Below are 127,001 nucleotides of genomic sequence, written 5' to 3'. Positions count from 1 at the left end.
CAAGGGGGAAATGGCTAGGAAGGAAAAGATGAGGCAGGAAGTGATGGAGGGATGGAAAAGGGAGGAGAGAGTTAGTGAGGGAGGAAGAGAGGTGAAAAGGAAGGAGGGAGAGCTTCAATAGGGCTTTTCCTCCAAACACCAATACAATGAAGTAGTGCGTAATTTCCCATGTACCCCCGCCTCACCCCCCAAAACATACACACATACACATACAAATACACACAACGTTTCTCAAAGGTGATGAAGCTTTCGTCTCCGTCTTCAAGTGTTATACTTTTCTCTGTCATGCTTCGTGGGTCTTTGTTTCGCAGGCTTCATCTGTCTTTCTGTGGTCTGTGTGTGGTCTGACACTACGGGATGCACAAGCAATGGAGATATATAGGAATTAGGAATTACGAGGATAAAATGAGCAAAACAAAGTGATAAAGATAAGGGAGGAGATGCAGAGGAAGAGGATGTCTGAGCAGTGAGAGAGGAAAAACAATTGCACAGCAAGAAAATACCAGAGGAGAGAAAATGGCTCAAAATGCCATTTGGGTGTATGTTTTGTATGTGGTACATTTCCCTGTGAAAATGTGGACGTGCATAAATCACTTAACATGTACTTTTGTGTGTATGTGTGCGAGCGTTTGTGTGTGTGAGGGGCTTTGACGTGGCAGAGCAGTGCATTCCTGCTGGGTGGTGATGTCATGAGAACTAGCTCTCCACTTGCAGACAGACAGCCCTGTTTATGTTCCCCACCAGAGGAGAAACCACACTGTGTGTGTGTGTGCGTGTGTGTGTGTGTGTGTGTCTGTCTGACTGCGTTATTGGCTCATGGGGGAGGTGGGGAAGCCAAGAGGCACTCGAGAGGGTCTACTTTCCCCTGCCGCTCAGGGAGAGGGAACCACTTACTGATGCCTTCCTCTGAAACATACACAGAGAAAGAGGAAGTTTCTCATGTTTTGCAGAGCACAGTAGCTGCACAGCCAGACTGTGCTGCTGTGAGTGATTGCCCTCTGCTTCTAAATAGTCTCCTAAGGGACAGAGAATTCTTTGCACTATAATAACAAACCTTAGGTCAGCTAATGACCACAATACCACACAGGGAATGGACCTTTCATCATTAAAATCACATTTTAATACACTGTTATATAACACAAAATGTGTTTTCTTAAGGGTTAAAAGTCAGGCTGCAAGTATAATTGGTGCTTGAGAGAAACCAGTTGCAAAAGTAGGTCAAAGATTTATTGATAATACCTTTTAAAAGAAAAAAAAAAGTTGTTTCTCCATAAATGACACGTGCCCATGCATTTGTCTTCCTTGGGTCTCCTTAACTATTACCCACATACTTTTCTTTGATCAATAAAAGTTAAGTCCCACCGGTAACTGTAGAAAAATGTTATGAGAACTTGCGCTAACAATTGCACTTTCCTTTCCCAGATACTGCTGGTGTGATTGTCTCTCTGTCTGTGGTCATGGTTTAATGGTTTCCCTTGCGATAGTGAAATGTGATCTTTGGTCTTCGCAGCTTAGTGAATCATAAATCATTCTCCCACACTCTACATGCACCATAACATAGCAAGCCATCCAAGCTTATTCTGCCTGCGCTGCACCCAACCACGGTGATAAAGAACTCTTGTCAGCCACGCTAATGCCTGCCAGTGAGAAATAGCTGAGAGGGTTAAGGTTGTTATTATCATATCTCTGTGGCACACAAGCCCACTTCGGGAGCTTTAGGTGACTCCTACATGTGCAGTCATGCTTTTAAGGCAACCTTGTTTCCTGACATGCAATTTGACATATGACCTACTTCTGCTCATCATTTTAAAACTACAGCTTCTTTTGCACTGCGATCTGATTGCTGTGAATTAAGAGGGAGGCTTGATGCTTAAGCCAATAATATAAGGATTACTTAGGACAAATAACTTAATCGTAAACATGGAGGCTGTGCTTTTTTCTTTTATAGATTTAAGACTACTTAACCCCATGCACTTGTCAGTGTTACCCAATTTTCAAGTTGGAAGGCTTGTAGGCTTGAGAACATTTTACTATATCATATCACCATCTGTGTTCTCTGCAAATGCATTGTTTCCACATATATAGGTCACCAATTCTGGTTGATAAAAAACAATATCTGAAATAAAGAGATACCTTGACTGTGGCGCCTTTGTGCTCACAGTTACAACAACCCCTATGACATGCAGGAATTCTTGGAAGCAATTTATGTGTATCCTTCCCTGTTATATTTTCCTAATGTTAGGTTACTAACTGCATAATTTTAGTTGCTGTTCAGCTCATGATTGCTGTCTCTCTGCATGATGAATGTGTGTGGTCTGTTGTCTGTGCTTAGTGTCACATAAGGGTGGGGGTACTGAAATTCTCTAGTTGCATGTGTCTTCCTGTCTCCTGTTTATAGAGTTTTGTGACAGTTAAGACAAAAAACCCCATAAAAATCTTTACCAGAATTCTACAAATTAATCAAAAATTACAATTTCTGATTGTGTGCTCTCTGATGCAAGAGCTTCAGAACTTCTTTCACAAGAGCTGCTTTTAATTTTATCAGTCATGAATTCTTTTGCACTTTCAGTGTGGTTGACTTAGCTGATAGCACAGAAAACCAGCAGGAATGGGAACCACTGGCCTATATATCTTCACAACAATAACCTCATCTATCCTGTACATGTGTGGACATTGTGTGTTAGTCCAAGCTTGTGCGTGTGCATGAATGCTGTTTCCGAGAATGAGTTGTGTCAACACTTGAATTTAAACCTCATGGAGACAGAGATAATGGATGGTAACCCCCCACTGTCTGTGGCTTGTGAACTAAACCACGGTATTCTGTGTGTGTGTGTGTGTTTCAAAGTTGGCGCTCCGGTGATGTATTGCTGTTTTGTTTCTACTTGATTCTCATGGGCAGAACTGTGAATACAATCACAGTGGAGGCCTGTATATACTGTGAACGTTTTTTAAATGTCTGAGCTGTGTTCCTGTTCACTCCTTGTGTGTGCGTGTGTTATTGTGTTATGTCTTTGGAATGCGAGGCCGACTCGGCCTCAAAACCTCAAACTATGCCTTGCAGTGGTTCTTCCCAAAGCATGCAGTTTGCGTGATGCGATGCTGTCAGGAAGTTAGACTCTGTTTGCTTTGGGACATACACACATTCTCTTTGTTTTGTTCTGTCTCCTCCGTTACACACACAGTCAGATTAAAAGTGAAAGTACTAGTCAGATGGGAATGGTCAGAGGCACACACCCCCTCACTCCTGGGAGCAAAGAGGTAGAAGGCTGGAGAGGTCAGGCTACTTGGCCTGGGAAAGGCAAAGGGGGAGGCACTCTGGATAGATTAGATAGATCAGTAGAAATCGGAAAAGAGCGGAGAGATTGAAAGAAGAAGAAAGGGGATATGTGTGGTGAGTGGAATAAGGAAAGAAGGAAAAGGAGAAATCAGGCAGAGATAGACAGAAATTTAGGGAGATGAGTGTAGAAGTCAAGACTTGAATGTCAGGGCTGCTGAGAAAGATGCAGGATATAAATGGAGTGGAAAATTAAGCCCACATTAGGTAAAAAAAAAAATATGATGATGATGATGATGATGATGCGCCACTTGCGTCTTTTCCCCATTTCCTTCTCTTGGAGGCCAAGGAAAACCAGCATCTAATGTTTCTCATCGGAACTGCATCCCAGCATTTTAGTTAAAGCCATAAAGACAGAGGAGTGTGTGTGTGCATGCATTTGTACTTAATGGAGACCACGAGCAATGCATGTGGACCAAATACAACTAAATAGCAAACACAAAATATGAGCTGTGGTAGTTTTGTGCTTGCTTATAAGTGTGCTATGCTGTGGTTACCTGCCCCTGCCACACAAAATTAAAATTAAATGAATTAAATCTGTAAACTATAATGGTAGCCTTACTTATCCTGGCTATTCACATTAACTGAGACTGTAATTAGACTTGTGTGCCTTTGTTTATGTACTTTCATTTTAGTTCACAAACTTGTTTCAGTATTTGAATGCCAACCATTCCAACAATCTCATTCATTCATTAGACCGATTGCACGTGTTCCTTTAGAGGTGCATGGTTGTGGGTGTGACTGGGTGTGTGATGGTGTAATAATACTGTGCTGTTTGGGTGTGGGTGTTTGTGGTTAGGGCGTTGCCTTTTTGTGTGCAACACAGCTATCTAGTAGTTGTAGGACCGTTAAAATTATGAGGAGAACAAGCATCTCAGCATGTCCCACCATCTCAAACCGAAGCCGTGTATCTGTGAATAAATGTAACAGCTCAAGCCACCCAGTGTCCCCATTGTTCCTGGTGAAAACCAGAGGTGAGTGGAGTGCCTGAGTACCTGTCTGTCTGAATGATCCCATGGACCTCCTATGCCACACACACATACGAGACGTGCACACAGAAATGCACACTCACGGGCCTCCTTGGACGCAGGGAGCCCTTTCTTTCTTTCTTTCCCTCCATTTTCCTGCTGTCTATTTTGGTCAACTGGTGGCCCGTTCCCACAGTGCTGCTGTTCCCATGGTTATCGCCGTGGAGATAGCGAATGGGGGTTGGAGGGGGTGGTGAGCTTGATGGAGAGCGGGAGAGACAGCGTTGCTCTGTTCGAAGAGATAGGGGACTATGTGACTGTAGAGGAGGCGGGGGTGAAACGGGGTGGGGTGGGAGGGGGGATGAATGGTATGGGTTTGAGTGTGTGAGTGTGTGTGATGCGACGCTCCCATCAAGATCACAGGTGGCAAGTGTCAATCAGTGCTTTAAATTTTTTTTAATAAATACAAATAAAATGGTCTAACATTAGCATATGTAAAGTTGTCGTATTTATAAGTTGTACGTAATTTAAGGTATCTGTCATATTAGATGCATATGATAATGACTATAACCCATATGAGAGCTCTTTCTTTAGGTAGATGCTATTTCCTGAGATCGAGAGCTTGAGTTGAGGTGCAAAAATTGAGGTTCCCCAGGTGGGAACTGGGAGCTGGTAAGGGGGTGTGGGGGGTGAGGGCCAGCGAAAGGAGAGAGCAAGCGATCATTGGGGGGTGGTGAGGGGTGCGGGAGCTCAGAGTGAGGGACGGATTCAGTTCCCACACTTCTAATTACTGTGTCACTGGAGACTGAAAGGGGACTGCCCCTGGCCCTAGGGAATTTGCCGGGGCCGGTCGCAGAGAGGGTGCAGCAGTGGAGGGAGGGAAGGGGACAGAGGGCCAGAGGGGAAGAAGGGAAGGAAGGGTGGAAATAAAGAGGGTGTATGACACAGGAACTCTCTCCATAGTCCTTTCTTTTGGTTTTACCTCATCACATTCACACTAGAGGTGAACCCCTTCACCGTGAGTCCCCTCCCTCTCACCTACCCAGATACCCCAACCTCTCACCTCCAACCCACTTATGCTTAACCCTTCCTTGCCCTCCTCCACCTCAGTCCTCTCTTTCTCTTCAGCCTTTGTTTGCAACCATGTTCTGCTTCCTTTCTACCCAAACCCTCCTTTTTCAACCTCCCCCTCTACCTCCCTGCCTTTCTAATGCCCTGGGCCTCTCCTATGTCTCCTGTTGATATGAACAAGGCTCCAAGAGACACTTTGAAGTGAGTTTGAATTCACACATACACATATTCTCCTGTCTTATCCTCATTATTGCCACTTAACCCTGAGCCCTTTTCCTCTTTCATTTCCCTTTATCTCAGCCTCCCATATTCTGTCCACTGTGAGTTATGTCTGTCCTGATAACATTTATGATGACACAGATAGACGCGTAACCAAGTTGTCCTTTCTCACATGTTGCCCAAAACAGGATATAGTCCGCTTCAGACTACTGGAAATAGTCTGTGTAGTTTAACTGAGCTTGCTGTCTGGATCGAGTATGCAGGACCCAACCTCAGCAATCAACTAGTCAGAGAAGCAGTAATGACATGACATATTTGTCAGCATCTCAGTCATAGTATCTCATTACGAACCAGTTGGCCCTTTTGAATCCCAGTAAAGTCCTTCCTAAGGACAGTTTTCTTTTCTTTCATTTCTTTCCCGAGTCACCAGATTTTGCGTTTCCATCGTCTTTCTTTCCTTTTTCATTTCTCTCAAACCATTTCCTGGGTTCCTGATGTGTTCATCAGAATTAAATGTAGTTGGTTGTAGAACATGAGCAGTTACATTTTTTGGACTAAAGACTTTTAAGTTTAAATTGAATCATCAACTTTTTTTCCAGTTAAAATAAGAGCAAAAGCACTTAGTTGGTAGTGCAGTTATGTTTTGATCCCAAAATAAATAAAGTCACAGTAGTCACTTAGCTGCCATATAATGGCAATTTTATGCCAGCTGCGCAGTACCTCGAGGATGGCACTGGACGACAAAGTTGATCTTAGTCATCTGCTGTCGCTATCCGCCATTTCTGCATGTTGTGTACCACTTGTTTTTTGTAACCTATCCCATTGAGCCACTTTTGCCAAAGCTGGGGGTCACGAGTATCCATTCATGTCAGTTTTACCACTATTTTAAAATGATTTCAGTGCAGAAGATTCATAGATTATGCAGAGGGAGATATAACAGCATTTGAAAAGATAAGACTTTTTTTGGGGGGGAAAAATAATCCACAGAATAATAAATCCCCGTGTTCCCTTGACTCCCGTGTCGTGTCTTCCACCCAGAAGTCCGTGCTCTTCCGCTCCTTAGGACACTCAACCACTGCGGGCATTCACTCGTTTAACTTGGCTCACAAAGAACACTGACGTGGAATCTCACGCAATATATCACTCCGCGAGGCTCCTGCCTACGATAGCCGTAATGCTCCGACAATCCATCAAGCGGTGCGGCTTCGTAGCTTAGCAAAGTTGTACTAAAACGTCTGACAGATTTTCGAGCGCCGTGTACATAAAATCGTTTCGAGGTCAGTAAACACAACCAGAATTCAAACATAAGGCGCACGGAATTATAAGGGGCACTGTCGATTTTCAGAAAAATCAAAGGATTGATTTTAAGTGTGCCGTATTTTCCAAAAAACACGGTAATAACGACGGCCCGCTAGCATGCTCTACCAAAAATAGTGCTTTGTTGTGTACGGACGAAAGCTAAACCAGTTCCACACCACTGAAGTTGCAGCATTTTTACAAACCAGTTCTGGTTCATCTGTTTCATTCAATGATCCACTTTCGCTCTTCTCATTCTCCGTCGCCGGCACGCTTTTTCCTCCATGTGCATACGAAAACAAAGGCACTGCGCATGCGCGTTTTACCCATATTCTATTGCGATATTTCATTTTCTTATCATTGCCCAACATTATACCGGTATTACCATGAATGGTATGATATGGCCCAGCCCTAGCTGCAGGTGTGGCTAGCACACACCCACTTGCCTATACATACAAGCATGGAGAACACAAGGACAGCAGCACAGTGCAGCAAACATACATAATGTAAAACAAGTCTACAACTACTCATGGGTCCTGGGTCTGAGCGACCACATTATGCAACAAGTGTTCACACAGAACAATAACTTAAACTGATTTTGTCTAAAAGGACTGACATCATAGTGGGATGGTACTACCTAGAGTCTGCACTCAGCTTTGCAGATCGCTATCTATATGTTGTACTTGTTTACTGTTATCTGAGTGCACTATCAAGAATACTTGGAACAGCTGTTCTCCAAGCAAGAAGTCGTAACGTACGAATAACTTCTTTGTAATTGTGTAAAACAAATGTAAAAACTGGTCTTTTGTTTTGTTTTGTTTTGTGGTTTTTTTTCATGCTTCTCCCCTTCGCCATGATTTCCGCTGTCACTTCATTTCCTATTTAGACCTGCTCTTTCACAAATCAGCATTAGATCTGTTAGCATCACCACAGGACTATATACTGTTGTTTTTTTTGGAGAACTGCTTTTGAGCCTCCAGTCCTCCACGCTGTAAAGCCTAATACCTTTGTAAACAAACACACAGTACCTTTAATTCTCTTAAGACTGTTAAGGGCAGCCTTTACAGTGGTGCTAATAAAGTAAGTTTTATCTTGCTAATTTGAAGGCTGTATATCAGATTGCAAGGGAAATCAGTTTACTGACTACTCTGTCTCAGGCAGTATGCAAGTCTCCACCACCAATGATCTGTGTAATATTTCACAGTCCTTTAAGATGGTGTGAGATGACACTTAAAGTTAGATAACTCTGTAGAGCTTTTCTTAAATCCTGTTGTGACAGGACATAATGCACCACTATTGGTTTTTTGATAAGGAACTCTCATGTCTGATTATGTAACCATTTGAATTCCAAATTTGATTATCGCCTTGACTGTCCAAAAGCACATGGGAGAATCTTTTCTTCTTCATTTCCTCAAATCAGTTCAAAGGACAACAGACCAGACCAGCAGCAGCAGCCACCACTGCTGACAGTATTTACAGTCCTGGATGAATCACTCTGCATTATAATAACATTCCCCGCGTTCTTCTACATCAAGAACAGCTTAGGAAAAAAGTAAAAGTGAGAGGAGGGGTGAGGAGGAACGCTGGAGGGTGAAGTATGTACCGGCAACACTAGATGTTGTGCAAAGGAGTCTGTTGTTGGCTCTCCCATGACGAGACTGTGTATGTGTATGCGCACGCAGATATAGTTCAGGTTGGTTGATTCAGTGGGTGGAATTTCAGTTTGAGTTTGTGGGTGTAGTGACAGTTTGAGAACTGTCAGCGCATGTCGAGGAAAGCTGTGGATGTCGTAACATCAGCGTGAATGGGTGCAGTGAAGGCATGGGAAAAATGAGTGCATTGAGATGGTTTTAGTGTATAAGCACATGTAAACATAAAGCCGCCTAAGCAGATGGCGGGAAAACATTTGGAGCACCACTTTTGTCTCAAAAGAACAAATGTCAGCTAACAGTGGCATGGATACTCTGCACTGTGGAGAACCAGTTGTCTTTAATTGCCCATGTGACAGCACCACAAAACCCACCATTTGTCTCCTCGGCAACAGCGCAAGAACAAAAGAAAGATGGGAGGAAGAGGAAAGTGCTTACCGTAACATAAAAAGTATCTTATAGCATAGCTATGATAATCACATGCACATCTACGATCTATACAGTTCTGTGCTTTCAGTAACATTAATATATCCATGCAGAAAAATTGCTTGAAGTGTCATGTATGTGATTGTGCTCCAACTATCCAGTATTCCCTTTACTAATATTCATATTCATATCACAGGATAATTAAAAAACACAGCGCCAGTGAATTTCTACTTTTTCCCCTTTTATTCAAATAATTAACTATCAGAACTGTTTGCAGGATAATTTCCTATTGATTAATTAAGCTTTTAGCTGTAGTTTGGAAACAGATTGCCAACAATGATATAATAATTAACCAATTAACTTAGTAGGCCAATTGTTTTATCTAATGCATCATTTGATGTGTAGCCCATCTAACATTAAAATAACAGGATTTAAAGTTAAATTAAAATTAAGTCCCATTTAAAAAATGGGACTTAATATATATATATATATATATTATAAATAATACACACCAGCCTATCAAGCTTAAAGGTTTGATCCATTTAAATACATGTGCTTTTTATGTTTTTAAAATAAGCTGTTTTTATCCCTCCATCAAAGCCAACTACCCAACACTGTCAAGGGACCCTTTTAGCTGGTTGTTTTCCTGAGCTGTTTGGCTTAGACTGCCCCCAGCTATCTGGCATCTGAGAAGAAAAAAGGAGTACTTAGGGAAGAAAAGAAAGGAAGGGGTTAGAGGTGCGAAGCAACCAGAGAAGTAGAGGGAAATTGAAAAAAACACTGTAAGAGGGTATATGGAGCATCAATGAAGACATTCAAGAGATAGAAGAGAGAAGACATATGTTCAGTGGGAGACATAGAGGTAGAGGTTGAAGGTTGAATGCGGGTTTTTTTTAAAGAAGAAGAACAGAACAAGCTGACTGTGCAGTGCCAAGAGAAAGCATGTGCTGTTTGTGTGATAGACTGTTATCTGCAAGACTGCATTACCTCGTTTAAAAGAACTAATGAAGATGGACTAAGAGTGTAAAAGAGGGAAGGAAGTAAAAGGTAAATTGTTGAGACCAAGTGGAAAGTGATAAAATGGTCAAATGTAGGAAAACAAAGTTGACATGAGATTGAAACAGGAACTAAGAAGAATGACGGAGATTGACTAAACAAGCAGTAGAGAAAACCTGCTTTACATATTGTCAAGAAAAGTACAAAAAAAAAGTACATTAATGCAAACTTTATCATGATGCAATAAAACAGAAAGAAAAACTATTAAATGGTACACAAGGACTACAAAAAAAAAGGTAATTTAACACATTGGCAGCCAGTGGTAGGAATTGTGGACGAACTGTATGTACATTATAGTAAGATGTATTGTATAGATCCTCCCAGTGAACGGCCAAAAGAAGAATAATAGTTGAGATCGGAACATGTGGCACACCTGTTTTGAAAGATTTAAAAACAAGCTAAGTAGATAGGGAGTATCCCCTTTGTGTTTGTCATTATAATTGAGATACAGAGCATACAGCATCTAAAATGAATTTTTTAACTGTCAGTAATTAAATTAAAATCTGAATTAAAGAAGTCATGTCATCAAAATTGTGCAAACTGTTTGCTGTTACCAGCTGTGATCAAAAAGTTTACATGCTTGATCTCCTCCGCTGTTGTAAAAAAGGGGTTTCTTTAACTTGAGTTTCATTTTGAGAAGATGACAAACTCTCATGGGGACTAGAGCTGGTGAGGCAAAAACATTTTGTTGGTGTGGTCGAAAAGTCCTGCATGACAGGCTAGCAAGTACCACAGAGAAGTGCAGGTGCTTTGAAGATTACACTAAAACTCCCTTAGTTTTCGCTGACGGATGAATTCACAATAATGCAATTGTAAATAATAATAATAATAATAATAATACTAACAACCCTGATGAGCACACTTCTGTTTGCATGATGTGCTTTTTCTGGACTTGAAAAATTCAGACTCTTCCGTTGAAAACTGGAGATGCGTCTCACGTCACCATCATCCTCCACAGAAAATTTGGGCCCGTTTACTGTAGTGAAGTCACGGAGCACACAGTCAGCAGCAGTGACCTTCGAAGTGCCTGAGAAGATAATCTTACAGGGGAAATTTTTAAATTCTATTATTATTTTATGGGCTGGTTAATAAACTCGATCACATCTTGTTAAATACAGAACAAACTGCCACTATAGTGAACGACCTTTTTCCACTTGGCAGCTGTTGAGCTCTGACTCTGCTCAAGATGCAGTTAAGAGCACAATTACCACAGTCATGTCATATTCATGTCATATTTTGTAATTTGTATTCTTGGGAACATTAAGAAAGACTTCTATAATTTGTGCGTCATGCAGGTGAAGTGAGTGGGTGCAAGATGACTCAGGGAAGGTCTATGACTTCCATGTGAGTTTTTACATCTTCTCCATGCCTGTGCGGCGTATATAAATTTGTGTGTGTGTGTGAGAGAGAGAGAGGGGTGAGGTGAGTCAGAGGAAGGTGTGTGTGATGTCAAGCCCGGGCAGGCTCTGCTGTGGTCCAAGTTCAAGTTGCTGTCAGGTGGTAGTGGTTAGTTAGGAGAGCTGGTAATTACCTCAGGCTGTCAGACTGAGATACTGGCCAGACACCCGCAGGATACTGTGGGAAAGTAAAGTTAACGGGTCACTGCAGTATCTCCCTCATGCTGCAGCAGTGGAGAAACAATCCTTAGAGGTTTAGATAATGTAGTATACAGGAAGAGTTTTTGGGCATCTGTCTACGAAAGTGAAATTAAGTAATAGGTGTGTTTTAAGGAACAATAGCAATGTAACAAATATGCATTATACCTACATATAAATTCAAAGATGTGCTTTGCTCTGTTTTTAATTCAGATGGACTTATTATTTGTTGTTTACTGCTTGTTTTCAGACATTTTTGCTCTCTCTCCATGTAATTAAGCACTTTATTCTCTTCATTTTAAGTAATTTATGCCCATGTTCTGATTAACAGGCTGTGTACAAACCATCTTAATTCACTAATATTTATCAGTTTCCCTTCATATTAATCAGGTGTATTGTGGTAACACACACAAAAATTAAAGTCCAGAGCAACTTGTTCTCTTTGTGAGTACATTTTTTAAATAAAGCCTTCACTAATTATTTGATCATTTAATAGAAATCATATTGTCAGAGTGTATGTTTTTTTTCTCAGCACCTAAGTAAATGGCGTTACAGTGCCTCAGGCTTTATTTTACCCTCAATGATAAGATTTTCATTTAATGATTAACACTAAAATTCTGCTGGTCTTTTCTCAGCTTAATGAAAGTGTTTCCACTCTTTTCTTCTGTCACGAACTTGTGCAAACTCTCTGACGACATTCATAAACAGAATGTGTAGATAAAGGACAATTTTTGTTGGCAAAACTTTCTGGTTTTCTTTTTGTCTGTTTGTAGTCCTAGTGCCATTGATAAATCATGTTTCAGCAGGTTTTGGTTGATTGCAGATAAACAGTGGAAAGCAAATGAGGGGTGAAGTGCATTAGATCCCTTTTAGCTGTGTTCAGGTGATGATTTAGCTTTTTTAAATTTGTATTTATTTGTTTATTTATTGTCATTTGCAGACAATTACCAACTGACTGCTTATGCTAGACAGTCAGAAAATAGACTGTTGCCTTTGGAAGCTAAATCAAGAGACTGTCTGATGGGTTCCCATTGCATAGCATGACCTTGGGACTATGGTCTGTTAGCTTTTGCTTGCTCATCAATCTCACGTTTCTACAGCAGTCTGAGTCAGATTGTTTCCAAGATTAGCATAAAATCCAACTTAAAATAAATCTACATAATCTTACAGGAGTAACAACATTTTATGTCTGCTCAAGGAAATGACAGGGGATTCAAACAGAGCAGAACTTCCCAGATGTGGGAACAATGAATCTCTGGTCATCAATGTTTTCTTTTGCTTTCCTTGGGAAGAGTTTTTAAGTTTCTTGAAAAAAAGGAGAGGAAAAAAAGTTCCTTTCTTACATACAGCGTATATGCTTTAGACCACAGCAACCTCTGACAGTGGAATCTTAAGTATTTTTTAACCTTTACTCAGATTTGAAGTTTACATAAAGACTTCAGTGAGAACCTTTCCAAAGGGAGATGATGATGCAGTTTGTGCTCCCCTTTCACTCCTCTCCTCTCCAGTTCCCACGCTGTCCTTTACCTGACTTACCACAATTTGAATCAAATCACTAGTGTCCAATTGGCTGCTGTGATCATGTGACCGGCATCAGCCCTAAAAGCACCGCCTATTGAGATTGGTCTAGGATTTTCCCATGGGAGCTGCATACAGAGCCAGTGCTGTGTGTGTGTTTGAGCACGTTAGGGGAAAAAGTCCCACCACCACCTCCACCCAACCTCCTCTCTGCTGTCCTCACTTTCTTAACTCTTTTCTTTTTTTTCCCACCACATCCCGTCCTTTAAAACACAGTATCAGACTTTAGATGGCCTTTGTTGTCACAGTAAGGGACGTTCAGAGTGTGAGAGTGCCTTAGATTCCCTGAAAAAACATGGAACAAAGGCCGGAGCAGCTCAGTGTAGTACCTGCCTAAAACTTTCTAGAGCTTTCAATTTAAAAAAATCTAAATTGTTTTAAAAAAAAATTATGAATTGCCAATTTCACTTTTGGTGGTCCTTTGATCATTAGTCACTCGTCTGGGTTTTAAGTAGAAGAGCCTAGTGGCATGCTAAAGCTAGTATTGAAATATTATTAGACATTGTACCAAAAAGCCCCCCCCCCCCAAAAAATTTCCTCATTGCAGTTTAGTACAGCCAGTATTGTAGGGAGATTCTGATGATTTGCAGTAAGTGTCGAGCTTTTGCATCTTCACACCTTTTGTTTAAAAACCAAACAAGAAAATAAAGTCATGGTGTCTGACTAACCTGCAGAATGCCATGTCCAAACGAGCAGAGTCAACTTTGTATGTTTTTGGTACCTTCTAAGGTTTCTTTATTGTGCATGCTTATTTGCTGTGTGTCTGTCTGTGTTTTAAATACTGTCTGGCTTTAAGAATTTCGTTGTGTGACCGCATAGTGATAATAAAGAACCTTTTGAATTTTGTACTTGAAATGGTTTGATGAAGCCTATTCCCTGTGTGACAGCTGCATACCTGAAAATTCTGCTAGTTAAGTAATGATGTAGGATAAAGAAACACCAGCTGTCGGAGAGTCATTTTTCTTATCAGCACATCTGCTAATGTGACAAATTGAAAAAAGAAAATACTTCGTACTTAGCTCATTTGTCTAACAGAGCTCTGCAGGATCTCTGATTAATTATAGAATCATTTTCATCCAGGTTGCGTGTGTGTGAGACGATGTGCGTGTGTGCCTGCCCGTCCGTGGCTTAGCTTTGAGAGTTCAGAGCAGGTTCTGGCTTGCTCAACTCTGGGAAACTTTGAGCTGAGCAAATAGCTCGGTCTGTTTTCCTGGCTGCCGCCACAGTCGTATGTGTCAACCATGTGTATGTGCTGTTAGCATCTGTGTGCATGCGGTTTGTATGCTCAGTGTAGTGTAGCCTGTGCAAATTGTGAAATATTTTATCTGTGCGGTTAATTTTTGTCTGTCTGTCTGTGTGTGTGTGTGTGTTTTTGCATGTTACGTGGTTTTGTGTATGCGTGTAATTCAGCATACAAAGAGGAGTTCATGCATGCAGCCAGGGAGAAGTAAGCTTCATTCGCACAGACAAGACAGATGGTTACACCTCTACTATTCCCACACCTCCAGTGTTTCTTCCCCTCTTTTCCCTGCATGTCCTCTGTCACCACAAAGGCTAACATTGCTCTACATGTGCACACAAATGAGATGACTTGCTATTGTTTTGAGTGGATGTATGGTCCTGAATTTTCCCAGGTGAAGAGAGGCAAACCTTAAGTGAACTAGTCAAGGATCACTCTTGTGCGAGTGGTTTGATTTACAGCCCACTTCTAAGTAGAATGCTGTTTACTGGGCGGAGACCTGAAGTATTGACAAGGCTTTTAGCGCTGACATGCTGTCAGGATGTTTTACAGACAAATGTGTGCATGTGTCTGTCTTTGAGTTGGGGGCCGGCACACAAGAGGCCACTAATGTCTCTCCATTTATCAGGGAAGGACGTTATAATGCGAACATGTGAATGCTACTGAGGTGTTAACACTGTCTATACACACAAAGATCTGATCATTCTGTAACACTTATGGCCTTTCACACCAAAGCAAGAACCTGAGAAAAATGTGTCTTTGCTAGTGTGCGAGTAGATCAACGCAAGTTATCAAGCGTCTCAGACCTGTATTTTTCCCGTGTTTTAACATAGGTCTGCAACTTTGTGTTTTAAAGCCGGTTTGTTAAGGTTAGCCATTTATGAATTTACTGTGTACTCTGGTGGGTTTTTATTACTTAAGGTAAGGTGATGTTTTAAGTATTTTGGGTCATTACAATGTGAAGCAAACCTAGGTTGTAGTCTGTAATCATTATCCTGTGTCATATACTGGGTTAGGAGTGACTCGGTACTGCACTGTACTTTTAGATTATTTTTATGTCATCTGTCTGTATATTAAATGTATATCAACGTGTTAAGGCAAAAAAAAAAAAAAGAGAGTGAGGGGAGTAGATGTCTGTTATGTCTGTCATTTTTCTGTCATAAATTGGCTCCACTTCTCTCAAAGGGAATAATCACTGTCACTGTCAATAAAAAAAGTTGTCTTTATTCAACCAGTTAATCAGATCTGTCAAGCTTCATTTACAAAGTATTTCTCACGCAGTGTAGTGCAGTTCCAGGTGTTTCTCAGATCACTGAGAAGCTGATTACAAGGCAATAACCATTAGTAATAAAGATGAATTCATATGGATAATGAGCCATTTTAAATACTTAAAGACAAAACAGCAAGAAATAAATAAAAAATATAAATAGCTTATAATTGGAATAAAGATGCAAATAACATTAAAGAAAAAATACACAGATAGAAAATTTTTAAATAGAGATAAGAAGATAAATAATTATAAAATAGAATCAAATGTACAATTTGAGGAAAAAAAAAAAAACAGTCAGTGAATAAAAATAAAGTAATGTGATGGAAAGTAAACATCCAAAATGATAAAATGGTAAGAGAAAAAAAAGTTTTTGACATCAGTAGCACATGCTCAGTTAAAAGCCAGGCCTTTCTAGATAGGTAGGTCTATGTTTAAAGATTTCATGACTTCCAGCTGCTCTCAGCTCCTCTGGCAGACTTTTCAGGTTGTGGAGGACCTGAAACCCTGTGCTGGTTCATATACACGAGGGAATCCATCAAGTAAAAGAAAATAATTTTGGAAATTGAGAGGCAGCCAGTGGATAGACTTCAGAACTGGTGTAATGTGCTTTGAATATTTCTCAATCAATTATAGGTGATGCAAAACATTTTTCTATCAGAGCATTACTGTAATCGAGCCTGCTACATAGCAAAGCATTTGTTTTTCTGCGTCACTCAGAGAGCCTATGGCTATAATTTTAGTTGCGTCCTGATTGTTGTCAACACATGTACATCTAAACTGCTCAGTGATCCCTGGTTAGATGAGTGTGAGTCATACTGTGTCCTTAATCGCCACTACATTTTTTCTTTTTTTAACTGACATGTTGGTCAGAGCTCTCCTCCACCATCATAAAAATGTCAAATCCCTACAGCAGACACATTGTTCTCTATTTTATTTATTATGCGTGTTATTGTGTTGTTTTTGGAGATGGCCATGGAAATGGTAATGTCGTTTGTGGCGGCCGTTGCACTTTCTGACACATTTGCTCAGCCTACATTACACCCACCAAAATAACAGCAAAATGACAGCCACCAGTCAGCTATCATGAAAATGAATATGAAAGTTTTTTTGTGATATTGTGCTAGTAAGGAGTTTTTTTGTCACGTCATCCATCAAGAATAAAGCTCAAATCAATAAAGATTTTTAATGGTGTCAGCATTTAGAGTACAAATGGCCACATTTGCGACAAGCTTGTAAACGGGGGAGAATATTTTCTTTTTTCCACATTTTTAAATTTTTATATCTGCTGCTGGTGACTGTTTCTTTGTTTCTCCAGGCATGTAACAGTGATCAGTATGTAGCAGTGCCACGAGACGATATGGTCGGGATGCTTAAAAAGAAAGGTTTGTCAAACTCACACAGTATTATAGGAAAGGCTATACTTCCTAAAGCATTTAAGGATAAATCTACATGTCTGCAGCTGTTTGTCTCACCATTGATAACCTTACTTTCTTTTCCCTTTAAGAATAAAGAAATCATTTTTTTTGTAGGACTCCTATCAGACCAGGACAACACTGACCTAATGCACCAGGAAGAGGAGAAGCACGATGACATTTTGACCCCAAAGCTCCCCAGGTATGCTCTTCAGTGTCGCTGGGCCTCCCTTTCAGGGCTGGACCCTGACACCCTGACCTTTCCCGGGGGCGCGCCTATTCAGCTTCACACCGTGCCCCCTACCCTCCTGCCAAGGATCCCTCTCTTCTACGTCTGCACCAGATGTGGCAAGGTGTTCTGGGAGGGCTCTCATTTTGGCCGTGTCCTCTCAATGTTTCAGGAGGTCTTGCACATTTCAGACAAGGACAATGAATCTGCTGCAGTGCCCATTACAGCTGCTCAGCAGAATTGACTGTTGTAGAGTCAGTTTACATGAAGATTTTGGCATTCAGCTGTCTTATCCCGTAAGAACCCATGCCCCTCTGCACATTGAGGAAAGTTCCTGTTCAAGTTTCAATACCGACTCTTCCATAGTTTTCCTGAAAGTAAAGTTGGGTCTGGGCTCTTAAAATACAGTAACATTTACCCACATGTAATTAACTTTAAATAAATTAGTCAAAGTCAAACGGGAAACAATTCTTCTTATTATTATTTTTTTTACACCTGGATCAACAGATTGCCTCTCAGTGAGCATTGAATGAAGGCTTTATTTTTGTTTTTAAGCCACCAATTTTTCTTCAGATGGGAATATTTTGAAAATGTTTAAATATTTTGTGTTTATAACAGTTTAAAAAATCATTTACATTTCAGACAGGCAATAGAGTGATCGCATTTAGACCTGACCATATTTGTTATAAACTGTATTATACCTAAGAAATGGTTTGCATTGTGATACTTTGAAATCGAAAGAGTTAATTCTTTAAGAAAGTAAACATGTGCATCAATCCTAAGTTTGTTCCATTCAGCAGTTTATGAGGTCACATCCTGTGGAAACTGGTTTTTATTGTTTTGACTTGAACGCCCTGGTAGGTGGCGATAAGGTCAGTTCCTTGGCCGTTTTAGTACCCAGTGGTACGATACATTTTTATGATTACATTCTTGTAATATTTAAATGTTTAAATGTGTGTTTTAATAAAGAGAGGTTTTTTTCCTCTCCTTTCTTAATGTGTAAGAATTTGCAGTTGTTTACTTTCACCAGATGTTTTTGTTTTCAGTATGTTTCTAAATTCACAAAGCAGATGGTAAAGGAGTGAGGGTGGACAGATTGATGGGATTATCCGAGCTTCAGCCGTGTCTGTCAGGTGTAGCACGTGTGTTGGGTTTTTTGTTTTGTTTTGTTTTTTAGTGGGGTCACAGAGTAACCCAGCACATACCAGCAGAATCCCCTCACATTTTCTCATACTCCTTCCCACTGTGAATTTGTGTGATTCCAGACAATTAGATTTCCCAAAATGTTCAAATAGGTTTTGGAAGCTCTGCAATTAAAGATTTTCTGATGTTTTTTTGCTGAGGAAAGTACATGAAGCTACACCAGAAGGCTTAGTTAGTCTTTTTACAGTCATAAAATCTAAGAATCCCTAACTATAGCCAGATGTGCTCTTAATTTTACTGACAGTAATTTTCAAAGACGGACCATACTGTGAATCACTGAGGTAAATGTGTTTTCAGGAACAACGACAGCTGCAGAAGAAAAGTTGGAGGTTGGTATCTCAGGATGAAACTTGATGCTCCAGAACATGCACGCTATAGCTTGGTTTATCATGCCATGAGTAACCATGCTGAGCTTTCAGATGTAAAGTGTTAAATTTGTGTTAGCTGAAACTCCTAGGACTTGACATGCTGGGAGTTTTCAGAGAGCTCAGCAACCTAAATTTAACTGCAACAAATGCTGGAAATATACTCATGAGACACTTTATTAGGTACACCTTTCTAGTTTTGGATTGGACCCCTTTTGACTTTCAGAACTGTCTTAATTGTTTGTGACATGGATTCTACAAGGTGCTGGAATTCCTTTGAGATTTTGCTCTATGCGAAAGCATCACATCCTAAAGGTACTTGAATTGAGGATCTGGTGACTCTGGAGGCCATCTGAATACAGTGAACTCATTGTCATGTTCAAGAGACCAGTGTGAGGTTATTAGAGCGTTTGGACATGTTAATGTGCTAGAAAAAGTGCACAAGATGATGAGTACACTGTGATCATAAAAGGATGAACATGGTCAACAGCAATACTCAGATGTGGCATTTAAACCATGGTCAGTTGGTACTAATGGGCCCAAAGTGTGACAGAAATACCCCCTGAACATTACCAGTTCATACAAGGCGGGATGGACCCGTGCTTTCATGCTGTTTACACCAAATTCTGACCCTACCATCCGAATACCTCAGCAGAAATTGAAACTCATCAGCCAAAGTTTTTCCAGTCTTCTGTTGTCCATATTTGGTGAGAACATACAAATTGTACCCTCAATTTCCTGCATTTAGCTACAGAGTGGCACCCATTCTGGTCTTGTGCTGCTGTAGACCATCTGCTTCAAGGTTGGATATTTTCATGTGGAGATGTTCTTCTGCATACTTTGGATGTGCCTTTCTATCAGCTCAATGCAGTTTGGTCATTCTCCTCCTGACTTCTCTGGAAATCCTAGAGATGGTTGTGTGGGAAAATCCAAGTAGGTCAGCATTTTTCTGAAATACTCAGGCTAACCCGTCTGGCACTAACAAAACCACATTCAGAGCTTAAATTGCTTTTCTTCCCCATTCTGATGCTTGGTTTGACCTTCAGTGTGTCATCTTGATCGTCTCCATCCCTAAATGCACTGAGTTGCTGCCATGTGATTGGCTGATTAGATAGTTTCAGTTTAACAGGTATACTTAAAAAAAATTGCTGATGGTTTCTTTGGAAGCCTCGACCAGATGTCCCTTAACAGTCCTCTCTCAGATCTCCTAATTTCAGTTTTTTGGGGATTTAGTTTAGCTCACCTGGTTGAGCAGGTGACCATATGCTGCAAGGCTCAATGCACAAGTGCAGGTTTGATTCTGACCTAGGCACCTTTGCTACATATCTTCCACCATATTTCCTATTTGAAAAATCTTCACTGTCCAATCAGATAAAGGCGAAAAGATTCACATAATTTAGAGAAAATTGACACTTTAGCTTTTCATGTGTGAATAACAGGCCAGCTACACGACTTTAAAGGCCTGTGCAAAAATGTAGGCTTAGGGCTTTTGTTGCAGCAAGTAATCCTACACCATCCCTAATGCAGTCATCTGTAGGGACATTATAAGTGCCGTCACTTCTGAAGAATGTTAAAGTGGGTGTCTATGGCAGTGAGTGGGAAGTTAACCATTCGTTGTTGTGAGTGCTGGGTGAGATGCTGGTCCACATCAGAATCTCCCGCCTCTGTGTCCTATGGGTAAATCTTATGGAAGAAAGTTAATATAGTTAACTAAAACTAAACCAAAAACTACATGAAAGAAATCATTTTAGACTGAAGATAAAACTAGACTTAATTTGTTAATTTGGTCACATTTCTCAAAACAAGAAGCCTGTGCACCTTTTAGTGCATGTGTTACTAAATCTGGGACGTCTAAGAAGGGACTTTGTTTCAAGTATTTGTTGTCACTGTTAATTTATTCTATTTTTCTGAGCATCGTAACGCAAATTATCCACAAGGTAAAGTCAAAAGTGAAATTGAATTTTTAAAAAGTAAGCTTAAAAATACTCTGTGGAAGCTACCTGAAACTAAACTGAAGGTAAAAACCTCCAAAAGTTGATTCTATTCATCTGGACGTAGCGTTTTGTGGGAGAAACGTTTCATCACTCATCCAAGTGGCTTCTTCAGTCTCAGCTGACTGCAGGTTTCCCCAATCTTATAAACAGTACATTTGCATAATGACTGAAACCAGCCCACTGAAGGAACAATGGGCTGTGGGGTCAGAGGAAGGTAAAAACACGTTGACACATTGTCAAACAGCATAGTGGAATTTAATAGGTACGTTTGAAAGAGATGTTTTTATCAGTTTTTGTACTGCTTTCTCATAGAGGTTTTATTGGTGGTGTATATAGGGGAAGGTCTAGACCTGTTCAAGCTACAGAAAAATTGCAACATGAAAATTAATTTGAAAGTCTAGTTCCCAAGAACAGTGCAATACTGATGAAAAGCTAAATGAAAATATTATCTGAGCATTTTATGCGTTTTCACATATGGAAACCAGCTCTAATAAATCATGTAAAACTACACTTTAAGGTGTGTGTGTGTGTGTGGGGGGGGGGGGGGGGGGGGGGGGGGGACTCATGATAAACGCATAGCTGATGCTGCGTGAGACCTTCTCCAGAGGAAGCTGGATTAATCCACCTCTGTGACGTGTTAACAGTTTCGAAAAAGATCCACAATCAAGTGCTGCTGAACGAGACCGCTACGCTGGCAATGGTGTAGTTTAATACGATAATAATATGACCTCTTCTTCTCGAGCCTCCTGGAGTCCAAGCATTTGTTGGCTTGTCGCCAAGCAGCCTGTGCAATAACTACAGTAACATTAAGCTTCCCCGGGGTGTATTTTATTGGTATGACTGAAGCAGACACCCTAACTTCCAAATAAACCCGGTGTGTGCTGTCCCGTCCTTGTCCGGGTGGTCGCAGCCCCTGCCTCTGCAGAGCGCGAGGTTTCTGCTGCAGCACCGTGTTATTTGATCCTTGCTCTTTCTTTGCTGGGAAGAAAAGCTCGCCTCTTTCCCACGCTCTGAGGACACGTGGTGCCCGGAATGAATTGGATGCAGAAGGCCCTCCCCTCCCGGTTAAACGTCATCGCTCTCGCTCTCTCTGTCTCTCTCTCTCTATTCTCATAAACTCAAGCACGCATGTTTTCAGGTATGAATGTAAAAACAGGTTTAAAAAAGAAAATGTGTTTAAAAAATAATAATAATAAATTTAGATTTATGTTCCCTCCTGTTGTGTGATTTCCCCGTTTGGGCTCTTCTGCAACATGGAACCCAGAGGAGAGACTCCTCCCGGCTCGTCTGGCCCATTGCTGCCCCGGCGTCGGCGCCAAACTCGGGCACCGAGCAGCTACGAGGTCTTTGTTGCTCCTTTTGCGGTGCAGCACTTAAGCCTCTCTGTATTTCGGGGAGTGGGGTGTTATCTTGTTTCTCAACGCACGAAAGCAGAGCAAAGACATGGCTGCACAAACAAAACCAGAACAGGCTTGCATTATCTCAATGCAACCGTTTTCCATTTAGGAGTTCTAGGAAAGCTGGCCTCATTGCACCCTCCGTGCCCAGCCGACCGCTCTTCATAGCTGTGCCCCCGCCCCCCAAAAAAACAAACTAACAAAAGTTTTCACATTTTTATTTATTTATTTAGTTGTTTTACCTGACGTCATATTAACTGAACGCGAGAAACTGTGGGGGGAAAAAATCACAAGTATTTTATCTCAACTTACTCTGGCAACTTCCCAGGCACACATTACCACGAAAGATTCAAGAGAGAAGTGCATGTGTTGGGGAGGGTCTTCGGGGAGAAACTCATCCATTGGAAAACGTTTGGCTCCTGTAGTCTCTGCAAATGTTTTCCAAGTGTCCAGACGCATTGCAGCAAAAGCTCTGATAGCGGACAGATGTTCTTGATTTTCCAGAAATTGTTTTGCACCCTTCAGTAATCTGAGAAAAAAAAATGCACACATGTACAGTACTGTGCAAACATTTTGCGCAATAAATGTAAAATGAGGGAAAAAAACAAATACATAAATTCTTCACAATTCAGGAATTATGCAATAGAGAGTTTTCCAAGGTATAATTATACCTTTGCAAGTGACGGACAACTTTATCCAAACGTTCTGGTTAATTGGCACAAGCCTTTTGTAGTTTGGGTTAAGTCTTTGCACAACAAAAACACAAATAGGAAACAATTAAACCAAAACTTGTATTTTTCTTAAATTATAATTTGAAAAACAACCCACAATCTAAATTTCCCCTCAATCTGATGGGATAGATTTGCTCTGCAAACGGCCATATGTACCCTCACTGACTAATTCTGTCCTATACGGAGACAGCGAAGGGGAACACACGTCTGTTATTGCAGCCTACACCATCGACTTGACTTGGTTATTCACCACGTTTGAATACACCACATATGGGTGACTCAGAGCTGCTGGCTTTGTTTTGGAGCATTTGCAGCTGTGGACCACTTGTAGGAGGTAAAAAACAAAAGGCGCACAAATAGTCACCTGCACATGTCCCCAAAGACATCCAGAGTAGATGAAATTAGCTCGTTTTTGCTGTCATTTGAGCATGTCTGAAAGTCAGGTATCTCCATATCCATAAACATAGAAGAGAGTGGCCTAGAACTCCTTTCTGAGTTGCTTCCAGAATATGCTGCAAAGTCAGCTTTACCTATATTGATAACAAGGGACACATTCTTACATGTTCAGTGCAAGAATGTTCTCTTGTGCCTAACTACACGATCCCTTAATCGTGTAACTAAACCCAATAAAATATTAGCCTGTTTCATATCCATACTGTGCATCATGCCGGCGTTAAAAGCCGGTTTGCACTAATGGAACCAGTTAATGTGGTATGTGCAGCCGTGTAGGCTAACTGAAAGCACTACTCTGTGGTTATCTGTGGCTACTAAACTGTGACCCTCAGGTGCCTCATTCATGATTTTAAAGGACACCCTCTGGTCAGCTTAAAAGGGAGAGGGACGTCTGTATGCACCTAATAATCAGCCTCCTTTCCCAAGAATCGCTGTGTCGTCTTATCCTTTAGATTAAACTGAGCACGTCTGGGGCTTCATCTGTGGGACCTCTGTTGCTGTCTCTCCCACGGACTGCCGCTCCGACCCACAATAACACGCTCATGCATACAGATAGAGCCACAGACGTGCGCCAAATGTACAGTTCTGACTGTGGGAAAACCTGATAGTGCGAAAGCCGCCAAACCATCCGAGCGGAAAGCGGCTTGTAAAGTGTTACACAGATGACACGGAGAACGGGTCGCCAAACGGAGCAAACGGTCAGAGAAGGAGGCTGAGCTGCAGGTAGCCTACCTGGTGCGGTTTCTACATAACCCATTTTCTCCGTCTCTGCGTTTATCTAACCATCTGTGTCACCGTAACGCTTATTTATTTGTGCCTAGCCGTGTTTCTGTCAGTTAGTGGGATATCTATCGACACCTTTTTCTCTGCGCCACACACACACTCACACACACAGGCGCCCAGTTCCCACGGTGGTGGGGGTAGCTGAGCGGCGGTGTCAGTCTGTGCAAAGCGTCACCTCTTTTCACTTGCAAAAAGGAAGTAGCGCGGGGCTTTTGTTATCTGAACTCTCACAGTCTAGTCATTTAAAAACAAGTGGACTATATCCGCCGTTTATGATTTAAACAGCCACCTATAATCTCCTCCTTTGAGGTGTTTTTATGCCGGTAGGTATGACGGCGACAATCCACCCGTTTGGGATTTGTATTTAACTCTATGCCATTTGGTTTGGACGTAATATAGCCTACTTGTGTCGGCTTCTGGTAGAACGGTGTGTACAAATGTCTCCCTTGTGCCTCAGTCTAGCATTTGGACGAATCTCATCTTCTTTCTTTGTTGTATTTCACATTTATCCACAAATTAACTGAGGCGTTTGTGTGGAGTCCCACACTCCGGAGAAAGTTGGAACACCAAAATCAACACATAGCTGTAATCCACTCCCTCTACGGAATAATTGTCATTATTTGGACGCTTAAAATCCCCAAATTCACAAGAAGTGATGCCAGTTTTTTTTCCAGATTCAATATAGAATCACTTAACTGAGATTAAAAAAACAAAAACAAAAAAACCCCATTTAACTTATACAATCCTCGATCCATGGTAAGAAGTGAAATTCTATCGCCTTTCGAGAGATTTCACCTCCTTTGAAATTGGAAAGAAAATTAATATGAAGGTAAATTTGAGTAATAGACACTCCATTCTTTGAGATATTTTATTGCGATTAAGACTTTCATTTAATTTTGTTTCTTAGTAACAATTTTCATCGAGCAGCGATTAATGATCAACTTTCACCGAGCAACACTTGTCAATTCCCTTCAGTGCCCAACACGCTCTCACTGACACCTGACTGACTTTTTGTCGCAAGTTCCTGTCGACGACAATCCAGTGGTGGACCTTTTACAGCGTGCCCGATTTCTCAGCAGTTTACAGCGCTGGCAGCACCGTGTCTGTGACTTTCAGTCCGCTTCACGGGGTGGGCTGCAGGAGATCGGATATAGAGATCACCGTAGGATTGCTGCGGGCGCCTTGTTTAATACTTTGCAGCAACATTTGGCTCCCCCTCGGAATACCACGCCCCCTCCCCACAGATTCACAGGACCCTGATCCCTCCCTCAAACCGAATCGGCAGCCTATAACCTCCCCGGATCTCCACCCATTCCTCCACAGTTGATTCTTTGGGAAGGTATTGTCATGCAAATAAAGGACGCGTAAAATATTCTCTCAGAGCGCAGCGGAGGGCAGAGACTCACACGGACCGCAAGGAGGACACAGATCGCGCCACTCGGTGGATTTCTATCGTTTGCGTCGCTAGGGACCCGTCTATCTGTCACAGGTAAGTCCCAAATCTGCAGCGGATTACAGTTCTCACATGTTTAGCGGTAAAATTCAACCAGTGTACCCGTGCGTAAACGTCTGCGCACGGTGGTTCCGCGCACTCATTCTTGGATGTGGCGGAATGTAGGGTCTCTCGCACTCTGTTGGTGAGGATTCTGGATTCATGCGGGCTCCTCTTGTCCTTTTTTTGTCTTTCCCAGACACCCTGGCCACATGAGAAGCGACATATAGCCAGGGAACAGATCGAACCGTTCAAGGAAAACCGACGGGGATCCAACACGCAGGAGGCTGCTCTGTGGAGATAGTGGCCATACTTCCAGTTTTCCCAAGTAAAGTCGGAGGTGTCTCTCTTCTCCATCCCCCTGTGCAGGCTACCTGCTGCTGCTACTGCTGCTACAGAAGGGGAACTATATTCTAAAGTCCCCTGGATCACTTGAGAGCACCCTTCTATTTTCTAGGGGATTTATGATCTCTCAAATATTTACACACCAAGTGTGCCATTTTCTCTCTTGTCCTTTTTGGGATATATGTACACACATATATATAAAGTGACCTTTTTCCGTTTTAGTGGGCTACTTTAAAGTGCCTTAACTGGTTATAATCCAGTGTAACTGTGGCATTGCTACCAGACCAGAGACGCTCAACAGGGAGAAGACGATCATTATCAGCTTTAGAGTCCAGGCAGGATTACTTGTTCCCACCCTCCAGCGAGTTGCAACCATGAGCCAAGCGGATGTGTCAACTTGCTCCGCGCCGCAAAGGGTTTTCCAGGAGGCGGTGAAGAAGGGCAACACCAAGGAGCTGCACTCTTTGCTGCAGAACATGACAAACTGCGAGTTCAACGTCAACTCCTTCGGGCCGGAAGGACAGACGGCCCTCCATCAGTCAGTAATTGACGGAAACCTGGAGCTGGTAAAACTGCTGGTGAAATTTGGTGCAGATATCAGACTGGCCAACCGGGAAGGGTGGAGCGCTTTACACATCGCCGCTTTCGGGGGCCACCAAGACATTGTGCTATACCTCATCACCAAGGCCAAGTATTCCTCTGGCGCCCGGTGATCAGACTCTGCTGTCAGGTAAAAAAAAAAAAGAAAAAAGAAAAAGTAGAAAAATTAAAACAAACAAGCAAACAAATCAACTACAATTTAAATATAAAACTGCAACACAACACACGGGAAAGCCAGGCTCTTGTAAAAGCAAAAATAAATAAATAAATAAAACAAAAAAACCAATAAAACAAACAAAAAAACAACAACAAAAAAACAAAAACTGCCATTATTTACATAGTTGTGCCAAATCATATAAAAAAGGAGATAAAAAACAATAGGCCTGCACAATAATCTTTCCTCACTGTAAACCAAACGGGGTCCTCTCTGCACTCCCGAGTGAAGCACCGCATGGTTCATACACAGCGCCTCAACACGAATCTTTTAACAAAAGAAACCCATTCCGTGAGTTTGTTGGTACTAAAGCTTTCCTCTTGAATGTTCGTATTAGATCGTGTCGTCCACTATAAAAGAAATCAAGTCTCTGTGTATCGCATGTGTGTGTTTGGACTCCAGAGAGCAGATGGCCCAGTTTTTTCCCCTATCCCTTGAATAGTTTCTTTGTGGGAGCGCAGATTTGACCTGTTGCTCCTCATTGTTCTGTAAAACCCCCTTTTTTTAAGTTATTTTATATGAAACAGGCACTTGATGCTTTATGGCTGCATGCTGGAATATCTGAAAGGGAAGACACATGAACAAGAGAAGAAGGGTTGCCCTCTGTTGGTTACCAGAGGTCTTATTTTCTTTAATAAATTTTAGTGATTCTTCTTCATTCTTTTTTTTTTTTTTTTTTTAACTCAAAGAGCGGCATTATGGCTATCCAACACATTTTCAGATGTGTAATCATTATGTAACAACAACTGACTTCATAATTGTTGTGAAGTACTGTACACAATAGCTTTACTTTGTTTCTGTTTCTTTCTTTCTTTCTTTCTTTTTTTTTTAAAGGAAAAGAGCGATGAGAGCGCTCTGCAAGCAGATCTTGCCATGCTGGCGTCCAATTTTTCAGGCCAGTGCGACCACTTTGCCAATGGTCATTGTGTTACTAAAAACCGCTGCTTTCGCTTTGTATAAAAAAAAAAAAAGACGCATTTAATTTCACTTTATAATCTCCTTTCAGTATTTTATTAACATCCTAGTCATCACTGTGAAAGCAGGCTGGGTTTTTTTTTTTTAATTTATGAAGGTACATTGAGAAGATGCATTTTTAAATATTTTGTGGTTCTTCTTAAAAACGATCTGTATTGTGTAAGGATATAATGGGTGACTCAAGCTGCTTCAGACTTTTCTGTGTAAACTGTCCCGTGTGGAGGTAAGACCTGCCACCCTCATCCTACTGGCCACAGTTCTAGATTCCCCCACCGCCCAGTTATAGGCTGTCGACCCCCTCGGAGAGGACTTTCTCATCCTCCCATTAAAGTGACTCTGTTTGGTTGCCTTTTCCCAGCTACCTCGTCTGTAAAGTATTCTCAAGTCGTTCTGTTTTTCCTCACCACCGCCTTGTTTGGAGTCTGTGATAATCCGCATGCCGATGGGCTGTTTGTGTCTGCTAAAGTAACCTCACAGCCAGATGGACTTCAGTAAAGAAGATGCAATGAACCCAATTTTGCATCCTCCTTCGGGACAGTTTTCACACTACAACCAAACCAGTGCTGACAAGCAAAACATCATTTTGCCCTTTCTGCAAGAGAGTCTTTGGTTCTGTCTTTCTTCACACACACACACACACACACACACACACACACACACACACACACACACACACACACACACACACACACACACACACACACACACAGAGCCATTGTTGCATGTCTCCCCTATAATACTCCACTTTGCTCTCTCTCCCTGTGTCCTTATCAGCCTGTATGGTTGTTTTAGTTCCATTTATTTTCTCTCTTTTTTTTTAGTCATACAAAAATGGAATTGTATCGCATGACTTATAAATGCAGGGAGTTTTATTGCACAAAATCGGAGTCTTGAGCGCCCCCAGTGTTCGTATGGGGTAACTGCAAGAGCCAAGGCTTTGGAATAGTTACTACTACTGAGCAGGACCCTAATACTGTTGGACGATGAAGACTTAAAAATGATCAACAACACATGACTATTGCAGGATTTCACAGAAAAGGAAAATTAGGTCTCATAAATTTACCTGCTGCATTTTGAAAGTCATGGCACCCTAACATTTGTAACGATGCTGCTTGTATGTTTCTTTTCTTGTTAATGTTGATGTTGTTATTTTATTATTATTATTTTTTGTTTGTTTTTAGAAAAAAAATGCCTACTGCTCAAATGGCCAACAGAATTTTCACAGCAGCACTGGCTGACCTCATGAGAAGCTCTTGAGAAGGTGTGCACGAATGTGTTTTCCCGTTAAGGTGTATGTGTTTATGTTTGTGTGTGTGCGTGTTGTGTGTGTCTTCTCATGAGGCACGTGTCCCATTTTCAACCTGGAACAACCGATAATTAACCGAAACAATAGTTCTACTACATTAAGGTATAGATTGGTATCAGGCAACAAATGAAATATGCATCGCTTGTCTTAAACTTGATTTTTTTTTCTCTTTTGTTTGAATATTGCACTGATGACTGTTGTTGAAAAGTTGGCTTTTATGTGTCAACATTTAATTTTTTTTTTTCTGAATAGAAAAAAAAAGCAGACACAACAAAATACTATTGTATAAATATATGCTCCAGGTGATGATGTCCTAATGTGTGTATTACTTTGTGGAAAAAACATGATGTTTTTCAACAAAGACGTGTGTATCTCTGTGATTGGGTGTATGTATATATACATATGGATATATATATCGATGCTGAAGATGATGATATCTTGGGGCACTTTCTTTTCTGAAGTGCTGTCTTCCTGATTTTGTTTGAAAAGGGGAATAATACATTTGATGGTAAGATCATTGTAACATAATAAAGAATTGCACGGTTGTGCAGTTATTTGGCTCGCTATGGTCATAACATTTATGACGTAAGGAGCCTGCTGCCGGATTGGTGTACACGTTGAGATGATTTTTTTTCTATAAAAAAACAAAAAGAAAAAAAAAAGGAGAAAAAAGAATGAAAGAGTGCTGACTTCTTTGGGCCAACTTGTGTTTCTGGTCTTGCTTCATTTCAAGCAGGAGGAAACAGTTGATTTTTCATGTGTGATGCAGATGTTCCATCATCATGTCTGATTTTGGATTTTTTTCGTGTGTTTGTTTGTATTCTTTTATTTTTGAACATTTGTAACACTGTGATGATGACATCATGTCATGTGGAGATGAGTGCTGTATTATTTTTGTACGTTTGTGTACAAGCCAGTAAAGAAATCATTAAACTTAAAATCCGCTGTGTATGCATATATTTCTTCCTTATGTCCCAAGCAAAAGCTACCCCTGCCCCCCTCCCTTCACATTTTTCATTGAAAAGGTTGGTTTGGGAAACACCCCCCTCACCCCCACACTGCTCTCTCTCTCTCTCTCTCTCTCCCTCTTTCCCTCCTGTCTTCCAAGCAGGGCCCAACCCAGATCCCCATTCTCTCTTTTTGTCATTCATCTGGCCTCATCCTTTCACTGCCGGGATAAAGGAGCCCAGTGCATTGTGGGTAGGCTCAGTTTAAAGAAGGGTCCCCTCCCCTGTGTGTGTTGTGGGAGAGATGGTTTTATGTTACCCCCACACACAAAAACTTTTCCAACACACTCTTCTCGTATGCTCTCTTCCTAATGATTAAGACCCAGGCTTTGCACCACACTTCAGCTCTCTGCTAACAACCAGGACTTTTGTGTGTGTTTGTTTTACCTTACTTAACTGTCTCTTACTCACTATTTATACTCACTATCAAATTATCTTCTTCAAAGCAAAACTAATTGTGGAGTTAGACTTCTAAGAAGTAAGAAGACTTCCAAGAAGTCCGACTTGCTTCAAAATCATCCACTTTGTTGAGGCATTTTGCATCTTTTTTGTGATTTTCTTGCAGCTTGTGTTCAATATAATGTTGCATGAAATGGGCTTAAAAATGGATTGGCCATAAGTGTAAAAGGGGGAACTGTGCTATTCTGATATGTTGACTCTTTTACAAGCAAAATGGTTATGAAAGAGTGTATTAGTGTGTGCATTATGCTCTGATTTCTATTTCAGTTTTTCTTTTTCTTTTTTGCATGTGTGCTTACTTTCATGTCAGCATTGGTTAAAATGCAAAATCAGTTTTTTCTCCTGCTCATTTGAGTGTTTGAGTGAGTCACATCAACATCAACATCCTTCTTAGAAATGATGACTCGCAACTGATATTGCATAGCTGTATAGCGGTTGGTGGGAAAACAGAGGCAACAATACGTTTTTCAACATGTCAGACCTGTTCGCATTGCAACATTTTCTGGGTGTTGACCAGCTTCAACTGTGAACGTTTGAGTAAAAAGGGTTTCCCATGTGTTCGAAATAACGGTTGTGGTCTTAGAGTTGCAATTGTGAGAGAAAAAAAAGCAGTAGTATTATGAGGTTTTTACTGACAACTTTGTGCCATAGTTGAAGCAGCTGTTAAAATCGGTGTCTGCACCGCAGCTGAACCATAAATGACCTCAGCTCAAAGTTTCAGCACTGATCTGATGTATTTGAGTTCCTCTAGACACCAGCCCTTCTCTGTTTTGATCCCATGGCAGGCAGAGTGTGTTATCTCGCCTGCTGCTCGCTTGCACATTTCTCCCCAAGTCCCTGCCTCCCTCCCTCTCAGTCTCTCACTTCTGCAGGATGTTTTTGTTGAGCTGCGTTCCCATTGTTCACACACTGAGTTGGCTGGCCTCCCAGCGTTGATGCTGGCTGCTAGGCCCCCTAATAGGTTCTTCATGTGCCTTGGCTTTCCTTGCTCATCTTGGTCATTGCATGGAGAAGCTTGCATTAGTGAGCCAGACAACAGATTTTTGGAGGAATTTTTGCAGAGAAGGCAGAGAGGGAAATTGTGATGGATATTTGTCGAGGGAATAACTGGAAATCCAGAAAACATAGGGGAATCACATTAAAATTGCTTCACTAAAAAAACAAACAGGCCACACTGGTAAAGAAAAAAAAGGACAGCCTTGTGTCCTTTTGCTTGTATAGTTTTTGTATGAAACACATAGAGGAGACAGTGTTAAAAGCTGGTGGGGTGATGTTATAGCAGCTGCAATCAAGTGCATCTGGGTGATTATTTGCCATCGCTATTCAAAAGCCCATTGTTCAGAGGCTCATAAAATATTCATATCCATGCTTCCACCCCTCATTTGAAGGGATGCACTTAATCTGAAACACGCAAGATTAACTGAACATCTTGTGATACATGTAAAATGCCATTTGACTGGTTTTGCAATGATAAATTCCTCTTTTTTTGTTTTGTTTAATCAGCACATGTTCAACATGTGTACAGTGCACACGAGAACTTCTGACTTCCTCAGAATACGCTGATACAGGCTTGATTGCTCTCTGATTGGGTGGTAATGTACAACAAAGGGCTTCTCTGAATGAAACCTGTTGTATAATTAGGTTGAGAACACATATGAGGAACTTTTAAGAGTTACTGCTGGAGCTCAATAACTCAGCCCTGTGTGACTGTCGAGTGATGACAGCCACACAAAGACGAACGCATTGAAATGTTTAATAGTGTTTCCACCATGTTGAATCAGACAACACAACATGTTGCAACTTAATTTCTTGTTGTCTACCCTGTGACAGCAAATTGACTTCTTGCTCTATGCATAGTCAGCATCACTTTTACTTGGCCAAGTTTGTGCACGCAAACAAGGAATGTGACTCTCTGCACACAAAAGGAAACTTTTTAAACAGACAATTTTAAATGGACAGTTTATAAATAGGCAGCTCGACCCAGAAATAGCTGGAGACCTGATGGCTGAGGAACCATTACTGTTATGCTTCTTTGATATCTTCCTCTTACTGTGATGTACTTGGTGCCTTGGTGCACCATAGTCTTAAGTTCTGCATAGACAAGTACGCGAGGTCAAAAAAAAAGAAAAAGAAAAAGATGAAATTTGGCATCACTGAAACCAGAGTGGATCCCAGTGAACTTGCGGATAAAGAAATTATACCCAAGCCTTTACCCTTGCATCCAAATATTATCACCCCAGGCTCCAAAAACCTGCACAACAGCCATAATGCTAGAGTGGATGCCTAAAAATGGGACAAAGTCATGTTTATATCCATCTTTTATATACAGATTGATGATGTAAAAAACTGATTCACCCTCCCGTTTGCTCTATTTTTTGTCTGTCAGACAGCTTTTTTGGGCTGTACCTGCATGCTAAATCAGGACTAGGACTCCAGGGGAAGCTACAAAAATGTCTTTTAAAGATAGATTCTAGATATTCAGAATCTATCTTTCAGAGGAAGGACCCAGCATACAGAGCTACTCTGTAGACACTGTATTCAGCCTGGATGGGTATTTCTCTAACAAGTAGGCTGCGCTTGGTGATAAGATTGCTTATTGATCGCTTCCATCTCAGCTATTCTTCTTGTAACCATTATCATATTTTCATCCACTGTAAAACTATTATTGTGATATTTTTAATGTTTATATATATATATATATAGAGAGAGAGGGAGAGAGAATATCTTTTATAGCACACAATTCTTTGAACCACGGCCCACATGCAAGGAAATCAGCGCAGAGTCACAGATGACAGTGAGCTTTAAATCCTGCTGATACCGCACTTTCTTTCTCAAAACAAAAACACGCCTGTCGCTAAACTCAACCAGTGGACTCCCCCACCCTCGCCAAAGTCTGCCTGTGAGTAAGAAGTGGAGTAAAAGAAGTGAGAGAGAGTGAGGGAGAGAGACAGGTGGTCAGGCTGGTCTTTTCCTTGCCCTCCGCTCCTTTTTGAACTTTTCTTTCATTCTTCCAGTTCATTCTGTGCTTCTTTCCATAGCTCCAGTGACAAGGCTCTCCATTCACCGCCTCATTCTTCCACCCCTCCCTCCTCCACCCCTCCCTCCTCCCTCCATCTCCCTCACACACCCCTCCCTTCTTACTTCTTTGTCTAACTCGTGGGGGCCTGCTTTAGCTACTATTCACCAGCCAGACGGGCCGCCATTGACTGGGCTCCCCCCACCCAATTCGACCCCCCGCCCCTCTGCAAAACACCCTCACACACATATGCACACAGCAACCTGGCCATTCTCCACCCTACGCCCTGTATCAGGCAGCTGCTATGCTAATAGGGAGGAAGGGATGGAGGGAGGGAGAGATGAGGAGGAGAGACAGAGCAGCCAGCCTATAGTAAAAGGACAGAGGGAGGGAGAGCAGGGAGATTGACCCCGCTCCACCATCTCCATAGCCATGCCAGAGCAGCAGCAGACCTCCTGTTACACAAAGGGAGTCCTCCCACCCTCCACCCCTCTGCCTTCACCCCTCTGTTCCCCTCTTTCTCATTTAAATCCATTTTATACCCCAGTGGTAAAGGGAGCTGTAAGTGCAGTATGTAAAGTAACCTTACTCCTGCCCTGCGGGCGTAACCATTCAGCACTCAAAACAGAGAGAACAGCCTCTGTGTGTGCTTGTGTGTGTGCGTGAGAGAGTGTGTGTCCATTCCCCTGCTTTGTTTAGGACTACAGCCCATACCTCCACACTGTGCTCACACACACACATGCACACGCTACCACCTGTCCTTTTAGTCTGGTTGCATCTCCCATTATAGTCAAGTAGTTGTAGACACATTAGAAACATGCATGCACTGGACTCACAAGAACAGAACGATTCCTATTTAGTGTAATTTATAGTCAGGTTGGCAACTGCTACTCCAGTCTGATATACCGACAAAGTTTCATGGCTATAATTTAACCTTATTTGAATTTTTGAGGGGCTGCTCAGATTTTAATCCACACACGGCTGAAACTACTATTTTTTTTCAATATTAAGTTTGTCATGTATGACAAAGAAAATAAAAAGGGATATAATATCACACTCCAATTTTTGTAAAAAGAAAACAGGAAAAATGAAGACATTGTTAAAGTCTCTGAGACACAGGCAATGCCCATTTTTCACTGTTTCTGAATATTCAATACACAAACAAGTGATTGCTCATGTTGGGAAATAATTAGCACATTGATTGCTAAAGATAGCTGGAAGCAGAGAGTGTCTGAAAAGATCCTGAAAATGATTTTAAAAAATAGATTTATCTGCTAATTGATGCAATTCTAAATGAAATACACTAAGAGTGTTTTCTGACATTCTGCCTGCCACATTTACATCAGTGTGGTGGAACATGTTGTAGTTATATAGCCACACTGAACAGAACAAAACACAGGGAGTCAAGTTCATGAAATCTTGACGAAAGTTTACCAACTATGAATAATGCACAGGTATTGTTTTCTAAAAAACATATATTACATTTGAAAATATAATTAAAATTAATTAAATAATGCTTCTCATATTTATTTTTTGAGGAAACAAATGTAAATGTTGCTTAATCCGTGAGTTTTGTTTGTCACAGTGGTTGTAATGTTATGCAGCGGCCCTCCGCCTGTGTTGGCATGTTTGTGTGAGCTCAGCTTTTTTTCCTGGTAGCATGTGCATGTCTTATTTGTTGTGTTTTGGTGGAGGGGGAAAAGGGGGGGGGGGGTGTTGGCAAGAAGGCATTTCTCTCCCTCTCTGTACCTCCTGTTCTGTTATTTGCCCCTGTGCAGTGTGACCCTGTGCCCCATCACGGAGGCACGTCCCATTTGACATCTGCCTGTTTGCAGGAGGTGGGGTGGGGGGTGCCAGGGGTGGGTTGCCCATATGGAGCTTCAACCCACCACCCCCCAAACTAGCCACACAGACACACACGCACACACACACATACTTGCACTCCACCTCCAGCATCCTGTCTCCTGCTGCCTGCCCCATTTATCCCACCATGTACAGTTGAAGGTTTCTGTGTATAAAACCCCTATACCATAGTTTTGTTGTTGTTTTTTCCCCCTGTGCATAAATAGTTGCTTGTTGCTTTTTTTCATGATCTTACTGAAACAATAATTGCTATTGGTCCAAAAGTTAATGCACGTTGCTTATTGGACTTCCATCAAAACGATTGACTTAACCAGATGCATCTTACCTTTATAAATATTACCTTTACCAGCTTCATTGTAAATCCTCAGTTAGTTACTTAGAGGATCCCATGCTTGTATCACCTCTGGAGTTGTCATCAGCTGACTCTTATTGACTTGCCAAGGATCAGTTAATGACTATTGAGCATGGAAGGATGGATGGATAGTCCACATGTGTTTCATGAACAAGTGTACCAATTATCCTGTATGGATTACCCTCCTACACACTGATTCAGTTTGATGGATACACAATGAGGAGGCTGGTCACAGGACCAACTCTAGGCTAACGAGCTCGGTGGAGTTTAAATGGTCCTGTGTAACACTGTCAAAAACTGGCGCTGATATTGCACTCTGTGACAGCACTTGTTCTGTCAAGGCCTGCTGCCTTTGTTTAACTGGCCGTTTAAGATAATACCTCTTGTTATGGGCTTACAGTGAATTAGGCTGGTAACACATATTGTGACGCAGCTGGTGCAGCATTTTTTGCTATTACAGCACAGTAAATGAGAATTAAATGGTTTTGGAAATTAATCTCTATATACATTGGGCGAATTGTTACTTTCTAGGCTGATTGGGTGAATCCCATCCCATTTGAAAGCCACACAGATGGTGGATAAATCCAGTGTGGAAAAATGCATGGACTGTAGTTTTTATTCTGGGAACCAGTTAGCAAGTTCAGTAGTTAGCATGGGAAAGACAAAAATGTCGATGATAGTTCTTAAGCCATGCCTCATTTAAAAATTAATTTTGTCAGAAAAATGACAAATGACAAGTGATTCATTGACATATGTGCAAACATACACGGAAATACAGTACATAAGGCAAAAACAGAGTTTGTACAATGCTACCAAGCTTGAAAGTCAATATTTGCTATGACCACCTTCATTCTCCAGCACATTTTGAACTCTCTTAGGCAGCTTTTTCTCAGTTTTTATTTAGTAGTCTTCAGGAATAGTTCTTCTTTAAGGACATTCAAAGTTCTTCTTTGGATATTGGCTGACTGTTGCTCCATTCTTTGTCAAGATGGTCCCACACTACTCCAAAAATGTTGAGTTCTGGCTCTGGGGAGGTCAAGCCATGGCTGAGTGTTCCACTGCATGTTTTCTTATATAGGTATGTTTTTACTGGCACTGTGTCATGGTAAAAAATGAAGTTTCCTACAGCTTGCTCCAATTTAGTAGTCCCTATACATCATGCAGAGATATGGCAAGTTTCTTACTCCAATTGCTAATTTGGAATCACCTTGTTGGGACAAAAATACTTTTTTTTTATGTCTGTCGAAATGTGTTGAATGTGTCCCATTCAAGAAATAGGATCAAAGTATGTATTTTTGTGACAGGCTGCTAACCTCTGTGCCACGTCTGAAGAACTTTTTCTGTTTTTCAGCGTACTGTCAGTAGACGAGGATCTTTGATTTGTCCACTACTGCAACTGTATAGCTCCTGTTTTTTGTCAGTCACTAATGTTCCTGTATTTTTTTTTTTTTTAATCTTTGTAAAATCTTGCAATCACATTTTCAGTTTCCTTTATCAACTGTCAAGAAGCTGGAATACAGACATCATCGTCGACAGAACCCATAGGTACGTATTTCATCTCCAGCTCCTTTCATATGGGCAAAATACAGAATCACCAAAATCTGGGACTCTCCACCAGTTGCTCTTAGAACTGAAGCAGCTTCTCGGATGTGAGGTGAAATGTCTTCAAGGACGCTTTTCTTTCCAAGCTCCTTAGACTACGATGACCTGGATGACTGAGAACCTTCACAGACAATTACCAAAACTACTCCCAGTGCATTCATTGTTATATGCATGTGTGAATGGGTGAACGAGGTTTGTAGAAATGACTAGAAAAGAGCTATGAAAACTGAAGAATATTTAGCATAGATATATAAATTTGTACATAAATCCGGTGTTCACAGGTCAGTTTTTAACCATGGTCATGCAGCTGTTTTACTTTTGTTGCACTGATTCTGTCACGGCGAGTGAGATGAGCCGTGTGGAAAATAAAGGAGGATCCAAATGCAGGCACTTGTAAAGGTGTGATGGTGGTTTATTAAACACAAACTAAAAAATGGACAAAAGGCGAACCGAACAAAGACTAAACTATACTGGGAACAAACTGAATACAGAACACGAACCTGAACATGAACGAGAGCGAGCAGAAACGGATTGACAGCAGGGAAACACACAGATGAAGCAGGGTGGGAACGCAGACGGACCAGCAACTACAATGACAGAGCACACGACTTAAATACACACAGAGAAACACGGGAATTACACACAGGTGGTGGACACAGCTGGAAATAATCAACAAGACGAGACAGAGGGAAAACTGAACACACTCACATGAGACTCAAACCTTCACAATAAAACAGGAAATGAGAACACTACAGGAAGACGCAGACCTGACACTGAGAGACAGACGGAGAATGACACATGGAACCTGAACTAAACTAAACGTGAGATACAACCGAGAACAAATCCTTAACATGAATAAACAGAAACAGAATTCTAATAATAATAATAAACCTCATAGTGCCCAAAACCATGACAATTGTCCAAAAATAAACTAACAATCCAAAACTTCAAAACACTGGGTCGAAACTGACCCAGAACCGTGACAGATTCTCTACAACCCCAACTGCAAAAAAGTCGTGTCATTGTGTCAACGATTTGCAGATCTCTTAAACTCATATTTTATTCGCAATAGAACACAGAAAACACATTAGATATTTAAACTGAGACATTTTTACTGTTTCATGAAATTTTTTTAGCATGTTTTGAATTTGATTCAATTCAATTCAATTCAATTCAATTTTATTTATATAGCGCCAAATCACAACAAAAGTCGCCTCAAGGCGCTTCATAGATACAGAGAAAAACCCAACAATCATATGACCCCCTATGAGCAAGCACTTTGGCGACAGTGGGAAGGAAAAACTCCCTTTTAACAGGAAGAAACCTCCGGCAGAACCAGGCTCAGGGAGGGGCGGCCATCTGCTGCGACCGGTTGGGGTGAGAGAAGGAAGACAGGATAAAAGACATGCTGTGGAAGAGAGACAGAGGTTAATAACAGATATGATTCAACACAGAGAGGTCTGTTAATACATAGTGAGCGAGAAAGGTGACTGGAAAGGAAAAACTCAATGCATCATGGGAATCCCCCGGCAGCCTACATCTATTGCAGCATAACTAAGGGAGGATTCAGGGTCACCTGGTCCAGCCCTAACTATATGCTTTAGCAAAAAGGAAAGTTTTAAGCCTAATCTTAAAAGTAGAGATTGTGTCTGTCTCCCGAATCCAAACTGGAAGCTGGTTCCACAGAAGAGGGGCCTGAAAACTGAAGGCTCTCCCTCCCATTCTACTTTTAAATACTCTAAGAACAACAAGTAGGCCTGCAGAGCGGGAGCGAAGTGCTCTAATAGGGTGATATGGTACTACAAGGTCATTAAGATAAGATGGAGCCTGATTATTTAAGACCTTGTATGTGAGGAGCAGGATTTTGAATTCAATTCTGGATTTAACAGGAAGCCAATGAAGGGAAGCCAAAACAGGAGAAATATGCTCTCTCTTTCTAGTCCCTGTCAGTACTCTTGCTGCAGCATTTTGGATTAGCTGAAGGCTTTTCAGTGAGTTTTTTGGACATCCTGATAATAATGAATTGCAGTAGTCCAGCCTGGAAGTAATAAATGCATGAACTAGTTTTTCAGCGTCACTCTGAGACAGGATATTTCTAATTTTAGAGATGTTGCGCAAATGGAAGAACGCAGTCTTACATATTTGTTTAATATGTGCGTTGAAGGACACATCCTGGTCAAAAATGACTCCAAGGTTCCTCACAGTGTTACTGGAGGCCAAGGTAATGCCATCCAGAGTAAGATAGATACCATGGTTAGATACCATATTTCTAAGCTTTTCAGCGCCGAGTACAATGACCTCAGTTTTATCTGAGTTAAGAAGCAGAAAGTTAGCGGCCATCCAAGTCTTTATGTCTTTAAGACATTCCTGCAGTTTAACTAATTGGTGTGTGTTATCTGGCTTCATGGACAGATAGAGCTGGGTGTCATCTGCATAGCAGTGAAAATGTATGCTATGTCTTTTAATGATGCTGCCTAGGGGAAGCATGTATAATGTAAACAGAATTGGTCCTAGCACTGAACCCTGTGGAACTCCATAATTAACCTCAGTGTGTGAAGAAGACTCTCCATTTACATGCACAAATTGGAGTCTATTAGATAGATATGATACAAACCACTGCAGTGCAATACCTGTAATACCTACAGCATGTTCTAATCGCTCTAATAGGATATTATGGTCAACAGTATCAAATGCTGCACTAAGGTCAAGAAGGACAAGCACAGATATGAGTCCACTGTCAGAGGCCATAAGAAGATCATTTGTAACCTTCACTAAAGCTGTTTCTGTGCTGTGATGAACTCTGAAACCTGACTGAAACTCTTCAAATAAACCATTCCTCTGAAGATGATCTGTTAGCTGTTTGACAACTACTCTTTCAAGGATTTTTGATATGAAAGGAAGGTTGGAGATTGGCCTATAATTAGCTAAGACTGCTGGGTCTAGAGATGGCTTTTTGAGTAAAGGTTTAACTGCAGCCACCTTGAAGGCCTGTGGTACATAGCCGATTATTAGAGATAGGTTGATCATATATAAGATCGAAGAATTAATTTGATGGCAACATGTCTCAAATGGAAACAAAAGCGACAATGGAAACAAAAGCCTGGAAAAATAAGTAGCACTAAGCATAAACAGTTGGAGGAACATTTCGCAACTAATTAGGTTAATTAGTAACAGGTCAGCAGTGTTGGGAAGGTTACTTTTAAAATGTATTGCACTGCAGATTACATGCCCCAAAATGTATTTTGTAACGTATTCCGTTACGTTACTCAATGACAGTAACGTATTCTGAATACTTTGGATTACCTATTATATTAGCGTGCTTTTTACAACTACATGAATGTACTATTGTTGTGTGAATTATTACTATTACTGAAGGTTACTCGCCATACCAATACCGACTAGATTTTTAAATCTTAGTAACAGTAGGGTGGACATTAGGTAAGGCTGCAGTTTTTGCAGCGATCTGGTATAGAAAATTATTTCGCACGTATATAAAACAGGTCCGCGGCTCCGAACCGTAGTAAAGGGACCTCTGGCTAATACGTCGGGTTCCGTGTCGGGCTCCGTGTCGGGCTCGTAGCCGAAAACTAGCTTTACTTTGTTGTCTGGGTCAACTTTGCTTGCCAGAGACAGAGAGGCGTTGAAAGGCTGCTCCAATAGATTAGAGCCTCTTAATGTGTGTTTTGTTTGGGGCGTGGAAACCAAAAATAGAGAGGGCATAGCCGAACATATGAAACAGGAAAATACCGCCGTGTAATCCCTTTATTTTAGCAAAGTAACTGTATTCTGAATACCACCTTTTTAAACGGTACCTGTAACGGAATACAGTTACTCATATTTTGTATTTTAAATACGTAACGGCGGTACATGTATTCCGTTACTCCCCAACACTGCAGGTCAGTAACATGATTGGGTATAAAAAGAGCTTATTAGAGAGGCAGAGTTTCTTAGAAGTTAAGATGGGCAAAAATTCAACAGGCTGGGAAAAAGGAAAAAAGCCCACCTCTGTTCACACACTGTGGAACAGTTCCAGTCATGTTCATTAACTTAAAATTGTGAAGATTATACATACTGTGTCATCTGCTACACATAATATCGTTCCAAAAATCTGGAGCAATTTCTGTGTGCGAGGGATGATGGCAAATAAATCAGTAACTAGATCAGGAAATTTGGGGCCTGATGTGGCACTGCATTAAAAACAAGGCATGATTCTGTCATGGAAATTACTGCCTGAGCTCAGGAACACTTCTAGAATTCACTGTCTGCTCCATCACGCAAAGAAGAAGTCTTATGTGGACATAAGCCAGAAATGTCACCATCGTCTCTGCTCATTTAAAATGGACTGAGACAAAGAGGAAAACTGTTCTGTGGTTAGACAAATTGAAATTTGAAATTCTTTTTAGAAAATGTAGAAGCCATGAATGGCTTTTTGTCAGAGCTTAGTTCAAAAACATGCATCTCTGATGGTATAGGAGTGCATTAGTGTCTGTGGAATTGGCAGCTTACAGATATGGAAAGGCTCCATTGATGTTTTATAGTGACATTTGCACCCATCATAAAGACGTTTTTTCAGGGGACGCCTTGCATATTTTAGCACAACAATGCTAAACTGCACACTGCATCTATCAACACAACATGGCTTCATAGTAGATGAGTATGGGTGCTGAAGTGGCCTGCCTGCAGTCCAGACCTTTGGCCAACTGAAAATATTCAGTGCAACATGAAAAGAAAACCCAGGACTGCTGATGAGCTACAATCCTCAATCAGACAGGAATGGGAAAACATTCCTCTCCCAGATTCCAGCAACTAGCCTCTTCAGTTCCCAGATGTTTACGAGCTGATCTTTAAGGAAGAGCGGATGCTGCACAGTGGTAAACATGGCCCAAATTTCTGAAGACGTGTAGCTGCCTTCAGATTCAAAATGACCTTAGTTTTCTTAAATTTCACATTTCAGAATAACATTCAGGGGAGTCATTCGAACTACTTGCTTCTTGACAATTTAATATGTCAGACTCCATCCAGAGTCCATATATATATTTCTGTATCTGTGTGTGTTTGTAAGCCTGTATGTATGCATCTATATGCATGTGTGCCTATGTATGTATATGTGTATCAGGGAGTAATTATGGAGAATAAAGGCCTACTTGTACGGAGTGAAACTGTGGGTTTTGAAGTGAGATGGGAGATGATTTTCTGTTTGGCTGAGCAGGCTCAATGGTCCTATTCAACTAGCCCCCTTACTGCCCATTGTCCTACCACCACCAGCCCTTCACACACACACACACACACACACACACACACACACACACACACACACACACACGCACACACACACACACACACACGCACACACACACACACAGGGCTGTAGTGGAATTGGAGAGGAGCCCGGGGGAGAAAGAGCGGTGAAGAGTTGGGGGATGAGGGAGGTCCAGCTGAAGCAGTGAGTGAAGTGAGTAAGAAGAGGTGCAAAGGAAGATTTCTGAATGAGGTACAGAAGTAGAAATAGTCTCATGATGCTTAAATTGTATCTCTGTAACACTCGCAAACTGTTATATATCAGTTGCTCTTGGATTTTATCCTTGTTTACACAATTTACCCTAGTCAGCTGTCCTGACGCATGGCTGCGAGCTGTCATCATTTGTTGTCACATTGGTATGTGGTCAGTTCTATCAATGTGTATATTTTAAAGACACAATTTGGAGCATGTTAATATCCACTTTTCTGAGGTTAAGATTACATACACAATGACCACGTCATACTCTAAGTTAGACCTCTTATCCAGTGGTTAACCAGTACTACATGACCCCTCCCAAAAAAGGCCCTCAGACAATACAAACACACGGTGGTCAGACAATAGTCTGGCAAGGAGAGAGAGGAACTCACACCCGTCAGGGGTTAATAATCGTCTGTCACTGGTTTGGAGCCTATTAGGACATTGATCTGACTGTGTCTTTTATGCCACCTGGGGAAAAGGAATGTGTCGGGTCTCCTATTGTGTCTGACTGTGTCTGGGAGAGCATCGAGTGGTCATACCCTCTGTGTGTGTGCATGAGAGTCAAAGAGAGGTCAGTCAAAGTGGAATGGGTCGGAGCGTCACACTGTGCAGTGACAGTGGAGGGTTGGATATTCTTGAGGTCAGCTGGTCAAAGGTCATTCAGCCCTTATGTTGATTTCAAAACAGAAATCACTGCATGTGGAAAATTGCATTTAAACATGTATGAATACAATGCTATCATAGCCAGGATCGACACTGCAACTGACCAAGCAGGTTCTCTCATTTAGTTAGCAATAGCCAGGAAGTTAGCTAATGCTATTAAAAACTATTTTAAACCACCATTAGCAACCTGCATTTGGCTAACAGCGAACCTAATTGGATAATATATTTCTTATATTGCAAAAATTAATAATGACTTACACTGACCAGCACATAAACACATGCATAAGCCCATTCAGTATAACGCTCAATCTAGCATCGAAGACATACAGCTTGAGCAGTTAAGTGATAATAAAGACATGAGCACCTTTTGCAACAGCTTAACTTTTACACAAACAAATAACATCCACAAACTGAGTTTCAGTCATAGCTTCTCCTGCTTGTTAGATAAATTCATCTCCTCCTCTTTTTGAAACATTATTTCATAATAAAATGTCTCAGTCAAACTCATTCCTTAATTCAGTTAAGCAACATTTTGTTTACTTATTATAAGCAACTGTCTGAGTAACCTGTAAACTTAGGAACAGTCACAATTTATTAGGAGTAGAGCCTTTAACACATAGTCTTTGTGGAGGATTGTGAAAACCAGGTGAGGAAGGAGAAAAGTGTTAGTTGGAGGCAGTATAAAAATGCCACTGTCATTGTAAAATGACTGCATGTTAAAGTAAGCTGTGATAAATGCAAAATCCAAAATATTAAAGCATATGAATTAAAGCAAAGTTCTTACATGTTCAGTCAGCATTAAAACTTTCACCAGACAGGCATATAGGCATGTGGTAATTATGTTGAGGATAGTTTTCTGTGTTTCTATGAGGCATTTGTCATACTGCTAAATAACATCTGGGAGATTGCACTGTGTTTTGGTTATGTTATATGAAATAAAAGAGATAAATAAATGAGATATGCCGGGCAATGTTTATAACTCTGTGAGTTAATATAGGTTTGGGGGACTGTAGGAAGACAAGCAAACCCTTTCCCCCCCAGTTCTGTCTTTTTGGACAACCATCTGTTAGACCTCAGACTTAGTGAAAACACTCAGATGACACAGCTGGGGTTTAGAGGAGGGGAAGAGGAGGGCATTTAAATGTTTGTGGCTGCCTGTTGGTTGGCCATGTAGTCAGAGTTGAACTTGAAGATGGAAAAAAAGGTGGTGAGGTTTTGGTTATAGGATAAGGGGAAGGCAAATATTGGTTATAGTTTGGATAAGATGTCATCTGAAATGAAAATTAGGCAGTTTTGCATCCTCTGAAGTGAGAGAACGGCCGCTACGTGTGTGTATGTGTGGAGGGGGTCATGTTGGTAGGACAATGAGACAGTGGGAGCTGCAGCAGTTTGCTGAAAGATGACTCATCCTTTGCCGTCTTCCAAAATCACATTTCCTCCCACATCTGTCCTTCTTTTTGTCTCCTCATCCAAGTGCTTTCTCTTTTGGGCATCTTCTAACCTCCTTCTCTTCTTCTGCCGTCCCTCTTAATTGTGTGTTTCTCTTAGCAAACATGAGCTCATTTTAAGGTTTTAGCATAGGTTTTATTATTTTTGGGGTAAAAAATTTTAAATCTAGAATTCATGAGGACAGTTGGGTAGTACTGTGGGGCTCACTGTAACATAATCAGTGAGATTGAATCAATTTTTTGGTAATTAAAAATGACATTAGGCAAGAAAATCCCCCCAGCAGACTAGTAACTAGAAACTCAGAAAGGCTTTCAGTTAATATGAGGAACCAGCTGAATTGTAGTGGAAATTTCCTACCAAATTAGGGGTTAGCTCAGACAGTCTAACAGAAAGATTCCTGCATAATGAATTGAAGTTACTCCTATCTCTTCATGGGAACCTTTGTCTCTCCCATACTTCTGGAAGATAAACTGAAGCACAAAAATGTGTGATAAGCACTCTGAAATTATATTTGTTAATGCTCAAAAACAAAGTATTTGCCTCTTGGCAGGCTTATTTATGTTTGTGCTTATTTGGTAACTCTGGTCCAGGGAACACCAGGTGATCTGGCTTGGTACGGAAGGTCAGTTCTGTGATGTCACTTCCCCTTCCTCTCCGGATATTCCCAGCATTCTACTGCCAGCAGCCAGGAACTCTGGGAACTGAGAGCAGGAAGCCTGGCTCCTTTGGAAGAGTGAAAATTAAAAGAGGGCAAATAGCCTAGGATTAGTTGAGATATTACGAGATATTTCTGCAGCAGTGAATGACTCATCATTTTCTGCGAAATGTATTCAAATCTGTGTGAATCTAATTGAGATTGTGTGTGATACCCTGTGAAACACCAACAGAGAAATATTGCCCCCTCCTGGCTTTTCTTCATGTCTTTTTTCTCTGGATTATTTTGTCCTCCTTTTGAATGAGAGAGCACACCAAACCTTCTCACCTTTAACTCCATCTAGTACATTAATCAAAGCCCACTATAGGCTATCTCAAAATACAGTGTAATAACAATGAAAGCATTAGAGGTTAAAATACGCTATAATACAGCTTAAGAATAAGAATAACTTTGCTGATCCCAAAGGGAAATTCATATGTTTGACATAGCTCGTCTGCTATTAACATGAGAGTTTAAAAAGCCTGCTGGCTGTGGGTACGAATGATCTCTCTGTTTTACAATGGTGAGAGAGGAGTCTTCCATTTTGATGTTTTTTGTTCCATCAAGATGCTGTAAAGTGTGTTATCAGAGTTATTAAAGATGGCATACACCCTGATAATGCTGCGCAATTACAATGCAAGAAGTATATTGGGATACTCTGTAATACAGTTTGCACCCCTGATAATAAAGAAGTGGAGGTTAGGATTCTCTATAACAGAGCCTGCACATGGATAATAATGTGTAATTACAATTGAATAAAAATTTCATGGTGATAAAAATTAGACTGAAATAATTACATGATAAATGCCAGGAAATAGCCACTTAGGTCTGGGTCTATATCATGAAGTGCTAATACACTATTCTTATCAAGGTCTAAGAAGAGATCCTTTTATTACTGTAAGTATGCAAAACATCTATGTGACATGAAAATATCACATTCATATAAACTAGCACAGCCATGGCTATAATTATTAGCACATTATGGGATTAACAATGTAGGATCATACAACATAATTTATGGCCAGGATATTCTGAGGTCCATGCAATAAATAACAGAAGAATTTATTGATGATTGTTGTATGGTGATCCTAATAGCATTTTCACCCTTACATGTCTCAAACAGTTTGTTTACTTATAATATTAGGAAACCTTTCTTATTTAGATTTGTTGATAGAGTCCCCGAGCACCGGAAAGTATACCATAAACATGCATACTGTGTCATTTTTGATACTGTCACCAAGGAGAAGTATATTCTTTCAGCTGTAATCATTAGTGTATGCAATTCACGTGTGTATGGTTGCATGTTGGTACTTTTTCTATGATGTTCACCGCAAAACACATTAAAGACTGTACACAGTATTTGTTCTGTGAACCAGAAAGACTGCAACATCCGGAAGGAGGGAGGGGAACATGAGCGTTTGGCTCTAAACCTTAAATGATGGGGACCTCTGCTGGTAACATTTCACATGATATTCTTTTGAGTAGGAAATACCACAAAGGCGTTATATTTTAGCACACAAAATTGTTTATAATGGTATTCATCCACCTGGTCTGTTCATTTTCACACATTGAGTTAGGGAAGCTGATTCAGTCTAAACTCTTAAGTGCTATAAAATTTTTGATCCAAGCAAAAATTCAAAACCACACAGAAAACACAGGTGTTGCTCATAATGTGATGTTATAACTGGTATTGCAAGAAGTAACAGTAACAAGCAAGAAGCAACTGAAAAACATAGTATTGATTTTTTTTTTTATTGGTGACAACACTGCTGAGACAAAGCCATATTTTGTTACTGTGGTGGTTTGTGTCGTATCCCTTTATGTTGACTGAGCAGCAGTGGTTCCTCATCTCAGTCAGTTTGCCTTGAGGAGCCCTTCATCTGTTAAAAAAAAGCAGAAATACATTGTTTGGACCAGCATGTATGGGGAACTTGATGCATTTGCAGGAATTGATTCAAACTGAGCTGTAACCTTTACTTGTATTTATCATGCATCAACAGTTTTTCCAGTGAGCAGAAGTGTTTCCTTTATAGGTTTGCAAACTGGGATCATGGCTCTGTTGCATGACCCAATTTGGGCTATTAGTTGTTGAACAAATGACCTAAGAGCATATTTTTCTGGAAACCTTTGTGAAATCTCAATTTTTCTTTGGAAGCAGTAAGGGTGTAATTAGTTTTTTCACAGGTCTGCACAGAGTCCTGTGAAAAACCTTACTCACTCGATTGTAATTTGTCCCTCCATAAAAATATCTTTAAATATATAAATTAAAACTCTTCACACTTCTTGCTAATGATGTCATGTAAGTAACATTAGTCAATCAGTCAATCGTCACACAATGGCACTGGTTGAGTTGAAGCTCAATATCAACAAACAATCAGAGAGCGATAGAGAAGGGCTGTTTATAAGAGGAGGAGGAGTAAGCTCATGCCTAACAACAGTAATTCCAAATGACATTTGAGCAGCTGTGACAGACTGTGTTCTTGCTCATGGAATGGCAACCAGATTGAAAAATGCCCCTTTCTGCAATAAATGTTTATGTTTTCCAGCACAAACACCCATTAAAGTGGCCCCTTTCACATTTTTTCTCATACAACATAATGTTCCCATTTAATCATTATAATTACACTGCATGAGAAACATGTGAAAGAAGCCACTTCCATGAGTAAATCCTAAGATGCAAGACGACCAGAGCTACGTGTTGTTAACATTGTTGTTTTTCTTTTTCTTTTTCTTTTCTTTTCTTTTCTTTTCTCTTTTTCTTTTTCTTTTTTTTTTGATGTAGTAGCATAATGAACTCTCAGTAACGTTTTCTTTTTTTCGACTGGCTGTGTGTGTGTGTGTACGATCACTGGTTAAAACTGTTTTGATGTGATGATGTGGTTTAGCCATAAGGGTTAGAGGGTTTTTTTTTTAAATAATATGTTGTTTGAAAATTGGGTTTTGTGTTTACATATGAAGAAAAAACAAGGCTGGGAGATTTTTTTTAAATGCCTTAGCCATGGACTTGGAATCTGTGGGATTTCTATGAGATAAATGTGTCTTTGTTTTTATTTGCATCCTGCCACAGTTCTGCTCTGTTATACTTGTTTTATTTTCGCACCATCTTTCATCACCCCGCAGTACTCCTCACACTCTGCCTTGCTGTAGAACTTGTTGCCGTTGGCCTGGCAGAAGCCGCTTTTGTAGGCCACACACAGACCAGCGGTGGAGTCAAAAGCCCAGATGGGAGGCTTCCCTGTGCAGGGCTGAGCATCCATAGGCAGACGGCACACAGCTGAAATGACAAAAGAGATACACACAATATAATATAGGTAATATTCATTCGTGGTGTGCCACAAGAGTCTCAAGTAGAACATGAATTGCACTTTGTAAAACAGTTGCAGTCCCTTTCTCTGTGGCTGTTATAAGAAGCCTCATTGAAAACAAACACAGTAGCTTCTCATAGAAAATAAGTGTTCTTCTGTTTACGTGTGATTTGGAAACCCCAGCTGAATCCATAATGTTGGACCAAACCCCCCAAAACCTAAATTTGCACGTGTGTTGCACAGACATCTATGCACATTAGCAAATGTGTTTGTTTTTTCTTACCTTCGGTGCGGCAACTCTGCAAACAGTCCCTTTCACTTTCAAAGTTGTTCTGATTGCCCAAACATCCTCCATACTTGAAGAGCTCGCAGTTCATTGAAGAGGAGTTGTAGTAGTAACGCAGGTGGATCCCGAAACACGGTCCTGTGTCTGGTGCTGCTTTACAGGCCTCTGTGGGAACAGCGAGGGAATGCATATATGCATAAGAAAATATACAACATCAGAATCAGAACTTGATCATTAGCATACGCTGATATCCTACCAGTCCCATTGAACATAGCTGTATCATCACCAGAGCCCTCCACATCTGGAGCCAAAGAAGGCACTGCATTTCTCCTCACACGCTGTTTAACACAGACACACAGACTCAGAGATACAAAAATGACTCAACCACAAATAATCTGCATTATACCGATAAAATGATCTCCTATAATGTAACCTCTCACATGGATTATATGATGGCCTTGTAATTCATTTATGATGAATTCTACCATAAAACTCAAACTCCTGAGTACAAAGGACAACAGCTACTCTTTCATGCATTTTAAAGGAAATACAATTAAAGCATATGCATAAAATATGCATATATATTAAATACAGATTGTAATACCTGAGGCTTAGGCTGAGCTGTGGCTGTTGCCACCTCCTCTCCAGGAACACAGTCACCTGCAGATCAAGTGAAGTAATGTAATTTGTTCATATACTTCATCTATAGCCTAAAATGTCGTGTTAAGATGTTATGAATAACAGTTCCATTCTTCAAGTTTATGTGTTTATGTTTTTTATTTTATGTGTGTGTGTGTATGTGTGTGTGTGTGAGCCTGGATTTTCATGTCTTTTGTAAAGAGGTAGAACATACACAAGGAAAGAACCCATGAAGATAGAGTGTAGATCTGGGCTGATTCCTTTAAAATGTAAGAACTAGAGTACTGATCTCGGAGGAGGACTGTACACTTATCACTCCATTTTAGAAGAGTGTTAGCGTGTGTGATAATCTGTGTATGTGTGTGTCTGTATGTGTGGGCTGTACCTTTGTTCTGTTTAATGATAATATTGGCATCACTCATTCCCTGGTCTTTAACCAGTCTTTTAAAGTCATCCAGGACAGTGTTTCTCACAGTCATAGTTCGACCTGAAGAACACAATCACACAATTTGAAAAATAAAAACCTTAAGGTGGCATGAAGACTTCAGGATAGGGGGGTGTTCTTTACTTCACCTGATAATCACTATAACAACAATCAAGTGTATAGTTAAGGACTGTCAAATGAATCCATTTTGGTTTACATTTTTAGGAAGTGTTTACTCACTGTAAAGCTTAACTGAGGTGGTCTTATTGCCTGATAACTTCTGCTTGCTCATTATTACTATGGCGTACTCATTGTAGTTTGTGTGAACCACGTATGCATCCACGTCTGCCCCCCACTCTGTGAGAGGGAGAGTACAGGGAGAGTCATAATATCGAAAAATCCGCTGTACAAAAGCTCACGAACAGCATTATTTAAACAGATTAAAGACATACTTGCAACATGATAGAAGAATCGCCCTGGTGTGGTGGTCAGCTCATAATCCTCAATCCTCTCCATACATGTTCCTCGTCTTAACACACACACACACACACACACACACACACACACGCATGCACACACGCGTGCGCACACACACACACACACACACACACACACACAAAAGAGGGGGGTATAGAATATACTGGAGTTAAAAGCAGTTAATGTGTAGAGAGACTCATTTGAGAAAACATGTTTAATACATCAGTGAGCAGATCGCATTACTCTTACAGCTGCTACTGGTATTTTACAGCTTGATAGCTTCTTTTACAGCAGATTCTCAGAATTTGGTAGCTTTCACAAATAAAATTCATCCAACAAAATTAAATATTATATTTGTTTTTTTTTGCCAGATTTCTCTTAAATTTTGGTTAATCCAGTTTCCCTCAATATGTCTGATAAAATGTTTAGAATGAGTACATTAGCAAAAACAAACAACAAAAAACTATTTTTTGTAAAAACCCACCCAGCTTAAAGGGAACACAATAGTGGACAGTGTGTTTTGCTGTCAGAAATACATGCTTGCTGTACATTACTGTTTGTGTCCGCACACCCATGCGTTTTTTACTAACCTCAGTGAAGTTCGAGTCACCTTGAGTTTGCCTTCATTATCACCTCTCTGAAGTACCAGTTTTCCGATTGCTGCACCTGACTTATGACGTTGCATATAGGGACATGTGGATGCAATGGCAATATCATGCCATGTTCCCAAATACTGTCAGGAGAAGTAAACAAAAAGAAGATTTTCACAAATTAATATAAAACTCACAGACTGCTTAACCAAACATCTGGTATAAAAATAAAGATGTTACAAATATAGATGATTAAAAAATATATAGTTAAATGTTGTTTTAACGCTGGATTTAATACAAAAAGTCAACTTTAACTAAACTATTTTAAATTTGTTTTAAAAATACAAGTTTGGAGAGGTCCTTGTGTTCTACATCTAAAGGAAACGTTTACTTTGGACCTTAGTCCTGAGAATACAAGTGATTTGAAGCAGTCATTTGACTGAATCATAAAGGATGTTTTGCAATGAGAAATAAAGATAAATATTACCTTAGGCTTGCTCTGTCATAGTTATCTATGTGCACTCAATGGATTCATACCCGACCTTTGCACTGTGCAACTAACAGCTGTAGTTTCCATTATAAAAGCCCTCAGCATATAATCCTTATATTTTTAGGTTTCCTCTGCTTGAGATTAAGGCTTTAAGAAATGTTCAGTAAACACTAAAAGAAATAAAATGTTAGAATTTAAATACACAGGAAAAGGGCATACCAGCATCTCCTGCTTTTAACTTTTTGCATTTAACACTTCTCAGAATTATGCAATATGCACAATGTTATAGAATATTAACAAGAGCGCAGAACTCAAGCACTTACCTGGGTTAAATCAAAGTTTTCCTGTGTGGGGTAAAGCGGGTCTGTGAGTACAGGGAGCCCCTCGAGGCTCCAGGTCCATCCCAGGACCAGCAGAGTAATCACAGTCGCTGCTTTCTGCATCTCGCCAGCTTGTCTGTCCACGCGTTGGTAACAATGTCCCCTAAGTATGAAACATCAAAACAGCCCCCTCTCACCTCTTGAATAGGAGACAGTGCACTGAACTGTTATGGGCTATGTTTGCCGGGCCCCCCCTCATGTACTCAGCCCCCCCACAGCTGAGTAAAAAACAAACAAGTAAAAGAGCAAAGTTCAGATTTTGTGTATCTCACCTGATCACTGCAATGCAAACAAATCAATATTTGTCATGATTGGAGGGACTAATGAGTAACAATAGCATACTAGTTCATCCTAATGTGTAAGTGAGAGAAATTATCTTTTCTGAACTACAGAGCCCATAATGCTTTGGGGGCATATACAAAAAGTTACGTATCTTGGCGAGTGAGTTGCCATCTACAGCTCCACCCTTGTAATACCTAAATAACTATTGGTAGCTCAAGCTTGCACTTTGTGCCATTGGATGTACAGACCAGGACCCCAGCTCACGATCACACTTACAATATTATTCACAGATAGGTTAGAGAGCAAAGAGGACCAGATATGACTGGATAGTAGGTTAGCCAGAATCACATTTTTGAGGGCTTGGATTGGACTGATGTATGATTCCAGACATGTGTAAATTGTAACTTTATAATGTGAAACCATGATGTTGGAGTAAATTTACAAGGTATCCACATGTATGCACGATTCTGTTTCAGCTCTCTCCCTCCATGTCCCGTTGGGGAGCTGTGCAGCGCATTTTAGAAAATGATTCCTTGGGGCAGTGAAACATACAGGAAACATTTGTACATGAGATATTTTATTACACTTGCCATATGTTTGGTGCTTTTTTTTCTCAAATAGCATGGTCACTTTATTTGAAATAATATTGACAATAAAATATTATCTTTAAATAAATATTTGTCACATCTCTTAAACTTGCACATCCAAATGCATATGATAAATAATTGTAGAAAGTATTAGCACACCATGCCATATATAGCAGGTGGTTAAAAGTTAAAGTCCTTTTTTTGTATGTAAACTTGTTTCACACATTAAAATTTGCATTTTGAACTATGTTTTGATTTTATATACTGTTTTGTTTGTTTGTTAATTAGTTAGTTTGTTTGCTTGTTTTAATCAATTTTAAATCATGCTTTTTATTTGTTTTTGTTTCTAATGTCTCTGTAAAGCACTTTGAATCACCTTGTTGTTGAATTGTGCTATACAAATAAACTTGCCTTGCCTTGCCTTGCCTATGTACCAGCTGTATATTAAATCTTTGCAATATGATATAAGAACTTGAAATTCCTTTATGTAGTCTGAAAATCCAAATTAATTTAGATAAACTTTAGATTTGCAAAGTGCTTATACACATCAAAATTTCATTTTGACACAGAAAGTATTTCATGTATAAAAGTAGATCATTGTGGTGTAGTATTCACTGTGGGAGCCTGGCACTATCAAAACAGTCTAAATAAATATACTTAGTGAATCTGGTTTTCTTGTGATGATCATATTCTTCAGGTTTTACACTTGATCCTGTAGCAAATATATATTTATTAAAACGCTCAAATTTGACAGAAACACAACATCTTTATTGCATTTTTTTACATTTACATATTTTTATTTATATCAACAGTTAACAAGGGAATGGAGGCAAAGTCGAGTGGGTGATTTGTGACAGATGGATAGCAGCAAGAGTAAAAGGAAGGTTTAAACGCTGGTAGTCATACCCGGTATGATGTTTGGTTTGGAGACAGTGGCACTGACAAAAAAACCTCGAGGTCTGCCACCTCGAGGTTGAGCTCAAGGTGGTAGAGCTGAAGATGCTCAGGTTTTTATTGGGATTGACCAGAATAGACAGGATTAGAAACGTGTACCACAGAGGGACAGTGGTAAGGCTGAGACGGTTTAGATAGAAGCAAAGGAAGTATAGTGGATATACTTGGCAAAGGATGTTGATTGTGTAGCTGCCAGGCAGGAGGGAAAGAGGAGATCCATGGATATAGTGAAGGAGGACATGCAGAGGATTTATCTGACAGAGGAGGATGGTAAGGATAGGGTCAGATGGTAACAGTGAACTCTTCTTGGGGATGTGTCGTACGTGGAACCGCGTTTCTATTTAACCCTTTGGGAACAATAACCTGAAATAATGACATACAAGGTATTAAAATGCATTAAAGACTCATCACTTTAACATAGTTATAAAACTTGGGTTTTACAGTGTTATATGTTAGTGTGTTAGTGTGAAGCATGCACCTGAGTAGGTGTCTCTGTCATCTTTTCACCTGGAACACACTCACCTGTAAAGGCAGAAGGATTAGAGTTGATGACTTTCTAAAATGCATTTAATAATAGAAAACACTAAACATGCAAAACACAACCATGAAGATAATATCCAATAACAGGAGGGAAAAATCAATAACAGTAAGGGTGTCAAACATGGCTATCCCAGCAGGCGAATCTGTTCTGCTTGGCGGGGGGAAGGGGGGGGGGGACTATATTAAAAATCAGAGGGTTAGCTCAGGTTGAACAGCATGCAAAGATGATTTGGACATGTGCAGAGGATAGTGAATATACTGGGCAAAAAATGCTAAAGATGGAGATGACGAGTGTAAGACATATCATCAATAGTTCTCAGGGAATGTGTGCACCTTTGTCCTGATTCATGATGACAGCATCGTCTCTCATTCCATGCTCTCTGACCAGTGTTTTAAAGTGATCCAGCACAGCGGGGCCTGCTTCCACAGTCCGACCTGAAGAGGACAGATTTTCTTTAGTGTTTTATAACACTGACTGTTCATACTCTGTTAAATACTGGAAGGAAACAGAAAGGAAGTGTTAGAATCAGCACATTTAAAGTTCATAAAATCTCTGTGAGAACAACAAATTTCTATGTTTTTATAATTTTATATTGAAAAGCATTAAATAGTTTCAAATTAAAAGGCTAAATGTGAGATCTCATGATTTGAACAAGATTACAGTCATGTATAGAGACAATTAGATTTTATACAATAGCCTCAGAAGCTTTGCAAGTTTTACCTGCTTTAAGTACACTAGATTAGGTGTTGGGAATATGAAGTCTATTATTAGCTTACTCATAATTAATATTGATTGATAAATTAAAGTACCTGACCCTTGTTTTAATTTGGACACAAAGAAATGCACTGCTAAAAAAAATCAACACAGATATCTTGATAAATCAAAGGTAAAATGGCTGATGATCCAACAGTGGTCACTCACTGTAAAGTTTGGCTATGGTGGTTTTATTTCCTGATGGTTTCTCTGTGCTCAGCAGAAGCATCACAGCACACTCATCATAGGTGGTATGAACCACAAAGGCATCAACATCAGCCCCTAGCCCTGTAGAAAATAAAGTGTTAACGCATCAGGTTTTCTGAGTATTATTTTAGCATCATGAGAATGTTTTTATTGTACACATGTCACAGAAAGGATGTACTATATATGCAGGAAAGCAGAAAACATACTTGCAGTGTGGTAGAAGAATCGCCCTGGAGTGTCCGTCAGACTGTAATCTGTTGAAGTCTCCGTACACAAGCTGTTCCTATATGCAGACACAAACACATGAAAGGTTATATTGAGTGTAGCATACTCATCCACTGCATGAGAAACAGCATGTGGGTGAATCTGACCTGAAAGTAGTGGCTGTCATGGTGAAGTTCTCCTCAGATGCAACATGTTTCAGCTCAAGTGCAACAATGACAGGGTTTCCCCTCTTACGCTGCATATAATGAGGGCAGGTAGACACCACTGCCACCTCATACCACTTTCCCATAAACTGCGAGGAACACGCCATAACATAAAACAGAACAGATACTAATATTATAAAATGGACCAGTCAAAACAAAACAGAACAGCTTAAAAATGTCATGAACGCAGTTTTGAATTCTGTCAAGGAGTGTGCAGATGTGCGGGAGTAAAGTTTAGGTATTGCATAAGAGAAGGACCTGGCTCCCAGAGTTCTAAGGTTAATGAAAAGTAGTCCTGCTGATGAAGACTGCAGGGAGCAGATGGAAGTTTAAGTTTGGAGGAGATCAGTGAAATATGCAGGGCAGAGCCTGCGAAGAACTTCAAATGTTAATAGTCATGTGTTTAGGGTGAATTCATGGCAGTACAGGGAGCCAGTGTACTGTGGATGAATCAGCAGGGGTGTGACATGTTTAGCTGACTTCTGGATAAGCTGATGTTTGTCAGGAATTTGTGCCAAGATTGCTGAAGTCAAGGCGTGGTGTGACAAGACTCATAATTACTGCACATTAAAACATGTGGATTGACGTGCGGCAATAAAAACAACCTCAGATATTATTGAATGAAAAGAAGTGATAAACTTTGCCGTTGGGTGGAGTGGGAAATAACTAAAGAAATTTCATTTTTTAGTATTTTATCCACTCACCTGCTCCAGATCAAAGTTCTCCTGGGTCAGGGTAAGATTTTTTGGCTCCACGGGAGATACCTGGAAGGTCACGAGGGCCCACCCCATGACCAGTACAGACACAGGCCTGACCGCTCCCTGCATTTTGTTAGCCTGCCTGTCCAACCTGTCTCTTTCTGTCACCTCCCAGAAACTTTTGTCTGCTGCCTTTCTGGATCAAACGGACACCCTGCGTATGTGGCTTTTGTGAATCCCCTCTCAAAACAGGACCAAAAAAAGCAAGAAAAGACACAACTTAAAGAGCAGTTCTGACGATCAGTGTGTCTGTGCACAGAGGTGTGTGCATGTCACTGTGTGTCCTTTGGTCCAAATAATCAGAAATGAATTGCTGGACTTCAGAGTTTGAAGCTAAAACAAACAACTGATCAATACATGTTAGTAATTAACAGATTGTGGGGAAATGTAGCATTAGTATCAGGTACAGAGACTTTTTGATGTTACCACAGACAGAAGTGTCCCTTCAACACACAGCTCATTTAATCTCATTTCTCATGGTATCATGATATCTGCATCATAAACTGTATGTCACATACTGGTGTGTATGTGCCACCTGGTGTTCACTGAGGGAAAAAACTTCCTTTCAGCGACCTTTAGACCAATTGTTTTGTGCCACAAATGCAGTAGAAACTGTAGATAATCTACTCAGAGATTTATTTATTATGTCCAGGCTGAATATTTATTTAATTATGTCAACAGTGTGAAAGAGCACAGCTGATATGGCTCAGGGCAGTCGATGAAGCAGCCAACTTTTATTTACATTTGTCTTTTCAGTGTGAACCTCTGCAGCAACACTTTATGCAAGAGAAAGTGTTTGTGCATATGCAGGTAAAATTAAATTTCTTATTTCAAGGAAAATGCAGCTGATCAGAAATATATTTATTGATATATGATGACTATATCGCCTGGTAGAGGTAACTGTCAGGCGATGAACATATAGATCACAGTAAAACACAGAATTACATACTAACATATTTTACATGTAACCATAATAAGACAAAAAAACAACAACCTCAAATTAGATTAATAAAAGTCTGGAGGTCAATGTTTATTTAACTATGTGAACTGTGAAAATAATGGAAAACACTACATAATCAAGGTTGATCTATAGGATAAATGTAATCAGCAATATCTGCTTCTTGTGCCATTTGCAGTCAGCATCATGTTTGCTGAAGTTTTTTTTAATAATAGTTTATAATACATAAATGCTGTCAGAAACTGGACACAGACACAGAGCTGGAACAGCACGAAGAACACATGATGCCACCCTCATCTCAGGCACAGCAGGGAACCTAGAAGGGGGAACAGAAATGATTTTATACTAGCTGGACAGAAATCACTCGCACACGCAGATTTAAAATAACCGCCTGTGGTTTTTATTTTTTTTTTCTTTAAAAAAAGAAAAAGAAAAAAAAAGAAATTGCCTTACCTAACGCCCAGACACTGATGGCGGGCAATTTTCTGTTCACCAGAAAACATACAGACCAAAATTATGACATTTTTTCTTCAACATGCGCGCAGATGTGTATATACTATCTGTATATATGGAGGTGTGTTCCCCCTTGCTTCACCTGCTGGAGGTGGAATCACAATAGACTCTCTTGGTAAACCGCGAGACAAGGCAAAGGTTTTAAACTTCTGTACGACCTCAGGCCTGACGCTCAGAGTGCGAGCTGCAGACAAGTACAGAAACACACATGTGGTGTAAAGAAGACAGAATTGCAGTGGCCTGCATGTTCAGACGCATCTGTGAGCGTGTCTCACCATAAAGTGCCACCTGTGTGTACTCTCTGTTGAAAACCTTGTGCTTAAGGACCATGGCGTAGTCAGTGTAGTTTGTTTCCACCACAGTGATGTCCTTCACCATGTTATGGCCTGAGAGAAATCGTGACACAGAAGCGAGATTTTAGCACCCCTGCTAGTTGAACATTTAAAAGCAAATTGATAGGCAGATTAAATAAATGAATAAATGGACCAATACATTAAATCTGGATGAAACAGAATTGCCTGCACTAAACCAAAATGGGATGTATATGATTTTTCTATTAGGCCTGTATAGGTTACTTAAAATGCAAAAAGCTAAAAAAAAAAAAAAAAGAAAAAAAAAAGAAGAAGAAAAAAACATGAACGTAAAAACCCCCGATTACATTTGGTAGAAGAGAAAATTAATTTACAAGATATGTAATTTTTGTATTGACTTACTGGATGTTAATGAATCTTAATTCAATTCAGAATTAATTCTAAATTATTAAATTTAATAATATACATTTTGTTATCTAGACAGCAGACCTATATAAATAATAAAAATACTTAAGTGTCGCATGAAAACTTAAACCTACTTAAAATATTCTCAGAATTTTAATAAAAATTTTATACATTATTGAACAATTTACATTCAATTACATTAAATGTTCATTACAATACAATTCTAACATAATCATAATTATACCACTGTAAAAATTATGCATTTTAAATGACTACATTTAATAACATACATTTTGTTATTTAGACAGCATGCTATATAAACAATAAAAAATACTTACATGTCACATGAAAACCGTAACTGTAAAAAATAATAAAAGTAAAAAAGAAAAATCCCCCAAATATATTTGGGTGTGTATTCTGCTCTTATTTCCTGTTCTCAGTTTTATGTCATTACTTTGTCACACGTGCCTGGACTGCACAGCTTTATCCTTGTGATCACTGTGTTTTTTTTGCTCATAACATGTTGCTGATCCTGAATGTCAACTCATGCTGTGAGCACCACTCAAGTTTTTATTCTATCATAGAAAAAGTCAGTTCTCTTTAGAAAAAGACTCACGTGCACTGAAGTAGGTGAACTGTCCAGGTACACTCGCCCTCTCATACTGGTACTTTTTGATCACACAACTAAAGGGTCTGAAAAAAGCAAAGAAAAATGAGTGTTTATCCACAAGTGTCACTTTCTTACTCCTCTCTGTTTAACTCTTTTCCTTGACTAGCACACATATGATAGCTTTGATGTTATTAATTCAATAAAGCCCAATACAGTCCTCTTGTATGCAAGTTTGCCACTCAACAGCCATCTTAAATGACTCTGAGAGCATATTGTGTAAATTACAAAGGTTACTGGAGCACATAAAGGGCGTGGACACAATAACAAGTCAAATTTAATTAAAAGATCTTAAAAAGTGTCCTGACTTTGCCCCATAATAGAGTTTAAAAAAGCTCTGCCACCGTCTTTTCTCACACAGACTGAGCGGCGTGTCCCTGCGTGTCCACATATGTCAACAGTGATCAAATGTGTCACCCCTGCAAAAACAGACTCACGATGCCTCCCACATTGTGAGATTAGCATTGCCGTTTGGCAGCGGCGTGATGGTGCCCATGGATGCCTTAATCATTCTTCGGAATGGGACGAAACGCGGAGAGTCATAGGCGACCCCCACGCGATACCATTTTCCTGCAAACTAAACACACACAAAACAAACAAAAACAGGACACAGTTTATTGGAACTTCTGAGCAGTCATGCACAGGCTACATGTGACCTGTCTGTCACAGTCCCAGACGCACTGGGTGATATAAACCAAATGGTTAAATGCACATAGTGTCATTATTTTAATAAAGAGGAAGAAGTATTTCCCTGAAAAAATGAGGTTCTGTATTTTAAGGCACAAATAATGTGTTGGGAGTATTTTTAGTCGGGTAATTGGTGCACTAAGTATTTAAGGAAGCAAGGTGGGGTATGTGGGATTCACTCAAAATAAACTACAGTGCTTGTGTTGATCGGAATGAAAGAGCACATCTTGAAGTGAAATGGTGTGGCTCACATATTTATTTTATCATAGGCTGTAATGTGTACCCTGTTGCAATTGTGTAAAGCAGGGCATCCTTACCTACCTCAAATGTTCGATGTACATCAAAACCGATAAGCCACTTTCATTTTTCCTCATGTAAAACGGTGTTTACTTGACTTAATGTTAATGATTATAATTATATTGGGAAAGTGTTAACTTTTACTCTTATATAACAGACAATAGCCTATATTTAAAAAATCCTGGCGGGGAAAATGTATGAAAATCAGCACTACTTTGTGTCAAATAAACATTTTACTTTTAAAATAAAGAATAAAACTTTTAAGGCTTTCTTCATAAAGGACAGACATAATATGGCTAAGAAGAAGTAAGTGTGGGACAATCCCACTTCATAGCCAGTCAAACACATTTCTTATGGCACATATGCCAAAGAAAGTTAACCTCACACAGTCCATCAAACCAGCAAACGATTTACTTGTGCATTAATCTTGTGTATTGTAAGGTAGCAACTCATCGCAAACTGTGCGCACATATAAAACCATCAGCAGACAGTAGGTGGCGTCATGTAACAAACAAAGAACAGCTGTTCTCCTTTTAAAGAAACCCCGTTCTTAACAAAACGAATAAACGTGGTTTGAAACATAAAATAATATATAAAAAGAAAAAAGCTTAAAAATCAAACACCCTCCATCCTACCTTCTGCAGGCTAAAATCTTTCTGCGGCTTCACATTTGCATGTACCGTCATCATGCACAGCATCACCATGGCAACAGTCATCGTCATGGCTGAAGAAGAGAAGCGGCGAGGTGAGCGGGTGTCTGACCTGAGCCAAAAGTGAACTGTGCAGCCAAAGAGAGGTACAGAGTGGCAAAGCCTGGGGTGATGTTTACTTTTTTCCCCTGCTGATCCACCCACCTGGTTGTCAGCCAATCACCGCCAAGGTTCAAGGAACAGTAGCCAAGTGTTGGAAATGTGCAAGTCTGAAAACATCCACGGACTTAAACGCTTTATAGGTTCAGCTTGTGGTTTACCAGAATCAGCTGCGATTCATGAGCTGTCCTCAAAAGCAAAGACTTCACATGATTTCACAACTCCCTGTCCCGCACTGAAAGACACATGAGGAAAAACAACCGGTTTCTCAGCTCTGATAGTTCATTTTTCCATGGAGTACCGCTGTGTTGGCTGCTGCCTCCAGCTTAACTGATATTCGCATTTAAAAGGACAAGTTTGCGCAACAGCAGGGTCAGTCATAAGTATCACGCATGTTCCTACAAGAAAGTTGTTCATACCTTTCTGTTAGAGGAGTTTCTCAGATTTTGAAACACCTTTACCAGCCGGCTTGTACAATTTGGGTCTTAAGATGTCCTTAAGGAAATAGGAACAGAAAGCAGTTTCTCCCGAAGAGCCTCCGCTTTAGAGATTTACTGGTGTCACCTTATTTTTCCATATATCTTTGAAAAACAGAGGTTACCAAAAACAAACAAATTTCAACAGCTAAAATAACATGGAAAATGGAAAGTATGAGTTGTGGATTTAAATGTTAAATGTAGGACACAATTACACCAGGTGTGTTTGTGGTGCACGCTCAACAGGTGACAGGTCACATCTAAAAAGATTTGTCCTGGGTCTAAATTAGTGCACGTTTCCTGTACAAATCTTAATCTTAAAAACAAACAAACAAAACAAGACAAAATTCAGCAAAATCTGCAGGGACCAAGACATTCATTTGAATCAGCATCGTGAAGCTTTAGTAAACAAGGCGCACCTCTCTAGAAAATATCAACATGTACAAGTTTTTGCAGTGCTTTGATGAATACATGCATGTGAAAATTAATTATTTTGCTTAAAATCTCTCTTTGAAATCAGTTTAATTGTTTATTTCATTAAAGTTACCTTCACATTCCCTTTTAAGGACACACCTTGATCTAAAATGACCTGCTTAGCCCGATATTTGGTACAGCCATTAAGAGGACCCTGTCTCACTATCAGAATTCAAACTCGACAGTCTGCATCATCATCATCAGAAAAAAAAAAGTGTCATTGCAATCAGAGTCCAAGTGAAGAGTTTAAATATTTTTTATTAATAATGATGATTTTTCCATTTGCAGCTCTGCTTTTATCTCATTTTCTTGAGATGCGTGATGTATACAACGAGCCTTCAGTGGACAAGGGGACATCAGTGTGTCACACACACAGCACACCTCACAGACCTCCTCTACGCACTCTGTTCAGAACTGCTGTCTATGGAGTGAGACAATAAAATTATATATACCGAATTAAAACAAACAAACAACTAATCCTTTTCCACACATGTAGGCAGACATGTTTGAACCACGACAGGGAGGAACAAAGAAAAGTGCAACACAAAAAGATGTGTTATACATAAAATAGCCAGGCTGCGTAATCACCACTCAGTTCAACTTAACTGTGCCTTAAGAGGTGACTCGTCACTTGCATTTGAAGCGACATACATTGACCGATCTCATTATGAACTGGGAAGACTGGTGACAGCTTGAAGCCTTTGAGGCTTTCCTCACCAAATTTGACCATTTCAGAAGTTTTCAGTTGATTTCTTAGTATGAGAGAAGCTGAATGGTCACACCGATCTCCATGTGTGAGTGTGTTAGGGACTCGTGTTAAATCCAAACTGTACAACAGTAATGTAAATGTATTCAGATGGTATGGGAACTTGGTTCCTCAGAGTCATTTTAATGACATGCTAAATGAAAGATTTGAATCAGTTTTAAACTTCTTAAAGAAATTATTATCATGCGTGATCATGACCATGCCTAGTTTGTATAGTGTAGTTTCTGACTCAATATTTATTCTCTCAGACATCACAAAACAAAGAGCTCTGAGTAGACGCAAAAAAATCAGTGTTTCCCTGACCCCCCCCCCCCCCCCATCCTGCTAAGAGAAAAAACAAAAAGCCATTCGATTGTCTTTCAAAATGCATGAATCCTCTTTTCTTATACCAAAACCACAAAAAAGCTATGATTTCACACAAACAACACAAAAGCAAACAGATGTAGCAGTAAAACAATCAAAGTTCAATTAACAATTGTTCAAAAATAATAATTTAACTCATTAAGAATAATGGAAACATCCTCTTCAGAGTGCTCTTTGTGGGACTGTTTAATCACACGCCCCCTGGTGGTCAGGGTCGACGAATGCAACCCCTCAGGTAGAAGCATCATAACAGCCAAACCGAGTTCCCTTTGGATATACAAATCAGACTTTACCGAACATGATCATCATCACCACTCACTTATTTTCTTTTTCATACATTCATGAGAACATTTCACACTCATCATTAAAGAATAAATACAAGTTAATGCGAGAGACGGAGGAAGCAGAAACAAATCTGTCGAACGGCTTTGTTTTTGTTGTTTTATTCCCCCAAAACAGGGAAATCACACTTGAGAGCAACTTTGACGGTCACTGTCAGCAGACTGCAGCCATCAAAGTCAACTGCATCAATCAGTGCAATGCATAAATCAAGAAAAGATGTTTAAACATAAACTGCTGAAAAAAAGATAACTTGCTGTAATGTAGGCAACTTAGGATGTGATCAGTTGCAATGTAAGAAGAAAAACAAAAACACACACACACACACACACAAACAGGGTAATGGCAGACTACAAACAACACACTTTGGTAAACAATATTTGAAAAAGGTTTTGAGCATTTGTTTGGAACGTCATGTTATGAGACCTTCTGAACCATCTTAAAAGTCAACTAAATAAAACCATCAAGTTGCAATTTGGAACTTAGGAAATATGTGAGATGTATTCAGATTTTCTGTTTTGAACAAATGTCTGAATCAGTAATAACATGAAGCAGGAAATGAGTACCCGAGAGAAACGGTTGGGATTGGAGGGAGAGGAGAACGGGGAAGAGATGAAGGGAAAGGAATGGGCCGGTTGGCAGAAAGTACAATAAAGGCTTAAAATAAAAGTGCTGAGCAAACAGAAACTCGGGTAAAATACTATATGACAACCCAAGAAAGAAATACAAAGCAAATAAAACTGTTAGCAGACATGTTAAAGTTACAATTAGGACTAAAAGAACAGAAGAGTTTAAAAACAAGAAGTATAGGTTGGTCATTGGAATTGCTATCACGGCAGCCTTGGGAAATTGGACCCCTGCCCAATGACAAAAACAAACCCTTCCTGCACCTGGCAGGATAAAGATGCCAGTCCAGTGGCTGCCGTGAATAGTTATCAGACAAATTTCAGGAAACTATTCGGAGCTCCTGTGATCCGCGCCAGATTTGCATGACTAGTATGTCGGGTAATTCGGAGGCAGACAAAATTAGATCATGGAAGACGGACACCAACAGAGAGTGAAAGATGAAGTCCAACAAAAGGAAGCGTGTGGGCCAGGGCCTGTGAACCTGGGAGGTGAACTCACAGTAAGGCACAGTGCTCTGCTTGTGGTTGATGATGCTCATTCATGCTGCTACAACCTCAGAGAACATCTACTGCAAACAACAGACAATAACATTGATGACAAAGCATGTTGTCTTCTCTTCTTCTACTGCTCCATGTTGATGCACTCCTTCCAGTTCAAATGTTCCTGCTCCCGCCTTTGAATCTTTGGATCATTCAGCATTCCCTCAACTGGTAGAACATCCCTTTTAGCACCAGATGAACTCCTCACTGATCAGGTGCTTTTGCCACTTCACTCAAATTTATATAATTTAAAAGAATATACACACCCTAATATAGGCAAAGTCTACCTTTCAGGACAAAACCTGCACAAAACAGCCACACAGCAATACTGGACTCGTGCTCAGTATGTGAACAAGTCCTGTTTATGGAAATAGCTCCATGTATTTAGTCCAGGGTTGAAACAGTCTGATCACATGACTGTGTTTTAACAGCTGATATAAGGAGGACTCCCCAAGCCATTGAAGCACAGATTTGGATACACACAAAGCAGAAAAAAGACAACAGAAAGACTTTAACAAAATAAATTAATGTCTGTATTTTCTTAAATATGTAGAAACTACAACTTAAATATATTTGGTGTATCTCAGACATTTAAATAAAAAGCTTTGTTTTTCTTCATTTCCGATGTGGATAATTATTGCACTGCAATTGCCAGAGCCCTATTTACACCTTCAACCACTGGACTTTGTTTTTACTTCTGTTACAGGTCAAATATGTTGGTCTTTAAAAAGCAAAGAAAGAAAGAAAGCCTTTGGAATTGCTGTAATACAACAGGAATGGAAAAGAAAAGACAAAGAGCTGAGAGTTAAAGGAAATACTTTGATACATTTGACCTAAAACAGGACGTATGTAGCTATTCCACATGTTTGTCACTACTGGCTAATTGTGCAGGTTAAGTCGACAGCAGTAGCTTCAGTCTGTCACAAAACAATCTCACTAACAGAACAATGAACAGAGAGATAGTTTAGGTCCAAGTAGGTCCCTCTGTTATCTCACATATTTAATGTACTTAATCCATGTTCTTCATCAGCATCCTTTAAGTCTGTGTTTATCTGGAGTGTCAAGTTTTTGCATCCTGGATGCTAGGCAGCCTATCCCTCTCCTCTTGCTCCTCCTTCATGCCAGCAATAACCTGTGGTTTAATGGACCAGCGTTTACAGGTGGGAGTGTATGAGATCTGTTGGTGGGCGAGGGAGTGCGTGGTTATGAAGGGTGGCTTCAAGTCACCAAGCAGACCTGCTTTCTAGGTTTGTGCCTCTCTCTTTGTTTGCTGAGGTAGCGAGAGAAGTTGTTGAGGAGTATTCAGGAGCGACGGGCAGAGTGGAGTGTGTGTTTTTGGGCGTTACGTGCATCAGTCTGTTATTAAGGATGTTAAAGAGCAAAGTGGTTTTGAGAATACGTGTGTGTGTTGGCCTGTATATGGCTATTCTCTTCTTTATTGTAATGTATTATTTTTGTGACTAAGGGGACAAAATCTTCTAATTTGGTCACACATATTGTCTTCTGTATTTGTGTGTGAAAGTGTGTGTGTGCGCAAGTATGTGTGTGTGTGTTAATGTAGTGGTCAGCCTGGTCATCACAATTTGCATTTCCCTGACAGAATGGAGCGGTACAGCTCCTCGTCCAGCTGCACGTAGCGCCCTTTGCTGGAATCCAGGAAGTACAGTCTGCCTGACACTGCGCTGGGATCAAAGCTGTCCCGACGCAACTCTGTCTTCTGAAACTTAAAAGTACCTAAGAGAGATACACAGAAAGAGAATGTGTAGAGAGATTTGCTTGCCAAACAATGCCCTTTAATCGAAGTACTGCCATCAATGCTAGTTTTTCTCTTATGAAATCTGCTGTATTTGTAAAATACATCAAATGTATGTTTTATGAAACTATAATACTATCTAAAGTTCTGAAAGTACTGAAACACACAGTTTTGTGATGATTAAAAAAAAAAGTGTCAACAAAGCAAAATATAATTTGTTGCATGGACTCAAAGTGATCAAAAACTTGCTGTAAGGTAGAAATTAGATTACAATATACAATTTCCCCATTGAAGACTAAGAGGGAGCAGAAAAAAAACTTCTAGTTAACTGAAAAAACTATGGAAGTGGCTGAGAAAGTTTAAGACTCAGACGGCACTTGAAAAGCAATTGAAGCATTCTGTAAAGTAAACAAAGAAATGCGCTTCCTTTCTTATGAAAAATATCAATATTTGGTTGAAGTCATTTTTACCTGTCTTGTTGACCTCTGGGAGGAAACGGAGGAAGACAGGTCTGGCATATGGAGGGAGAGCCTTCTCCATGTCTTTCACAAACTTCTCCAGGTTAGTGGAGTGAGATGGATCGGCAATGGCTGCCATTCCAGCCTTTCCCTCTGCTCCTGTGCACACAGATGCAGACAGGTCAGAGGAGGAATTCTAGTGCCAGCTGAGGTTGAAGTTCAGGTCATGTTTGTGCACTGAGACCAAAAGCCTTGTGGAGAACCTTTGTTTACACAGTATCCCACTTGTATTTCTCCCTTTCATATAGCACCAGAGCATCACAGAAGCTTCAGCTTTGTACGGTAGATGAGGCCCGTCTGGCAGTCAACATTCAGCTTTTATTATATTGACACCACTAACTGACTTTATACATTGTCTTCCTGCACAAAAGTAACATCTCTTTGAAAAATAGCATGCTTATACGTTTGTGTTTTTACTGCTGTGCCAGTATAGCCTTCATATACCTTCTTTGTCACTGTGCAACAGGAACCAAACACATTTTGACTTTGGGGAAATATAACTGTATTAGAGTGAGTGGAAATTGGAGCCTCAGACTTGTTCAAAACACCGAATATATACATATACGTGTGTGTGTGTGTGTGTGTGTGTGTATATTTTTTATATATATATATATATATATATATATATATATATATATATATATATATATATATATGTGTGTATGTGTGTTTATACGTATGTATATGCATATCTATCTATCTATCTATAATTTTAGGCCAAGAGCAAGCCAAGACATTACATCTGTGACAACTATAGAGCTAAGCACAGTGTGGTTCTTGTATGAAGAAAAAAACTAAACAAAAAACCTCACGGTGTTGCTCGGTATACTTAATTCATATACGCTGCACTTGTCCATTTCATTTACACATTTACTAATGAATTGAGACTTCATTTAAAATGTGAGATAATACTTATTAATAAGAAATTGTGCACAAAAAACATGTTTTATTCTAAGAAATAAACTCAAAATGTTTACCATCCTGGGTTTGCTGGGCATTAAATTAAAAAAAAAAATCATCCTTGAATATCAAATATCAATATCAAAACCATCTGCTCTGCTGTAATTCATCTGCAATATGTAGTCCAGACGGTCCTGCGAATTCTGGAAACAACGGAATCAGTTTATCCAGCAAGCGTAGCTCCAAGCAAAGATTTCTAAATTACCCTAAGCTTCCTTTTCGGTTAAAATTAAGGTATATCATATAATATATCATATAAAAAGCCAGTGTGTCTGATTAGCCAACATTTATGTATTACCCAGGATGTTAATGACAAGTATAAAAAAAACAAAAAACAAAAACAGAAATTCCAAGATATTACCTGGTACTTCCACTCCATACACAACGACATCCTTCATATCTAGGAGTCTGCTTAGAGTTCCTTCCACCTCGGTCGTTGAGACATTCTCTCCTTTCCAGCGGAAAGTGTCTCCTGTTCGGTCTTTGAAGTACATGTGGCCATACTTATCCATGATCAGCACATCACCTAGTGAGAAAGCAATGATTCAGTATTCAGTTCATTCAGTCATAATGGCATACGGTAAACTACTCAATATGTGTGTGTGGCTAAGTGCACCAACCTGACAGATAGGCACTATCTCCCTTCTTAAACACACTATGAGCAATCTTCTTGTCAGTTGCTGTTTGGCTGACGTAGCCGTCAAACCTACGTAGAGGGTCATTCTGAATGATTCTGCCAACAAGCTGTCCAGGCTCACCTTGAATGAGAAAGAGATAAGGAACATTAGTCTTTTTGGAGCCCCCAAGGATCTTAAATAAAACAGCTTATGCATATTATGTATTCTGGAAAGTTTAACACACAGATTATAAACACAGTGCCATACTATAATTCTGAGCGGTCACAGCCTTTCTGATGAGTAAACTACTCTAGCTTTGTTTTAACACTATCAATCAGTCAGCTGACCCTTAGTGTTTAGAAACCTACAAAGTATTACTGCTAAAAATACAGATGACATGTTCATCTTTAGTTAATAAAGAAACATGGACCATTTTTATGGGAATGTATGAGCTGTGTATCTACACAAGGTGTTTATTGCTACTTAAAAATAACATTGTAAACTTATTTTGAGCTTGTTAGGGTTAAAAGAGATGTTTGGTACAAGTAGGCTGTAAACCCACCAGGTTTACAAGGAATACAGACACCATCAGGTCCCCTAATTAGCTCCATGGTCTCTTCATCAACCCTCACCAGTCTGATGGGGTAGATGAAGGGTAGAATCTGACTGTTGAAGCCGCACGCTCCCATCTGATGCAAAGACAAAGAGCAGCAACCATAAATCTATCAGTATGGTGAGGACAATGAAAGGCACACATACAGTTAGGTCCATAAATATTTTTCTCATTTTGGTTCTGTACGTTGACACAATGAATTTAAATGAAACAACTCAGATGCAGTTGAACTTCAGACATTCAGCTTTAATTCTGTGGGCTGAATATAAATATTGCATAAAAGAAATGTGAGGAACTAAAGCATTTTAACCCCCCTTCATTTAAGGGGCTCAAAAGTAATTAAACAAATAAATAACTGAAAATAAAATGTTCATTTCCAGTACTTGGTTAAAAACCCTTTGCTGGCAATGACAGCCTGAAATCTTGAAGTCACGGATATCACCAGATGCTGGGTTTCCTCCTCTTTAGTGCTCTGCCAGGCCTTTACTGTCATTTGTTTGTGGACCTTTCTGTCCAAAGTTTAGTCTTCTACAAGTGAATTGCATGCTCAACTAGATTAAGATCAGAATTGGCCATCCAAAAATATTCCACTTCTTTGGGTTGATTTAGCTGTATGTTTTGGGTCACTGTCCATCTCTATTATGAAACACCACCCAATCAATTTTAGTGCATTTAGTGGGATTTGAACAGACAGTATGCCTCTGAACGCCTCAAAATTCATTTGGCTGCTTCTGTCCTCTGTCACATCATCACTAGTGTCCCAGTGCCACTGGCAGCCATGCACGCCCAAGCCATCACACTGCCTCCGCTGTGTTTTACAGATAATGTGGTTGCTTTGGGTCATGAGCTGTTCCACACCTTCTCCATACTAATTCTTGCCATCGTTCTGGTAGAGGTTGATCTTGGTTTCATCCTTCCAAAGAATGTTTTTCCAGAACTCCGCTAGTTTTTAAAAAATGATTTTTTATTGACTTTTTTAGCAAAGTCCTATCTATTCTTGAGGTTTAAGAGTGGCTTGCACCTTGTAGTGAATCCTCTGTATTTACTTTCATGCAGTCTTTCGTTTATGACTTGGATATTGATATGCCTACCTCCTGGAGAGTGTTGTTCACTTGGTTTGCTGTTGTGAAGGGATTTCTTTTCACCATGGAAATGATTCTGTCTTGTGTGTGTGTCCAGGTCTTTTTGCATTGTTGAATTCACCATTGATTTCTTTCTCAGGATGTATCAAACTGTAGATTTTGCTATTTCTAATATTGCAGCAATTTCTCCGATGTGTTTTTTCTGTTTTTGCCACTTACAGATGGCTTGCATGGAGAGCACCTTTGACCACATGTTGTATGTTCACAGCAAAATCTCCCTAATGGAATCACCACACCTCAAATCAACTCCAGGCGTTTTATCTGCTTAATTGATAATAACATGACAAAGGCTATTTCACTGGCCCACACCTGCCAATGAACTAGCCTTTCAGTCAATTGTCCAATTACTTTTGGTCCCTTTAAAAAGACAGTGGCTATGTAGAAATGTGGATACCCTCAAATGAAAGCTGGGAGTCTATAACTATAACTAACTATAATTGGAATATCTATTAGTAAACAGATAAAAATAACAAAGCTTGCGTCAGTGTCCAAATATATATAGACCTAACTGTATTACAGCAGCTTACAAGGTGCTGTTATGTTTAATATTGTGACCTTAGAGCATTAATGAAAACAAAAAACCTCTGAATTCTTTTTTTAAATTTATGCAACTTGATTAATTAAGCAGACTTTGGGATTCTAAAAGACAATACTTTACCACAGTGATGCCATTTTAAACATTTGGATTCATAATGAAATTAAATTTTGCCAGTTCAACATCACCAGTTTTTTTTGGGAGACATGTTCCTACCTTGTTATCAAAGTTGCCCAGACTGCAATTGCACTCTGTGGCTCCATAAAACTCTGCAATCTGTGAAATGTTGAAGCGGTTCATGAATTCCTCCCATATGGACTGACGCAGGCCGTTGCCCAGTGCCATGCGCACATGGTGCTGTCGCTCTGTGTCACGAACTGGCTGGTTCAGTAGATACCGGCAGATTTCTCCAATGTACTGCACAATCTGGAGGACAGTGGGAATAAAACCAATCAGTAATGAGACAAAAGTTAAAAATAAAAAGACTGCTTAATGGCTTTACAGCAAACATACAATGGTTGGACAAAGAATTGAAATCTTTAAAGGATTTTTACTGAAAATGACATGATATAAAGACATATTCTCAAAAAGGGTAGGATGTGTAATGTGCTACTGTGTTGTACCTAATAAATCAAATCTGGGACAGGGACACACTGTTTCAGTTTTAAGGCTTCATGTAGCAGGAGATAACAATAGAAAATCTTCTTGTCCTCAGCAAATCTTCCTATTAGCTTCATTTATTAAATAAAACATCAGATGGTCAGTGTTGGGAAGGTTACTTTTAAAATGTATTCCATTACAGAATACATGCCCCAAAATGTATTGTGTAATGTATTCCGTTACGTTACTCAATGAGAGTAATGTATTCTGAATACTTTGGATTACTTAATATATTATCATGCTGTTTACAACTACATGAATGTACTATTGCTGTGATTTATTACTGTTACTGAAGGTCCGCGGCACCGAACCGTAGTAAAGGGACCTCTGGCTAATACGGTGGGTTCTGTGTCGGGCTCGTAGCCGAAAAATAGCTTTACTTTGTTGTCTGGGTCAACTTTGCTTGCGAGACATAGAGGCGTTGAAAGGCTGCTCCAACGGAACTTATTGTTTCGGAGGAAAACACGAACACGGTGTACAGTCGAGTCTTAATAGCGTACTTACAACTGGGCTCGTCAGGCTCTCTTCTTGGCTGCAGTGGTTATTATTATATTTACATGCTTCCAGCTCCCGTTTTTGCTCGATGACAGCTCGTACTTTTCCTTTTTCTCCCTCCCTCGCTCACAGACACATAACGTGTATGGCAGTCCATTCTCCCTGCAGCACGGACTACACTGCCTATGATGCTACATTCTTTAGAGCTATACCTGTAGCATTCTGCCTGTTAGCTTAGCACAACAACAACAAAAAGGCCTCTCTCACCCAGGAAACACGCAGAGAGAGAGCGTCACCCTGTAACCATGGCAACCATAACGCTGCCGCCTGGAACAACAGAACGTAGCTGTCAAACAAAACCCAAACAGTCCTGACCCGCGACAATATGAAACAGGAACAGGAAACTACCGCCGTGTAATCCATTTATTTCAACAAAGTAACTATATTCTAAATACCACCTTTTTAAACGGTAACTGTAACGGAATACAGTTACTCATATTTTGTATTTTAAATACGTAACGGCGGCACATGTATTCCGTTACTCCCCAACACTGCAGATGGTCATCAACTCATTACCGTTTAACTTTATGTAACAAAAAACTAAGCAGTGCTGTGAAAAACTCAGTATGCCCTTAAGTAAGAAGCAGCAGAGTGCTGCTAATCAAATGCAATTGATGAATTGGTCATCACCAAGTTTGAGCACCTCTATAAAAGTAGAAGTTTTAATAGTTTCCTGGTCTGGAACATTCAGGCATGTCTTAACACAAAGTCAAGGAGGAAAGACATGAACAATGATCTTAGAGAAGCAATTGTTACCCACATATCAACCTGGGAATGGTTATAAGGCTATTTCTAAATAGTTTTCAGTCCGTCATTATAAAGTAAGAAAGATTATAGTGGAAGACATTCATGACATTTGCCAATCTTTCCAGGAGTGGATGTTCCAGCAAATTTACTCAAAGGTCAGACTGTGAATGCTTAAAGTAACTGCAAAAATCCAAAGAGCTACATCTCAGACTCTACAAGCCTTGGTTAGCATGTGAAATATTAAAGGTCATGACAGTGCATTTCGAAAAAGACTGCGCAGTATGGCTTGTTTGGAAACATTGCCAGGAAAAAGTCTTTTCTCCCTATAAAGAATATAGCAGCACGGTTTAGTTTTGCAATGTTGCTTCTGAAAAATCATCAAAACTTCCTGACCAGTGTGCTTTAAACAGATGAGACCGTCATGTCTCCAGTGTTTGGCCATAATGCCACAGCGACAAACACCTCACATTAATTTTTAAGGGATGACGATGTTGGCTTGTTTTGCAGCCACGGGACCTGAGCACCTTGCAGTCACTGACTCAGTCATGAACTCTTCTGTAAAGCAAAGTATTTTAGAGTCAAATATGAGACTAAATGTCTGAAAGCTAATGCTTGGCCAAAACTGGTTCAACCTCACTGAAATGCTGTGGTACGACCATAACAGAGCCGCACACAAATGCCTGCAAACCTCAATGAACTAAAGTAACGCTGTGAACAAGAGTGAGCCAAAATTCTTTCAGAACAATGTGAGACACTGATAAAGTCATACAGAAAACGATTACTTTAAAGTTATTGCTGTTAAAGGTGGTTCTACAAGCTAGTGAATCATGGTTAGTTTTTAAACTAACCTTTTGCATTTTGGCTAAGTTTCTGTTAAATAAATAATGACATGGTGATGTGTCAATGTGTCTTGCGTTGTGTCATCTCAGGTTGCATCTACATAATGATAAGACTTGGAAAGGAACAGATTTTTAAAAATTATTTCATGGTATATGAAACTTTAGAAGTGAAAGAGGGTGCAGTTTGTTTTTCACCTGACTGTGCAACATGCTTACCGTGCAGTTATATTTGACACAGTCATCCCAGAACCGTGAGGCAGAGAACTTCTTTCTGATGACTACAGTCATGCCGTGTATTAGGCACTGGCCAACTCCCACAATGTTTCCTTTAAACAAACAAACAAACAAAAAAAAAGCATAAGCAAAAACTGTTTAAACCAAAGCAATTATCAGATGAACGTAGATATCGCTATCTACATTCCAGAAAACTGAACAATGATAGCTAACAGTTAGTGACGGTTGACATATTAGCATTTGCAAACTGGCCTTTTATAACTAATCTTTCTATCTGCAAAAATTACAACACAACATTGTAGTAAGAAAACATGAACTAGTGAAGTCTCTCCAAGTTTGAAGAGTTATAATTAGTATCTTACTGTAATAGACAAAATTTACATCTATGTTTGTTTTTATTATCCACCAACTCCTCCCACACAATCACAGGGTGATGAACCAAACTTGAAACTTGGCACATCTTACCGCCTGATGGTTCTTATCAGATTTTATTTCATTAAGATGTTGTCATGTTGCCTAGCAACCACCTAGCAACAGGTTAAAATGACCTCCTTATACATGATATTACAATCATTATAGTCATGTTGTTTTGCAATCACCTAGCAATTTGCTGAAATTACCTTTTTTTAAAACTTTAACACCTTATAAAAGCATCGTAACATTTTGATTTTGTGGTCAAGAGCACAAACAGCGCAAATAATACTGTGAAGTGGGTGCTTGCTATTAAGAAGTATCCCACTAACAACTGATGGAAACATTACATACAAAATATTTTCCACTTTTAATGTACTTAAAAGCAAATAAACAGAGATGCAGCATAGTGTTTGGCATTGACTCCTCTCACATTTTCCGCTGGATTACAGCAAAACTATTTTGATCAAACACCTCAGTCCTCAAACTAGCAGTAATATTATTGGCTGTTAAATTTAGTTTTGCTCACATTTGTTCATTTAGTGGCTGCCTTTTGTAGAACACCAATTTCTTACATTTATTTATATTTCATTATTTTGGGGTGATTAAATGAAAATATTTGTTGGGGTTTGTTCTCTTTTATATGTTTATGGTCTTAAAACATTCCTTTTATCAGATGTTTTAAACGATTACAGGTGGTGAATGAGTATCTTCCCTTTTGGAGGTCTTTACTGACACAGTTTTGTTTAAACCAAGAAAAAAGCAACGGTTTTCTGAATAATATATTAATCAAACTTTGGAGGAAACACTCCAACTCATTTGTAGATTAAAACACCTCCTACCCTTTTATGTTCTTTTAACAGACATACCTGCAGAGTGGTAAAGTGGAAGGCAATCATACAATACATCGTCTGATGTCATCCTAAAGCCATAATACACCAAAGCTGCCATGCGATAGTACCTGAACACCAGGGCAGGGTGATGAACAAAAAGAGAAAAAAGTCAAATGAGCAAATACAAAAGCATTTAGTTTTATTTATTCCTCTCACTTTTTAACAACACTGCTTGTTCTTTACATGAAAGCTACATGGATTAACAAAGAGAACAGCTGCATTCCTGTGTGTCTGTTTGCCTCCTTCCTACCTGCTGTGCACAACAATAGCTGCTTTAGGCATCCCAGTGGTTCCTGATGTGTAGATGTAGAACAGGCGATCTGAAAACAGCACAGTGAGAGTACGACAATAGCAGAATCTGGTATGAGTGGGTTTATCATGTGCTTGAGTGCTTATACTTATACATTTATGCTTAGTTTAAATGTTTACTTTTAATTTACTGCTGAGTCCTCACTTTTGATTAGTTTGGCAGGAGGGTAAATACTCACCTTTCATCTCTATTTACAGGAATATTCACAGTTTTAATTATAAAGTCCTTTTTGAAGTTACAGAACTGAAGCATGGAGACAGAAAAAAGCAGTGTGACATGACTTGATTGTGAACATTGTGGATTCCATTTGTTTTCCCTTTTGCACTGTCTTAAAAAGGCAATACTTTTAGTTGCCTCGTGACAAGTCATCAGTAAATCCCTAAATCTATCAAAATAAAACAAAGGAAGATGATTAATGATAGGTATAACTCTTACTTGCCTGTGCCCATTGTATCATTAATTACACAAATTTTTAATTTAATGAACATATAGTGCATTATGTGAAGAAATAGTTAAAAGGGTCTGTCTTTTTTGTGGTAAGAAATATATCAAACAGAACAAAAGTGACATTCTTGACAATTCGCTTCAGTGGAAGTTGTTTTTTTTTTGTCAATATAAGTTTAGAAATTTGATTTCACATGACTGTGAGTCATTCCTTGGACCCAAAAATATTACTCGACACCTGCCAAGTAGTCAGTGCAGCTAGAGAGACAAAAATGCAAACAAATAGCTTTCTGAAATTGGTATGTTGTTTTAGTTAGAGTTGGTGCTAGGATTTTTTCATAATTTTATGACTGCTAACCAGAAAAATCATTATTCAGCATTGTTCAGTGACATTTTTCTTGACCTGCAGGAAGATATCACTTTAAACCAAAAAAAGAAAATTTCAGATCCTGAATGGTTGTGAGATCTCATGGACACGGTGCTTTTACCTATGAAACTGCGATCTGGCCGAGGGGGTAGATGAGAAGAGGCACCAGCCACCAGGGGCTCGAGGCACTCTGTTCCCTGTGGGACTCGTTTGGGATCCCAGTCTCCAGAGCAAAACATCTGCACTGCTTTCCCCATTGAACTATGGACTTCAGACACAGCTGTGAGTAACAGAAACAAATTCAAATACATCAAATACATTTCACATATCCTTATCACAAGACAGCTGCACATTGTTCAACATTTAAATACAAGACAGCTTGCATCATTTGCAAACTTTAATCAATGACAAAACAAAGTATAGAGAGTGGTGTAAAATACAATATATACGAATGGTTAAAGGATAAAATAACTTGAAATGTTTACAGAGAAAGCATATTGAGGTACAGTGTCACAAAAAATGTGAAAGGAAGTGAATCAGGCAAAAAAAGGGAAACAACAAATTGAAACGGCTCTCGTATTTCACCTGAGGGGAAAAAAGATCCAAAAGCCTTATGTCATGCCTAGGCACTAAAACTAGTAGCTTGAATTTTGACCTATTCTGTAAAAGAGCTGTGTTTCCAATTACTTAAAGGCATAAAACACACTAAAAATCCATTACCCAGTACAGAGACTATTCCCTTGATCTCAGAGTGACCAGCTCAAAAATCATTCACTCTTTATAGCTGTTGAGATCAGGGCTTTCCATATTGGGCAGGGACCCAAGAAGGCACCAAGAAGAGAGTGAATTACATTTACAAATAATACTTGACCATCCTACCGAGCTGTGGCAGTTTTAGATAATGAGAGTTCAAGCTCAGGTAATACAAAGGCATGTCTGCAGGTTTGTAGAGTGAGCAAAATGAGAGTTAATTCACGCAATGTCAAACATACAAAACACACAAATATGATGATATGGCATTTAATTTAATACTCACTACAATCCTAATCTTACTGGCAAGTGAAAATGACTTTTTCATTTGTTTTATCTATTTGACAGTATTTCAGATATAATGTCAAGGCTGGTGTAACCTAGGAGAGATATGCACAATTTATTTTTTTGGGTGCTGTAATTAATTTAATTGAAACAATATATTTGTTTCAATGATGTTTGATGATGTATAAAAACCAACATGATTTTAAAACAGTGTGTAATGGTTTGATCTAGCCCCTAACAAAAACCATAACCCTCAGTTGATTTGACCTGAACACTGTACTATCAGATGTGTCTATGTCACAGTGATTCTGCCTTTTATCTGCCTCCTATCATGCAACACATTTCTCTGCAGAGCTCAGACCTTGGACACTGCAGACTAGTGGCAGTCCCTCCTCATTACCTTATCCCTTCTTTGTGTTTATCAGTCATTTAAAGCTTTACTGGCTGATACTGAAGAAACACCTCCTCCAAAACCCATTTGTCTTTATGACCTCTGTGGCTGTCTCCCCTCACCACTCACCTCTCTTATTGCACAGGAATCAGAAAAGCATTCATCAGCATATGACGATGCTGTACAGACTGTTATGCCTCAGCTTTCTCGTCTAACTTTCGAATCTATCCAACTTTCATCTGCCATCTTTGCTCTTACCATCAGTTAGCTCTGAACCAAAGATCACAGCCTTGGCATTGGAGATGGTGACACAGTGGACCAAAGCATCTAGTCTTAAATTGAAGTTGATGAGAGCTGCTTCTACTCCAATTTTAGCCATGCCCAACCATATGCCCACGTACTGCGATCTGTTCTCCATGAAAAGGGCCACCACATCACCTTCCTAATGACAGAAACAAAAACAAAAAAAGACAGTAATATAACTTTAAAAAGATTTGCTTTTGCTTAATTGCTTTTAATGAAGCTTTATTGTGTTGTACATCTACCTTAAAGCCTCTTTCCAGTAGCAGGTTAGCCACTCTGTTGGAGTATTCATCCAACTGTCGGAAAGTCCATCTCTCCCCAGTGCCCTCGAAGATGAGCGCTGTTTTGTCCCCATGACGGTGCACCGTTTCAGCAAAGATCTTGGGAATAGTGTTCTTCTCTCTGAGGTGGCGCCTGACGTTCAGTTTCACCCGCAGTAAAACACTGGCTGCACTGAAGGAGCAAAAGAAAACATTACTGTAAGAGAACAAATAACTTAATGATTCCCAGCAACATTAGCCATTTCACTGTTCATAATTTGCTGTTATTTTTCCAGCTCTGAGATCATTACACTGCACTTTTTTTTTAAACATTAGCATTAACATTTGCAGCTCATCTGCTTAAATCCACACCATGTATCAATACATCTGAGAAATGAACAAAGACAACTTGATGTATCTTGTCTTTTGGCAACAAACATTTGTCTAACGAGCCACCAAATTCCCTTTTGCAAAAATACATAAACCACCTTTTAAAGAATCTGTACTTGAATGTATTGCGAACTGTATCCACATTACAAAGCATAAAATATTTTAACAGATATGGCTTGGAGGCCCACAAGGTCAAATTATGCATGAATGGCAATTCTCAGCACTTTACATTTGTGGTACATTTACATTTGTGGTACAAAGGTAGTGTGCAATCTCCTGAGCAGTGAATAATTACAGAAATGTCATAAAAAAACAATAAGCCAAAGTACTTCTTGGCTACAGTGAGGTAGCGACAATACGCTTATCATTACATAAGAGAGTTATTTCATGATGGTCTAGATAAGCATTTATTGGTGCACAGCTAGTTGAGGCTAATTACTTTCTTTTCTTATGCCTTTTCTTACTCATACAGATCTATTGCTTAAGAACAGTACCCATTATAAAACTATAGCCTATTTATTTCTAATGCCTTAGGGACTCTTACAATGTATATACCTGAGCTTTGTCACACAAAAATGCCTCGTCAACAGCTCGTGAGTCACTGTGTGAAATATATGATTCGTTAAGATCCAATGCTGTACAGAGTCTTTCTAACCTTGACACTTTAGACAATAATACAATTGATCAATAATACAAGTTAACGTCATAATTCTAATCAAGAAGATGCAGCGTGCCAGAAGCAAAGATAATAAAAAGTATAAACAAAACTAAACATTAGATGTGGCTAGCACATTTTCTATGACAATTTAACAGAAAGGGAGGACAAACAGTAATATTTCGTTCTCTAATCATGAGAAAACTGGGTGACCTTTGTATATAATGGGTCCCTGAATGGCAGTAATCCCTAATGGGTAGATTATTGTGTCGCTGTTCCCCTAAAGAGATAATTTACAATTTCCTGTTTTAAGATTACTGCAGCTATTGAGGAAAAAAGGAAGTTAACCTCAAACCAACTACAATGCCAGTTTCCACTTGTAAATACTGGCTTTAGGTATGCCACTTAAAACATTTGCTCCTACCCTTTTCTCTGTCCTCTGGACCTTTTGTCTTAAATATTTGAGATTGCGTGTTTAGAAACAGGTACAGAAAGAATATCTAGCCAGCTCTTAACAAGGGCTTAGGAACTAACCCTTGTTTGTGACAATTATGTGGTGACGATGAGAATTTATCAGCATGGATTTCACCTGTTTTTGCAGATTTAGTACTGTTTGACTATTGAGGTCACATTTAACTCTATGTCTGAATTTCAGAGCCAAAACTACAGGAAATTGGCCACTGGGTCACAGTTAAAAGTGACATAGCTCATGCCAAATGATTTGGAAGACATAATGCATCTATGGTCCAATTTTATGATTTTGCATTTAGCAAACAAACATAATTCCAATGCTTACTGTAAGTCTCTGCCAACTGTTTTGGCAAAGATATCCAGGAAGTTCCATCCTCCACTTCCCAGATAGAAGATCAGGATGGCTGGAAGAACCTGGTACCAGGGCAAGCCCACCAGCAGCCTCAACACAAAAAGCAGGGCAGTGCAGCATGCTAGACGCATCATCCTGAAAGAATGCACACACATATAAATAGATACAGAAGGGTCTGCCAGCCCCTTCTGTATCTACTGATCACAAACATTTCAGGCCAAATGACTGAAAGGTTACGTGCAGGTTATATGAGCAAACAGAATTTTTGAATCCACTTCCTTAAATACGTAAACGACTCAACGCCTTAACAATGTTATGGTCTATGGTTTTGTTTACATATCTGCAGTCCATTTCAATCCACTGAGTCAGCTCTGGTAGACTGAAGTTGCGGTGAAGGGTTACCATTTGAAATAGTGGAAATTTAGAGTCTTGGGTGACCTCTGGGTATTCATGATTACAGATAAGATTGTAAAACATTTATAAAATGTGTTAAGCTGGGTGGAACCCTTAAATTTTCTCTTCTTGCTTGAAGGAGAAAACAAAAAGAAGCCTAAAGGCTCTGTTCTGAATTCACAGCAAACCGTCTAAAGTGACAGCAGACAGCACATGCTGACAGTTTCCCAGATGCCACCTGATACAGCCAGGAAGATAAGCCTAAACAGTAAATGATATCTTGACACCCATGTTTGTTATTTTTTAAATAGCCTTTAAGCACAATACATATAGAGATGATTGATTTCAGTTCATCATCATCAAAAGGCCATTTTATAACCCCCTCAATGCCTCCATACATCTGGCTGTAATTGTGATGATGTTGGTTCCATCATGCAAATTAAATAACTCCACTGCTAAAATATAAACAAGCACAGAGGAGAGCTCTGTGTGGACGATTACATTACCCTGAACCTCAAACAGATCGACGTGATGGGTTCGAGGGAAAGAGATGCATTAAGGGGAGAAGTGGCCGGCCACTTCCCGGTAAGAAAAGAGCTTCATCATTCGCTGATGCCGAACCCGGAAATTTACATGGCGCGTAGCATTGCGGTAGAGGCTGTGGCAACGACAGGGGGAAGGCTCAACCCACTGTTGGCAAGGTTACACCTCACTAACCATGCCATGTGCATTTCAGACGAAGCCTTTTTTATTGCAACGACGTTGGCCAAAATCATCAAACTGATGTAGGTTATCATGGTAACAGGCGCGCCAGGGAAACAGGATGCGCAACGTATTGTGCGCATCGGCTCAAAGGAAGCGGACAGCGTGACACCATGAGCAGCTTCTTTCAGGAGATAAAGATGAGGCATATGGTGTAATTGCACGGTTTGCTTGTCGGGGACAAATGGCCGTCTCAAATGTAAACATCGGACACCCCGAGTCCCGTCAGCGGGTTAATCGCTGACAAGGAGATGACGAGCCGCCGCTGCTCCTCTCTCCTTTCTTCTGGCGAATAATAAACGGGCCGGTCCGTCAAACACCACGCCGATCGATCTGGGCTGAGACCCATTTCCGTTTACATACCTTGCACCTCCTTCACAGCATGCAGGTGCGCAGAAATCCCAAACGTGAAAGTCGTTGTGTGCAATTCCACCTTGATCGGCTTACAGGCTAGCCTGGTCGCCCCCCCACTCTCTCCCTCCCTCCGCTCTTCACCGCCGCTCGGTCGGCTTGACAGAGAAACGCACACGGGCTGACACAAGCACTGGGATCCCCCCCCTCTTTGTTAATATCACAACGACCCGCTGCTCCTTCTTCGAAATCGCCTGGCAGTCTCCGTCGACTTTGATCCCGCGATCATCATCCGTTCATTGTCATAATCATCTAAATAATCACTGGCTTCATTGTAGCCGATAAGCTCACTAGCAGGCGTAATTCAAATGACCTTATAATTTTCTTACTTGCGCCCGCCCACTGCCGTCAGCGTCAAATCAGTGAATCAGGAATAAAAGTTGACGGACGGGTGCAACAGCCAATCAAGAACATGAATGTACGTCTTTTCTACGTCATATCCGGCAAGAGGCGGGTGTTTGCGGTTCAGGAAATGCGGTGTGGCCCAGCAAGCTCAGTCAACGAGGCCAGCACGCGCAGCAGTTTCAACGCGGTTGTGACAAGGCCCTGATGCAAAATGAGTACGCCTTTTTATGCCATTCACTCTTTACTCTGCTGCGACCTGCTAGAAATTTTCTTTAAGCCTATGTATGTCAACACAGGGCTCCCGGAGGACTGTGGAATTAGGAAGGGCAGGTTTTCGAACAATAGCGACAGGATTAACCCGTCCTGTGTGCCAGAGAGGACGCGGATCTACTATGACAACTGTAACTTGCCATTTTTCAGTACAAAGGCTAGGTTGATTGAAAATAACATTAAGTTATTTGAACTCCTCGTAGATGTCACATACATACTTAAATGTACGACTGCTGAGCCAGACAGAACTGCTCTCAAGTGTTGCAATAAAACTTTGGCACCAAACAATTTCTATACTACATGTTGGCTCGTGAATAATTGTTTTTGCTTTACGGACTGCTGCAACTTCAAGCCAAGAAATGTCCTGTTGTCTACATTTGCAGAACACAAAGACCTTGACATTTTACACAGTGCTTATACTAGCAACGTGACATCTCTTGAATTGCACTGCATAACCAGGGTGGATTACAAAAAGTCTACGATAGCAAGCCGTTGAGAGTCACTGGTGCAGGTCAACAAAGGACGCGCTCCCAGTGGTCCCGGAGAGATCTGACAAGGACAGACTTGTTTGGAAACTCTTGCAAAAAACATGTTAAGTGTAACCTTGGGTCAAATAGTGGACTCGATCTGTAGTAATACCAAGGAGTCACAAAAAGGTGATAAGTTTTACAACACAATTATCATACTGCTATCCCATACACACTAGTGTTTGGGATCTTAGCTGAATGATAAAGAGATGCAATTATCAGGGCAAGAAAACTTGACCAGCTTCGACCTGCTAGTGATATATTTCCATTGTGCATTCAGTTTCACAAGCAAATACAGATGCCAATCAAGTTAATGAGAGTATCACAGGCGTTGTCAAACTCTTGATAACAGATGACACTTATCACTGATTCTTAGATTGTATTATGCATGCTATGCTTTTTTTCAGTACATCGAGTCCACCAGAGCTTTTGTGTTTCAGAAGTTCAAGTGCTGACAGACAGAAAACCATAAATATCTGTGAAAGTTGCCCAGTACCCTTTCTTAAATTAGGTGAAGGATGTGAATTGAAACAAAAAGACGGTGTATCTTTATAAATTGTGATATTTAAGCATCTCATTTATTAAATTCATGTCACTTACTGGTAGTACAGTTTAACACTCCAGTATTCTTATCTTTTCTGTAAATAACAAACCAAACAATCAAAGTTAGAAAACGACTGCCATTTGAGTAGCCAGTACAGACAGGCCTTTACTTTAGTTCTATTTAGGTAAGCTCAAACATTTAAATTAACCCTCAGCAGCATTTACATCCTTGTACACACAGAGAGATCTTGAAAGACTGGAATGAACCCACTAAAAGGTTTGAATAGCTAGACTATTTTAAATACCATGCCAGCATAATGGAAAAATCCCACTGTCCTTTCATTATCAAAATTGTTAGCCAGGAAAAAAGGGCACATCAAATCTATTAATAAGTTTGTGGTCTTTAACTTATTTTTCCTGCAGTTTTCTTTGTCAGAAGAACCGTCCTCACCATTTTATTTTCATTTTCTCTTTTTGTTCAGTCATCCAGTTCCAAACCAAAGTGAGCGTAGAGATCTCGTGTGGTGGTCCCTCTCAGAGCAGCTGCAAGACAGACAGATTACAGGGTCAACTCCCTCTAGCCTACATTTCAAACAAACCACAAAACACTGAACAGGCCAAGAGTACAGCACCGAAAAATTAATCAGGCTAAAGACGAGGCTTGCACTTGGTAAAAGAGGTATGACCAGAAGTATTTAAAGGATATTGATAATCTACATTGTGTTTTATTACCAATATTTTAAAGATTTCCAGTTACTTAGCCCCGCTAGCTGAACCTTGGGGTCGTTAGTATTCTACAGAATCAAACTATGCTGAATTATGTTGGGTCCAGCCTGATAGATAACTGCTTGGCAAAGAAAGGGCATATAAAAAGTCTAATATTTGTTAGTTGCATAACTACCAAGTTCAGTACAAATCTGTTTATCCAACAGTCAAAAAATGAAAACACACACACGGCAAAAAAAACCCTGCAAATACTTTTTAATAAATTGCCTATTAATATTGTTTCACAGTGTTTTGTTAGTAAAAATTAAGTGAGAATGCTTTCAGGCAGATAAATTAAACTATGCAAAGTGGAATAAAAAAGTACAATCAACATTTGGCCTCACTATTCTTTTTTGTCTTTAAAACAGAATCGCACATGACATTTAGGTTACTCCAGTGACCTTGGAGCACTATGCATAGTTCTTTCAGTCTCAGGTGTTTCTGCCTCTTTATATAATCTAAGACCACCTGTGTGAGGTTGACACCACAGTTGTGTGCTACAAAGCAAGCTCAACATAGCCAAGCTCTGATATGTCAGCTGACTTTTCTTTTTAAGGATCAGTTCAGTGCCGCCCATTTCAACAGAGACATCGGGACAGGAGAACAGCAGACAGAGGTCTATAAAGAAAAAGCTGTAAAAGTAGAAGAGTGATAGGTAACAATGCTAGGAGACAAAATGTTACTACACCTTTTACCATTTACTTTTTACATGAACACTCCACATTACAACATCAAAACGGATCCATTTAAAACAACAACGCATTTATGTCAGACACAATCCCATAACATGATGAAGAAGATGTGGAAACCACTTTAGATTTTAGCTGGTCACAGTGAAGTTGATTTTCCTTAGTTGATATTCTCCTTGATAACTAGCCTACAAGTAGAGTGATATATTATCTGACCTGTGTTGTGCGTATTTCCTGTAATTCCAGCCGTGTAAAACAGACTTGGTAGCAGATTAGGGTCAAGCATAAAACATGTAAAAATTTTCTACATCACCAACTGAATGCATGCAAATTCCTGTGATCATGCAGCGCATGTTGCACTGCTGTAACTTTGCTGTGTGACTTTACTGCAGGCTTCCTTTGGAGGTATTAGTACAGTATAAACATATTCCTTAAGCAGAGAATCTAAAATCAAATTTGGAGCATGTTGTCTTGAAAAGAATCAGTTGAGATGTGGTGCCTACAGCTGATTTTAAATGTAATATAACTCTGAATCAGGTTATGTGTTTAGTTACTATGGTGACCTAACGCGGTAAAAAGAGAGCCACCTTTATGGCTTTAGGCTTGTTACAACTTGCTAACTCATTTATGCTTCACAGTAAACCCCTCAGGGCTCAGTGGAGACAATGTTCTGTTGCAGGACTTGTTCTTATTTCAGCAACGGCTGTGGGGTGGATGCTAAATGTAACAATGAATGATAACTTTGGCACCTACCAAATCCGCTTTTAACGATACTGTATGATGGATTATACTCAGTGTTGGTAAGGTTACTTTTAAAATGTACATGCCCCAAAATGTATTCTGTAACGTATTCCGTTACGTTACTCAATGAGAGTAACGTATTCTGAACACTTTGGATTACTTAATATATTATCATGCTGTTTACAACTACATGAATGTACTATTGCTGTGATTTATTACTGTTACTGAAGGTCCACGGCTCCGAACCGTAGTAAAGGGACCTCTGGCTAATACGGTGGATTCTGTGTCAGGCTCGTAGCCGAAAAATAGCTTTACTTTGTTGTCTGGGTCAACTTTGCTTGCGAGAGACAAAGAGAGGCGTTGAACGGCTGCTCCAAAGGAACTTTGAACGTGTTTTTGGAGGAAAACACGAACACGGTGTACAGCCGAGTCTTAGTAGCTTACTTACAACTGGGCTCGTCAGGCATTCTTCTTGGCTGCAGTGGTTATTATTATATTTACATGCTTCCAGCTCCCGTTTTTGCTCGAGGACAGCTCGTACTTTTCCTTTTTCTCCCTCCCTCGCTCACAGACACATAACGGGTATGGCAGTCCATTCTTCCTGCAGCACGGACTACACTGCCTATGATGCTACATTCTTTAGAGCTATACCTGTAGCATTCTGCCTATTAGCTTAGCACAACAACAACAAAAAGACCTCTCTCACCCAGGAAACCCGCAGAGAGAGAGTGTCACCCTGTAACCATGGCAACCGTAACGCTGCCGCCTGGAACAACAGAACATAGCTGTCAAACAAAACCCAAACAGTCCTGACCCGCGACAATATGAAACAGGAAAGTACCGCCGTGTAATCCATTTATTTCAACAAAGTAACTGTATTCTAAATACCACCTTTTTAAACGGTAACTGTAACGGAATACAGTTACTCATATTTTGTATTTTAAATACGTAACGGCGGTACATGTATTCCGTTACTCCCCAACACTGATTATACTTAAATACTTGGCATAGCGCCTGGTAATAATAATGATGATAATGATAATGCCAACATCTAATTTAAGCATTTACTAAGAAGGTGGAAGGAGGTTTTAGTAATTACGCATCCTGCTTGTTGTCTCTTAAGTCTCATGACATTTAATTTGAAATAAAATTTAAAAAAACTCTCTCTGAATACTAAACTAATTTTGGGCTAAAGGGATAAATAAACTTTGGCATCGTTTGTTATAAGGAGTCTGTGTACCAGGAAAAATGGAAAGTCTGCATGTTGAATATGTTCAAAATAATCATCTGAGAAGGTAAATGCTATATTTCCCTAATTGTGAAGCAGATAATATCAAATTAAATCCAAAATCATGCAATGGTGATGCAAACACCAAATTCGGTACAATTTGGCCCCTTGTATAATAATATTTTCTGATTAGCCACATGAAAATCACATTTTTCAAGAAGGCAGCCAATATGACCCATGAAAAAGTAGTTTTTGCATTTAATTGCTACATAATTTACTGATTTTCATTATCTTGTGTCAATTTCTGTGTTTTGAAGCATGCAGCATTTGCTTACTTTTCTGGTATATTATTAGGCTAGTAGCGCTACTGCACGGGGTAAATGGGGCATAGAGGTAGGAGCAGTGCCTTTGTTTCAGCATTCAGCCACATCCCATGGATGAACTACTGACACTGGTCCTCACCACTATCTGTCATCTGTGACTCCCAAGAAGTTACCTGTGCACAGCACACCCTGGTCAACAACATTGGTTCGTGGGCTAAACTAGGTGAGGGAAGCACACAGAAGATCCAGTTTATGTGATGAACTTCATTTATAGCTCTGACATTGATGGTGTATAAAGTCATAGATAAACTCCGGTTTTCTCAGAGATCACAGCAATAAAACAGAGTTGTTCAAGTTGCTAGCCAACAAGGTTCGTGAATCTGACACAATCAGTAGTCCAGTGATTGCTACAAGAGGGCCTCTTGTAGCAATCACAAGTACCAAGTGCCTAGATGCTGTCTCAGCCAAGAGGAGGCTGACACTGGGGTATACGAGAGATGCAACTCTGACTAGACGTCAGCTCATTCATTAAAGCAAAGGGCACCAATGTGTTCATTATAGCATTGTAGACAGTGGGAAGGAAAAACTCAATTTTAACAGGAAGAAACCTCAGGCAGAACCAGGCTTAGAGAAGGGAAGCCATCTGCCGTGACCAGTTGGGAGTGATGGGAAGAAGACAGGACAAGAGACAAACTGTGGAAGCTCAGGGACCACCTAATCCAGCAATAACTATTAGCTTAATCAAAAAGAAACGTTGTGAGCCTAATTTTATAAGTAGAGAGGGTGTCTATTTCCCAAATCCAGATTGAGAGCTGGTTTCACAGAAGAGGGGCCTGAAAGCTGAAGGCTCTGTCTCCCATTCTACTTTCAAATACCCTACGGACATAAGGACATGTGTCATGAAATTATTAAAACCTTTGTTAAACTTAGACTCCTTCTGAAGCGTCTGACAATGACCTGCATCATCTAAAGCACTTTGTCATAGTGATGTATGACTAAACAAGTTCATGAGGTAAGAAGTGAGCCTTGCATGGAGAGAGAAGAGCTATTCCATCATCAAGTGCAGCCCTTAGGGACCATGCAAAGCATGCTGCCTACCAGGCAGGAATCATCTGGGGCTGGGCTAAGACTGAGGAAGAAGTCTGTACAGTTTCATGGACCACACTCCCTATAATAGCTGCACGCTGCCAGGAACTGACCAAGTATGGATGTAAACGTGAGTACAGAGGCAGATACTATCACCATGAACATTTTTGCTTTCTATGCTGTTTTTATTGCTGAAGTAGTTGTTAATAAAATGTTTGCAAAAATGTGTCTACTAAAGACACAACAAAACTGACTGAACATTACTTTCAAAATAATATGATACATATGCATATATATCTTACAGCTAGGCTCTTGATAATGGGAAAAATGAATCTGAGATGTTTAAACTTGTATGTCTGCTTTTCAATGATCTTGGTGTCCAATCAGCAATAATTTTTCAAACAGCTAATCAAGTAATTATGCCAAATTTGGTGCTTGTATCACAATCTGCACCATTTTTCTGTTATATTCTATGACCACTTTTTCAGCAATTTCAGAAGTGAAAACCTTAAAGTGGTGAATATATGCAAAAAAGGACAAAATTTTAAGTAGCAACATGAACTCAGACAAACAGTCAGACAGACAGACAAATGGACATGAGACAAAGGACATTTGTCTTTAGAGGGTAATGCAGGGCATCTCCTCTTGTCTCCTCACTCCGGGGCCTGCCCACCCAACTCCTCCCTCTCAGAATAACAGTATACAGTACAACAGCAACTCAGTGCGTTAAGTGTAGAGCCTTTGTGAAAGTGTGTGCTTGAGAGAGAAAGAAGGGAGAAGAAAGAATGATGGCACGTCTTTGTATTTGAATATATATATGCACGTGTTACTGAATGCATGCATCTATAGACAGAGATTGTAATTGTGTGTCAGCCTGCGGGTGATGTGAAAGACAGCTATTGTGTCAGAGGGGAAATGCCATCTCCGTTCACTAAGAAGTCATTATCATCGTGACTCTTCACTGTACTGACAGAGAACCTGAAGAGAATGCTAACATTTAACTCAGCACAGTTTTACTATGAGAGATCACCTAACTTTTCTACACAGACTGTTCATAGGTGGGAAATAAGTGTATTGGTGCACTGTACATTTAAAATCACAGACTAAAATGGAAAGGGAACATCAAGATTTTATCTACAATAAAACACACACACCCTTAGGTAGTATGACATGACCGTGATTCACCAGAACTCCTTCCAGTATGAAAACTGAACTTCACCCTACTTACTCAACCTTGTGCAGCTGCAGAACAGGGATACAAAAAAACCCTTATGACTATGATAAATTACAATTACCCTTTTAGTAAAAAGGTGAAATTCCTTTTTTGGTCAGAAAACCTTTTGAACTCCACAAGAGAGGAAGAAATGTGTGGGCAGCATGCCAGTGATGTACAAGCATTATCTGATATGCAAGTTAATTAATTTAATTACTAAAAGTTAGTACCAAATTTGAAACCCATTCAATATTAGCCAATATAATCACTGAGCACAAAAACTACATGATTTTTAGTGGCTAACCTTTTAAACACAGGACTCTTCAAGTCTTTTTTTTTCTAAAGATTTTTTTATAAGCAATCCCATGTGCAGCATATTATTAATTACTGCATAAGGTTTACTAAAAATACTTCTGTTTCAACAGAGAAAAAAAAAAGCAGGCACACCCCTCTTTGCTGCCCTCCAGTGGCTGACTGAGGAGGTTAAATCTTCCATTATAATTCTTAGTTTACATTTTTTTAATACTCTCACACTTCTCATCACAATGTACGTTTATGGTTATGCAGCAAATTAACCAACACTCATACTTAAAATTTAATTCAAGCAAGTGGACTTCACATGTCATGGTTGTAAAGAAGGTGTAGTGGATAGAAAAATCCACACACCCCTGCTAAAATGCCCAGTTTTAGTGATGTTTAAAAACAAAAAAACAAAAACAATGACCCAAACGAAAGAATGACTTTTACATTTTTTGAAAGACCCAGCCAGACCTCAGACCCGAATGCAATCGAGTCTGTGGAGTGACTTGATAAGGGCTGTGCATAAGATGGCCTCATAATCTGACAGATTTTCCAAAGAGTAGGAAAATATTGGTAAGTTTAGATGTGCCACCCTAAATGCCAGAATGCTCTATTAAAATTAAGGATGTGATTAAGGGAACATGTCCACGACCCATCATCTAAAAAAATAAAGGTACTACTGCACTCATCCCTATATAAATATCAGTTTAGTCCATTACATGATTGCCAGGTAACATTTGTGGAAATACAATTGATGTTACTGTTGTGAAATTAAATTGAAATGGTGGTTTTATAACGTTGTTGTGATGCATCAATGTTAAAAATGGGTCACTTAAGCCTGTTGATAGGTAAGTGGCTGTTAGGCAACATGATGATGTATTAGTACCTCAGATAGATAAGAAGTGTCATGGGACAAACAGAGAGAAATTTGGTGTATTATAATAAGATAGTGTTAGTGACTGATAAACATTTTTCACACTTGAGATCACTTGAAGAAAATATTATGCCCAGTGTTTACAAGAGTTGATGCTCAGGGTGAATGTTAATTACTGAATCACAGTAATATTCACATCAGCAGTTATAACATCATTAATAAGATACCTTTATAATTTTAATTTACCAAGCTTCACTTATTACTACATACATTGAAAGCTACTTAAAACTTGAATTGAAATGTATTTTTCTCTCTTACCTATACGACCCAGGAGTGACTGACCAATGTCTTTGATGTCGTTGTATTCATGCAACTTATCAATATGATGCTCCAGCTCCTCTACTCTATAGCCCCTAAAAACATATACACACACATGGTCTCAGCAGATTTATGCAAAAGGTCATATGCAGGCAAAGACACAAAATTATAAACATCTAAAAAAGCTAAACTGCTATGTGCAGGTGGACGATTAAATCTGAGTTCTGTTTATCTAATGATACAATGAACCATCACTACCCATAGCATTCAAGTTGGACCTCAAGACAGAAATACAGCAAGAACAACACAGCTGTACTTACTCAGCCTCCAGCTGTGCTATCTCTGTATCCAGCTGCTCTCTTCTCCTCTCTAGCTCCTCCACCTCCTCTGCAGGGCTGACTTTAGCACTCTCAAGTACTTGAAGCTGTGACAATCATAACAGAATAAGGCATGTGTGGCATGCTATGGGTGATTGTTTGTGTGTGTGTGTGTGTGTGTGTGTGTGTGTGTGTGTGTGTGTGTGTGTGTGTGTGTGAAAAAGAAGACAGGAAAGCTACTTACAGGTGACTTGAAGTGGGAATGTATTTTCTTAAACTTGGATAATGGAGTTCTACAAAAAGAAGGAATGAATTAATGATGAAAAAATATGGATAAAATTGGATGCAATTTTGTTAAGCCAATCACAGCAACAATAGCTTAGTTGCAGTAAAGGTACTCAAGATCGGACAATTGTTTAAGTACACATTAAACACATTATGTCACTTGTGTTTTAAGTTAAGTAAACTTCATCTTACAACATTAAACTTGGAGCTTTGGCTAAGTGACAGGAATTATATTTTACGATATGGCTAAAAATATAATACCTGCCAGTAAATTGCCTGTTTTTCTTTTACAAAAGCTTGCTATTATTTTACAAATTATTTTATTTAATGTGTTAAGCGAAAAAGAAAAGAAAAAAAAAGAAAATAACACGTACAGTTTACATGTAAAACAAGCCTTAAAGCGTGAACAGAATAAATGAAGCACCCAGATGAACCGCTCGGCTGCAAATACAAGTTGCTCTGTGAGTTGGTGGCTGGCGTTAAGGCTAACATTAATGGTAAGCTATCCTCACAGTTACCTTTTTAGTTGTCCTTTCTTTGAGTCATTTCCCTCCGGTGTCGAAACTGGGCAGTGACTTTCACAAATAGTTTCAACGGACTGCTCCGTGTTCATATTGCCTTTAGGAATTATGTGTGTTAGTGTTGGTTTAATACAACATCCGACAGCTGAACACGGAAAAGGAAGTTTGCAGTTCGCGGCTAATGGTAAACAGATTGAGAGCGTAATTTGATTGGTTGTTGAAAACGAGAGGCGGGATTTAGAGACTATTAGTCAACCCAGAGTAACGCAAAGTCCTCACAGTTTGAGGTGATTTGTTGGGGTAATACCTTATATTTTATTGTTAATGACTGTCCACAGATACTGACGTGTTTAAGTATTTACCATTACATTGTTGCATTCTATACATTATTGTTTCATTTTACGTAAACTCCGCCTGGCAACCAAGTGGACACTGGACTCAGTTTATTTTGCAATTTCCTGTTTCATTGCAAAACAAACAAACAAGCAACAACAAAACATTAAAACGGGTCGTTGAGCCAGTGTGCATATATGACCCTAAACACACAGTATGCTCAAATTTGTTTGTAATGTAATGTAATGTGGCTGTATTTCGAAAATGTTAAAATAATAAAACTCCCTGCAGGGCCGTGCAGAGAGGTTTAAAGGGGCAGGTGCTCAAAGTTAAAAAGGGGCACATTGAACCAGGCTGAATAACAACAACACACATTCATCAAGAATCTAATATGGGAAGGGAAGGGCTGTGTTGATCTGAGACTGTAGACATTAAAAAGTCCATAGGAGAGATGGTAGCTGATTAAACAAGTGTCATGAGATAATAACAAAATGCAAAGATTGGTGACAGCGCTTGGAACCATAAAGCAACAAAAAACTGTGAGAAATAATTTAGGCTCTGCCTGTGAATCACTCTTTGCTTCTCTTCTTCCTTCCATCCCATCATTTCATATATCACTCTCCACTTGCTGTCTATCTGAGAACAAGGCACAACTTGCTATTGCTATAAACTATAATCTAATTATCCACACCTAACAACTCTTGCACTTAATCTATAATTAAATGATGACAGAAAAATGTTATAGCACTGCCTTTAGTAGCCTCACACAGCTCCTACTGTTTCCTCCTCATGTCCTTACCAGGCATGTCTGGACAATGTTATATCATGAGTAATATTTTTTTTTAAATCCATCTAAATAAAACACACACATGCACGCACAGTGACATTTTAGACCTTCTTCAGAATACTGTATATACTATGGGCATCACGGTGCTGATCCAGAATCCTTACATTATTATTTATTACTAGAGCTACAATAATAAAGCAATGAGGAGGGGGAAGTAATAAATATGAAATAATGTATTTATGATTATTCCATTTTTTTCACGATCCACTCTGTGCAGGGGCAAAGCTTATTACATTTTTAAACTGTAGAGATAATTTTACTGCAGTAAAATCCAAATTTTGTCTTATTTAAAATATAAATCTAATATAATCTGCTTCTTAATGTATGTTCTTTAAAATACAGCGTGTGTTTTTTAATATATTATAATTATAATACTGCATAATTATGTGGACATGCATATTAGATCGTTTTTTAGTGAAATATAATCTCCCCAGATAGGCAGGAAAAGCCCGGAAACTTACTTTAAAACTAAATATGTTCCCTAAAACGGTGACAGAGCTACAGACCCAAGACAGCCTTACACAGGTAGCCAGCAGCTATGACCAGCACTACTTGTGCAGTTAATAAAAGGACAGGTAATGTTTGTCGCGCTGTTACACACACAGCACGCTCATTTGTTTCAGTTCGTCAGTTGCAACAAGACAGCTTACCAACGTGTACGTAATAAGCTAATACTCCTGTGTGCTATACACTACAGTGTACGCTGTACACCTACTTACTGGTTTTGTCGCATCGGTCTGTGTCTCTGAGTTAACTTGTGTTTCTCCTACAGCTCCGGACCGCTAAAAATGCGCGTGCTCTTTGTGAGCTCGTTCCCGGCTCGTAACCAGCGCGTTCTGCCGTCAAGGGCAATCATTGGTTAAATGCGATCATGTGACTGATGCAAGCCAGCTCCTTTTATTTAGCAAAACTGTGATTAATAGTTAAATATTATTGTTGAGGGGCACAGACAGGACTCCTTAGACAGGACGCTTTTTAAACTGATCCATGCTTAGACATTACTTTATCGGTTTCAAGTGCAAGTTACAAGTGATTATGACCTTTTTTTTTAGTCCCAAAGAGACTTAAAACAGGTCCACGTGCTCCAAAATCAGTCCGCTCCTCAGCCACACTGCTCCAATTATGGCACCAATAACTTGCTGTTACTGTAACGGCATTTTCATTAACAAATTGTATGACTTTATTTTACTTGTAGTTGTACAAGTAGAGTTCACCTGAGGGGTGCATAGTGAGTGACCAGGGCCAGTCCATAATGACCCCACTGTGTATATTTTTAGAATTTCTTTTTTTATTGACTCTTTTTTAAATATACCTTCTCTTTGAGCTTTATATATATTCTAAAATGATATAGTCATGGGAGTAAAACAGTAGTTAATTAATGTCTAAAGGGTTTGAATAATGGTTTCCTTGAAAGGCATTGGGCAGTTAATTTTCTCAAGTGGCCACATGAGAAACTGGGACTGTTGTGGCGGGCTGCACAATGGTGCTAAAATCAAAAACTTCAGCTGATTGTTGGGCCCTTCACAACAGTCCCAATCTCTTAAGTTCCCCCTTGAGAAAGTTAATTGTCCACCCCTGCTTTATGACCAAAAAATATTAATATTGCAACGATCTGTCATCCCTGTTGGACCATGCATGGGGTGGACCATCTCCCACCCCATGCAGGAGACTCTGACAGCACTGAGCAGCTCCTTCAGTGGGAGACTGCGGCACCCACGGTGTGGGACGGAGAGATTTTGCAGGTCTTTCCTCCCCACTGCTGTCAGACTCCACAATAAAGACTTTAACTGATCAAACACACACATCCACAAATGTGCAATAACACTAATGTGCAATAATCTTTTCTGGCATCGTTGTATTTTTACTCAGTTGTATATAGCATTTGTATTCTATTTTTTTCTTATTGTATATTTTATTCTATTTTATTCTACTGTATATAGTATTTTATTGTATTCTATTCTCTTCTATACAGTTGTGTACTGTATTTATTCTTATTGTATTCTAATTTTTGCTTCATAACTTTTGCACTGTCCACTTCCTGCTGTGACAAAACAAATTTCCCACGTGTGGGACTAATAAAGGTTATCTTATCTTATCTTATCTTATCTTATCTTATCTTATCTTATCTTATCCAATGTCTGCACTCACCATCAGATGGCGGTAAAGTACTGCTTAAGTTGACTCCATTATTTCCCTCTTTATCTCCTCTCTCACTTGATTTCCTTTCACAGCACTTACAGGCTCTCTTTCATCCCCCTCGTCCCCTCCCTTCCCCTGTCTGAAACAACCCACACACGTCTTGACTGAAAAGAATATTGCATAATCAGAGAGATATGCGGTGGCATATATTCATGGACTAATCTAAATAGAGTTTACTCTAGACGGCTCACCAAACAAGCTGCCTCTCAGATAGATTCAAAGCCACCAGAACTCTAAATCTAAATCTGTGGTAGATTATCAAAGCAAAAGGTCACGTTCAATCCAAAAACACGCGCACACACAGACACACACTTTTCACCACATATTTGGGCCAGACTTTTTCCAGTTCAGTTCACTGGGTTAGTACAAAAGGACGAGGGATACAGTAAAGGATTTAACTCTTAAAAAAAACAAAACAAAAAAAAACATCAAATAGAAAAAGTCTTCACAGAGACAAAAAAGAGGATGAAGCAGGAAGAGAAAGACAGACAAATTGTGTATCTAGGGGGAGCTGATGTTGGGGTGTGGTGGACATAAAATCCAGTCCATTTTGTGTTATGTCCTCAGGATTCATTGCTTATTTATTGGTTGTTATACAGAAACAGAGAGCATGGGGAATGAAAAATTCAGACAGGAGGAATGCCCTTTCCTCCTTTCAGAAATTGCAATATTACACACACTGGGCAGTAATGGCTCCAGCATGCAGTCATGTCTGCGTGTGGGGAAGAGAGATTTATGGTGGATGTCTATTTCTGCCTATCTCTGACACAGCAGTAAAAATCAGAGAGTGATGTGTGTTTCTGTTCCTGACAAGATCATTTATCTCCAAGTCTAAGTTTTGTTAAATTAAGGGAATATATACAAATTACTGCATTAATGATAAATTGCTTGAATTTCATAGCAATATAACAGTGGTAATACCAGTGTATGTCTGTATGTTATAATTATACTTTGAGCAAAGTGTTTCATCAATTCATGGTTGGTTTTAAATGTAGGTTGTATTTCTAGCAGCCAGTGTGATATCCACATTGGTAGCAGAGGGTCTTAGGGATGAAAATATAAAGGAGTATTTACAAGAAATGATCCCTTATGAGCAACCATCAGTGCAATATTTGGTTACAGTTGCCACATTTGGTCATAGTGTTGATGTTTAAAACCAAAGAAAACATCTAAACTAGCTCAGGCAGGCAACTTGTACTGCACTGTATTATAAAAACTAATATGCCAGACTCTCCTCTCATCATGTACCAAATGCACCCTCCCAAATTGGCAGTGTAATGAAGCTGCAGAACTTCTCCTCTCTCCCTCTGACACCATGCAGCGATGCAAGGGGTGCTGTTTCACTCCCTCAACCAACCCAGCATCCACCTGTGAGCACTGGAGTGGAGGGATATTTATTCATCAGTTTCTATGTGCATCTTATTTGTGGGGAGTGATGAGCTCAGTGCCTGGACACCAAACTTGAAGTGTAACCTATTGCTGTAATACATCAACCATTTCAAATGTGAGTTGTTGGACCGAAGTGCACCTACACACTTCAAGAATACTGATGTGTGTGTGAATTTTATCAGGGACATACATGGGTGCATCATTTGATGCCGGCAGCTCCAATAGACTCTAACTAACTGCTTTCTTTCCAACTTTTTTCTGTCTAAATCTCATTTTCTTCAATCCAATATATATAGACAAGGAAGTATAAAAAAGGTCTGCCCGGAGAAGAAAAAGGAAATAAGAAGGTGAAGTGCAAGGAACATGACAGTTTGGGCAATGAGGAGGAAAAAGAGAAAAGGCAAGAAGCTTTGGGTTGGAATATTAGCTGGAAAATTTCCTATCTATCGTGTTCATAATTCATGGATTCCCTGCTCCTCCTGCTGGGGAATTAGGGTCAGGGACCGTAACATAGGCACAGAGTAAGAGAAATGCAGATATTCACTGGACAGACAGAGTACGTTAGAGTGAGCATGCTGCTCCTGGTTGAAGTGGATGATGCAAAGCACACTATAAAACATCAATAAACTTTGAAAGGCCGTGCTACTTACGCTGCAGGTGATTATTCCTCTAAATAATTCATATAGCTTGCACAACCTCTCATTTACACAAATATAGCACAAGTACAGATGTAAATAAATGGCCTGAAGGGATCCATTCAAAAATAGATTTTTGGTATTTGATTAGAATAAAACTTAGAGGCAGCTTGCAGAAGGAGTGAAATCTGTTTATATTTAGCTTTTCAGACCATCATCCGTGCCTTTGTTGATTTCGCTTTTGACAGAGCTGGGCTCATAGCTGATCTGTAATTATTCTTCCATTCCATAAGCAGTAATGCTGACATGAAAATGAGATACAATTTGATCAGACTCTAGACTTTTTTCCCTCTAGAAAATGTAAATGTATAACAAACCAACATAAAGACACCATCACTGAACCTTTGCAAATCAAGCTTTTTGCTATCCAGCTGCCGTGCAACTTATGGTCCACTATTGTCTCTGTTGGTGCTAGTATCACTACATATAAATTATGCTGACTGTAAAGAGAAAAAAACACATCTCCTGCTAGTTTGTCTTGTGGGTGGAATGCTAGTGTGACAGTAATTCCCTGTTACAGTGCTGGCAATTCATGTAGAAATAAGTAGGAGTTTGAATATATATCCACATCAAAGGGAATCCATCACAATCTGAAAGGTTTTTCATGTCTGAAGCAGTTCTGTTGTGTTAATGCCATCACAAAATAGCTATTCATGTCTGAGCCAGGGAGCTCTGGATTGGAAATCAGCTCTTCTACGCCTCCATCTGTCTGTGTGTTCTGTGGTATGTGCTATTTTTCATTCATGTCCTCTGACTCATCCTTCTAATAACTACCCCTATTTCCTCTCTGAAATAGTTTTCAGTTGTTTTCCCATTGTATGATTACTTGCCATGCTTCTCTGACTCATTCAGTTTATTGCCCAAATAAAGATTTGCATTTTCTTTTTTGTATCATTTAGCCTACATGTCTGAATGGTTTTTCATTAATCATCATCTCCTAGCCTCTAACTGTTTCTTTTTCATCTGACTGCTCCTGATTCTTGCTTGTTACCCTTCCCGTTAAGTTGTGTTTGCTGTCATGGCTCTCACCTTGTTGCCTAAGGGCAGACAGAACCTGTATATAAACAGACTTTATTGCTCCTGCTGTAGTCCAAGCCTCAGCAGGAATCACTGCTTTCTTATGTTATTGTTTGATCTGTTGCTGCATAGCTGAAATTGATATTGAAAAACAATATTAGTAAGTTTAATGGTTCACCTTTAGATATATTTACACATGTAAGCTTTAGAGAGCACAATTTTCAGATGGTCCATGGCAATAACAATAAAATCCCTCTTTGAGCCAATATGAGCCACAGATGTCAGCTCATTAAGTCCTTCAACAACAAACTGGCAACATACACACCCAATGAAACAGAATTAGATTGCTGTTTAAAAAAAACAACAACAAAAAACCCCTGAAATACAAAGAAAAAATAATTTTCCATTAGAGAGCAATCTCAACAAAACTATTCCTGCAAGACAAAATTTGTTACATTTATTGCTTGGAGAATTCTCCTCCACACGAAGCACTTCGGCTTGCTGATATTTAACCTGCATTTAGAAGATCACGTGCGATTAGTAGTGTCCAGTGTGCTATACACATTCTGATTACATTAATGCACGCTAATGAAATCTTTTTCTGAAAAGCCTCAATTTTGTATAAAAGTTCACCAACGCAAGCATCTTCGTGCACAAATATGAATGCAGTAAATGACCCCTGAGGTTTGTGACTCATCTAGAAGATGAATGAGAATGAGAAAAAGGAAGATTTTCATACTGTTTTATTAGCAACAATGTGTCTGTCAGTTATACATTAGAAACAAGAACAGAAACATTTTCTGCAGTACTGTACCGAGTCTGAAAAACCAGCTGAATCATAAAATAAAGCAAGTAATTCAAATACTTCAAGGTAAAAGCAACACTGCATTTCAATATACACTTGTACACTTGTAATAATAATAATAATAATAATAATAATAATAATAATAATAATAATAATAATAATAATAATAAATTTCTTCTATACTTCCTTATGGCACTAAATTTCCTGTGCAACTGTCACATAGTTTTAGATTAACAAATAAGAACATTGAGAACTATTGTGTGTGTCTGCATGTCTGCATGTGTGAGTGTACTTATATGGCTATCTTTGTGAGGACAAGTTTAAAATTGAGAGAGTACTGGGATGGACGACATTTGTGCCCCTCATCGCTTTTTCAAGTTTAACTTGTTGTTTTAACTTGGCTTTAAGGTTATGAGTCGAATGAGGTTCAGATTACACAGGTAAGGATTTGGCAGCTTGTGACAGTTAGGATGAGGGACCGGGGAACGTAAATGAATGTCCTCGCAAAGTTAGATTTACAAACGTGTGTACTGTGGCTTAGTGTATTTGCAGGAAAGCACATTTTACAAAGGAAAAAAACCTAAAAAAAAAAAAAACCAAATTACTCACTGTTTCACAGTTTGGAAAAAATAAATGAGTAATTTAAAAAAAGACAGAAAAATGGAGAAGAAGTACAACAGCATTTACCATCCATTTGCAAGAGAGTGGTAGGTGGGTCCAGAAAGAACAATCCAATCAACTTCAAGTCCCTCCCACAACCACGGGCATTTCCTCTTTTGAATTCAAGCAGTAAATGATTTAACTTATTATTAGTGTGTTCTCTGTCCATAAAAGTCACCAACTGCTCCTCCAGTCAGAAAATTAGCCCTCCAGCCAGGCCAGTCAGCCAAGCGCAGAAAATAAAAACAATCCCAAGAAGGAACACTGAGTACCTCGGAGCAAGAGCATATATTCCTCAGTCCAATGAATGGAGAAAGGGAAGAGACTACAGTGTATGTTATGGCCTCTTAAATATTTATAGATGTGCCTTTAAAGGTGAATCTTTAGCCCAGGAATCCATACATCAATAAATCAGACAGAACACAAGGAATGTAGTGAACGTTCACTAACTTCAGTGAAGAACTATAATCGGGTTCACATTGGAAGCTTACGGTGTTGCTGTAAAAATGTTTTGCGTTTCTGACTGAGTCAGTGTTATAGCATTAATTAGTAAAATAAACAGGTACAAAATAGTTGCAAATCCATTTTCTTTGTTATTTAATCTGTTTGGGTCATTCTTTGCATTAAGATAAATTTAGGTTAAAGAAACAATATAATCGCTTCACACCTTACAATAAAATGTTATTGCAGCCCACCTCTGGGTTCATTGTACACATGGATGACCTGTTGTGTATAACTGGATGGAATAAAACTTGTTAACAATTAATTGAGATACACACACACACACACACACACACACACACACACACACACACACACACACACACACACACACACAAACATGCTTGCCGGTATCCTCACATATATGCACACAAATGAAGATCAAAAACCTTTTTGGCACCTCGTCCACACTGCCTGCAAGAATGCAGAGATTTTTCTCTTCTGAAGTGTAAAATACTGTATATACACTGTGTTTTGATGCTCCAAGAAACAGATGCTCCAAGAAACCAGCCTTTCATCAAACTATGCGACTCTATGAAAGGATGAGGGAAATCTTCTGTGAGCCCTTTACGTCTTAAAATGTTATGGCATAAGTTACGTCTGTCGAAAATGTCTGCGGGGTGGCAGCTAAACACAACAACCCGCTCCCTCCTCCACTGGCTGTGAGTGATATTTCATAACCTCTATAATCTGTGGATGGAGGACCAGACAGATAATCCCATCATAAGATAGGGAAACACTGGACTTTTCCTAATCATATTCTGTTTGTAGCAGCTCTGGAAGAGAGAAATCCCTACTGATTACATCATTTTGACATGTCATGAATCTGCCTATCCTACAGGCCACGGTAGAGGAGCCCAGAGGAAGTAGGGCAACACAGACTTTATCAGATCATAAAAGAAATTAATTAATCTTTAAATAAAAAAAAGATTCAAAACGAGTTTATGTTGTTGGTAATTTAACATTTTAAACACTTTGTCTTGGTCCAAGTGTGAGGACCTGAGCATAGTACCTTTGAAAAAACTGTCCTGAGAGCCAGCTGAGTCCTCCATTCTGCAAAAGGTGACTGGTAGAATGAGACCAGACTAGATCAGACTACACAGGTCAAGACGACAAAAACACAGTCTCACTCAAGCCCAGTCCAGCCCAGGCCATTCAGATGAATGTAAGAATCAGCTTAAACTGAGTTAAACCTTACCCAGCTAAACATCAGTGCTGATGCTACAGCTGCGTGTGAACATGTCCCTCATGGTAACTGAACGGGCAAGGTTTGGTTTACGATAGTTTGAAATGTTTACAGGCACTGGCAGGTCCAGATCCTGCTGCTGGACACTGCGATAGCTGATCCGGTCCCCTCCGTTCCTCAACCCATCTGGTTGGTGGTGGAGCTGCGGCTGAGGTGGCTGGAGGTAGAAAGGCATCTCATAGTGTGTACAGGATGGGCAGAAGGTCTGCGATCGTGTCAGTTTCCTGGCCATTGGAGGGGTGGAAAAAAGGGCAGGGCCATTTGGGATGGAGGAGGCGGCGGCTGTAGCCGCCACAATGTTGTGATTGGAGTGAACCGGCGGGAGGTGAGATGTAACGGCAAAGTCTGGCTCCTCCTCCTCCGACTCAGACTCTTCCTTCTTGCAGCAATAATACTGATAGAAACAGAGGGACAAATGTGGGAGATGGGCAAAGATGAAAAAAGTGGTGACGAGAGAAGAAAGAAGAAAAAGTACCAAATGATGTCAAATGTGCATGAGAAAGAGCTGTCTCAATGATCACTCAATTATCTCTTGAAGGGTTCTCTTGTGTTGTAAACAGGCTCCAGTTTTCAGCTGAGGTATTATGGTTGTGGTATGACCTAGCTTTCAAATTAATTCCTGGCATCTTGCCATCTAATATCTGCTGTAATTTGGGGATTACTTTTGATCCAGAGAAATGTTGTCAGGAAAGGATCTTACAGTTTCCCTCTAGCTATGTTACCTGGGTTCCCAGAGGATCACGGTAAATGGACTGCATTTATGTAGTGCTTTTATCTGAGAAGCTTTAAACCTTGCTTCTTATTCATCTTTTCACTCCCACAGCACACACACTAAGTTACTATTCATAGGCCCCTTCACTTTTTGTACACGTAATATGAATTTAACTAATTCACACTTAATAACAATGATTTTGGGGGCAATTTTCTTTTAAAGAGAGAAATGAAAACATTTTTAATTAAAATTATTTTTGCTACTGCACGACAAAACCGGTTCATATAAATTAGAACCTGAGGGAAGTCTACCTGTGGCAAACTCCCACAGGTAATGCTGAATGTTAGCATGAAAATCGAGAAAACTGAGGAATTCTCCATGAGACAAGGAGCAAATGTGTAAAACCATTTATAAAGCTTAGGCCTTAATAATTGTGATATGAAAGAAGTGTGGAACCACCAGGTATCCTCCTCGAGTTGGTTGTTAGGGAGGCATCCAAGAGCTCAACCTTCACTTTAACAGCTCCTCAGCAGAGACGGGAAAGACAACTACCTCAGCAGCAACTCATCAACCAGTGCTTAAAGATGTCCAAGTCAGTACATATGACAAACACTTGGCCTTGTTTATTACCTTGCTAAAATGAGGCATGGTTGTTACTGTGCCAAAAACGACAGTCTCTACTTTCTGAAGGGAGAAAAGAAAGACGTGTCTCAACACATACTGAGGTTCACTACTGAAATCTTTGCCATTCTGCCTGCTGTCCACATCTTGCTCAGTTGCACAGGTGTGGAAATAAATGCCAGTATTGATGGGTGTCAGCAGCCAACAACGTTAGGTAGATTTTTAGCTCGCCTACAGACCGCTGAAAACTACTTTAGGTGATTGCTAAGATTCCTTTCCTGTTTTTCATACGATTTGTATGGTAACAAAAAATGAAATGAGATTGTTCAAATTGTGATGAACTCACAATAATTGTAATGAGTTTCTAATCCTGGGCTGACAGAGCCGGGGGTCTTTGTCCTCTGTCCGTTTTATGTTTTGAATGATCAGTTGTGTAATTTAATTTTTTTTTTGAAAACCTTGCTCTCAATTGGTTTTCCGTTTCCACTAGAATCATATACAATTGACAATGCATTAGCATAGTTTTACAGATTAAAGCAGCATAATTACTCAACTCAAAGTACAATCTCTTACCTGCAGTTCTGCAAAAAGTAAATAGAATGAAAAAAACAGATGATGAAGTCTCACCTGCAGCCTACAGTAGCACAATACTGCGATGATAAGGAGTAATATAACCGAAGCTAGAATTCCACCAGTGATGACCACAGTCCCGGCTGTCATTCGAATTGCTCTCCATCAACACCCTGCAAAGAGGAAGAGGAGGGAAGGAGGGGAAGAAAGGAAGAGACAGGGGGTGGTGGTGGGTGGAAAGAGTTGGAGCATAGAGGAGGGTAGGGGGTGAAATGAAGGAGCAAAAAGGCACACAATTCATCAGTTCAGTAGCTTCATTAAGTAGATTATAACTGTGTGTCATCTCAGTGGTGCTTATTGAATTATCCAGCAGCTAGGAGACATGTAATAGAATCATCCCACAAGTGCTGCTTATAATATAGACAGCATCTCAGACTGAAACACACACCAAAAAAAGAAGTGTGTGAGTGAGGGGGAGAATCTGTTCAGCGGGAGGACGGAAAAAAAGGATGAATTGCAGAAATGTTGAGAGGAAAGAGGTAAACGGTTGCACAGATAGATGACGAGAAATGCAACAACAACAGGGTGCAGTCAGTTTGGAGAAATGATGCGGCAAGTAAAATTTGCAGTCAAGCTCACCGAGATATTCTTCATGCTGCTGTGGTTCAACAAAGAACTGATAGGAACCCGTCCAAAAACAATATAATGTGAGGTGGTGTGCAAAGCAGATCGTCAAAAGATCAATCAGCAGGACTGTTGCAAGTAAGCAGCCGTGACCTGTGAATTCTGATATTAAGTCAAAGGTCAAAGCAAAGAGAAATGCAAATGCAAACCCAGGAAATTTGAAAGTGGATTTATTAAGTTATAACATATTACAGTGCTCAATTGCCTGTCTTGTTTCTAAGTTTTCTTTTATGTATTCACAGCTTCCAAGCCACAAGTCAGACTGGAGTATTTTTGATTGATACTTGTTGGCTGAAATTTCTTGGTTTACATTTCACATCAAGGTGGAAATTATGCAGCGTGAATTCTACAGAATATCATAAGAAGACAGGTCCATTAGCTCCGTGGTTCCATTTAAGAAGCTAAAATAGTGAAAGTAATCACACAGTGGTGTATAATTCATATGTTATTATTCAATCTCAGTGATATTTAACATTTTTGAAAAATCTTGAAGGCACTTATCAGATGTGGGCACAGACCCTTTCCCTTCATTATAGCCGCAATCTGGAAGTGTCATAGAACCGCACCAACACACTACATTGTGGATAATTGCTTGAAACCAAAAATAGGCCAGCAGGCTTGTTGCTAAGCTATGACTCATTGGTGCAAGCCATTAACAGCAACAAGCACACTGCAGTATAGGTCTATGTTGTCAAGATCTAACTTAAATGTGACATGGGCAAACACTAAAAAAGAAATACTAAAAATAAACAGGACTGCCACCAAATCTTGCAGTATCCAGTTTACCCTGACTTCTGCTTTTATAACATGATGTGAGCAATGCTGAACATCCATCAGCTTACTCACATTAAGTTTACTGTCAGCTGTGTGTCACTGGGCATTTGGTATTTAGTATGACACCTGACACAGTGACCTTCTCACACAGTCATTAGATTTAAGTGAAACTGTTTAAACCGTAGACTGTATAAAATAATCTCTCAGCATGATGTGAGATGCTTTATAAAGTCAGAATAGATGTCTCTATGGTAGCTACCAGCCCTATCGACAAACACAGCACAGCTTCTCCTCACTCAAGCTTCAATTCAGCTGGACTCTAATTCAATCTGCAGGCCACACAGTGCACCAACCAAATCAATATGGAGGACAAGAAAGAACAGAGCGTTTTGGCCTTAAGGCTTCTAGTTTAATTGATAGGGAAACGTGGTGATTCGATGGCAATATGGTTGCCAGGAGAATAAGAGAACAGTATGTTCAGGTGGCGCTAAGCAATGTTTGTGTATCAATGTTTTGCACCTTTATTTAGTAGAGTGCATAAGAAAAGTGACAGTGGCTAGGCTAAGCCTTTGTAACATGAGCAATAGGAACTGAGCATTAGTAGTTTAATGATTTGCGTGCAGACTATCAGACCTTGAAATGTTTGAGTTTTATGTATTTATTGATGAACTTAAAGCTACACTAACATTTGGTTATTATTGTAAAATACTGTAAAAATATACCCTGTTTTATTTGATTTTATAACCTGCAACCTTACTTTTTTCCGGGCCACTCTTACTGCAGGGGCTCTTTTGGATGATTGCAAGCAGCTGTTTTAAAGACCAATTGTCTGCCACCTTCCAGCTTCAAGCAATAGATAAGCTGAATGAATAGCAAGTCAACAAAGTTAAATATTTATCATCTTTCTCCAGAATCTGTGGGCAATATCCTGGATGTTCATGGACAATATGAAGATGAAAGCCAATGTTTTCTGCCTAAAATATGACATGCTGGTCTTTAATAATCAGTTATTATTAAAGTTAAAGACTTCTTAAATAATAAATATATAATAATAATGATGATAATAATAAAAAGATGGGCACATGAATTAAAAAGTTATATGTTTAGGGTGCTGGGGCAGTATAAATGAGTATTATTTAGTCTGCAGCATTTACCTGCATCCTTTTAAGACCACAGGGCACAGGTTTATAAAGGTGGAATTAGATTTAAGGACGACTAAAGACAACATCACGTAACAGATGATCCCAGTATGTGTGTAGACCTGTGTGGCCTCATTTAAGTAACCAACACAGATTCTCAAGCACCTAATAATTAGTGCTGCTTATACTGAATACCTTCAGTGCAAACTCAGCATGAGACCAGATCATCAGTGTTGGGCTTTTAGACCTTAATATCAATTTTCAATCTGAAAACCTTGACTAGTGTCTTTTTTGTTTCACCAGCAGATGGTGACATAGAGCAGTACACGGCCTACAAAAACAGGTTTCAAAAGGAAATGATCAAAATTACATTTAAATTTAAAAATAAAATACTAGAAAGTTAGTTGTTGTTGTTGTTGTTGTTGCTTTTTTTTTTTTTTTTTTTTTTTTTAGAAAATAACACTTGTCTACAGACAATTAAAAATGCATCCTCTAAATGTAAATGAATCTTAAAGTCAAACATTAAGCTCAAACAAAACTGAGATAAAATTCCAGTTATAGTGAGATAAATTTAAAATGAAAAGAACAGAAAATAAAACATTCCAAAAGTATAAATAAATAAATACCAGTGAAGGAAAAAATGAATAAAACCTGTAATAAAGATTAAAAGGAGACAACACAAGTAAGTCAAAAAAGAAGAAACCACTGACTCTGCATGTGGGATCTGTTCAGAGAGCATGCTCCAAAGTCAAGGAGCCCTGATCACAAAAGTACAGTCACAACCACTTTTACATATTACTAACTATTCTATATGCTAGAGTGTCTGTATAGGTCCTATTTTTTTTTTTTTATTTGTAGGTCTTGTTTATATTTTATGAATAATTTAAAAAATCAAACCATAGAGCCACACTCCAAACAGCTGCCTTGCGGTCATATGTCTTATCACCATCTGTCAGAGGTACCGGGGGGATCTGCCAGGTCCGGGATCCCCATCGTCAATCCTCAGCATCTCAACATTGTGTGAGATTCTCAGCAACACCTCACACATCAGCACACATCATATATAAGCATGAACAACGTAAGAGAAAAATTAGCTGGACTGCCAACATTAGACTGTTGCCCTTAATAGCCCATATGTGAAATCAAATGTTCCTTACATGTGTAGGTGCAATATACAAAAAAGTTCCTTTGTAAAAGACATTAGTGTTGTGCCAGTTGCAGCTTGCTTAATTGAAGTGGTTTGTCAGGCACCAGGCCAAAAGAATGAGCACATCCATGATCAGGACTGCGTGCACATAATTCTGACTCGGTGTCATACAAATCCTTTTCTGTCTTGTCTCAAATGATGACAGCTGATTTCTGACTTTTCTCACTGATATTCCTTCATGAAAGTTATTATGGTGTGCACAAAAACACACACACGTGCATGTAGCATTTCTCATTCTGCAGGCTAGGCTGGTGCTGTGTATCTCCTGGGGCCACATTAATCAGATCAGTGTGTGAGCGATGTGTTGCAGCAAGGCGACAAACAGTGTTAATTATTTAACCACACACACTCACGCTCGTACGCGCACAGACGCGTGCATATACGCAATCCAGACCCCATTGTGAAATAGTGAAATACTGGAGAGAGACAATCTTGTCCACTCAGCTGCTTTTGCTGGTATTCGTCCACAGGAATGACAAGAGTTAGGGGCAAAAGAAGAATAGCCGTGTGCACACTCGCACACAAACACACACAAACACTCACATGCAATAATTTTAGTAGTAGCTAACATGCTCAGACAGAGGGCTTTGGAATAAAATGCCACGCTTCGATGAAACATGGCAGGGATCACAGCAAAAGGTCTTGCTTGGAATAATGGCTGCTGACAGGCTTTCAGTTCAGTGGGGAAGAAGTACGCAGTAGGTGGTGGATTCGAGTAACACACAAGAGACAATAACATGCCCTGAGAACAATGGGAAGAGCTCTGTTATAATGGTAGCTGTCAAAGAGTGATTTTACACACATTTACAACGACAGAGTGTACCTACACATGGTTCTTTACGGAAATGACAAGATCCAAAGCCTCCTGAGAAGTATGCATTATTTAACGAAAGAAGTGCTCACGTTTCTGCTCCAGTAGCTCCAGTTTTCAATCTCACAATCTTAACTGGTAACAAAGTTCCAAAATATGAATATAGGGACACACAGAAAACAACAATGCCTCATCAACTCTGTCTGATTACAGTTTTTTGGCCCGTAATGAGTCCTTGCTCTTTAATAAGCTGCGCAATCAGGGAGCACTCAACTAGTATAAATGACATAATTTCAACCTGCAGGATGTATACTTTTATTGGAAGACATTATGTCATTTTGTTCGTCATTTCGTTTTGAGGCTTTGGTTTCTGTATTAATTTTGTAAAAAGCACATCTTGTGGCCTTACTTCTCCATTTTTGTACCTCTCTTCTGTCCTCCTGCCTGTGACCTGGAAAATGAGGTCAGAAACTCAATTTCTGAAGTGCATCTCAAAGAGAGAGAAGCTTTACAGGAGAGTGAGGATGCATAGGTGTATCATTTGCAAACGTTTTTTTGAAACCTGTGATCTAACAGGCATGACGCACACAGAGAAAATGTGTTCCTTTTGCATTCATAACTTTAATTAGTTATTTCAGATGATTCCACAGTCAAAATTTCTGCCGACCTGTGAACTTAATCAAAAGTAATGCTTGTAATGATGTCATGATATCAAAAAGTGAAATAGAGAGAAATGTAAAAGTGGACAGCACATTGTGTTACTTTAAAATGAAAGCTTTGAATCAAGGATTTCTCATTTTGTTTTGCTCTGCTCATGTGGCAAAGGTAAGGATGGAAGGAAAAATGAGAAAAGAGAACAGGAACCTGTGTTTGTTAGCATTTGTTTTTTCCATGACATCTGTACTCCCTGAGTTTTTGTCTTTTCATCTTTCATCTTAATCTTTTTGTGTTTATGCTAACATGTCCCCTCGCTTGCGTCTGTCCCTCAGATCACGACTCCTCCCGGTGTAGATGTGCGTGAGAGATGCGAGAGCTCCGTGCTTCCACTGGATCAGATTTGAGGGATGTCAGACAGTCCTTATTTCTTCCTATTATACAGTGTTTTACCACCATAGAGCAGCTCTTATTGATAGATAGATGTGAAATCTCTTTGAACTGTATGTAGATTTTGCATATAAATCATGTTTCACTAGCTGGGCCCATGTCCTCATTTTAGGTTTGACAGCGTTTTAGTAGGTAAAGTTGAATGCTTGGACATGAATTGAGCTGTGGTTTGGGGAAGGCCTCGAAGGGGACTGGCGACGGCTCCCGGGCCTGGCAGATTCCCATGTACTAAATAGAAGTGAAGAAGTTAAAGAATTGAAAAGGGGAGGGAGGGTGGGGCACGTAAACGAGAATGACAGCTTGCAGAACTGGGTGAACCTATATAGATGAAGTGTGTTTGGAGGCGTGGTCCTGCTCCTGAAATTCCGATACACCATCTCCAAAAATTGTTTGCATAATCAAAATAGATAATCACTTGTTATACATTTTCTTTATCATGTTTAAAATTTAGAGTCACATTGGGGCTAGGGCCTTTCCATTTGACAAAGGGGTAAAGGTGGGGTCACCAGTCCATACCCTCTTCTCAAAAATTCTGTCCTGGATGTAAATTTGTGAGAAAGTTTGTCTTCTGTGATTGTCTGTGTCCCCCACTGCTTTCTCTATCAATTTTAAATAGGAAAGTCTTGTACTGCATAACCCCCACCCCCCAAACAAAAAAACCCCAACTGCAACAAGTCAACATGTCAGCTGAAACTGAAGACTACTTGCAAAATATATACTCTGACTGAACTGTGGGTAATGTTAATCTGGATTAATAATGCTCAGTATCAGTCCATCAGTGTTATAGGAATGCAGTGATTCTCTCGAGTCTTGGCTATGAGTGTTGCATTAATCTTTTATCTATAGCGATCGATGAACCTACACTTTCAAGGTTAACTTCTGCAAGAGTATGACTGTGTAGATTGTTGCAATCAAAGCCAGGTTTTTTGAGCAATAATCATAAAATTCAATGTGGCAATCAAATTTGAAATATTGAATTAAATTTAAAAAAATTCACTAAAAACTACATGAAAAACTACAACTTAAGTTTCTAGTTTGTTTAACATGTTAAAGCACATGCAGGCAGTGACATAAATGTTAAAAAAATCACATCCACTTTTCCTAATATGAGTTTGAAGTGCACTCTTTTTTCTTTTTCTTTCTTCTTTTTTTTTTTAAATGGCTTCTACTTTTTTCCTTTAGCCTTGTTAAATGAACCTGCTCTACATTATCCTCTCGGGTAGCACTGACCCTGACTGGCATTACTCAACTCTGTGTCCCTGACTCAGTCTATACCCGCATAAAATATCACCTGGTGCACAAAATATCTTTTGCCAGCATTTGTGTCCCTGCATCCACCTTCAAGAATAATGACAACACACACCTATCCTGAGGTAAAGCTCAGGATAACTGAGGTGCTTTTTTCTTTGGTAGACAGCAATCGTTTTCATCCATCCTGTGTGTCCTAGCATTACCTAGGCAACATGTCTGTAATTAGTGCCCCTCTATGAATGATATATCATAAAAATGGCTCTTGGCTTGTGTGAATATAGCACCATGAGGACATTTTAAGGACTTAACAGTGACCTGGGGGTCTCTCCATTTAATTATACAGCTTGCTAAATGTGTCTCATCTATCTAAATGACCTTGCTTAGTTGTTCTTCCAGTTCAAATTGCAAACTGAGGTAGAAGGTACTCCTATAACTTTAAATGTGTTGTGCAAGGACTAAAGTAATGGGGCATGACTTTCCTTCCTTGCTAATAGCATTTTTAGACGTTGACTATTTGTTTTTTAACAGCAGTCCCAATTTATTTTAGGAGTATATGTTTGGCAATGTCATGGTACAATATCATGGTATTATAATACTAGTATGATAGTAATTATGCACATCTGTTGCTTGCTAAGGCAGATATCTAAACAGTCAGTCATATGGCAGCAACTCAGTGCATTCAGGCATGTAGTCATGGTCAAGACTCCAAAACTTCAAACTGAACATCAGAACATCAGAAGGGGGAAAAGGTGATTTTAAATGACTTTCAACATGGCTCGGTTGTTGGTACCAGGCAGGCTGGTCTGAATATTTCAGAAGCAGTTCACTGGGAGAAAATGCCTTGTTGATGCCAGAGGTCAGAGGAGAATGGCCAGACTGCTTTGAGCTAATAGAAAGGCAACAATAACTCAAATAACAAAGTTATGCAGAAGAGCATCTCTGAAAGCACAACACATAGAACCATGCTAAACCACTTTTATCACACCACAAAGCAATAAATCACATCTTGAGGTGGTTTCTTGAACATGACAATGAGTTCAGTGTACTCAAATGGCCTCCACAGTCACAAGATCTCAATCCAGTAGGGCCCCTTTGGAATTTGACAGCTGACAAATGTGCAACGACTGTGTAATGCTATCATGCAAATATTGACCAAATTCTCAGAGGAATATTTTCAACACCTTGTTGAATCTTTTTCATGAAGAATTAAGTCAGTTGTGCAGCCAAATGTTCACCCAGCCCTACTAAGCAATGTCCTGTGAGCATATATTACTCCAAGTGTTTTCAAAGCAGCACCATCCACTTCAGCATTTATCAACAAGAAAATTCTAGGTTTTGTCTCAGTGTTTGGAGAAATCCACTATAGATAATGACAAATAATAATAAAAAAAAGGATGCCAAAATGTTTGCATATCCCCATGCTGAAAACAACAAACTTCTCATTTGGAGACACTCAAATGGAATAAATAATATCACTTTTTGTTCTGATGAAGCTATAAACAGGCTATTTACCTGTTAGATACAAATCTCACTGATGATGTCCTTTTACATTTACAATCCACAGGAGAAATCATTAGCTCTAGTGATTTCATTATAGGTGTTCTCTTGTGAGTTGCTCAGGTAAAGTGTCTTAATCACGTCAGTGTGGAAGAAGCACAGAAGTTAAAGTGCACGCAATACTGAAAGATAGAGGCAGACACACTTATTCCCCACACTTCTCAGCAGGGTGTTCAAGGGTCTTGAACAGTGTAAAAGCTATAGTTTCCCTTTTCTATGTGGATAAAAATGGGACAAAAAAGTACGACATCTATCTATCTGTCAGTTTATTGTTCTGCCCTCTCATATTAAAGGAAATTAGCTTTAATTTTCAAATCATTTTAAAATAATTGCATACAATCACATTTTGTCAGCCTGCCACTGCACTTCCTACTCCTCCCCACAGCCCTACCCTGTTCTACCCTCCGCTGTGAAAATAATACCACTTGTCTGTGAATGACAGGCTGTAATCTTGATGCCACAGAGAGCTGAAGTCGACTAACAGATCTTACAGTCGGTTGAAATCATAGTTGATGAATTGAAAAGCAGTTGTTAGTCCCGCAAGTCAGAAAGCTTTAAGTTCCTGTCAAGAGAATGTATGGAGTACGTATGTGTGGAGAGAAGGGTTAAAGTCTTAGCACCAAGCAAAGCCCCTTAATCGAGGTGGGGTGCACATATAGATGCCTATTCAATTTGGATCACTTGTTGGTTACACTGCTTCTGGTTTACTCCTAATTCATAAAAATGGCTTACAATCAATTTTGACTCTTTGTAGTTATGCATAGTTAGTAGTTATGCATAAAAACTTGCTTTGATCTTAAATTAAATTCTCCAGCTCATCATGCAGTGATATTACAAGTTGAAATGCTTTAAAGTCTGCAGTGAAGTTTGCACATGCTTTATTAACAATGTGAGAGGAATTGACAATTAAAGATGTTAATTGCAAGGTGCAACCTGCTTTGAATTAAAAACAGGGTGCTAGTTTTATAGATTCAGTTATTTTCTTTTTGACCATTCTGTCTTGGTCCATGACTAATCGAAATAGATTTTTTTATGCACATTATCTATGATGATTCCTGACTGACAGGAACAATCTTAAAAGTTAGTGTATGTATAAATCTAAGATATTTATTGTAAATAAGACCGCTGGCTTGTAAGTTCAGTGTCACTCAAAATCTAACCACTGGGAAATTGCAATGACAACAGAAACAGTTTGCTGTAACACTCAGAGCTCTGTTAGTATAAAACACTACCAGGTGATGATCCGCCCCAGTCTGCCCCTATAATAGGTTAATACTTTCATACAAAACATTCAATAGTCATAATTCATTCTGGCATAATTAACATGCACATACGCATATGCACACACACACACGTATGGTGTACTCATTGTAGTTTGTGTGAACCACGTATGCATCCATGTCTGCCCCCCACTCTGTGAGAGGGAGAGTACAGGGAGAGTCATAATATCGAAAAATCCGCTGTACAAAAGCTCACTAACAGCATTCTTTAAACAGATTAAAGACATACTTGCAACATGATAGAAGAATCGTCCTGGTGTGGTGGTCAGCTCATAATCCTCAATCCTCTCCAGACATGTTCCTCGTCTTAACACACACACACACACACACACACACACACACACAAACCTTCCTCAAGGCTACATAGTCTGTTCAGGTTATTATGCCTTTAAATACATATAATTCCATTTTCATTTCCCTTAATTAGCTAGGAAGCTATTAAATGACCTTTGCTCCTTGACACTCGGCAGTGAGAATTTTATCCTACTCTGCTATATCTTCCTGAGCAAACAGCATGATTCACTGAATTTTAGCTCTTGACCTGGGAGCCGGTTAGTTAGTTCTGGTTGGCTGGTGAGAAATGCATCCTTGCGTCTCAGAGAGGCCGTCTACTGACACGTATGCTCTAACACATAAGCCGTGATGTCAAACAACCATTTCTACTCTGTTGGAAATGGTTCAAACTTTCTGCTTGAAGTCCCTTCACAGCTCAGAGGTAATCGTAAGTTTGGGCTTCAGTTTTGTTAGGTGCAGAGCATGCAAACCCCATGCTGTGTAAGGTTTGCATGTTTACGCCCAGTATGTGACAGGTTGTCAGTTTGTCAAAAAGAAGCGTGTGGTGAACAAAAGCACATGCCCACATTGATCAGTCCAAGGTCTGTGTCCTGAAAGCATGAGTGACACAAGTAGGATTATATGAGTGTATAGTTTTTGTGGCATTGCAGTATTTTTGACTTTAACTGAAGTTGAAGCAACCTGAAACGCTTCACTTTTACCAGCATAAATCTCCTCTCTTTGAAATCTTTTCAACAGCCCACGCAACACTTTCCATGTATTTTTTCCCTCTTTTCTCTAAAAGGTACTCTCTTAAATTCAAAAACAGTCATCTGTGTGGTCCTTGTGTGAGAGGAGGGAGGGAGGTTGTTTTTACAGTCTGAGTCCTCAACTTTTCTTCAGTCAAGGACAGGCAACCTGATCGCAATGTCCTCACACTGGATAATAGATATTTCATCTGATATTTCATCTAAATGTATGCATTAAATGTACCATGCAGCGTCTGAGGGACACACACATTCACACACATCTAGCCAGATACCACGGTAAATGTAGTGAAACAAGAGGTAATGAAGGTCAATTCATATTATAACAGCATACTCTGATCATCATAGCGCTAAGTTCTCCAAAACCCCAGCTGTTGCTGTTGATGCCAACATATGGTTTGTGAGTAGAAGAGAAGAGAATCGGTGTTGAAAGAAGGCCCAGTTGCTAGTGTTCCAATGTTTTTGTTATTAGTGCATGTTTTCACAGTGACTGGGTTGTAGCTCAACTTTAAATAGGCTAAATTGGGCTGTGTATACATTTTTATTTTCTGTGCTTACCAGGAAGCTTTCTCTAAGGTCAGCTCTTCTCCTTCAGAGTTTATAGTTTATAGTTTATATCCCCATCCCCATTACTCCTCTGTGTCTCTTTGCTTATGCCCATTCGTTGACTCTTTAGCTTTTCCTTCCATTTACCATGCTCCCTTTGTCTCCCTCTCTACTCTGTGCTCAGCTGGTATACACTGCCTTGCAGTGGTGTGGCCTGTTTTAAGCATCACTTTGAACAATAGTGCCATTTACAGGCAAATACACTGCAGCTGACACGGAGATGGATAGATCCTGCTGTGCAACACTTTGCACATTCTGAGTCTGTCAAACAACCACATTTACAAGAAGTTACGTAACTCGGAAAATTCTCGGGAGGATCGCTAGTTACTACACATCTGAAGCACGGGTGAATTCATCACACAGCTGTGGCAAATGGGGGGAAAAATGCCCTATGGGGGCTCATATCCACCAGATACACACAAAAATATACACAGTCACAAAAAAATTAAACTGTGACTCACATGAATATTTTGCATTGACACAAAGTTCCTCTGCTTTTTCTTCCTCCTGAACATGCCTCTTTAGAAACAATATACTGCTCACATCTGTGTGATTGTAGCATCAAGCTTCTTTCATTAAAAAATAAAACTTGAGCTTTTTTTATGCATCTACTGCAGCATTGGTCTTTTCTAGAAATTATGCATGTGAAAATGCAAATGTCTTAAGCAGCTGGATCAACCTTCCAGCTCCCTACTTCAAAAATCCATGCACCAAAGTAAATTCACAGTTAGGCAATAGTCATTTTGTGCCATCACTGCATCCCTTGCTTCAGCTACCAGTCCAGTAGTGAGAACAGACCTAATGGTAACCATCTCAAGTCATGTGCTGCATGACAGAAAGGAGAACTCTGAACAATGTTGAGACATGGAGTTTATGTTCAGCTGTTAAAGGCAAAGCTGTGCATTGTGTACTGAGTGTAACTGACAAAAGCTGCCACAAAACGAACTGTTTAATGTCTGACCGCTAACCACTTTTGTGTTTCTGACATGCAACTCAATTAGGTAATATCCAGCAGGTTCAAACCCTAAAGCATCAACTGCTCAATTATATCCTGTATTATACTTAATACTTTGTCTTTGTCTGCATCTAGGTTCCTTAAAATATCTACAGGTCCATGTTGACACAGCAGCAGACATGTACAAGTAAACTATTTAAAACAAAAAGAAGGTTGAGTATTTGATGGAGAAACAGTGTGAAGGAATGGAGAAATTAGCAGAAGCAGTAATTTCGGGGGAAAGGCACAAGCAAAAGGAGGGTGCTGAAATACAGAAATAAACAGAGAACAAAGAAGAGACATACAAAGGTTGCATAGGGCGCTGTCAGAGGCTGAGACGAATGCCCACGTCTAGTGGAACGTAAAGATGGACGGTTGAAGGAAATGTGCTAAGCTTAAGACTGGTGATGGCTTGATTGTTAGTGCTAATGGTCAGTGCTCCAGGAGCAGTGTGTCTAAAAGTATGAATGGGTCTCCAGTTACTATGGCGACGGGGCTATTACAGAGTAACATTTTAGTATCGCCTATTTCATTTTTTGAGTGGGTGGTTTACTGCTAAAAGTTTCAACCTGACTGTACCTGAATTGACTTCACCCAGTTCACTCTCTGTATGTAAATCTCCAAGCAGATCAAAATTAAGCACAGAATAATTAAAAAAAAAGAGTAATACAATACAACACATTGGAAAGAGAGAACAAGATTTATGAATAAGATACTCTCTTCTAATGTCTACCTTTGTCTTGTTTAATAACTTTTATGGTAACGCAATTCACGACCTTGCTGAGCTTGCTTGTCTTTCCTTTTCGCGTCATCAATTTCCGAAGGAGTGAGCAGACATTTGGAACTTTTTAGTTTCAGATTTAACATTAACAGCAATGCTTGCATGCTCCAGTGATGAGCGTAGAGGCTTGGAAAAGAGCTTTGGACCATGAAGCCTGTAATGAGAACGCCCCGAGGCGTCCTTGCAATGAATACTGTAGATTACAAATGCAATGCAAATTGTAAACTTAGTCTGAGCAATGTGCCGCTTACCATTAGGTTTCTTATGTAATATACATACAGTGCTGAGGGGCATAGACAGGCCACTTGCGCAACAGTTGAAAAATGTAGTCTCTTTACAGAATGGATCTTATTTTTGTAGCTCGGGTCTTCCAGCTGAGTCATCAACACTGATTTTTAGCTGGTAAATTATCAGGGAGATTCCCCATTTTTCCTTTGTTATCGTTCCCTTTTAGGTTTTCAAACTGAAGACAGTAATAGAAGTATCTCTGAACAACTGCTGCCAGTATCAACTATGATCTGGCCTACAAAACCTACTTAACTGGGGTTTATGAGTTTGTAGATATAATATACTGGAATTTGTTTTAGGTAAACAACTGTTTGTTTCCAACTTGTCTGACTATCTAAAAAACTCATTTTGATTGACACATTTGTGAAGTAAATGTAGTGATGCTCCCTAGATGCTACTGGGTTTTTGTGTAAGAATGCCACATTAATAATTTATACATATATACTTATGTTTACACACAGTAAAAACTTGGTGAAATTATTTGTGCTTGTCCTTTATTTATATCTTTTCTCATATGTTTCCCCTTTTTATTTTACTCATTCTCTTTCGCTTTCCTTTTTTTCCCCGTTTCTTTCTCTTTTTTCTTCCACCTGTCATTTCTGGCTTTGCTACCCTGTGCCTATATAAATGAGGCATATGGTAAAGGAGAAATTGGCGAACACACTTGCTTTGCCCTTTGGCAAAGCAAACGTGTTTGGCACAGCAGTGCATTCAGACCATGATTGCTGCCTTCTAAACCTCGCTGAAGATGATTTTGCCAGATATCTAAGCAACACTGAGACTTGATTCAAAAGTCAAAGGTGAAAGGTGCCTCTTCGGTCTTTGAAAAAACATGAATAAAAAGATAATCATGTGTGTTTAAATACGGCTAAAAGTGAGAGGACATCACATCCTATTCAATGTAACCTCTTCAGATGACCAGCAGATTCAAACCCAGATCCCTCTTGCTGTGAAATTAAAGTGCTAACCACTGCAACACCCTTGTATGGAAGAACAGTAAGTTATGACTCTCCATAGGCATGCACAAATATAATAGACAGGGATTGTCATAAAAGAAGCACAGGATTTTATTTATTTCTCCCCACCCTTTTCATGTTCTCTTTCCACACCTCCCTCACATTTCGTCTTCTCTTTTGAATGAGCTTCAGTTTTTTACAAATCACTCACAGGGATGAGTCCAGCTGACCAACAGCCCGCGTGCACGTATGTGCCTGTGGCTGAATGTGTGTTGGCCACACCGTGGCTCTGTGTTGGAACACATCTGTGCCTGAGTGGGATGTGTGAGCATGTCAGGGTGTAGCTGAAAGGGGAGAGCAGAATGTGATGCTGAGGGGGAGGGGACGAGTGATGCATGGAGGAAGGGCGGAACGGGTGGTGACTGTTTAACATGATCAGTGAACAGCAATATTCCCTTCCCCCAGCCTCAACCCATCCACTCCAATCCCCCTCTCCATGTCAGCCAAAGCATAGCCATAATGATTCCCTTTCCCAATATAATGCATTTTAACAGTAATTAAGCTGATATGTGAATACACTTGAAAAAGCCCACGAAAAAGTAGACGTGCCTCTGTAACTGCATTCACTCTTGTCTATTCAAGCCTTCCCTCTTCCTTCTTCTCTGCTTCTCCATTCATTTTGCTCTGTATTCTATATGCTCTTCTCTCTAAACCTTTCCTCATCTTTTTTCATCACCTGTTTGTCTTTGAAATTTGCTTTTCCATCCTACTCATTCTGCTTGTCCTTCAGCTCCCTCTGTCCTCCTCATCTTGCTGCTGCTGTGAAAACTACGAGGCTTGTAGAGCAGCAGCAGACAGACAAGTCTCTTATGCTCAGAGGGGGACTTCAGTGTGTTTGAATGTGTGTTTGTGTGTGCACACACATGCTGGAGTATAACACATCTCCCTAGGGGCCAAGGTTAATCTGAGGGTCATTGAGGAGGTCGCTATAGGAACACAAGCCCCACCTTATTGTTGATTGTTTCAGGCCCTCTAAAATGACAATCTATATATATTTTTTCTTGTAAGAAACTGACTAGCTTAAAGTAATATTATAACATGTGACAGTAACAGTCTCAGATTCACAGAAGTACCAGTGAACTGCCATGTAGGCAAGGTCTGCAAGTTATAACTCTAAGTAAGTGTCCAACCATCCCTGGTATAGCAAAGCTGAAGTGCAGCAAGTGCAGGTGAAAGTAAGACATTTAGAAATATGAGCTCAAGTAAACAAACACAGGGGAACACATAAGCAGTGACTTCAAGTTAATTCTGCAGATATAGCAAGACAGTAGAGAACAGTGATTATTGCTTCGTGGGTAGTTAAAGCATCCAATAGAGCTTAACCTAAGAATGAATAACTTTTGCTTACACTCCTCTGCTCCCTCCAACCATCCACTTAACAGCAAAAACATGAAAAAAAATATGGAATGAAATTGATTTAAAAAAGTTTTAAAAATACTAAAATAATTTCTATTATTAGACCAAAATACTGTTAAACCTTGCCCAAATTCACGGGTTAGTTGACATTTTAGCTGGCTAATTGCTACTACAGGCACCATAGTGTTTCCAAAAAAATCACTAGAGGGTGGGTTGCATCATGTGCACCATTCCCTAAGGAATTTTGTCATTTTAACTCCATGTAGTGAGATATTTTAGCATTGCGGGGCTTTTATGCTGCTGGAGATCCATTTGCACCAAGCCTAAAAATATCTGCATACAACAGTTTGGATATGACCATAGCTAACAGTTGGTGACAGTAGCTGTGGCTCACAAGCCATGCTGTTTTGTCAGCTTGTGGCAAACCAGCCAGCCAGCATGTGTTTTATACAAAGCACTGAAGCTGCCCTCTGCCTTTAAGCTTTATACTGTGTCTGTACATACAGGCGATCTCTCTGTGTTAAATTACTTAAAGATTTTGAAAAACACTCCACATGTACACAGTGCATGTAAACAACTTTTAAGTTTTGAAATGTGGAAAAGAGTAGACTTCTCCCAACCTAACACATGGAAAGTATCTGCCTCTCTCCGTGGTGCTGAAATTAGAATCTATCTATCCTATCTATCGTTTCTCCATGTCTAAAACAAATACAGCATGCATGACTTGATAATCACAGTCGATAAAGAAACACAAAGGAAACATCGTGGTACAACACAATCTTTCTTCCTTCAAGGGTAAAGCATTACCTTCAGAGATAAGAGGAATTCGCCGGGTCACATTGAGGGTAGGGGTGGCTCCTTGGGGCTCAGGTCCCGACCTCGGCAGGCTGTAGTCTGTCAACCTCAGTGACGAATAATGACACCGGTGAACACGCCGAGAAAAAAAGCCTCCAATGTCGGTAGAGATATGAACTAAACGCTGGAGTGCCTGCGATCAAAGTGGAGCTGGAGTTCGACTCAGGTCAAAATAAAACCCACCGGGCCTGGTTCCTCTTTATTTGATAATTAAAAACTAGCAGATACGCCCTTTGCAAACAAACAAACAAAAAATGTCCACCTTTAATATTCGTATTCTTTGTACTGAAGACTACTTCTCCACGTACAGCGTTGCCATGCAAAACATTTTCTTTCCAGTTCCGGACTTGCAGAGAGACCACTGAAAAGCACTCCGGTAACAATGGTATGATGTGGTCTGTGGAAGATGCTTTTGAAGCAGGCAGGCAGCAGCACACAATTCCATCCACCGATTGTCTGGAGTTGTTTGAACGGTTCCTACTGGTTAACCGAAGCTGTCCGCAAAATAAAACACTCCTACGCAAACATCATCATCAGCCTCGGCAGCATGTGTGTTGGAGGAGGAGACGGGGTGATGCGAAATCTCGCCATCTCGATTTCAACAGCCAGTTCAGTACCGTCCAGGGAGGTCGAGGTCAGATATTTGTTGTTGTGCTACTCCAGGTTCCGATTTCCCCCTTTCTTCCTATTCACAGTATGATCCGCATGTGAACGTTCTCGCTTATAAAATGCGACTAAGCAGCAGAAAGCCACAAAGTCTCTGCAGATAAGTGGTCACAAAGAATATTGGTAGCTGTTGGATTTCCGTACGTTTGCTGATTCTTTCAGAGCGATGTCCGGAACTGCGCGGAAACGAGTAAACTGCGCTTTAAATCCAGAGGCGGCTCAGTGCCTGCACACCCAGAGACTACTAACTGCAGCCTGGAGTGTACAGTCTGGGAGATGGCGCTTTAGTCACAGGCTCAGATTGGCTGTGGGTGCTTAGAGAGAAGGGGGGATTTAAAAGAGAGAGACAACACGCTGTTGATTTTCGACTTCCAAGTTGACGTGCGTGAGGTGTTTGGCGGGACTTCCAGGCATGCAAAGCTCCTCTGTTAAAAGATGTCACCGAAATTTCTGAAGCCCACTTACAAACATGCACTGATACACAACTGCACTGGATATAAAATTAGTTGCATTATCACTTGTCCAAAAAAACCCAACAAAAAAAACTAACAGCTGACAAGAGCATGGTGAGGAGGTGGCGAGAAGTAACCTTCACTATGTACACTGGGACCCTGAAGCTCCTGCCACATTCAGGGGAGGAGATTAATTAAGATTCCCACTTACAGTGACCGCAGTTAATCATTCATGCTATACGCTTATGCTGCAGCCAAATCTAGAAAGATAATTTTAAAAAAAAATACACGTGTCCTATCCCCATGGTTCAGCCAAGTTGGAAAAACAAACCGTTCCTCTGTCGGGAACAAAGCATTCATTAAACTCCACTCTTTTCTATCATCGTTGTATTATACTTAATTGATATAGCATTTGTATTTTATTTTATTCTATTCTATTTTATTCTATTGTGTATAGTATTTCATTTTATTCTGTTCTATTGTGTACAGTTGTGTACAGTATCTTTTTCTTATCTTATTTCCAGTGTTTTTCTAATTTTTCTATGTAACTTTGCACTGTCTACTTTCTGCTGTAACAAAACAAATTTCCCTCGTGTGGAAGTAATAAAGGTTTTCTTATCTTAGAATCCCACAACTGTCCTGAGACAAGTCCTTCTTTATGTGTCCCTCTGTAAAATTCTCCTTACTCAGTCCCTAACAAATCCTCAAGACTAGAGGACATATTAGGACATATCTGTGGATGAGAAAGACTGTATGAGATCCATATGTGCCACAATATTCTCTACGTTGATCCGCCTCTGAATCTAAATGGTTTCACCTCTCATTCCCTCCACTTCTTTCTCTCGTTTCCTACCTCGTAGTCCAGCCTCTCTTCCAATTATCCAATTCACCCTAAAGCTGCTGGCTTCTTACGTTTTGATCAGACAAGAGGTAGTTTGCTATCATATTAAGGATAGCAGTGTGACTTTTTATTGCATTCGTTTTTCTAAACTGAAAGCAGTGGAGATTAGTACACTTTGAGAGTCTGCCGTGTTGAAATATTTATACAAGCAGAGAATGAGATGGCTGCTTGGAGTGGTCACGTCAAGGTGAATTTGGCTTTTATCCATTTCTCCCTCTCTCTCTCTCTTTCTCTGTGTGTGTGTGTGTGTGTATATACACACTTGCAAACAAGGTGATGTGTGTCAGAGTGGCCAGTCTGTGAAAGCTTCTGCTTCTGATTCAGTAGCAGAATTTAATAAAAGTGCACTAAGTAACATCAGTTTTGTTGGAGTTTAATTCCACATCTTAGTACAGTCCTCTTCCCCTCAAAGCTGGATTAGCAAACAGACAAGCAAAAGTGGGCTACTACCTTGGAGCCCCACACCCTTAGGGGCCCCGAATCACAGGATCACTGGGTGAGCATTTGAAGTCTAAGTGACACTATATGTAACTTTAGAAAGAAGAAGTAAAACAATCCTCGTTGAGTAACAGAAAATTGAAATTCACAATCAATAAAACAATCTTTCTCACTTCACTACACTCTGGGGCTTGATGCTCCAGTTTTGCTTACTCTGGTAGCTTATTGTGACTAACATTAGCTAACTTTAACTCAGTCAGTACTGTGCCAGTTACACAGCCTTTCCCTCATTGTCACTTGTTGTTGTAACAGTCATTGTTCAGCAAATATTGCATTACTTTAAATACTTAAAGTATGATATAACTCAAAAACAGATCCCATGCCAACAGTAGAACAAATTTATTCATTTGATTTATTGATATTAATATGATCTAATTTAATTTCCCATCCAGGGAATGAAATTCCCTATAGTCACAGGTCATTAAATCACAGCAACAGAAGACGATGATGCAAGACAATGACATGATTAAAAGACTACATGTCAAATCTTAAAAGTTGCACTGATGTAGAAAACTGAAAATATTCTCATATATTCATAAAGACTAGACTATAATAGAATAGACTAGAATAGAATAGAATAGTCCTTGATTGTCACTGTACATGTACAGTGAAATTGTGGGTGCTCCACACCAACTGTGCAGGAAACATAAATAATAAGACAACAGGAATACATAACAAACAAGAAAAATAGATGTAAAACAACAGAAAGGCAGACATTAAAGGGACAGGTAGCAAAGTGAATGTAGTGAATACAGTACAAACAGATGTCACTCAAAAGAAAAAGTCTATTGTGAGATGCAGGGCTGTTTTCCATTGCATTTCTGCTTTAATTAACTTTTCCACTGTAGTGAAGTACAAAACTCATTTTTCTATAATCTTTCATTCATTGTGCTTCCACACAGGCTTTTGTGTGCTTACCCCGTGAGAAAAGCTGGTGGAGGGAAACACATTTAAAGCCTTTTGTGATTTTTCATTATATAGTCTTACATTGGTAAATGCCCGTGTTAGTAATGGACAAAGTTTTGTATAATAAAGTCATCTTCTGTACAATTAATCCCTGCGAGGCCAAAAGGCTTCAGTATGCTCTCAATGCTGATCAAACCTTTTCTCAACAAAGGGTAGCCAATGAGAGGAGAGTTGGCTTAAAGTGACGATGTCCTTAAAGAGAGGCGAGCTAAAATGGCTAGACCAAACAGAATGTTTTGTTTGACCTGCAAGCTTAATCCAGCCGTGCTTTTTGATTCATATTTAAGACTTTATCAGTTACTGAGTTAGACTGTGCTCATCATTGTGTCATTACTGCCTTATACTAAAGGTATTTACTAATAATTTTGCCCTTGTTCCACTATAAAAATATATGTAAGGGAAATAGAGGGAAATATAATAAAATGATACAGTACAAAAAGAAATGCACAAAGTACCTCCAGCTGCTGCACCTGTAAGAAAGAACAAACATATAGCGCCTGGAACACAAACATTTGAAAATAAACAGACACATGAATAAACAGTCTTCTTGTAATGAATGTGTGTGTGTGAGGGAGAGAGCACAAGAGAGAGTCTGAGCATACGTCTTTGTCACAAATGCTCTTGATAATGAGGGTGGGAAGCTGCAATAACAGCCCCCAAGAACCAGAGGCATATGGAAACAGGACAACCACGCCATCCACAGCCCCCAAGTGTACCAAAGACCCAAGGCAACACATGTTGGCAACACCTGCAACATCCATCCAAGCAGGAGAAAGAGGGAGGCCCCAGATTGGGTGTCCGCGGCCAAAGGGTGAGAGTCCCAGAGGACAATAGCAAATGGGCAGTCAACCTTACCAGAGGCCAGCCACCCTGGTACGAGTTGAGAACCAACAAGGACCTGCATCTCAGGGAGGGGCAGAAGCGTCCAGTAGGGAGTGGTGACCATGTCCCACAGGGATGAAGGCTCAGCAGGCCCCAGACCCAGCCATGCACACATACACTCATACAGACCATTTGCTCATTCACTCACTCTCATCCACCCACTAATGACACACAAAGAGACATAAAAACACATGCACACACACTGACCCTCTACTTTCAAGGTGTCAGCAAGCAGATGTGCCCTGAACCAGCAGCAAAGTTGGAGCTTTATTGTTTGGGAGATGCTGCAGGGCTTCTGAAAAAGATAAATCCAGAGCCAAAATGTCTTCATCATTTAGTTTTGGTAGATTGATATTTTTAAGAAGGTACAGACATTAGTAAAAACATAGTATAAACATTTTTACATGAAATGCAGTGCACACAGACTTTAAATGCAATGTAAACCATTCCTTAGCTTAACAGAATGCAATAATACGATATTCATAATCTGGTTTTTCATCCCCAATATAATTGTTTTCTAGTTAGTGCTTCTCTTTATCATGCCTCAAAATCATTGCATGGTGCAGAAGTGTTGGAGGCAATATGCGCATTGATCTAGACATGATAATGTCACATAGACTAAAAACCTCATTTTTTTTTCAAAGCAAATATAATCAGACAAAGAAGCCTAATTTATTCTAAATCTGTTCCCCACTCCCCTCGCCCTTTCCTTCCAGATCCCAGCTGACTTTACGGCGTCTCATCTTGTTTTTGTTTGCTGACACATCAGTAGTGGCAGCGGAAAGATAAGTGCGCATGTATGAGATATGAGAAGCCAAGAAGTGATGGGAACAGAGTGATCAGTAGTGAATACAGAGCAATGTAATGGAGCAGAAACAGGAAGCTGAAAGGTGGTGGTGTGAAAGATAAAAAAGAGACAATTATTTTACAGAAACAGAGAGATGTAAAGAGAAAGAGAGAGAGGATTACTGAGTCTCAAATGAAGGCCAGAGACACTAAAAGGACACACAGATCTTTTTTGCCTCAGGGAGTAACAGAGTTTATTACATTAACCAGCCTTTCTCATCTGCTGTCCGTTGTCTGCTCTGATCTAAACCTTTCTCATAATGAGTCTCTTCTGGGAAGAAAATGTAGTCAGACATCATGTGCAATATTGAATACACAAAATCTGCATATTGATTGAAGACAACTAGCCCCTGATATTTAGGGAAAGTGATTTAATTACGTCTATAGAAAAGATAGACGTGCGCTGAACCTAAGTGGAACAGAAATTGCATTTCCTGTAAAATGCCCATCCATCCGAATAGCCGGAAACCAGACTAAATGTCAGTACTTTAATTTTTTTTTTTTTTTTTTTTTTGGGGGGGGGGGGGGGGGGGGGGTGTGTACAGTCAGAAGTGTGCACCTGTACCTGAAACCTGAAAGTACAGCCACTGGGTTCTGGATTACACCCGTATAGCTCACCAGTGGCTCGTTGAAATGTAAAAGGTCATGTATAAGGGGAATACGTGCCCGGCATTTTCCTATAAATCTTGCCAGCAGTAACTTCCAGCTAGCCTGACAATCCTTCTCAAATATCAACCCATTATTTCCTTATCTGATGCAAAAATACTCAAATATATGCAGAAGGTAGAAATACTGTGATAGCAGTCTTTCATTCTTCCAATTCGTCCTCTATTTTGCCACATGCAAACACAGACATACACGACACACAAACAGGTTTCCGCAGGGACTTTTCTAACCTTTAAAACCATGTCCTTTCTGCTTTTGAACCCCATAATTGACAGCTTGATTAGG

General features: G+C 39.7%; 9 protein-coding genes across 13 annotated transcripts in view; 3 read left to right on the top strand and 6 right to left on the bottom strand.

Moving 5' to 3' along the window:
• Positions 1-211, top strand: part of LOC148102161 (uncharacterized) — an 8,352-nt gene extending 8,141 nt beyond the window's left edge. The window contains exon 8 of the mRNA XM_087844426.1: positions 1-211. This exon is cut by the window's left edge and continues 1,176 nt beyond it. The gene's annotated coding sequence lies outside the window, so the exon portion shown is untranslated.
• The window catches only part of exd3 (exonuclease 3'-5' domain containing 3), a 39,945-nt gene extending 21,606 nt beyond the window's left edge, over positions 1-18,339 (top strand). The window contains exons 19-20 of the mRNA XM_006788722.3: positions 17,018-17,084; positions 17,232-18,339. Of these exons, the coding sequence (XP_006788785.2) occupies positions 17,018-17,084; positions 17,232-17,587 (423 nt within the window). The 3' untranslated portion in view covers positions 17,588-18,339. The remainder of the gene's footprint in view (positions 1-17,017; positions 17,085-17,231) is intronic.
• A 7,205-nt stretch (positions 18,340-25,544) lies between these two features.
• On the top strand, positions 25,545-30,146 carry nrarpa (NOTCH regulated ankyrin repeat protein a). The gene is made up of 2 exons (XM_006788719.3): positions 25,545-25,758; positions 25,961-30,146. The coding sequence occupies exon 2, from the start codon at positions 26,481-26,483 to the stop codon at positions 26,817-26,819; it is 339 nt and encodes a 112-aa protein (XP_006788782.1). The 5' UTR covers positions 25,545-25,758; positions 25,961-26,480; the 3' UTR covers positions 26,820-30,146.
• A 17,376-nt stretch (positions 30,147-47,522) lies between these two features.
• Positions 47,523-52,546, bottom strand: LOC102792358 (alpha-1-microglobulin/bikunin precursor). The gene is made up of 10 exons (XM_087843611.1): positions 52,338-52,546; positions 51,525-51,667; positions 50,910-50,986; positions 50,698-50,814; positions 50,419-50,520; positions 49,999-50,054; positions 49,651-49,732; positions 49,392-49,559; positions 48,904-49,077; positions 47,523-47,683 (listed from the first exon to the last, which is right to left on the bottom strand). The coding sequence occupies exons 1-10, from the start codon at positions 52,455-52,457 to the stop codon at positions 47,658-47,660; spliced, it is 1,065 nt and encodes a 354-aa protein (XP_087699737.1). The 5' UTR covers positions 52,458-52,546; the 3' UTR covers positions 47,523-47,657.
• A 1,479-nt stretch (positions 52,547-54,025) lies between these two features.
• LOC148102160 (protein AMBP-like) lies at positions 54,026-57,193 on the bottom strand. Of its 2 annotated transcripts, XM_087843612.1 has the most exons (7): positions 56,851-57,193; positions 56,090-56,235; positions 55,925-56,001; positions 55,680-55,799; positions 55,091-55,192; positions 54,696-54,739; positions 54,026-54,580 (listed from the first exon to the last, which is right to left on the bottom strand). In XM_087843612.1, the coding sequence occupies exons 1-7, from the start codon at positions 56,971-56,973 to the stop codon at positions 54,500-54,502; spliced, it is 693 nt and encodes a 230-aa protein (XP_087699738.1). In that variant the 5' UTR covers positions 56,974-57,193; the 3' UTR covers positions 54,026-54,499. The 2 variants fall into 2 exon arrangements, with proteins under 2 accessions (XP_087699738.1, XP_087699739.1); XM_087843613.1 differs by lacking the exon at positions 54,696-54,739.
• A 345-nt stretch (positions 57,194-57,538) lies between these two features.
• Positions 57,539-61,749, bottom strand: ptgdsa (prostaglandin D2 synthase a). Its single transcript, XM_006788712.3, has 7 exons — positions 61,378-61,749; positions 60,196-60,335; positions 59,708-59,784; positions 58,651-58,761; positions 58,458-58,559; positions 58,316-58,347; positions 57,539-58,178 (listed from the first exon to the last, which is right to left on the bottom strand). Exons 1-6 carry the CDS (start codon positions 61,462-61,464, stop codon positions 58,316-58,318), a joined length of 549 nt encoding a protein of 182 aa, XP_006788775.1. The 5' UTR covers positions 61,465-61,749; the 3' UTR covers positions 57,539-58,178.
• A 997-nt stretch (positions 61,750-62,746) lies between these two features.
• On the bottom strand, positions 62,747-84,382 carry slc27a4 (solute carrier family 27 member 4). 4 transcript variants are annotated; one of them, XM_087843610.1, is made up of 14 exons: positions 84,293-84,382; positions 80,564-80,725; positions 78,705-78,915; positions 78,418-78,601; positions 76,855-77,013; positions 75,863-75,932; positions 75,589-75,680; positions 74,291-74,400; positions 71,490-71,699; positions 69,546-69,672; positions 68,987-69,124; positions 68,728-68,892; positions 67,359-67,505; positions 62,747-66,869 (listed from the first exon to the last, which is right to left on the bottom strand). In XM_087843610.1, the coding sequence occupies exons 1-14, from the start codon at positions 84,325-84,327 to the stop codon at positions 66,712-66,714; spliced, it is 1,968 nt and encodes a 655-aa protein (XP_087699736.1). In that variant the 5' UTR covers positions 84,328-84,382; the 3' UTR covers positions 62,747-66,711. The 4 variants fall into 4 exon arrangements, with proteins under 4 accessions (XP_087699736.1, XP_006788778.2, XP_006788777.2 ...); XM_006788715.3 differs by lacking the exon at positions 84,293-84,382 and adding an exon at positions 82,109-82,528; XM_006788714.2 differs by lacking the exon at positions 84,293-84,382 and adding an exon at positions 81,701-81,894.
• Positions 84,253-92,675, bottom strand: swi5 (SWI5 homologous recombination repair protein). Its single transcript, XM_006788717.3, has 5 exons — positions 92,499-92,675; positions 91,940-91,988; positions 91,699-91,802; positions 91,379-91,473; positions 84,253-84,384 (listed from the first exon to the last, which is right to left on the bottom strand). Exons 1-5 carry the CDS (start codon positions 92,591-92,593, stop codon positions 84,320-84,322), a joined length of 408 nt encoding a protein of 135 aa, XP_006788780.1. The 5' UTR covers positions 92,594-92,675; the 3' UTR covers positions 84,253-84,319.
• Positions 92,676-99,891: 7,216 nt separating this feature from the next.
• fam163ba (family with sequence similarity 163 member B, genome duplicate a) lies at positions 99,892-121,826 on the bottom strand. Its single transcript, XM_006788718.3, has 3 exons — positions 120,792-121,826; positions 104,154-104,269; positions 99,892-102,587 (listed from the first exon to the last, which is right to left on the bottom strand). Exons 2-3 carry the CDS (start codon positions 104,244-104,246, stop codon positions 102,150-102,152), a joined length of 531 nt encoding a protein of 176 aa, XP_006788781.1. The 5' UTR covers positions 104,247-104,269; positions 120,792-121,826; the 3' UTR covers positions 99,892-102,149.
• Positions 121,827-127,001: the final 5,175 nt, after the last annotated feature.

This window comes from Neolamprologus brichardi, chromosome 7 (genome assembly GCF_056152115.1).
Source record: "Neolamprologus brichardi isolate AB-2024 chromosome 7, ASM5615211v1, whole genome shotgun sequence".
Lineage (NCBI taxonomy): Eukaryota > Metazoa > Chordata > Actinopteri > Cichliformes > Cichlidae > Neolamprologus > Neolamprologus brichardi.
The sequence above is the reverse complement of the archived record's forward strand: the minus strand, read 5'-3'. Positions and strand labels throughout refer to the sequence as shown.

Excerpts from the sequence above, each read along its gene's own strand:
- nrarpa (XM_006788719.3), top strand. The coding sequence starts at position 26,481 with ATGAGCCAAGCGGATGTGTCAACTTGCTCCGCGCCGCAAAGGGTTTTC.
- swi5 (XM_006788717.3), bottom strand. The coding sequence starts at position 92,593 with ATGAACACGGAGCAGTCCGTTGAAACTATTTGTGAAAGTCACTGCCCA. Across the intron at positions 91,989-92,498 it reads AAGAAAGGACAACTAAAAAG|AACTCCATTATCCAAGTTTA; the intron begins GTAACTGTGAGG and ends TTCTTTTTGTAG. Across the intron at positions 91,474-91,698 it reads ATAGCACAGCTGGAGGCTGA|GGGCTATAGAGTAGAGGAGC; the intron begins GTAAGTACAGCT and ends ATATGTTTTTAG.
- LOC148102160 (XM_087843612.1), bottom strand. The coding sequence starts at position 56,973 with ATGCAGGGAGCGGTCAGGCCTGTGTCTGTACTGGTCATGGGGTGGGCC. Across the intron at positions 56,002-56,089 it reads ATGACAGCCACTACTTTCAG|GAACAGCTTGTGTACGGAGA; the intron begins GTCAGATTCACC and ends GTCTGCATATAG. Across the intron at positions 55,193-55,679 it reads CACCATAGCCAAACTTTACA|GTCGGACTGTGGAAGCAGGC; the intron begins GTGAGTGACCAC and ends TGTCCTCTTCAG.
- LOC102792358 (XM_087843611.1), bottom strand. The coding sequence starts at position 52,457 with ATGCAGAAAGCAGCGACTGTGATTACTCTGCTGGTCCTGGGATGGACC. Across the intron at positions 50,815-50,909 it reads ATTCTTCTATCATGTTGCAA|AGTGGGGGGCAGACGTGGAT; the intron begins GTATGTCTTTAA and ends TCCCTCTCACAG. Across the intron at positions 50,521-50,697 it reads CACCTCAGTTAAGCTTTACA|GTCGAACTATGACTGTGAGA; the intron begins GTGAGTAAACAC and ends TGTGTTCTTCAG.
- ptgdsa (XM_006788712.3), bottom strand. The coding sequence starts at position 61,464 with ATGACGATGACTGTTGCCATGGTGATGCTGTGCATGATGACGGTACAT. Across the intron at positions 58,762-59,707 it reads GTTCACCTACTTCAGTGCAC|GCCATAACATGGTGAAGGAC; the intron begins GTGAGTCTTTTT and ends GATTTCTCTCAG. Across the intron at positions 58,348-58,457 it reads TGTGATTCCACCTCCAGCAG|AAAATTGCCCGCCATCAGTG; the intron begins GTGAAGCAAGGG and ends TCTGGTGAACAG.
- slc27a4 (XM_006788714.2), bottom strand. The coding sequence starts at position 81,894 with ATGCCTCATCTTTATCTCCTGAAAGAAGCTGCTCATGGTGTCACGCTG. Across the intron at positions 78,916-80,563 it reads ACAGTTGGCAGAGACTTACA|TGCAGCCAGTGTTTTACTGC; the intron begins GTAAGCATTGGA and ends TTGCTCCTTCAG. Across the intron at positions 71,700-74,290 it reads GTGTCAAATATAACTGCACG|ATTGTGCAGTACATTGGAGA; the intron begins GTAAGCATGTTG and ends ACTGTCCTCCAG.
- fam163ba (XM_006788718.3), bottom strand. The coding sequence starts at position 104,246 with ATGACAGCCGGGACTGTGGTCATCACTGGTGGAATTCTAGCTTCGGTT. Across the intron at positions 102,588-104,153 it reads TGTGCTACTGTAGGCTGCAG|TATTATTGCTGCAAGAAGGA; the intron begins GTGAGACTTCAT and ends TGTTTCTATCAG.